At 41.2% G+C, this 144179-nt stretch overlaps 1 pseudogene; it reads right to left on the reverse strand.

Annotated features, from left to right (window-relative positions):
- Positions 1–90934: 90934 nt before the first annotated feature.
- On the reverse strand, positions 90935–91922 carry LOC129536123 (calcium load-activated calcium channel pseudogene; annotated as a pseudogene).
- Between the last annotated feature and the right edge of the window lie 52257 nt (positions 91923–144179).

A 144179-nucleotide genomic window follows, 5' to 3' on the forward strand; every position in this document is an offset into this window, starting at 1 on the left:
TTATTCTTGCTTCGATTGCTCTAGAGAATCCTGCTTTTATCCTAGAATATGAAAACTCTATATCCTCCTGGCAAGAGCAGGCACTTGAGGGCAGACTCTGCTGCAGGAGTAGAAAAAAGGCTGATCTAAAAGCATAGTCTTTGGTGGATGGTGCAGATGAGTGTAGAGGATTCGGCAGTTGGCCAAGCCATGGAGGTCCAACAAGAAGTTACCAGTGGAACACTGGCAACAAGTGGGGCCCCAGAGGGCAATCCAAGAGTCCTGCAGATCCAGACAGGCCGTCAACAGCCTGCATCAGTGTTTGCTCATGCAAATACAGAGGAAACAAAGATGAATCACTCTCCTGGGGCCCATATTATCCATCCCAAGTGCCCTACCTATCATTCAGTCTTTGGATCGAGAGTTTTGGAACACAGGATTACTGGCAGTTGGTGGAGTCTAAATTATTCATGCGTTCCTTAACTTAACAGCTTGTAGAAACCACGATTCCACTCCTTACAGCCATTATAGGAGCTCTGCATTTGAATGGGGGAATCTCACTGATTAAGGTTAAAATTAGGACCGGTGAGAAGTATTTAGGGAGAGGACAAAGGGAGTCTTCTCTGTGCATTATAAAACTTAAAACATTATGTTCAGAGGTAAATAATGAGACGAGAAATAGATATAGAAGCAGATTTGTTTTTCTTGAGTAAGCATGGGCTTCTTATGGTGTCAGTGTTTCATGGCTTAGGGGTTATGCATAATACCCCATGTATATCACTACCACTGCATTTCCATGTTGTCTAATAATCATCTATGCATCAGCATCCTGTACCAGACTGAACTCTTTGTGGATAGGAACTGAGTCTTATTAATCTCTGTATCTCTAGCACCTAGCAGTGATGAATGAACAAAGGTTGATCCCTTTCTTACCAAGCATGTGTTATTCCAGAAGTGCTTTGTATTAGAAATTCCTTCACAGTGAACATCTGTGATGTTCTTTCTTTTCCAGTGTAAGTAGGAAATAACTCAGAACAATACCTAACAGGCATTTAGCAAATGTTGATGATGCTAATGATGACATCTAGTTTCCATGGTAACATGCACTTATCCTTACAGTGTTTCTTGGACTATGTGAAATTTGGAATAAAAAAATGCATACTTCTTCCCACATTGTGAGAAAATCTTTTGTATTACAGTATTTCTATCCATCTTATCTTCTTTCTAAATGTGTTTATTCTAAGTACTTGAGTCAATGATGTACATACTGTGGACTATAATGAGGTCAAACCCAGAAATGGTATTGAGGGTGGCGAGGGAGAAAAGCAGAGAATAAGGGATGTAGATTGTTAAAAATATATAGGTGGCAAACTCATCTCACCACACATTTCCTTCCTGTTTTTTCTTTTTCTGCACTTTCCCTCTCTGATCCTTATAACTCAACTAAATCCAGCTCTCCTTAAACCTTGAAATCACTTCACTTTCTGCATAGACCATACTGAAAACTGTGAAAGGAGGATCCAAGTCGCTCTCCCACTCAGAATCCTTTAGTAGCTCCCATTGTCTCAGTCACAGTATAAACTCATCCTCTGGTCATAGCAAGTTCCCTCCCCTCAACTCCCACTTAGTTCCCCAACCAGGAATCAAATCAGGCCCTCGGCAGTGAGAGCCCAAAGGCCTAACCACTGGACCACTAGGAAATTCCCAAGCTCTTCCTTAAAGAGCCTTCAGCTATCTTTCTTCTATCTCCCAACTCCTCTAACTGGCATCTTAAGCACAAGCTCTCTCTGAGTCTCTGAACCCTGTTGGTAAATGTGGAGTAGGTTACCACTTTCTCACCTGATGAGTTTATGTTTATATTTCAAAACTTACTTTAGGCCTTACCTTCCCCAGGAAGTCACTTTGACTCCCCTTTCACCCCTGGTTTAGGTGCTGATCCAGGTGCCCTAGAACACTTTAGGTTCCTTACTGTAAACGAGTCCCTCAGTAGATAGTGAACACTTGTGGAGAGCAAGATCTGTGTCTTTTATCTCTGAGTCTCAAGGCTCAAGGATAACTGAGGGCTAACTGGGTAGGTTCTCAGCTAGTGCTTTTGAATGAATGACTGAATGCTGTTGTCCAATAATGCCTGGGACTCCTTATACTCAAAGTCTACCTCCACTGAAGTTGTTTTTTTCAATTTACTTATTTATTTTGGCTCATCTGGGTCTTTGTTGCTGTGGGCAGGGTTTCTCTAGTTTCAGCATGTGGAATCTTCCCAGACCAGGGACCGAACCCGTGTCCCATGCATTGGCAGGTGGATTCTTTGCCATTGAACCACCAGAGAAGTCTGAAATTGCTTTAATACATTAGAGAAATGTGATGTTGAAACTAAAATCTGTGGGAGAGTCAGAACATGAAGCATTGCTAATAGGTCCAAATCTAAGAGGAAGCATCTGCCTCAGGTCTGGGCAGATTTCCTTGCCTCCCTCTAGTCTGTTCTTTTATCCAACAGATGCCTGAGTACTGCAACCTCATGATGATTTATCACTCAAGGGCTGGGGGAGGGGACTAACTTTGTACTTCTTATCAGCACTTTGGACTCAAATCTTTCCATTCCTATGTGTACCAATTTTATTTTGCTCTGTTGAGGTATGTGGGTATATAGACTTATCTAGGAGTACCCACTCCAGTACTCTTGCCTAGAAAATCCCATGGATGGAGGAGCCTGGTAGGCTGCAGTCCGTGGGGTCGCTAAGGGTCGGACGTGACTGAGCGACTTCACACTTTCACTTTTCACTTTCCACTTTCACACATTGGAGAAGGAAATGGCAACCCACTCCAGTGTTCTTGCCTGGAGAATCCCAGGGACGGGGGAGCCTGGTGGGCTTCCGTCTATGGGGTCACACAGAGTCGGACACGACTGAAGTGACTAAGCAAGCAGGAGTAACTGTTAAGGATTTATAAAGATTTGTTATGGGCGAAGTGACAGTTGAGCTTAGGCCCTTGAGAAGCAGCAGAGAATAAGGGCCAGGACTCAGAGCCAGTGGTAGAAGACATTTAGGAAAGGAAAGTAGTTGTAGAGGAACTGAGAAACAAGGTGAAAGCAGTCCAATGTATCCTTGATTGATGTCCTTACTGATTTAAGCATCCGAACATATGACCAGGGCCCTCTGGGACGCCTTGAAATAATTGTAAGGGGTTTCACATTTGAATGAAAACTTGTATTTTCTCAGTCAGTACATAGAAAAAAATAAGTTACTGGTGTCTCAGGGTTTCCACATTTAAAAGGTTGAGAATGGATCTTGATAAACCAGTAGTTCTCATCCTGGGCAATAATTACACACTCATTTTGCATTTGTAGAACACCTTATAATGTGCAAAGATTTTTTATTTACACTCATTTATTATATTCACCACAATTCTGTAGGATAAAGTAAGTAGGTATCCTGATTTTTCAGATGTGGAAACAGAGACTTAAGCTGTGACCTGTATGTGGGGTCTCATGAGTTTGATTCAGTTGCGATGAGCTTGCAAGTTCCACGGCTCTTAGTCCAGTGCTTTCTTCTATCACAAAGAGCTCTCTGTGGAGGAAAAAAAAAAAAAAAAAATCCAAAACCAAAGACAGAGACAGTTGCAACTCAATATAAAATACCCACTTCTGAAGAACTGAAGAAAAGATAGAACAGGGTTAGGAGCAAGGCTGGGTTTCTGCCTAACAGCGATATTGTAAACTAAGTGATTCTAGAAGTAAGACTTGATTATGAAATTGAACAAAGGTACATTATGACCAACCAACCATAAACACTGTGCTTTAAAAATTATTACCCATTCATTAGGAAGCATCTTTTTGTTTTGTCTTTGCATTCAAGACAGACTCAAAGTTATGCTGTTGAATATTTATTTTGGGAATAGATATTAGAGATAATTGAAATGGTTACATTCCCAAGGTTATAGATCAAAGAATGAACTTCAAATTTTTATTCTAATACCAAAGAAAGGAACAGATGTGACATACATTCAATAAAAAAATTCAGTGTTTTTATTGAATCATTAGAATATTTATTTTAGGCAGCAGCATAACAAAGAATGTATAATTCCTGCAGGGAAATCAAACCTAAACTGTACTAATGTGAGTACTCTAAAACTCATCATCATCTCCTGTTTAATTTAGTTAGAAGAGTAGGGAGTAGCAACTCATATAGAAATGTATATTCTATGTAAGTCCTCTAAGTAGCTGATAATAGAAATAATCATGATTTATTATTATTATTTATTAAAGGCTAATTAGTCTACATCAAGATTGTATATTGTCACCTTGCTTATTTAACTTCTATGCAGAGTACATCATGAGGAACGCTGGGCTGGAAGAAGCACAAGCTGGAATCAAGATTGCTGGGAGAAATATCAATAACCTCAGATATGCAGATGACACCACCCTTATGGCAGAAAGTGAAGAGGAACTCAAAAGCCTCTTGATGAAAGTGAAAGAGGAGAGTGAAAAGGTTGGCTTGAAGCTCAACATTCAGAAAACAAAGATCATGGCATCTGGTCCCATCACTTCATGGGAAATAGATGGGGAAACAGTGGAAACAGTGTCAGACTTTATTTTTTTAGGCTCCAAAATCACTGCAGATGGTGATTGCAGCCATGAAATTAAAAGACGCTTACTCCTTGGAAGGAAAGTTATGACCAACCTAGATAGCATATTAAAAAGCAGAGACATTACTTTGCCAACAAAGGTCCGTCTAGTCAAGCAATGGTTTTTCCCGTGGTCATGTATGGATGTGAGAGTTGGACTGTGAAGAAAGCTGATCGCCGAAGAATCGATGTTTTTGAACTGTGGTGTTGGAGAAGACTCTTGAGAGTCCCTTGGACTGCAAGGAGATCCAAACAGTCCATTCTAAAGGAGATCAATCCTGGGTGTTCATTGGAAGGACTGATGCTAAAGCTGAAACTCCAATACTTTGGCCACCTCATGCAACAAGTTGACTCACTGGAAAAGACTCTGTTGCTGGGAGGGATTGGGGGCAGGAGGAGAAGGGGACGACAGAGAATGAGATGGCTGGAAGGCATCACCGAGTCGATGGAGGTGAGTTTGAGTGAACTCCGGGAGTTGGTGATGGACAGAGAGGCCTGGCGTGCTATGATTCATGGGGTCACAAAGAGTCGGACACGACTAAGTGACTGAACTGAACTGAACTGAATTAGTCTACTAGATATTCTTCTATATATTTACATTAATTATTAAGAAATTCCTCTTAGGTAGCTAAATTAACCTAATTTTAAAAATTATATAAGAATTTCTCCAACTATTACCAAATAATAATGAGGCTTAAATAAGGTAAATGACTTGTCCAAAGTCACATAGACAAAACTCAGAGATCTGAACTCAGTGTCCATACTAATAACCTTATGCTAGGCATTCCTAAATAAGCATGTATAGTGTTCCCTGGAAATCTCTGGAACTGAAATCTAGGTCTGACTATTGTAAATACATCGCCTGATTTTTAGCTGCCAATTTTATCTACAATCCAAACTGAGAAGATTTGGGTGCATTCTTTACAGCAGGCACTAGGTGGCGTCAGTGCACTGAAAAGCTATCATAGGCTTTTTGGAGAGCAGAGCAGGATTTATTCTAGGAAGTCAGCAAAGGCTGGTTTTTGATTGGAAAAGTGCTAAAAGGATCACTCCCTCTGACAGCTGGCTTTTTTTATTTTCTGGATAATGTAGATGAAGAGTAAGATGAGAGGTCTCTGGAGGTGTAGAGAATTGCTGGAGCCAAGAGTTATGTGGGATGAATGCATAATCAACGAATTCTGTTCTTTCCCAGAAGTGGTTTTAATAATCTGATGTGTGGCTGGGCTGGTGGGCTGTGGAAGCAGAGCACAGTATCACTCTGCCCTGTATGCTCTTCCTTCTCTCAGATTCTAGCCTTTCACATTATGTAATACTGAGCAGACCTTGTATCTAGTGTTTCAAATCCAATGTCTAAAATGATAACAATGATAATAATAATGATGTTAGCATACATGTGCACAAGATTTTATAGTGTGTAGATCCCTTTCACCTGCATTCATTATTGAGTGATGGACCCACTGAATGGGACTAGTCCTTTCTCACTCAGAAGACGTGGGATAAGGGCAGGGTTGGGTAGAAAAGTCTAGGAAGATGTTATAGTACTTAGGGTTCTCCAGAGGAAAAAACCATAAGGTATACATAAAATACATATATACAATATATACACAATATATGTACATATATGGGACATATATATAAATTTTATTGAGAATTCACTGAGGGCCAAATTGTTCCTACTCTTCCTTTCCCTTCCAGTTCTTTTTGCAACAAGATTGAGGAAAACAACTAACCACCTGTAGAGTCATAAACAAAGATGACTCAGGGAACAATATATTAAATGCCATTTAGGGTTCTTCCCCAAGTTCCCTTGGAATCATGAATTGGCTTAACCCAGATCAGGTGGTTGGTTGCAAGTGTGTTTTAGATTTCACTGGTTTGTGTCGTTTCCACTTCCTGGAACAACCCTTGTTTATGTCTACAATGTGTTCCTGAAAACCGCACCATATAGGGATCTGTGGTAATACAGATCACTCTCCTGCTCAAGACAAGTGTTATAACTGAAGTTCCTGGTCCTTTTTCAGTTTCTCAAGGTGCCCACATTCATTGGTTCATGGCCCACTTTTGTCTTTAAAATCAGCGATGGCCTGTTTGACAGAGACAGGCAGATTAAGAAACTGGCTCCCATGACTGTGGGACTGGGAAGAATCATTACTGATGTTGCAGTTCAGGTCCAAAGGCAGTTTGCTGGCAGAATGTCCTCTTCCCCAGGGAAGAGGTTTTTCTTACAGCCTTCAACTGATTTGATGAGGCCCATTCTCATTTGAGAGAATAATCTACTTTACTCAAAGTTTAAATGTTAACAAAAAATTACCTTTAACATCTTAATGTGTTTGGCCAAATGTCTAAGTATGGTAATCTAGCTAAACTGGCGTATAAAATTAACCATCACAAGAATGCCTCCAATTCCCTGGTGGACTTGAAGGGAAAATGGTTTTTGCTAGGGTTCAGAGCTGTTTATGTCAAGTTCAGCAAAAGCACCATACTCACCTTCTTTTCTGTCCCTGAAATCTCAATGGGCTGTCAGTGCTATTCTGGATAATTATACAAAACCTTTTAATATAAATATATAAGAAATCAAGAATTCTGTAAAGCATGGCTTCCAATCTTATCATTCCATGTTATGATTATTAGGTAGTTTTGAGATTTCTTTTTTGTAGAAGTACAGAGGAAGTCAAGTAATGAATAAAGTACTTTTCAAGTAGAGTGTAGAAGTATCAACTATTATTTCTGAATGGGTCCCTAGAGAGAATGTGTGTAGATTCCCTCATTTTACAGATAAACGGAGACGTTAAAAGAATGAAATGACTTGCCAAGGTCACACACAGATACTTCATGAGCGAACCCAAGTCTTTTGTCAGCAGTTCTCACAACTGGGCTACTACATAAACATGCAATAATATGCACTTGGACTACAAATGCCCAATCAGCGGTGTTATGCAACATGTGTCTAAATAGGACTAACAAAAAGTAGGAAATGTCGGTGTTGAAGGGGGCAATGGTAAATGAAGGAAAAATATAAAAATGTTGAATCCCAGTCCTTTCCAACGAAGTAGAGATGCTAACTGGAATAAACGTGACAAAGAGTGAGAGGAAAATGACTGAGCCTTCAGCTCCAATGAGCGCCAGGCTTAGCAATCAGTTTTCAGTTCAGTCGCTCAGTCGTGTCCGACTCTTAGCGACCCCGTGGACTGCAGCACACCAGGCCTCCCTATTCATCACCAACTCCCCGAGCTTACTCAAACTCATATCCATTGAGTCGGTGATGTCATCCAACCATCTCATCCTCCGTCGTCCCCTTCTCTTCCCGCCTTCAATCTTTCCCAGCATCAGGGTCTTTTCAAATGAGTCAGCTCTTCGCATCAGGTGGCCTAAGTATTGGAGTTTCAGATTCAATATCAGTCCTTCCAATGAACACCCAGGATTGATCTCCTTTAGAATGGACTGGTTGGATCTCCTTGCAGTCCACGGGACCCTCAAGAGTCTTCTTCAGCACCACAGTTCAAAAACATCAATTCTTCAGTGCTCAGCTTTCTTTATAGTCCAAATCTCACATCCATACATGATCACTGGAAAAACCATAGCCTTGACTAGACAGACCTTTGTTGGCAAAGTAAAGTCTCTATTTTTTAATAACTGTCAAGGTTGGTCATAACTTTCCTTCCAAGGAGTAAGCGTCTTTTAATTTCATGGCTGCAATCACCATCTGCAGTGATTTTGGAGACCAAAAAATAAAGTCTGACACTGTTTTCCCATCTATTTGCCATGAAGTGATGGGACCGGATGCCATGATCTAATTGTTGAGTTTTAAGCCAACTTTTGCACTCTCCTCTTTCACTTTCATCAAGAGGCTTTTGAGTTCCTCTTCACTTTCTGCCATAAGGGTGGTGTTATTTGTATATCTGAGGTTATTGATATTTCTCCCAGCAATCTTGATTCCAGCTTGTGCTTCTTCCAGCCCAGGGATTCTCATGATGTACACTGCATATAAGTTAAATAAGCAGGGTAACAATATACAGCCTTGACGTACTCCTTTTCCTATTTGGAACCAGTCTGTTGTTCCATATACAGTTCTAACTGTTGCTTCCTGATCTGCATACAGATTTCTCAAGAGGCAGGTCAGGTGGTCTGGTGTTACCATCTTTTTCAGAATTTTCCAGTTTATTGTGATCCACACAGTCAAAGGCTTTGCATTGTCAATAAAGCAGAAGTAGATGTTTTTCTGGAACTCTCTTGCTTTTTTAATGATACAGTGAATGTTGGCAATTTGATCTCTGGTTCCTCTGCCTTTTCTAAATCCAGCTGAACATCTGGAAGTTAATGGTTCACGTATTGTTGAAGCCTGCCTGGCTTGGGAATTTTGAGCATTACTTTGCTAGCATGTGAGATGAGTGCAATCGTGCGGTAGTTTGAGCATTCTTTGGCCTTGCCTTTCTTTGGGATTGAAATGAAGACTAACCTTTTCTAGTCCTGTGGCCACTGCTGAGTTTTCCAAATTTGCTGGTATATTGAGTGCAGCACTGTCACAGCATCATCTTTCAGGATTTGAAATAGCTCAACTGGAATTCCATCACCTCCACTAGCTTTGCTCATAGTGATGCTTTCTAAGGCCCACTTGACTTCACATTCCAAGATGTCTGGCTCTAGGTGAGTGATCACACCATCGTGATTATCTTGGTCATGAAGATCTTTTTTGTACAGTTCTTCTGTGTATTCTTGCCACCTCTTCTTCATATCTTCTGCTTCTGTTAGGTCCATACCATTTTTGTCCTTTATTGAGCCCATCTTTGCATGAAATATTCCCTTGGTATCTCTACTTTTCTTAAAGAGGTCTCTAGTCTTTCCCATTCTATTCTTTCCTCTATTTCTTTGCACAGATCTCTGAGGAAGGCTTTCTTATCTCTCTTTGCTATTCTTTGGAACTCCGCATTCAAATGGGTATATCTTTCCTTTTCTCCCTTGCTTTTCACTTCTCTTCTTTTCACAGCTATTTGTAAGGCCTCCTCAGACAGCCATTTTGCTTTTTTGCATTTCTTTTTCTTAGGGACTGTCTTGCTCCCTGCCTGCCATACAATGTCACGAACCTCTGTCAGGCACTCTATCAGATCTAGTCCCTTGAATCTATTTCTCACTTCCACTATATAACCATAAGGGATTTGATTTAGGTCATATCTGAATGGTCGAGTGGTTTTTCCTACTTTCTTCAATTTAAGTCTGAATTTAGCAATAAGGAGTTCATGATCTGAACCACAGTCAACTCCCGGTCTTGTTTTTGCTGACTGTGTAGATCTTCTGCATCTTCAGCTACAAAGAATATAATCAATCTGATTTTGGTGTTGACCATCTGGTGATATCCATGTGTAGAGTCTTCTCTTGTGTTGTTGGAAGAGGGTGTTTGCTATGACCAGTGTATTCTCTTGGCAGAACTCTGTTAGCCTTTGCCCTGCTTCATTCTGTACTCCAAGGCCAAATTTGCCTGTTACTTCAGGTGTTTCCTGACTTCCTACTTTTGCATTCCAGTCCCCTATAAAGAAAAGGACATCTTTTTTGGGTGTTAATTCTAGAAGGTCTTGTAGGTCTTCATAGAACCATTCAACTTCAGCTTCTTCAGCACTACTGGTTGGGGCATAGACTTGGATTACCGTGATACTGAATGGCTTGCCTTGGAAACGAACAGAGATCATTCTGTCATTTTTGAGACTGCATCCAAGTACTTCATTTCTGACTCTTTTGTTGACTATGATGGCTACTCCATTTCTTCCATGGGATTCTTGCCCACAGTAGTAAATATGATGTTTATCTGAGTTAAATTCACCCATTCCAGTCCATTTTAGTTAGCTGATTCCTAAAATGTCAACATTCACTCTTGCGATCTCCTGTTTGATCACTTCCAATTTGCCTTGATTCATGGACCTAACATTCCAGGTTCCTATCCAGTATTGCTCTTTACAGCATCAGACTTTGCTTCCATCACCAGTCACATCCACAACTGGGTGTTGTTTTTGCTTTGGCTCCATCTCTTCATTCTTTCTGAAGTTATTTCTCCGCTGATCTCCAGTAACATACTGGGCACCTGTTAGGGTCCGGAGTCGCCCTTCCCTCAAAGGAACAGAGGACACTCACCATAATGCAAGACACACAGCGAGGTTTATTTCCAGCTAGCTGGGGTCCAAGTGTCTGCCCGACGCAGCGGGTTTCAACAAGGACCCCGAGCACTCAGAGCCAAGGGGTTATATAGCATTTTCAAATCATGGTATTTCTAAATTACCTAACTCACAGGAATTTTCCACACACACACACACACACAGCTGTGCATATCTCTATCCTGGTGTCTTAACGAGATAAACTTATCAGACCTGTTTACCTAATTTTCAGTGTCACAGCCACCCACATTCTTGGTACTTAAGATTAACTTGTCTCCCAGGTTTTATCTAGTTCTTCTTCCCTCAAGTCACATACTCAGTAAAAATGGTTTTTCCGGCCTCTAAGATGGCCGTTCTTATGCTAACCCATTCTTACACACCTACCGACCTGGGGAGTTCATCTTTCAGTGTCCTATCTTTTTGCCTTTTCATACTGTTCATGGGGTTCTCAAGGCAAGAATACTGAAGTGGTTTGCCATTCCCTTCTCCAGTGGACCACATTTTGTCAGAACTCTCCACCATGACCCGTCCGTCTTGGGTGGCCCCACACAGCATGGCTCATAGTTTCATAGTTAGATGAGGCTGTGGTCCATATGATTAGATTGGTTAGTTTTTTGTGATGGTGGTTTTCAGTCTGTCTGCTCTCTGATGGAGAAGGAAAAGAGGCTTATGAAAGCTTCCTGATGGGGTAGACTGACTGAGGGGGAAACTGGATCTTGTTCTGATGGGTGGGGCCATGCTAAGTATATCTTTAATCCAATTTTCTGTTGGTGGGTGGAGATGTGTTCCCTCCCTGCTATTTACCTGGGGCCAAACTATGGTGGAGGTAATGAAGATAATGGTGACCTCCCTCAAAAGATCCCAGGCGTGTTCCTCTACAGTCCTGCAGCAGGCCACCACTGACCCACACGTTCGCTGGAGACTCCCGGACACCCACAGGCAAGTCTCTAGAAAATTCTCCCTTAAAACTGCTTTTGCTGCATTCTGTAAGTTTTACTATACTATATTTCCATGTTCATCTTTTCAAGATATTGTTTTTATTTCCCTTTAATTTCTTCTTGACTCATTGATTGTTCAAGAAATGTGTTGTTTAGTTTTCACACACTTGTGAATTTTCTAGCTTTCCTCCTATAATGATTTCTAGTTTCATATCGTTGTTGGAGAACATATTTGATATGATTCTAATCTTAAATTTGCCAGGACTTGTTTTGTGATCTATCAGTGATGTACCCTAGAGAATGCTCTGTGTGCAATGTGTTGTTCTGCTGCTGTTGGGTGGAATGTTCTGTATATATCTCTGGTTTATTTGACCTAAAGCATTGCTTAACGCCAACGTTTCCATATTGATTTTATGTCTGGATGATATATACATTGTTGAAAGAGTTATTGATGTCTCATGCAATTATTGTATGGTTGTCTATTTCTTCCTTCTGATTTGTTAGTACTTGCCTAATATACTTAGGTGGTCTGATGTTGGGTGCAAATATATTTACAATCATCATATCCTCTTGATGAGTTTACCCCTTTATTATTATTTTCATTATATAATGACCTTCTTTGTCTCTTATTACAGCTTGTGAGTTAAAATTTATTTTGTCTAATGTAAGTGTAGCTATCTTTTCTCTCTTGGTTTCAATTTGTATAAAGTATCTTTCTCCACCCCTTCACTTGCTCCCTCTTGTGGCAGAATTCTTAAGTTTTATACCTTCCCTTGATCCAGCAATGTGGGCTTCCCTGGTGGCTCAGATGGTAAAGCATCTGCCTGCAATTTTGGGAGACCCGGGTTCAACCCCTGGGTCAGGAAGATCCTCTGGAGAAGGAAATAGTAACCCACTCCAGTACTCTTGCCTGGAAAATTCCATGGATGGAGGAGCCTGGTGGGCTACAGTCCATGGGGTTGCAAAGAGTTGGACACAACTGAGCGACTTCACTTTGACCCAGCAATGTACCAGGCAAGATACTGAGTGTTCTTTTGGTTTCCCAAGGGCAGTGCTAAAATTTAAGTTTGTAGTCTTTTCCTGGTCTGCAGATTTAAATCAGTTTTGTGTTGTGCTCTGTAACTATTTGCCAAAGCAAGCTCTTGATGCCATCAGGAGTACACACAGAGAGCTGACCACAGGGTAGCAGTGTGTGTAGATGGGACATATGGAGCTTTGTGGGTACCATGGATCAGTTGGGGGGATCCATGGCAAAGGTGCTCCAATGGCTCATGGGAGGGCTTCTTGATGGAGTCCATGATGCCTTTGGTAGGATCCTCATCCTTCTAATGCCCTCCCAGCATCGTGTCTGCCACTCTCTCAGCCCCTTCATACCTCCTAGTCATAGAGATCCTGACTCAGTACTATGGATAGGTTGAGAGAGAAATAGACCTCTTTGGCAGAGTCTGTACTTTTGTGGAAGCCAGGTTCTCACTAAGACACACTCTCTCTTCCCCGTCAGTAGGAAAGGGATGGTCTTTCTTGGCACTGACCTGTGCTATCTTGGGGAAGGGGTGACATGGGTAAAGTCAAGTTGTTCCTTTTACCCTCTCCAATGTATCTGAATTCACATATGTATGTACATATATATTTTGCTGGAACTTCTCTACCAGACATCTGGACTTGCACAACGACTCTCTCAACCAAGGATGATTAAGATATATTCTCCAGGGGCTCCTGAACCATAGCTGAGTCAGTCTGGGGGCTACTGCAGAATCCACATCTTGGGACCAAAATCTATATGCCTGCTACCTGGGTATAGGTAATGCGAGGGTGGGTTGTACTTCTCCCAAGTCCCTTGGCATATGGTGCTGGATCCCACAGCCTCCACAAAGGCATTTTTGTTAATGGGTTTATGCCAAATTGTTGTTATTGAAGAGGGAATACAAGTGAGGGACATTTCAGGTATATTTCTCAGAGGATGCTTTTGAAGACCAAATGAGAGAATACCTATAAAAATTGTTTGAAACTGGTAAAGTAGCATTCTCTTTCTCCTAGTCAATCATCCATCCATTCATCCACTCAATCACCATCAATTCATCTTGATCAACCTATTCTTTCATTTGTCAAATACTTATTAAATATCTACAATATGACAATCTCTCTATTATGGCATGGACTCAGTGTAAGGAATTCTTGGTTCTCTGATGAATATTCCTAAAAACCATTTTCTGAATCAGTGCCAGTAAATTAGAATCAGCACTCTCTCAGAAAGATTTAACCAGTATATATAGACTAATTGGTCACTTAAGGTAAATGTTTTATTTTAATGTTCCAATTTAATGTTTGTTTCAGCTTCTTTATCAATGGTGGTGAAATTTAAAAACCTTTTCAGAGGAATTTTTCTTTCCGCATAGCAATAAAAATAAGCTCAAATAATCTGCTTTATGAGATTTATCACAAGTAGCAACTTATGTGCTCTATTTGGCCAGAATTGTAGGTTTGTTATCACAGCATTTTCTCAATGTTATATATCTTTTAGTGGCTATCTTCCAACATATCCTTGGGTTCACATTATAGTACAGCATTTCTTAATTTATAAGCAGACTGAGAATTAATTATTTGCAGTTTATTTAAGCAACTGCATTGTAGATCTATAATATGAGATATAGTAGCCAAGAGATCAAATCCCACAACAACTTTGTTGTTTTATTCATTACAAAATATCATCGCCACCCAACACCAACAAATCCCTTCTGTGTATATCATAAAAATCCTATGAAATTTTACTGCAGTTCAGTCTATCCCAGATCTCCACACAAGTAGATCTTTGCAAGAACTTTTAAGACAGCATGGTGGGTCATGGTTAACAGCATGGCTCTGGAATAAGATAGATTGGGTTTTTAATCATGACTCTACAGATGCTCGATCTCTGTGTTGGGATGATCCCCTGGAGGAAGGCGTGTCAACCCACTCCAGTATTCTTGCCTAGAGAATCCCATGGACAGAGGAGCCTGGCGGGCTACGGTCTGTGGGGTCACAAAGAGTCGGATACAACTGAGCAGCTAACACATTCACTATAGATACTAACTGTGTGACCTTAGACAAGTTACTTAATTTCTTTAAGTGTCAGCATCTCCATTGCTAGGATGTGAATAATAATTCCTATTTATGTGGCAGCAAATGAAAAAACTTAGTCATTTTGGGCTATTCAGAACACTCTCATTTTAATTTGTGAGCCCCCCATCTTTTCACTTAAAAACGTCTATGTAGGACTTCCCTGTTGATCCAGTGGTTAAGAATCCACCTGCCAATGCAGGGGACACAGGTTTGATCCTTGGTGTGGGAAGATTAACATGCTGTGGAGCAACTAAGGCCGTGCACTCCAGCTACCAAAGCCCATGAGCTCTAGAGCCCATGCTCCTCAACAAGAGAGGCCTGGGCATGGCACCTAGAGAGTAGCCCCTGCTTGCCACAATTAGAGAAAGCCTGCAGGCAGCAATGAATACATAGTGCAGTTAAAAAAACAAAACAATATTTAAATTAAAACTCTCCTCCTCCTCTTCCCAATTCAGGTTGGACTGGTAGTTCTATGGGTCTAGAAGGTACCTGGCATCACCTGCTTCCTTTCTTCTTCCTCTTTCCTCCCCCTACTTAACCTCTGTAAGGCTGAGTCAGGGACATGCATGAGGGACACGGATGTGACATCTTCCTTTCTTCTGACCATTCTCACTGCTCTGGCTCATTGCTTGAAGGTCCAGTGGAAGCAGTAGAGATTCCTCTAAGCCTTGCTGATGAGGCTCCATCCTGCAGTTTCCATTGGCATTGGTAGTCCTTTATAAGTTTCAGGGCTATCTGCCAGTCACGTCCCCCTACTCAGGGTCTATAGCCACTTGCGGAATCTATCTTCTATGTGTCTCAGGAAACAGGAACCCAAGGAGACCATATGCCCCTCTCAACCTGGCTATGCCCCTGTGCCCTGCTCTATGATGCTCTTTCTCTTGCACTGGAGGCCGGTCAACAAGCCTGATGGCCTTAGACTGCTTAGACACCTGTTGAATGAAAGAAAAATGTACAGTTTAAGAGTTGTGAGTTTTAGTTTTACTCAGGGACCTTACTGAGGATTATTGCCTGAGAAACAGTCTCTCAGTAGCTCTGAGGGGATTGCTCCAAAGAGGGAGAAGAAACCACTATATACATATATATATATACACAGAAACTCTTCGCTAGGGGATGCATGCAGTCATGTATACATCATGAGGAACAGATTTCTCAGTTAATAGTTTTAGTGAGTTTATGTATATGGGAAGATGCAGGAATCTGGGTTCATTAAAATTTTTCCCCCAAGAGAATTCCCTGGTGGTCCAGTGGTTAGTAAGACTTCACTTTCCAATGTAGGAGGTGGGTGTTTGATACCTGAGTGGGGAGTTAAGATCCTGCATGCTTCCTGGCCAAGAAACAAAAACATAAAATAGAAGTAATATTGTAACAAATTCAATAAAGACTTTAAAAATGGTCCACATTAAAAAAAAAACAAACACAAAATCTTTCACAAAAATTTTTTTTTCCCAAACTATCTCTAGCTATCTAAGGGACAGTTTTTCCAGTGCACAGAGTGCCTTGTTTTGCTTTCTGTCTTGAATTCCTTTCAGGGCATACTGGAGGTCAGCAACTGCAGTCCCTAATGAACTGATCCTTGGAGAGCAGGATGGTGAGCAACAGTCTTTGTTTCATACCCTCAAAGAGAGCAATTCCTGGCCCCTCTTTCTTCTTCCTATTGTGATAAAATATATACATTTAAAAATTGCTGTTTTAATCTTTTCTGAGTGTTTAATTCAGTGACCTTAATTATAATACATGTACAGTATTGTGCTCTGTTTCATCACCCAAATTGAAACTCTGTACCTGTTAAAGCAAAAACTCCCTGTTTTTCTCCCTTGAACTCCTGACAACCTTGAATCTATTGATACACTGTGTCTCTTTGAATTTGCCTAGTCTCCGTATTTCATATAAGGGAAATCAGACCATATCTGTTCTTCCTGTTTGGGTTATGTTACTTAGAACAATGTTTTCTTGGTTTATCCATGTTGTAGCATATATCAGAAGTTCATTCTTTATTATGGTTGATTAACATTCCAAATTCAGACTTAAATTGAAGAAAGTAGGGAAAACCACTAGACCATTCAGGTATGACCTAAATCAAATCCCTAACGATAATACAGTGGAAGTGAGAAATAGGTTTAAGGGACTAGATCTGATAGACAGAATGCCTGATGAACTATGGACAGAGGTTTGTGACATTGTACAGGAGGCAGGGAGCAAGACCATCCCCAAGAAAAAGAAATGCAAAATAACAAAATGGCTGTCTGAGGAGGTCTTACAAATAGCTGTGAAAAGAAGAGAAGTGAAAAGCAAAGGAAAAAAGGAAAGATATACCCGTTTGAATGCAGAGTTCCAAAGAATAGCAAGGAGAGATAAGAAAGCCTTCCTCAGTGATCCGTGCAAAGAGATAGAGGAAAACAATAGAATGGGAAAGACTAGAAATCTCTTCAAGAAAAGTAGAGATACCAAGGGAACATTTCATGCAAAGACGGGCTCAATAAAGGACAGAAATGGTATGGACATAACAGAAGCAGAAGATACGAAGAAGAGGTGCCAAGAATACACAGAAGAACTATACAAAAAAGATCTTCATGACCCAGATAATCACGATGGTGTGATCACTCACCTAGAGCCAGACATCTTGGAATGTGAAGTCAAGTGGGCCTTAGGAAGCATCACTACGAACAGTTAGTGGAGGTGATGGAATTCCAGTTGAGCTATTTCAAATCCTGAAAGATGATGCTTGAAAGTTCTGCATTCAATATGCTGAAAACTCAGCAGTGGCCACAGGACTGGAAAAGGTCAGTTTTCATTTCAATCCCTAAGAAAGGTAACGCCAAAGAATGCTCAAACTACTGCACAATTGCACTCATCTCAGAGAATGAGATGGCTGGATGACATCACCGACCTGATGGACATGAGTTTGAGTGAACTCCGGGAGTTGGTGATGGACAGGGAGGCCTGGCCTGCTGTGGTTCATTGGGTCGCTAAGAGTCGGACACGACTGAGCGACTGAACTGAACTGAACACACGCTAGCAAAGTAATGCTCAAAATTCCCAAGCCAGGCTTCAACAATACATGAACCGTGAATGTCCAGATGTTCAAGCTGGATTTAGAAAAGGCAGAGGAACCAGAGATCAAATTGCCAATATCTGCTGGATCATCAAAAAATCAAGAGAATTCCAGAAAAACATCTATTTCTGCTTTATATGTGTGTGTGTATGTATGTATATATATGAGATGATGGGATGGCATCACTCATCTCAATTGCTAGCAAAGTAATGCTCCAAGCCAGGCTTCAGTTCAGTTCAGTTGCTCAGTCATGTCTGACTCTTTGCAACCCCATGGACTGCAGCACACCAGGCTTCCGCATCCATCACCAAATCCCGGAACCTGCTCAAACTCATGTCCATAGAGTCAGTGATGCCACACAACCATCTCATCTTCTGTCATCCCCTTCTCCTCCTGCCTTCAATATTTCCCAGCTTCAGGATATTTTCCAATGAGTCAGTTTTTTTTTTTTTTTTTTGCATCAGGTGGCCAAAGTATTGGAGCTTTGGCTTTAGCATCAGTCCTTCCAATGAATATTCAGGTGTGATTTCCTTTAGGATGGACTGGTTGGATCTCCTTGCAGTCCAAGAGTCTTCTCCAACACCACAGTTCAAAAGCATCAATTCTTTGGCGCTCAGCTTTCTTCACAGTCCAACTCTCACACCCATACGTGACCACTGGAAAAACCACAGCCTTGACTAGACAGAACTTTGTTGGCAAAGTAATGTCTCTGCTTTTTAATATGCTGTCTAGATTGGTCATAACTTTCCTTCCAAGGAGTAAGCGTCTTTTAATTTCATGGCTGCAATCACCATCTGCAGTGATTTTGGAGCCCAGAAAAATAAAATCAGCCACTGTCCACTGTTTCCCCATCTATTTCCCATGAAGTGATAGGACCAGCTGCCATGATCTTAGTTTTCTGAATGTTGAGCTTTAAGCCGATTTTTTCACTCTCCTCTTTCACTTTCATCAAAAGGCTCTTTGGACATGAGTTTGAGCAAACTCAGGCAGATAATGAGGGACTGAGAAACCTGGCATGCTGCAGTTCATGGAATTGCAGAGTCGGACATGACTGAGTGACTGAACAACAACAGTATACATATATCCCCTCTTTTTGGATTTCTTTCCCATTTAGGCCACCACAGAGCACTGAGCTATCCCTCCCCCAAGAAGCAGGCTTTCAAAACTGCTTTCTCAGTTTTCATCTCGGGACGTTCAAAATGATCTTAACCAGATTTTATATGAGCCTGCTTCACTTACACATAGAATAATTTAGTCTTAGGACAGGAAGAGACCTTAGAGTTCATCAGGTCCAACCTCAACATTTCACAGATATGGCTTCACAGGTCCTGAAAAGTGAAGTAACTTTGCCCAATATAAATTGCTAGTTTAAAATTGATTTTTGTATGTGTGGAATTTGAACAAAATCTATATAAAAGTTATTTTTTCAAGGCCTGGTTTATGTGTAACTATGAGTGGTTGGAAAAGTGTGCCTTCCCTTTTAGTAATCTGGAAGACTACGGATATATAACTATTTCTGTTTTCCCTTTCCCATGTCACAGAGGCAGATTCAAGGGAAACCACTGCTATCAATTCTAACACATGGATGGCTTCTCGACTCTGGGGCATCAGGCTATGATACTGAGTGAATGCAGAGGACCATTTTGCTTACCTAGCACTCTACTCGGCTAAGTGGTATCATATTCTCATCAACATCCTTACAGTCAGTGAGGGGTGAGTATTCTTACTGGGTGGGTGAAGGCATGACCAAAGTCATCAGTCCGCTGGGGGCAGTTTGGTGCAGATCACAGTCCCTGTGAAGGGGCTCTCACCCCACTGATGGCCGGCAAGCTGCAGTGGAAAGAACATCACCCTATTCCCCCATTTGCCCCTGCTACCTTAGGTGAGTTGCTCTGTCTTTCTGATTCACAGTATCCTCATCTTTTAAGTAGAGACAAAAATAACACCAGTCTCTCTAACTGTTGTGAGAATCAAGACAGAAAGTGGAATTAAAGTCTTTAATGAATATAGAGAGTTATCCAAATATTAGTGATTGCTATTATCTGGCTGTCTAGGTGGGTGGTCACTTTGTACATTGTAAATAAGCCTTTGTAAGGTTTAATGAAGTTAGAAGCTTAGGAGAGATTCAAAGGGCCCCTGCAGAGTAAACGATGATGTACTCTTCATTCTCAGGTCTTATCCTAACCCATAACCATTGTCACTTAGAATTCAACAGACATAAAAGCTAAGTCTTCTTGAGATATTCCTTACTCTGTAAATATAGCTTAGCTTTTACAGTTCTTTCAGCCTTGGAAAGATGCAACGTTTACTCATTTCACCTAGCATTTGAAAGGTCAGTCATGAAAATCTGAAAATCTTTCTAACATACAAATCCAGTAACAATGCTCTTATTATTAAAAACCTTTTTACTCCCTGTGGCTTTCAGGATAAAGTCCAAATGCCACAGCTGCAAATCTTTTTCCTGGCCAAGTAGACTATAAATATGTAAATAAGATTGATAATCAAGCCCTTGTCATGAATGTACAAGGCCCACTACGGTCCAGCCCTGGTCTGTGCATGCTGTCTGATCTCCTGCCTCCAGTTCCCTCACACCCATGGGCAGAGCCCCTCTCACCTGGAACCACAGGTGCCCTACTAGGCTCGGCCTCTCTCTGTGTGCTGGTCCTGCCTCAGCTCTGTGGATGCCCTGCTCCCTCCGCTCTGCCTGCTTCCTGCTTTCATAGTTATCCTTGAAGACCCGAACACCATCTCCTTTGTGAAACCATCTCTGACCCCTTCTTCCACATGAGGAGGATTAATCACTCTGTGTCTCTGTGAAAAGAAGCGTTTCCCACATGATTCTGTCATTTGTTCTGTTCTGTTTTGTTTGAACATTTAGTCCTCAAGGGTTCTGAGGGCTGAGCCAGAATCATACTCTTCTTCGTCTCTCTGCACCCTAATGCCCAGTGGCATGGGTGGAAACGGCAGGTGCTCAATATGTTTGCCACATGAATGTTTGTGGAAGATCACAGGGCAAGATATACTGATAAGAGAAGCAGGAACTTGTTCATACTGTCATTTAAAACGCACCAACAATCCCTGTAGCCTAGAACTATATCCATTATTGCTTTGGGTCTTCATCCCCTCCATCCACGACTAAAACGAGTCTCTGTTCTCTAGCCATTAATTAGACATGAATGAGACAATAAAACAGACCACACTTCTGACCTCTGGCTTAGCCAATTGGAGATCCAGGGCCTGAGACCCCAGCTTTCTATCTCCTTAGAACTCTAACAAGCTGTGTGACTTTAGCAGATCTCTCTTGGTCCCTGGGCTTCAGGTTTTGGAATCAAGGAGGTAGACTTCATATCCTGAGGCTCCTCGTGGTCTTGATTGCTTAGCTTCTACACAGTTGATCGTGGGAAAGCCGGATGAGGCAAAGGACAGGCAAGTATATTTCAGGGTGGCAGCAGAAGGGGAAGAAGTAGGGTGGGACAGGGATCAGCATGAAAGCCCTAGCATTCCTTCAAAACTAGAGTGTCCTGGGACTTCCCTGGCCGTCCAGTGGGTAGGATTCCATGTTCCCACTGCAGAGGGTCTATGTTCCATCCCTGGATCAGGACTCAAGAGGGACACGGCCTAGTCAAAAAAACCCCAAGAAAACCCTAGAGTGTCCTGTTGTTGTTTTTTAACATTTCTCTCAGCACAGAGTAGCTGCTTTTAGCTCAAAACCCGTTCCCCAAGATGCCCCCTAAGCCTGGAAATTTTTCCTCACACTTAAGTCACGTGGTCCTCCAGAGGTCTTGTGCTCTCTGTGTCTGCACCTTTCCAGAATCTCAACACGTTAGCTCCAGGGAGATCAGGATGGGAGACAGCAGAAGGGTCAGAGGAAGCCTAGCATATGCTTGGATGAGAGCAGACAAGTCAGCGAAGAGGAATAAAAATGGCAGGTCAGTGAGCACTCTGGATGGAAAACAGGATGTGGAGAAATCAGAGTCAGTGTTGGGAGGGAGGGCTGGGGAAGACAAGCTTAGGCATTTTACTGCAGGTCTATTGTACTTCAGATTTTTTTTTTTTTTTTTTAGAGGGAGCTTTCTGAAAGAAAATATGAGACATAAGGATTGCACACCAGCATACAGGGTAAGGCTAATAATTCAAGAGCATAAAGTGAAATATTTTCCTAAAGGCCTTGTATTAATTTTGATATGTCTTTTATTAAGTGAAGAGTAAAGACATTTATTGGATGGACTGGCTATAAATAAATTTTTAGATAACTTCTAATCTTTATTGCTCCAAGAGGGACAAATTCAATCCCCGACCAACACTGATCCAGCTACTGTCCAAAAAGGGCTAAAAGAAACATCTTATCTTCTTTTATTATGGTGAAGAAAATAGGAGGCAAAACAGATTAAGGGAAAAGAACAAAAAATGAAAAGAGGACACAAAGTGCCTAGTATCAAAGAGGCCATTATCCATTGACCCTCAGCCCAACATTGCCTCCCTGATTCCCATCGCAACAGCTTCCCCTTACGTAATAAGAACAGGGTAATGCTGGGTAGTCAGAAAAATGTTGCTCAAAATTCAACTAAAGATAAGTAACAGCAGAGATATATCCAGTCCCTCGGCAAACTACTTGATGTCGCATAGCAACAACTGCCTAGTTTTATTTCTGTCACAGTATTGCCATAAGGAAGCTTTGAAATTAAGTATTTTTTAAAAATTTAAACAAACAAGGTAGCATACCTCACTGCACCTCACCTGCCTCCTTCTAAAATTAGAAAGGCAGCCTCCCAAAGGAGATCATTAAGATGGTAAAAGGGCAAAGAAAAATTTCCTGGGTCCTTCCTAATAATCTCCTTCTGATCTATCTCAATCCTGACAAGAACCTGCTGAGGAAGGTCTTGATCCCATTTCACAGATAGGGAAACATACCTAGAGTGTGGAGTGACTTAGCCAAGTCACCCAGCCAAGAAGGGGCAGAGTTGGGTTTTAAACATTCCTGCACCCTTTTTCTGTCTGATCAGCAACCCAGTGCTTTGCCATCACTGCGCTGCCGTGAGGCCAGCAGTCAATAGTGGCAACAACTCTCCACCCTTTCTGAGCTGTCTGCAGCAGGGTAGTCGTGCCTCCAGGACACCTGGAGATGTGGGGACCCACATATGACCCCGCAGGCCAGCTGTTTCATGGTACAGATTAACCTGAGAAAATCGGCGTTTGCAGTCAGTCTTGTGCAAGAAGTGCAGAGAAAGGCTGAGACTGTGGGAACACAATCTTTCCTCAGGACATCTGTGCTCTGATCTTTTTGAGGGGAGTCACAATTCCTGGTGTTGGCATTTACAGACAGATATTTAGGAGTTATTCAAGAAATAAATTATCTATGAATCAACATGTTGACTTTGATCCCTTGTCTTTTCTAAGCAGGAATGACAGACCAAACGCAAGGAACCCATGCTGTAGATGTTTTTGAAGTCTCCTCTGCTTACGACTAGGGTGTGTGTCATGGAAAGATCTCATTTCCGATTATCAACCACCCATGTGGTCCTTACATAGAGGAGGAATTTAATTCAACAAATATTCACTGAGTACCTATTGTGCCAATATACATTATCATGAATCCTAACCTCAAGAAATTCTTCAGCCTCAATGAGGAGACAAATATAAAAATAGTTAATACTGTGTGATGGAGGGATGTTCTAACAGAAGTCGGCTTCAAGTACAGCAGGGGCACAAAAATAGGTGTCTCCAGTCTGGTGCATCGGAAGGTGTTTCTAGAGAAGGAGCCACATGATCATGTTAAGGCAGGTCTCAGGAACACTGAGGCATTCCACGTAGAAGGATAGCATGGAGTCATGAATCCACAGCAGCTCAGGAAGCCCAGAGTATAGACTGCTGGGAGGGAGATGACATCAGAATGGTGAGTAGGAGTCAGTGATGCTGTGGTATCTGTGTGCATCAGGGGTGGGGTTATGGTGTAAAGTTAGGGAGGTGCGTTCATTTGAAGAATGATGCCAACCATTGACAGATTTAGAAGCATGGGGGTAACCTGCTAAGATCTGTGCTTTAAGAAGCCACATCTAGTGGCAGTTGGGAGGAAGTAGAAACAGCTAGGCAAGATCAGATGGAGAAAGACCAGGAAAACAGTGAAACAAATTTGAAGAGATTTCTTTGCCAGGTTTCTCTTATAAATTTCTAAAGTGTGAATGGGGTTTTGCAGGTGGCACAGTGCTAAAGAATCTGCCCGCCAAAGCAGGAGACACAAGACATGTTGGGTTTGATCCCTGGGTGGGGAAGATCCCCTGAAGGAGGAAATGGCAACCTACTCTAGTATTCTTGCCTGGAGAATTCCATGGACAGAGGAGCCTAGTGGGCTGCAGTCCATGGGTTACAAAGAGTCAGACATGACTGAACATGTACATATGCATTGCCAGTGTGTGAATGAATACTGTGAAATGGCTTTGTTGCTTCCCTGGTGGCTCAGACAGTAAAGAACCCACCGACAATGTGGGGGACCTGGGTTCGATCCCTGGGTTGGGAAGATCCCCTGGAGGAGGGCATGGCAACCCACTTCAGTATTCTTGCCTGGAGAACCCCCATGGGCAGAGGAGTCTGGACGGCTACAGTCTATGGGGTCACAAAGAGTCGGACACGACTGAGTGACTAAACACACATACTCTCTTTGCCCCTCCAGACCCGCACACCACCCTCTCTACCCTTATCCTAGGAAGCTGATGGTCTGAAAACATCCCCTGCCTTTTGGTGTCTCATTGGGTTCAGTCAGTGGGAGGCACTCACAGGAGATTTGACAGTAGGTTGGGAGACTGGACAGGAAACTTAAAACCCCCACCACAGGGTCTTGATTTGTCAGTACTCTCCCTGGGATCCCCGATGGCTCAGTAGGTAAAGAATCCATCTGCCAATGAAGGAGACACAGGAGACAAAGCTTTGATCCCTGGGTTGGGACAATTCCCTGGAGAAGGAAATGGCAACCCACTCCAGTATTTTTGCTGGAAAAATCCCATGGACAGAGGAGCCTCTTGGGCTATACTCCAAAGGGTTGCAAAGAGTCTGACGTGAATGAGTGACTAAGCATACTACCTGAGGTCACAGTTCTAGCTGGGTGGTTCCTATCTACAGCTGCAGCTTGTTCTGGGTTCTAGAGCTACAGTTCTCTCCTTCCTTTTGTCTCTTCAGACTCAGGAAATGGCAACGCCTTCCTGCTATCACTAATCTAGGGCAAAATCACCATCTCTTACTAGTTCCCTAGTCTGCTGGTAAGCAGATAGGGTAGAGGGTCCCCAGAGAAAGAGAACCTGTCATGGCTTTCTTGACATAAGAAAAGTCATTTTTGGCCTAAGCCATTTGTGATCTAAGCCTGGCTATAGTGTTTGCCCTTGAACAAGTCTCAGTAATAAGGATTTTAAGGGAACAAAAGAACAAACCGTTATCAAGCAAGAGAAGTAAAATTTTGTTGTTCAGTCGCTAACTGTAGCAAAGGTAACAAATAAGTTGCAAAGACTCAGGTTTTGTTTCAGTGGTAAAGACAAACCTGAAGCATTTTCTTGAGCTGTTTCACAGAATTTAAGTACCCTAGGCACTCAACTCCTAGAACAATTGGAGACTAACGGATGTTGACCTTTTCTGACCCTCAATGACTTCAATCAGCAAAGCTTGAACTCTGTTAGCCAGACTGCCCAAGCCCCTCATAAATATGCATGTACTGTTAGCATAAAATTTCCCCATTTTGTTGTTCAAGGAGGCGCTGCTTTGGGAAAGATCCCTGGTGTTCTTCTTACTTGCTGCAAGTAATAATAAATCCTTCCTTCTCCTTCTCTTTGGCTTCGTTGGATTTTTTTTGCTTGACACCCACCTAGAGGAGAACCCAGTTTTCAGGTAACATCCTTACACCTTTGTGAAAAGTCCCTTCATTCAAGTATCTTACATTACCATGTTGGAATGTGACCCAGCTTCTTGCTGGGCCCCTGATTAATACAATTATGGAAACTTCTTGAGAAACATCTGTAGGTTTCAAGGAGCATGCTGAATCCGGGCAGAGAGGATGAGAGTTTGAACAAAGACTGGCAGCAAATATGAAGAAGAGGGCACAGGCTACAGAGACACTCGGAAGGAGAACTGACATGCAGCTGGGAGGTGAGCAGGAGGTGAGAAGTGAAGAGAGTGTTTGGGTGGCTCCCCAGCTCTGAGTGATATCATTCACCAAATCATGGAACACAGAAGGAAGGACAGGTTCTGAGGAGAATATGAATAATATTTGGGGGGGATATATTAAATTCGGGGCTTCCCAGGTGGCAGTAGTGATAAAGAACCTGCAAGCCAATGCAGGAGACATAAGAGACATGGGTTCCATTCCTGGATTGGGAAGATCCCCTGGAGGAGGGCATGGCAACCCACTCCAGTATTCTTGCCTGGAGAATCCCATTGACAGAGGAAGTGGGACAGCTACAGCCCATAGGGTCACAAAGAGTCGAACACAACTGAAGTGACTTAGCATGCACGCACGCATATTAAATTCAAACTCCTTGTGGGGCCTTTAGGGGTAGAGGGACTCTTGCTTATCTACTGACTTGAAGAACACACAGAGCTCAAATATGTTTCTCACTGCTGCTTGGAATTTGCCCTATTTACTTTTGCAAATTTTTTCTTCATGATTTTGAAAATATGCAGATCCTTGGATGTATAAATATATAGTTTCCGGTATCTTGTTTTAAAAAAAAGAATAAAAAGGTTAATTAATATTAATTAATAATTAATATTAATTTAAGGAAACGTTACCCCTTTAATTAAAGGAAATGTAATTTAATAAGAGAAAATTAAAGAAAAAAAAATGTTTTTCCTGCCTTCATTTTTTTTTTCTTTTGGCCACACTATGTGGCTTGCAGGATCTTAGTTCCCCAACCAGAGATTGAATTTCCGCCCTTGGCAGTGAAATCTCGGAGTCTTAACCACTAGACCACCAGGGAATTCCCTCTGGTATCTTTATTGTGACAAGAGAGCCAAATAGCTAAAAGTATTGATAACTAGGGTCATATGGATCTTCTTAAAAGGCCCACACTTGTCTCTGCTTTCTCTTTATCAAGCTAGAACAAGGTCTCTTCAAGACAGACATGAAAAAGCCTTCAGGTGCCAGTCAAGCACTGCTAAACTCCCACACTCACCTCTAGTTTCCAGGCTTTCACTTCAGAGGTAACGCTGCCCATGCCTATCACCAGGTGGCAGCCCTGCCCAACTGACCTGTGTGAACCTGTGGTTGTTGACATGAATCCCCCTGCCTCTGACACCAGTCAGCTCTCATCCCTGATGCAACCTTAGCTCAAAAATCTTCAACAATTATATAAAAGGAGTTTAAATTCCATAGCTAACTGAGTTAGTCGCTCAGTTGTGTCTGACTCTCTGCGACCTCATGGATTGTTAGCCCACCAGGCTCCTCTCTCCATGGAATACTCCAGGCAAGAATACTGGAGTGGGTTGCCATTCCCTTCTCCAGGGGATCTTCCCAACTTTTCAATCTTCCCAATGAGACTGAACCCCTGTCTCCCTCATTGCAGGCAGATTCTCTACCGTCTGAGCCACCAGGGAAGCCCAGCCTGACAACCAAATCTCACCCAAAGCAGTGAAGAAGGAAACAGAGGCCCCTGATATTTTGAATTATCCTTGGGGAGAAAAGAGCTTTTAGGGAATGATTATGGGGATTTCTAAGTCTAGATTCCTAGGTCTAGATTTCTAAGTCTAGATTTCCTGAGTGTGGGGTATGACTTTAACTGGGGAATCAGTGTATATCCTTTATTCTTTCATTTTTTGGTCTATGATTCTTTTAAAATGCTTATTGCATGTATTGTTCTTACTGTTCATTCAGCAGGCAGACATACACCTACTTTATTGTAATTTTTCATCACATTTGTGTTTTATCCCTAATTAGATTTTTAAGTCCTAGCATCTAATGTATTTTTTTTATAGCCCATAGATTTTGCTAGGTTTAAAACAGGTGTCAAAAAAATACTTGCTGAATAAACGGATGGCCGTATTGCCAAGTGTAAATCACCAACATGGGGCTCACTTTGAACGTAAAGACCCAAGGCAAGAGCCCAGTTTACCCTTTCAGGACAGCTCTTGTTTCTTCAACCTTCAATTATCTCAAGGTCAGTGAGGCTTGAGAGCAGGAAAAGATTATTATAAAGAATGGACTCGTGTTCAGTAGGTTAGTGCAGAGGCTCAGCTACTTGCTTGCTTGTAAAATCTTGAGCAAATTACTTAATCCGCTTGGACCTTATTTCTTTATCCATGAGATTAACCCATTATGGAGAGTCAGCACACTATAGTGAAAGGAGGGTTGAACACCAGTCAGGAGACGTTGGTCCTGGTCCCAGCTTTATTGTCAGTTGGTGCATTAACCTCCTTAAGCCTCAGTTCTAAAATTCTATGTATATAAACTTTTGAATAGCTAAAACTGTGCATGTATATATGTGCACGTGTGTGGATTAGTACCTATTGCTGTATAATAAATCACCCCCAGATTTAGCAGCCTTAAAGAACAAATGTTTATGATCCCATGCAGTTTCTGACTCAATCTCTCACTGGGTTGCAGTCACACTGTAGATCCAGGGCTGCAGTCATTTTGAGGTCACTTTGGGGCTAGAAAAGCTTGAGCTTCCAAGTTCCTTCAAGTGATTATCCCAGGCCTCAGTTCCTCAGTGGCTAAGGACTGGAAGCCTCAGTTCTTTACCATAGAGAGGCTCACAGCATAGCATCTGGCTTCCCCCAGAGCAAGAGAGCTAAGAATGGTAGAGCTGGAGACACAGACAAATCGGGGGAAGAGGAAACCCAAGACTAGGCTCAAATATTTTATTGTCTAGCAAACTTGGAAGTGTGCGTGTGGTGCTGTCACTTCAATCAGGTTCTACTTTGCAACCCCATGGACTGTAGCCCACTAGGCTCCTCTGTCCGTGGAATCCTCCAGGCAAGAATACTAGAGTGGGCTGCCACGTCCTCCTCCAGGGGATCTTCCCCACCCAGGATCAAACCTGCATCTCTGCTGTCTCCTGTATTGGCAGGCAGGTTCTTTACCACTATCGCCACCTGGGAGGTCGGCCATCATTTCTGTGGCGGACTGTTAGTCATGAAACAGGAGGGAAGGGGGCAGGGAATAACTTTTAAAAGAATGACACAGCCATAGGACACAACACAAGTTGGTTAGAACCAACTAGGTCCAAGGGTGGAAAACTCAATTTCCAGTGGATCTTGAGCCTCATCATATGCTATTTGTAATACATTAGCATCTTAATTATATGCCATCAGTGCCATGACAGTTCTGAGGCTAACTATAAAAGGCCAGAGAGTGGGCAGTGGTTCAATTCCTGAAAATCCCCTTCCCTTCCCTGAAATAGTTGAAATAATCCTTCCACTCATTAGCCTATGAAATTACCCAGCCCATAAAAACTAACCACACCATATTTCATGGCCTCTTGCCTTCTGAGATTGCCTACAATCTGTGAGGTGTGTGTTTCTCTCTAAATAAATCTACTTCTTACCCATTAGTTTGTCTCTTACTGAATTCTTTCTGTGATGAGACATCAAGAACCTGAGCTCCATTAAGTCCTGAGATCAGGTTTGATCTCCATGAAAAGACCTTGGGTTCAAGTCCCAATCTGAGTTACATGCTTTCAGTCAAGGAGACCAGACCCAGTATAACATGGGAACAAATTCTGCAGAAGGGCAAATACTCAAAACAGGGATTATTTGGGCCATATCAAGGTTGGTTCCCACAGTGCTCAACAGCAGAATTCAGTTTCGTCAAGTACTGCTCCTTCCCTTCCTCATCTCAGCCGATGTCTTCCCAACCACAGTGTAATCTCCTTGTTCTCCACTCTGTCCCTCTGTGCATGGCACATGCCACATGCTCACTTTGTTGAGATGAAATGAATGAGTATTACACTCGATCCATGCCTTTTTTTTTTTCCAATGAGATGTGAGAGCCTCTACTGTACTTTATTTCTTTAAAGATAGGGAAGCCAAGGTCTAGAAAGGGCTCCTTATTTGCTAGCAGTAGAGTTAAGGCTAGACCCTGGCCTCTAAACTTTCCATTCCTCTGTACTTTCCACTTCAGTCTCTCTTAACTTCAGTCTTTGTAACTTGGAATTATCCCTGACACAGAATTTAGTAGCTCTGTTAATAAATCATCTACCTCTGCAACTCTGCCTTTTTGTGCCACTGCCTTAGTTCCACTTCTATTGAAATATTCAGCAATGCTTTTGTCTGATTTTCCTTCTATGTTATAATTTTCTCTTTCTGTTCACTTTCCGGTTCCCTTGACCTAACCCTAAACGTACTTGAATGGCCACAGTTTCATGGATATTAAGTTCTAATATTAACTTGCAGTATCATCTTCCATGCTCTGTTTATTTTTTATTCTTGTAGTACAGTTCATAATTATGTGTCTGAAATAGTTTCTAGTTTAAAAGGCAAAGCAAAAATCCTTTTGCAATAGGTCCTATTTAAATCACAGACCTCATTTTTGCTTCATTTCTCCATGTCTTCCCCTTATCTATCACTAGCCTCATTGAAAAAAAAATTTATTTGAGATCTCAGCATTTCTAGAGTAAAGACATCTCTTTCACACTTACTGATATTTGAAGCAGGCTGCTTCCCTCTCCCCTGACTCTGAATGGCATTTTTCATGTGAAGCTATTATAGCAGGTACCAACCACATTGCATTATTTACACGTCTTCCCTATTGGACTGAGCACCTTGAGGGTAAGCATCATGTCTTATTCATTGTTTGCATACACCAGTATCTCATGATATAGTTCCCAGGAGGGTCTTCATACATATTTGTCAAGTGGAATCAACCAGCTTTTTATGTCATTTCCAAAATTAGATAAAGCATCCTATTCCCAATACAGATCATTCTTCCTGAAGATCTTGTACTTCTCTGAGTTAGAGACAGGGATTATTATTTCTTCAGGCTATTGTTTGCTGACCCTGGAGTGTTCTGTAGTCCTGAGTCTGACCTGAACAAAGTCATTTGAAAGTGACTCAGATGGTAAAGAATCAACTTTCAGGAGACCTGGGTTCGATCCTTGGTTTGGGAAGATCCCCTGGAGAAGGGAATGGCAACCCACTCCAGTATTCTTGCCTGGAGAATTCCATGGACAGAGGAGCCTGGCAGGCTACATACCATGGGGTCCTAAAGAATTGGACACGATAGAGCAACTAACACTTTCACTTTCTTTTCACTTTCACCCAAGGCAATCTACAGTTGTCCTTTGGTGTCCATGGTCGGGGATTGATTCTAGGACCCACCAGTGGATGCCAAAATCCAAGGATGCTCAAGTCTCATGGTGGGCTCTCCACATGAGCAGTTCCACCTTAACAGATTCAACCAACTTCAGTTCTATAGTGCTGTATTTTTTTTTTTTTTCTAATGTGTGTATAAGTGGATCAACATGATTCAAATCTGCGCTGTTGAAGGGTCAACCTTAATTTGAGGTGTGTGTGTAAAACCTCTCCCCAAAAAGTGTGGTCCTTTTTCAGATAAATCCAAGCCCCTTCTCACTGGAGACTGAAGATTTATCTTACAAGGTGTTCCTTTTGAAATCCAGATGTCTCAGGGAGAAGCTGTAGCTTATCTCTCATCACTGGCCCCTTCCGTTCCATTCCATTCAGTCGCTCAGTCGTGTCCGACTCTTTGCGACCCCGTGGACTGTAGCCTACCAGGCTTCTCCGTCCATGGGATTCTCCAGGCAAGAATACTGGAATGGGTTACCATTTCCTTCTCCACACTGGCTCCTTAGCAGGATGAATATTTCAGTAGAAAGAGCTACAAAAGCAGGCAGATTCCTGTTAGAATGAGGTCCTCTGTCTGGAGTGGAGGTGGGGAAGGAGGTGGTAACAGAGGAGGAGGGAAGAGCCGATGCAAACTGTAGCCTGCCCTCCTCAGTGATCCTGCGCTGTGTGCAGCCACCAAGAGGAGAGAGAAGCAGAAAAATGTCCTTTGTCCTCTCACATTTGCTCTGGCTTCCTGGTCTTTTTCTCTTTTCCACCTGTGTATTTCTTGAGTTCACGTCCAAAGCTGGAGAACTAGCCATGAGGCTGCCACAGTTACTCTACCCTGGTGACCACTGCAGCCCAAAGGGTCACTCGCCTCCCTTCAGCTCCAGCCCTCCTAGGCAGGTTGTAGGGACACCTTTGCCCAGCAAAGGATGTTCTTTTCTTGACCACTCCAAAGTTACTGCTCTGAAGTTAACCACAAAGTTAGTTGTTTTTCAGTCCACGGGGTCACAAAGAGTCGGACACGACTGAGCCACTGAACACACACACAGTGTAACCCATATGAAAAGAAAAAAGAAAAAAGAAAAAGTGAAAGTGTTAGTCACTCAGTCACGACTGATTCTTTGCGATCCCATTGACTGTATAGCCCGCCATGTTTCTCTGTCTATGGAATTCTCCAGGCAAGAATACTGGAGTGGGTAGCCATTCCCTTTTCCAGGGGATCTTCCCAACCCAGGGATTAAACCTGGGTCTTCTGCATTACAGGCAGATTGCCATCTGAGCCAACAGATTACTGGATGACAAATGTTTATTTTAAAATTAAAAGTTAAAATTATTAAAGTTAATTAAAGGTTACTTTTGGGACGCTAACTCCCTCCCCCTCTAAATTCTCAGATGGTGTGAAGGAGTCAGGTGATGCCGGGAAACAGGATGGGATGTCGACTGACCTCCTTTGGTAAAACGAGAAGGTACATTTGCTGCCCTTTACTATGGCTGCGTCTTCGCTCTCATTCAGGGTGCCCACAGAGCTGAACTAGGGCCCCAGGAAGAGGTTGTATGCCTTTGAGGATTTGTGTGTTCTCTGGCTGAGCACAGTCGGAAGTGTTCGTTCCTCTGGTCTTCAGGAAGAGCTTAGCTCAAGGCAGGGTCTAGGTGAAAGGTGCTGGCCTGGATGTATTGCCCAAGGAAAGGGGCCTTCCCGGCCCATCTTAGTAGTTCCAGGCAACTTTTAGGCCTTGCCTTGGTGATGAGAGTGTCTATGTATGACTGGCCCATGGCCATCCTGTTATCACTGATGTGTTTTGGGCAAACCCAACAGCCAGCAGCATAGTCCTCACAGAGTCTTTTAACTGTCCATGGAACTTCTGCCCTGTTATTCCAGGGAATTGCCCTGGGACAGACACCAGATCCTTGCCCCCTGGCTCCTCAGACACTGCTCTCTAGTTGCATTAAGGCCTGTGAAACAGGAACTGATGGAGCTGCCTAATGCTTCTTAGCATTTCAATGTTGTTACATTTATAATGTTACTCAATTTAAAAATAAATGTATTTTCTACTTTGTAATTCTTATGTTCTCTTCCATTCAGCTGTTTAATAATGTCAAATGCTTAGAACCCAGATTAGAATTTCTTACAATGGTCTCTGATTAAACCCCAATAAAAGCACAGTCAGGAAAATTCATAATATAAGGCATGCTAACTAACTCTTGGAAACTCAATTTACATTTTATAAATCTTAAACTAATTTGAGGATTATGCCTTAAACTAAAAAGGTCTGTGGGTATTTTGGCAAAATACTAACGATAACAAATTAACCGCCCCCCCCAAACCTGGCTAGTTTTGTTTGTTCATTCATTACTTTGCCTACTTTCAAAAAATGATTTGAGACAATGTACCACAATTCTTTAAAACCACTGAAATAAAAATATAAGGATGAAGACAAAGCAATGAAAGTCATTGAATAATTATTCTAGAAAACCTGGACTGAGGGAAATGTCTACTTTTAAGTTTAAGACTTAGTCTCAGGTTTTCCCATAGCCAAGGTTACAATTACATCTCTCTTACATCTATTATGAAAAAGCATATTGGACAAATGTCTTCCTGGAGCTAAATTATAAATAAAAAAATATATTGTGAATATTTGGGAATGTTGATCAAGACAGTAGGCATATCTTCGACTAAATAAGATGCTCTTTATTTAATTCTGTCTATACAAAGTTTTGATTTATAAAAAGAGGGCATGATGTTAAATTTTAGTTTGTAAAACCATTTCTATAAAGAGCTAGAGCAGTATTCAGATATATAAGTTTCTGTTAAGATGACATGATATAGCCTAGAAATTCTAAAAGAAATACAAGGACAATAAAAAGTTAAAGTTACCACAGTCTATCTTTCTTGAGCATCAGCAGTCTTCACTGGGTTTTTATTAGGAACTTATAAAAGACACTTCAGAATTGAGGTTACTGGTAGGAATCTGAACCCCATATATCCTGTGTTATTTGAAATAATATTCATATACATTGGAGATGTGGCAAGTCAATATTTTATTATACTTTCTAAAAACTGACTTATCTTCCTATCTTGATGATAGACCACTCCAACTCTAAATAAATGGAAAAATACCTATAAAAATATGAATAGAGCATCAGCAGACTTACTGGGACTTAGAAGACCTTCAGGAGGTGTGAGTGCTCTATTGGTAGAGGCAATCTGCCACGGGCTTTGAATTTTCTAGACATTCTTGCCAAGCATACCAGCCTGCAAGGCTTATCCATCTTCTGACATTGAATGGTTTTTGGAGTTAGCTACGCAGGCAACTAAATAGGTCTAGGTGACTACCTTGCTTTCTAGAGGAAAGGGGACTGCTGCTGATGCTGCTAAGTCACTTCAGTCGTGTCCAACTCTGTGTGACCCCATAGACGGAAGCCCACCAGGCTCCGCCGTCCCTGGGATTCTCCAGGCAAGAACACTGGAGTGGGTTGCCATTTCCTTCTCCAATGTGTGAAAGTGAAAAGTGAAAGTGAAGTCGCTCAGTCGCGTCCGACCCTTAGCGACCCCATGGACTGCAGCCTACCAGGCTCCTCCATCCATGGGATTTTCTAGGCAAGAGTACTGGAGTGGCTTGCCATTGCCTTCTCCGGAAGGGGACTAAGTAACTTCAAAATACCCATTAGCACTTCTTTCATTTAAAATTCATTTTAAATATCTTTATTTTCTGCTTGCTGTATCATTTGCTTCTTGATCAAAAAGTTCTGGACTTGGGACTTCCCTGGCGGTCCAGTGGTTAGGATTTTGCTTTCCAGTGCAGCAGGTGTAGATTCCATCCCTGGTTGGGGAGCTAAGACCGTAATGCCTGGTGGCCCCAAAATCAAAACATAAAACAGGAGCAATACTGTGACAAATTCAATAAAGACTTTTAAAAAATAGTCCACATTAAAAAAAAAAAAGTTCTTGGCTGTAGGCTATGGATTTTTCTCCTGTAAAGCAACCCACTGTGTGTGCAGGTGTCTTTGGTTCCATCATAGCACCCCTATTGGACTTGACAGCAAGAGTAACCGAGGCAAATCTGCTGATGTTCACATTACTCACTGTGATGTGAGTAAAAAGTCCTTTGTCTCTGACCCCGAAATCTGTTGTCTTCTGTCTGTGAAACTGTGGTGGACTACATGGACTACGTAGAAGGTAGGGGAAAATTTCAGACTCTTTACTGCTTTTGACTGTCTTCCTAAAAGTCATCAGTGCCTTAATCTTCCTTCCTCTTTAGCTGCCTCTTTAAAGCAGATTCATTATGTTCATTACCTCTCAGAGTGTTTGCTCCAACTGGCAAGTTTATTTTTCCTTTACTTTATTTACAACCACCATGATTGGGAGTTATATTCTTCAGCTTGAAAGAGAATCATGAGAGTAGAAGAGACCATGGATGGGATATACAGTCCTTAACATGCCTGCCAAAATGATAACAGTAATAACGATTAATAACATTGTCATCATTTGAAAAATTGAGATTCAGAGATTCTACAGCTTCTTCAAGGGCACACAGCCTATGAATAGCAGAAACACAACTGAAACCTAGACCTGCTTGCCCTTACCCATTATTCTGTACTACTTCCCCAACAGAAGTTTCTGGAATTTCCATATTTAAAATATATAAATATATACATGCATATATAAATATATATTTCATTAACCTCCTACCCCTCCTTGCTAGGCATTAGTAACCTCTTTTTAGTCTCAGCTCAAGTCTTATGACTGTTCCTGTGTGATGACTCCTTTCTTCAGTCTTCAGTTCAGTTCAGTTGCTCAGTCGTGTCCAACTCTTTGCAACCCCATGAACTGCAGCACGCCAGGCCTCCCTGTCCATCACCAACTCTGGAGCCTACCCAAACTCATGTCCATTGAGTCGGTGATGCCATCTAACCATCTCACCCTCTGTCGTCCCCTTCTCCTCCTGCCTTCAATTTTTCCCAGCATCAGGGTCTTTTCAAATGAGTCAGCCCTTCCCATCAGGTGGCCAAAGTATTGGAGTCCTGGGTGATCTCCCAGGACTGATCTCCTTTAGGATGGACTGGTTGGATCTCCTTGCAGTCCAAGGGACTCTCAAGAGTCTTCTCCAACACCACAGTTCAAAAGCATCAATTTTTTGGCATTCAGATTTCTTTATAGTCCAACTCTCACATCCATACATGACTACTGGAAAAACCATAGCCTTGACTAGGCAGACCTTTGTTGGCAAAGTAATGTCTCTGCTTTTTAATATGCTGTCTAGGTTGGTCATAACTTTCCTTCCAAGGAGTAAGCATCTTTTAATTTTATGGCTGCAGTCACCATCTGCAGTGATTTTCGAGCCCCCCAAAATAAAGTCTGACACTGTTTCCCCATCTATTTGCCATGAAGTGATGGGACTGGATGCCATGATCTTTGTTTCCTGAATATTGAGTTTTAAGCCAACTTTTTCACTCTCCTCTTCCACTTTCATGAAGAGGCTCTTTAGTTCCTCTTCACTTTATGCCATAAGTGTGGTGACATCTGCATATCTGAGGTTATTGATATTTTTCCCAGAAATCTTGATTCCAGCTTGTGCTTCCTCCAGCCCAGCGTTTCTCATGATGTACTCTGCATATAAGTTAAATAAGCAGGGTGACAATATACAGCCTTGATGTAGTCCTTTTCCTATTTGGAACCAGTCTGTTGTTCCATGTCCAGTTCTAACTGTTGCTTCCTGACCTGTATACAGGTTTCTCAAGAGGCAGGTCAGGTGGTCCGGTATTCCCATCTCTTCAGTCTTATTTCCCTTAAACTGGCCCAAGTCCCCTTCAGTTTGCTTTGGGCTGGCAGTTAAATCAAGTAATGGTAGCAACAAGGAAGTTACAGTGACCCAGGGAATCTTCAGCATTTATTCATAATTAATGGTAAAGTTAAAAAAATACTCTTAATTCTATTTCCAAAATACTCATTGCCACTATTTTTATTTTTTCTTGAATGTCTTTGATTTTTTTGGTCCACTTCTCTTTGTGTCTGCACTGCCTGTGCAGTGCTAAAACTGTTCTTCTGATGGATGAAGATGAGTCCTTTCATCTGGGACTCATCTGAGTCCTTTCATACTGGGAAAAGTTACTGAGCATCTCTAAGGCAGGTGTGGTGTTTGTGGTAGGAAAAGCGAGCTTCTCACTTCTCCATGTAGAAGAAAACCGTCAACTCTGAATAGGAACAGAACTTTCCTCCATTTTCTTTCCTATTTTCCATTTTGAAATAGTTTACAGACACAACTTGACCAAAGACTCGTATCTCTAGGGTTGTGGGTCTCTCAGGCAGAGTCCTCACTACTGTTATGTTACAATAACTTATGGCCTGATTGCAAGTTATAAAACCTGTGAAGAAATAATAATGTTGATAATTATAATTATTATACTAACACCGCTGCTGCTGCTAAGTCGCTTCAGTCGTATCCGACTCTGTGCGACCCCATAGACGACAGCCGACCAGGCTCTGCCGTCCCTGGGATTCTCCAGGCAAGAACACCGGAGTGGGCTGCCATTTCCCTCTCCAATGTGTGAAAGTGAAAAGTGAAAGTGAAGTAGCTCAGTCGTGTCCAACTAGTAGCGATCCCATGGACTGCAGCCCACCAGGCTCCTATCAAATATTGACAATTCACAAGACTCAATACTAAAGTGCACATGCATTATATCATTTAATCCTTTTACCTCTGTTTCTAAAGTGAGCATTATTATCACCCATTTTACAGATGAAGAAATTGAGGCTTAGAGAAGTCAAGCAGTTTCCCAAGACTGTTCAGCTGGCATATGGCAGAATTCCATCTTAGGTTTTCAGATGTCAAAGCCTCTCTTTAAACTACCATGTTCTAAAGCAGAGGTTCACAAAGTATGGGTCTGAGGACAACAGCATCAGCATCACTCAGTCTCCTGCATTGACAGGTGGATTCTTTCCCACTGTACCACCTGGGAAACCCAGTTATGTTTTTCAATAAGTCCTTATTTTTTCAGACATAGATTGTTGCTGTTTGTCACTAAGTCATGTCTCACTCTTTTATAACCCTATGGAATGTAGCCTGCCAGACTCCTCTGTTCACCGGATTTTCCAGCCAAGAATACTGCAGTGGGTTGAGCCACCAGGGAAGCCCCCAGACATACATTCTAGAGCATTTATTGAAGTAAAATTCCTGGGGTCAAGCCATGGGATTTAGCAAAGATTATGGTGTCTCCCCAGATTTTCCTGGCACCCACCCAGATTTTCGTGTGTCCATACCCCTCTGCCCTGTGTAGCCCCAGTAATGGGGTATGTAGTGTGCTTCCATCTTGAGGGTCACAAAGAGTCAGACATGACTGAGTGACTCAACTGAACTGAGCACAGGCTTAGATTAGCTCAATCCCAAATCTTAGCTACATTTTCTAGTTTGAGGATGGATCGATTAGGGAGAAAGAAAGTTTTCTGGAGATTTCTGGGAAAGAAGTTTCCTTACCCTTCTGAACAAAGTCTAGGATGCGACTCAGACTTGCTTCTCTAGGACAGAGATGTCGTAGCCAGTTCCTCAAACGGCCTCCTGAGATCCAGGCCTTACATAGTTTCCTCCATACTGAATCATGGCTGAGCTGTGTGAGCAAGAATAATAGAATACCATGCAAGAAATGGTGCATGAGTTTGGAGGCCAAAACCATTGCAGCTTCCTTCCTGCTCTCTTTGACATCTTGCTTCTGGGGAAAGCTAGCCACCATGAAGATGCTTGTAGTTCTGCATACAAGTCCACACGGAGAGGAGCAAACTCGCCAGCATCAGTCTATCAGTCATATGAACAGACCACTTTGGAAGTGGGTCCTTCAGCTGTAGGCAGACCTTCGTGTCTGCAACTTCAGCTCACATCTGACTACAGCTTCAGGAGAAATGCCTAACCAGAACCCAATAAGTAAACCACTTCAGAATTCCGCAGTAACTTTGGGAGATAATAAATGATTGTCATTGGTTTAATGTAACTTGTTGCACAGATATAAATAATATATGAGAGAAAAAAATTGTAGCCCAGAAAGTTGTAAGTAGGCATCTTGTGACCACAGGACGGAGCCAATTTGAGGTGAAATTACAGTTTGAAAGGCAAAGCAGGAAAGGGTGGAAAGAACGTGATTCCTCATTATTATCAATGAAGCTCATCTCACTCTGTATTTTGCAGATTGCGAGCAATAAATTTTTATTTTTAAAACCAATTTGGGTTTCTGTTACTTCTAACTGCTTAATTAGGGTAGAAAATTTGAGAATTTTGGTGGTGTGAATGGAATGTAGGAGAATCTGGGACTAAACAAAAGGAGTAATAAGTGAGTGGAAATGTGGCCAGAACAGACAGGCTATTGTATTATTTTCTTAGGGTGGCCATGACAGATGACCACAGTCTAGGTGACTTACAACAACAAAAAATTACACTTTCTCAGTTCTGGAGGCCAAAAATCCAAAATCAAGCCATCAGCAGGGTTGGGAGATCTGGAGATCTGGGGAGAGAGTCAGTTCCATGTCCTTCTCCCAGCTGTTGCTGGCTGCTGGCAATCCTCAAGGCTCCTTAGTGTAGAGACAGCACTCCAATATCTGCCTCTGCATTCATATGACCCTCTTTTCTTTTATTTTTAATTAATTAATTTTTGGCAGTGCTGTGTCTTCATTGCAGCGCACAGGCTCTTCGTTGCTGTGTGTGCACCAAGTTGGGGCAAGTGGGGGCTACTCTCTAGTTGTGGTGCATAGACTTCTCATTGTGATGGCTTCTCTTGGTGCAGAGCACAAGTTTCAGGGTGGAGCATGGACTCTAGGGCTTGCAGACTTTAGCAGTTGTGGTCTACAGGCTTGGCTGCCCGTCAGCATGTGAGCTCTTTGTTCTCCCTGCATTGGTAGGCAGATTCTTAACCACTGGGCCACTAAGGAAGCCCCCAAGTGACCTTCTTGTACGGACACCAATCATTGGATTGAGAGCCTGTCCTGACCCAGTAAGGTCACCTTCTGAGGTTCCAAAGCAATCATGAATTTGGGGGACATGAGTTTGAGTGAACTCCGGGAGTTGGTGATGGACAGGGAGGCCTGGCGTGCTGTGATTAATGGGGTCGCAAAGAGTCTGACACGACTGAGCGACTGAACTGAACTGAACTGAGTTGCTCAGTAGTTTCCAATTCTTTGTGATCCCATGGACTGTAGCCCACCAGACTCCTCTGTCCATGGGGATTCTCCAGGCAAGAAATACTGGAGTGCTTAGCCATGCTCTCCTCCAGGGAATCTTCCCAATCCAGGGATTGAACCCAGGTCTCCTACATTGTGGGCAGATTGTTTACCATCTGAGCTACCAGCGAAACTCAAGATTTGATGCTTTTGAATTGATGAATTTGGTGAGGGGGAACTTTATTCAACACGGCATGGACAAGCTTTATAATGTTTGTTCATTCAACAAATTCGTACTGTTCCTAGGCCTGGCATTGGCTCCTCGGGATAGACGGACGAATAAGACAGATGTGGTGCATGTCCTGTAGGAAGGTCACAGTCCTTACAGTCCAGTGTAGAAGACAGATGTTAAGCAGACGAGCCTGTGCACTTTTAACAAGCACTACAGTAATGCTCGTGCATAATGGACTGTACCTCGGTCTCCCCATCAACCATTTGTGGGGAAAAGTCTCCTTCTGTTCTCTCCACTCAGCCCTGAACTGGGATGGGGTGGGAGTTGGGAAAGGGAGGCTCTTATTACTGAGCCTTCCCCCACTGTGGACAAGTGGGCCCCTTTCTACCCTTGTGAAGGAATCAACTAAATCAAACATGTTGCTTCTATCTAGGCTAGATTTTCTCCTCCTTCAGTTAGCTTTCTCCACTTTTCCCTCCTTTCACCCTGTTCTATCTTCTGCCACAGACCACCTCTATTGCTTTGCATTTTAGTTGATAAAGTAGTGGTCATTGAATTGTAGGAGGCCACTTTTCTTTTGAAAACATTTTTAAGTGTATGTTGCACTCATTCACGTTTTCTGGGAGGAAAAGACATATTTTTTCATTTTTCATCTTCCTCAGTGCAAAAAGTTTGTTTGTTTTAAAGCTTCTTTCCAGGAGAATAAAAGACAGAGATAGTCCACAATGACATTCCTCAAATATCACAATTGGAATAAAACCAAATATAGTAACATGGTTCAGGACTGTTTCTCAGGGAAAATCTGGTGGATTCTTACAATTTGGCTCCTTTGCAAGGTTAATGCGGCTAATTTAAAAATGATATGATCATATATGTTAGAGCTTGATAGAATCTTGGCAGTTATGAAGATTCAGAAAGACCACCATTCCCTTTATTTTACATATGGACTTCCCAGGTGGTGCTAGTGATAAAGAATCCACGTGCCAATGCAGGAGACATAGGAGATACGGGTTCGATCCCTGGGTTGGGAAGATCCCCTGGAGTAGGAGATGACAACCCACTCCAGTATTTCTATATGAGGACAGGTAAATCTGGGGGTGAAGTGAGTTACATAATCACTCTTAGCCAGATGATTCAAAACTCCTCTCATTTCTCAAAAGCTGTTATTCTATATATTTTTAATGACTTCGTTTCTCCACCTTGCTTTGCATGTATGGCTATACTCTTAATGCTCCTTACAGTCTCTTCAGGTTTCTTCTCCTTATTTGCTGCCCCTTAACTCCTAGGAAACCCAGCACCTTCCTTCCTCCACGGAGCTGCTCCAGTCTCAGAGAAATGAGGGTCACCTTATATCAGGACTGGGGGACTTGCCCCTACATTGGAGCTCAGCTTTCTGAACTTTTTTTTTTTTTTTAAAGGTTATGCATGTCTTCAACATACAGAAAAGAAAAAAAAAATTTTAAAGCCGTTTTCATTCGTTGTCTTCAGTCTAAAAATAGGGTGACAGAGGGATCGTGGGATAAGCAGCAGGAGCAGGGAAGAGTCGGTTGCCACAGTAACCAATGAGCCATTTCGCTGCATTTGCCTTGACTGTGTGATTTCTGGGAGTTTTTTCCCCTTTCCTTCTCCTGTGCGTGGGGGTGGGGGTGGGTGGTGGGGGCATTTTTAGATTATGTAATATGGAACCTGATTCCTCACTTCCGGACTCTTCTTGAAAATGCTGTTCCTTTTCACTTCCCCACCCCCTTGCCAACAGCCTGGGGTCATCGGCTTTGCTGGGGACTAAGAGACAAGATTATGATCACACCCATCCCCATCTCCGCGTGCAGTAGTGCCTTTCTTGAACAGTTCTCCAGTTTCTGACAACCTAGTTCCATAGAAATATCTGCCTCCACCCCCTCCACCCCAATTCCGATCAGGTCCTTAAATGCCCTAGGCTCCAACAACCCACCAAGAGACGACCGCCAGGAACTCTCTTCTGTTCCAGAGAGGAGAGAGGCAGCCTTGAGAGCAGGTCAGTCAGGGAAGTGGCTCTGAAGCTCACCTGGTTTTCTGTGGCCAGCTCCACTCTCACCCCATCAGCAGATCCTGGGATCCAGAACCCCCTTCCCCTCTTCCCCCAACATCAGAGTGTAAAGAGCACTGGCTCTGGAGGCAAACAGACTTGCGTTTGAATCCTGAAACCACCTTGGGCTAATCATCATTTGACATTTTTGAGCCTGTGTCTGGCACGTATTAGGCACCGGCTAAGTGTTGATCTCTCCTACTTCTTCCCTGGTTTCCCTGTGCATTCGTACCTGCTTCTCCCCTTCCCTGCTGTTATTGGGCTCTGGTTGACTGTAACCAGCTCAATCCTGTACAGTGTTTTGGAAGAACCGATATATACATTTGGGCTTCCTTGGTGGCTCGGTGGTAAAGAATCTGCCTTCCGATGCAGGAGACGTAGGTTTGATCCCTGAGGTCTGGAAGATCCCCTAGAGTCAGAAATGGCAGCCACTCCAGTATTCTTGCCTGGGAAATCCCATGGACAGAGGAGCCTGGCGGGCTACAGTCCATGGGGTTGAAAAAGAGCTGGACACAATTTAACAACTAAACAATAACAGCTACGTATGCATTTGAGGGGTCACGCTCTCTGTTAAGAGACCTTTTCTATCTGACTCTCCACAGTCCTCAATCTCCTCACCGGCTGCCTCATGTCCTCACATGACATCCCTCCAGGCTTCAGTCCTTTTCTGACTTCTTTTCATCAGAACACATCTGTTCTCAATCCCATTCATGAAGAAAGAACACAGGAGGTATCTGGATAACTCATCAAGTTTAAATCAAAATGTAAAAGTGTATTCAATGTATCCAAATAGAGTAAAATGGTGCATGAAAAACTCCAATCCTTGCTATTTATTAGGGTGACCAGGAATGAATGAGAAGCTGAATGAGAGGTATTAGTTAGAAATCATTTTTTTGTTGCAGTGTTGGAAATCCAACCTGAGCTCACCTAAGGAAAAAGAATATATTAGCTAAAGTCATTGGGAAGTCCAGGAGTGGAGCTGTCCATAGGATCCCAGGGATCCGAATGACTGGCGTCAGAATTTGTTATGTTCATTAACTTTGATTGTCTCTGAGTGGCTTTATTCTCTGCTTACCACAGACAGACTTTCTCAAAATTGATAACATGGCTCAGATTTACATCTTTCCAGCTTCTATGACCTAAGAGGCAAGCCTCCTTCTCTTCCAACTCCAAATTGGATAATTCCAGGGACAAACTTTGGTTAGCTTGGTTTGGGTATTATACTCTGGCCAGGAGAATGGGGTCCTCTCTGACCATATTGTGTGTCCCATGTCAAGGAGGTGACAGTCACCAGAATGACATGATTTGTATCAGTGAAGGATCCATTCACCAAAGGAGCGTAGAACGGTGGTGGAAGGCTGGAGCAACAGTGGTTTACGTCAGAAGAGGAACTGAGATGAATAATGCTGGCCCAGTCAGAAGAGTGGCTGGAGAAAGGGAGAGGCAGGTAGAAGCAAGTGCTTGGTTAACTCTGAGGAAGAGGACAAAGCTCTTGCCCTCAGGGAGCTCTGAATGCAGGAGGGAGGACTGAGAACCAGAGAAAAAGGTGGAATGGAAGGCACCAATCTGAACTTTCCTGCACAGTCAGAGAGAGGCTGAGAGAGGGCTGAAAGTGAAAACTGAAAGTTGCATTCTGTGCCAAGGAACCGACTGTTTATAATAGCAGCATCTCTCAAATTGGGTTTTGTGGATCCCCCAATTGATGCTGCTAGGTCCTCCTAAGGAACAATGAAAAGAACGGAGGGACTACCCTGATGGACCAGTGGCTAAAACCCTGCTGTCCAAGTGCAGGGGGCCAGGGTTTAATCCCTGGTCAGGGAACTAGATCCCACATGCCTCAATTAAGAGTTTGCATGCTGCAATGAAGATCAAAGATCCTGAGTGCTGCATCTAAGACACAGCATAGTCAACTAAATATAAATAAATATTTAAAAAGTAAAGTAAAGAAAGGGAAAGCGAAAGGAAGAGAAAGGACTCTGGCCATGTTTTGGACTGGAAATTATGGCTTAAAGTTATTAAAATGTTTTTGTTCTCATTATTACATTAATGCTTATTCTACACATATTTGGCAGTAGAAACCACCCTCTTAACCACTCACTATTTACTAGCATCTTGAAGTGGACCCTTGTTCCACAGATTATATTTTGGAAAAGTACTGCCAGAGAGGTATCTACACAACTCATGGTGACAATCAGAATGTCAGATTCATAAGGACCTTTAGAAATGTCTGAGCATTCATTTTTTAAATTAAAATTTTAATTTTAAGAGAATTTTAGGCTCACGTGAGTTGTAAGAAATAATACAGAGAAATTCTGTGTACCCTTTACCTAGTTTAATGGTAACATCTTAGGAAACAATACTCTACTGTGCCTATCAGGTTATTGACATTGATATAGTTAAGATACTGAAGGTGTTCATCAGCACAAGGTCCTTCATGTCACCCTTTAACAGTCATGCTCACTTGCCTTCTGCTCCACCCCCTCCTTAATTCCTGGAAACTGTTCCAGGAATCTGGTATTTGTCATTTCAAGAATATTATGTAGTTAGAATCATACAGTATGTAACCTTTTGGGATTGGCTTTTTTTTTTTTTTCACTTAGCATAATTCTCTGGAGACTACATGTATCAATAATTTGTTCTTTTTCAGTGCTGAATTGTATTCTATGGTATGATTGTATGACAGTTTGTTTAACTTTTTATCCATTGAAAGACATCTGGGTTGTTTCCAATTTGGGGCCATTATGAATAAAGCTGCAGTAAACATTCGTGACCAGAACTTTAGTGTGAACATGTGTTATTTCTCTGCTATAAATACCCAGATCACAATTGACTGGGTCAAAGGATACTTGCATGTTGAAGATTTGAGGCATTCTAGATACTGGTCCTCTGTTGGATGTGCAGTTTACAAATATATTCTTCCAGCTTATAATTTACTTTTTCATCTTAACAAGGTCTTTAACAGAGCAAAATTTTTAATTCTGATAAAGCCAAATTCATCCATTTTCCTTGTGGATTATGCTTTTAATGTTAAGTATGAGAACCCTTCGGAGAAGGCAATGGCAAGCCACTCCAGTACTCTTGCCTAGAAAATCCCATGGATGGAGGAGCCTGGTAGGCTGCAGTCCGTGGGGTCGCTAAGGGTCGGACACGACTGAGCGACTTCACTTTCACTTTTCACTTTCACACATTGGAGAAGGAAATGGCAACCCACTCCAGTGTTCTTGCCTGGAGAATCCCAGGGACGGGGGACCCTGGTGGGCTTCTGTCTATGGGGTCACACAGAGTCGGACACGACTGAAGTGACGCAGCAGCAGCAGCAGCATGAGAACCCTTTGCCTATCCCTAGATCCTAAAGATTTTCTCCTATAAAAGTTTTATAGTTTTATGTTTTACATTTAATTGTGTGATCCATTCTGAATTACTTTTGTTTAAGAAGTGAGACTTAGATCAAGGTTTATTATTGTTACTTTTCCCCTGTGCTATGCTGTACTTAGTTGCTCAGTTGTGTCCAACTCTTTGTGACCCCATGGACTATAGCCCACCAGGATCTCTGTCCATGGGAATTCTCTAGGTAAGAATACTGGAGTGGGTTCCCATACCCACTTCCTGACCCAGGGATCGAACCCAGGTCTCCCGCACTGCCAGTGGATTCTTTATCATCTGAGCCACCAGGGAAACCCAAGAATACTGGAGTGGGTAGCCTATCTCTTTTCCAGGGGATCCTCCTGACCCAGGAATCACACCAGGGTCTCCTGCGTTGCAGGCAGATTCTTTACCAGCTACCAGGAAACTTTCCTCCATGGATATCTAACTGCTCCTGCACTGTTTGTTGAAAAAGGTAACTTTCCTCTATCGCATTGCTTTTGTACCTTTGTCAGTAATCTTTTGGGCATTTTCGTGTGGGTCTGTTTCTGCATTCTCTGCTCTGTTCCATCGATCTCTGTGTCTATCTCTCTGCCAGTACTACACAGTCTTGATTACCGTTGCTACATAATAATGAAATCAGGTAAACTGATTCCTCGTGATAATTTGGACTGAATGGTTTTGTCCCCACTACTGCCCAAACATATATGTTGATTACCTCTCTTTAAAGAGGTAATTAAGGTTGAATGAGATCTTTGCGTAGGGCTTTGATGCAATAGAATTAGCGTTCTTATAAGAAGAGACATCAGAGTTTTCTCTCTCTACCCTGACACCGTGCCATGAGAGGGCCATGAGAGATGAAGACATAGCAATCCATATACAAACCAGGAAGAGAGCTTTCATCAGAAACTGAACCCTGCAGGAATCTTTATCTTGGACTTTTTAGCCTCTAGAATTGTGAGAATATGAATTTCTGTTAAGTTAGCAGTTTGTGCTCTTTTGTTATGGGAGCCCTGCCTGCCTGTGTGTGTGCTCAGTGGTATCCATCTCTTTGCGACTTCATGGACTGTAGCCTGCCAGGTTCCTCTGTATATGAAATTCTCCAGGCAAGAATACTGGTGTGGGTTGCCATTTCCTTCTCCAGGGGATCTTCCCAAACCAGGGATCAAACCCGCATCTCCTAAATCTGCACTGGCAGGAGGATTTTTTTTTTTTACCACTGCACCACCTCAGAAGCCCTACTGACTAATATACTCACTTTAATCTTTTTTTTCAACAATTTTAAACTTATTCCTTTGTCTTTGTCTTTCCGTATACATTTTAGAAAAATCTTGTCTATACCTAAAAAAAAAAATTGCTGAGATTTTGATAGGAATTCCATTAATTTGGGAGAAAATTAACATCTTTACCATGCTGAGTCTTTCCATCCAGGAACAAAATAAGTCTCTTCATTTATTTACGTCTTGTTTGATTTTTTTCATAAGTGTTTTTTAGTTTCAGCATACAAGCTCTGTACATATAAGATCTACACGTATTGATTTTTTTGAAAATAATTTTTTGAGGTCATTACCATAAGCTTTATTGTTATTTTTAAAAAATTTTATTGAAGTATAGCTGATTAGGGCTTCCCCGTTAATTCAGGGGTAAAGAATCTGCCTGACAACGCAGGAGACTTGGGTTCAATCCCTGGGTCATGAAGAGCCCCCGGAGAAGGAAATGGCAACCCACTCCAGTATTCTTGCCTGGAAAATCCCATGGACAGAGCCTGGAGGGCTATAGTTCATGGGGTCACAAAAGAGTAGGATATGACTTAGCAACTAAACAACAAAAAAATTTTGTTAGTTTCAGGTGTACAGGAAAGTAAATCTGTTATTATACGTAAATGTATGTCTACTTTTTTAAAGATTCTTTTCCCTTATAGGTCATTACAGAGTATTGAATAGAGCTCTATGTGCTATACAGTAGCTTAGTTAATATATATGTATTTATTAGTAATGTGTATATGTCTATCCCAATCTTCCAGTTTATCCTTACCCCCTTATCCCCAGTAACTAGTTTGTTTTCTGCATCTGTAACTCTATTTCTATTAAGGCAATTTTAAATAATACTGTACTTTTAATTTTAAAACATTTTGGTCACATTGCATGGCATGTAGGGTCTTAGTTCCCCCAACTAGGGATTGAACCTGTGCCTCCTGCAGTAAAAGTATGGAGTCTTAACTACTGGACCACCAAGGAAGTCCCTGTATTTTTAATTTTGGTATCTATTTGTTCATTACTAGTATACATACATACAATTGAACTTTGTATGTTTATCTTGTGTCTTGTGACCTTACTGGAATCACTTGTTAGTTCCAGGTGAAGTTTTTGTAGATTCCCTGGGGTTGTCTAGGTACACGATCATGTTATCTGATTATAGGACAGCTTTATTTCTTTCTAATCTGCATGCCCTTTATTTCTTTTTCTTGCCTTATTATACTAGCTAGAACTTAAAATACTACATTGAATAAGAGTGGTGAGAGTGAGCATTCTTGCCTTGTTCTTGATCTTAGGGGTAAAACATTCAGTCTTTCACCATTAACTGTAATTTTGAATTTTTTTTTTTTGTAGATGTTCTTTATTGAATTGAGGGAGATCCCTTCCATTCCATATTTCTGAGAGGTTTTTTTGTTTGTTTTGTTGTTGTTTTCATAAATGGTGTTGAACTCTGTCAAGTATTTTTTTCTGCATTGATTATGTCATGTGAGGTTTTTTGTGTGTAGCATAATTTGATGAATTACCATTATTGATTTTCAAATATTGAACCAGTCTTGCATCCCTGAAATAAACCCTACTTGGTCATGGTGTATAATTGTTTTTAAATATTTCTGGTTGTGAAGCTGTAGCCTCTGTACCCTGACACTGTAATAAATCTGAGACAGAGTTTAGGAGAAGTAGAGAGGAATAGCTTTGTTTCTTTGCCAGGCAAAAGAGGCCATAGTGGGCTAATGCCCTCAAAATTGTATGTCCTGACACAGAGTGGATAGTGAGGAATTTTATGGTAATGGTTCGAAGAGGGCAGGATCAGCTGGGAACATTCTTCTGATTGGTTACTAGTGAGATAAGTGGGAGTTACCATCATCATCTTCTGGTTCCAACCAATCTGGGGTTTACAAAGCTTGTGGGCAGCATACAATTAAATTCTCCCATGTAGTAGGGGTTTCAATATCTGCAAAACAGCCCAAAGATATTATTATGAGTATCTCTTGAAGGGGAACCTGGACCCTGCTCCAACGCTGCACCATCGTGTCTTATCTGTTCCTCCTTTGTTTCTGCATTCCCTCGCTTCCCAAATGTTTCTGCTTGTTGGAACTCAGGGACCGTCAAGGAGGCTGAATGAAGCCTATTCTTCCTCTAATGAAGAAATGGTAGGTGGGGGAACTTCCCTGGCTGTCCAATGGTTAAAATTCTGTGCTCCCACTGCAAGGGGCATGAGTTTGATCCCTGGTCTGTGAACTAAGATCCTGCATGCCTTGTGGCATGTCCAAAAAGAAAATAGGAGAAACAGAAACGGTTTTGGTGTCCAGAAGTCCCCTAGGGTCCTGCTTAGTTTCCGTTCTATTTGGTAATAAGGATTTTCATGTCTGCATTCATGACAGACATTGGATTATTGGATTTTAGTGTTTTTTTCTTATTGTTTATTTTTCTAGTTTTAGGAACTAAATATTAACCTCATAAAATGAATTGAGAACTGTTTCCTTCTCTTGCATTATCTGGAAGAAATTGTGTGGAATCGGTGTGGTTTCTCTTTTAAGCATTTGGTATAATTCTCAAATGGAGCCATCTGGGCCTGGAGATTCATTTCTTGGAAATTTTTTGAAATGTGAACTCTAATTTCTTAATAGCTCTAGGATTATTCACACATTTAATTTTGTATAAGCTATGATAGTTTGGGCATTTTTTGAGGAATTGGTTCATTTCACCTAAGTCGTCAAATGTACGTATAGAGTTGTTTGTAGTATTGCCTTATTATTCTTTTGAAATCTTCTGAATCTGTAGTAGTATAGCCAGTTTCATTTCTGTTCCTGATAATTCAGTCTTCTCTTTTTTCTTTGTAAGTCTTACTAAGGTTTGTCAATATTATTGACTTTTGAGGAAAAAAAAGTCTTCTAGAATTGATTTTCTCTAAGACAATTGATTTGTCTTAGTTTTCAATTTTATTGATTTCTGCATTTATCTTTATTATCTCCTTTCTTCTACTTGTTTTGAGTTTATTTTGCTCTTCATCTTCTAAGTTCTTCAAGTGAAAGCTAAAATTATTGATGGGAGGCCTTCCTCTTTTCTAATATATGCATTTAATGCTATAAATTTCTCTCTCAGCACTGCTTTAGCTGTGTCCCACAAATTTTGGTATGTTCTATTTTCATTTTGCTTCAGTTCAATGTATTTTTAAAATTGTTCCTTGAGATTTCTTTTTTGACCCACATATTACCTAAAAGTGTCTTGTTCTGGTTATAAGTATTTGGAAATTTTCTTTTTCTCTTTCTGTTACTGATTTTTAGTTTGATTCCCTTTTGGTCAGAGAATACACCCTGATTTAGATTCTTTTAAATTTTTTGAGGTTTGTGTTATGACCCAAGATTTGTTCTATCTTAACATATGTTCCATGAACACTTGTAAAGAACGTATATTGTGTTGTTGTTGAATGGAGTGTTCTATAGATGTTTACTGATCCTGTTAGTCAGTGGTACTATTGAGTTCTTCCATATCCTGCTGATTTTGGATATAATTGCTCTATTAATTATTGAGAGAGGGGTGTTGAAGTCTCCAACTATAATTTGGATTTATCTATTTATCTTTTCAGTTCTGCTAGTTTTTGCTTCACACATTTTCCTGTTCTTTTGTTCTGTGCATATATATTTAGGATTTCTATGCCTTCTTGGTCAATTGACCCTTTTATCATTATATAATATCCCTCTTTGTCTCTTTTAATTGTCTTTGCTTTAACATTTACTTTACCTGATATTCATAGAGGCTTTTCTTTGATTAATGTTGGCATGATACATCTTTATCCATTTATTTTTTTGTACTTACTGCCCATACTATTTTACTTTCTGCCTATACAATTTCAAGTCTTTAAGACAGCATAGAGTTATTTAGGTCATATTTTAATCTACTTTGGTAATCTCTATCTTTTAATTAGTGTATTTAGACCACTTAAATTTAAAATAATTGTTGATGAATTAGGGCACAAATCTGCCATTTGCCATTCTTTGTTTCTGTTGGTTCTCTCCATTGTTTTTTGTTTCCCTGCTTTCTCTTTTCTACTTTTCCATGGTTTACTTGAACAGTTTTAGAATTTCAGTTTGATTTATTTATAATGTTTTTAATCTCCTAGCATAGTTTTTTAAAGTGGTTTAAGTATTACTACATTGCACATCCATACCTTATTGCAGTGTACTTCTATCATTATATTATCAGCTAGAGTGAAGTGTGGAAACCTTACTTCCCTTTTGTTTTTTTAATCCCTTCTCATTTATAACATAATTTCTTGAATATTTCTTCTATATATATTCAGAACCAAATCAGGCCATGTTAATTTGTTTTATTTTGATCATCAGACATAATTTATGAAATTCAAAAGGAGAAAGTCTACTATATTATTTTTTCTTACTGTGTTCTTTCTTCCATCTATGTTTATATTTTTAATAACTTTATTCTGTTTAAATAACTTGTTTTAGAATAAATCTGCTGAAAAAAAGAACAGATCTGCTGGCAACAAACTTTCTTAGTTTCTCTTCATCTGAGAATGTCTTGATTTCCCCTTATTATTAAAAGCATATATCTATATGCTAGATATAGAATTCTAGATTTACAAATTTATCTTTTAATACATGAGAAATGCTGTGCCATTGTATTCTAACCTCTATGGTTTTGATGAAGAATTCAGTGTATTTTGAATGCTTTTCCCTTATTGATATGGTGCTACTTTCAAGATTTTTCTTTGTCTTTAGTTTTCACAAGTTTGAGCATGGTGTATCTTGGTATAGATTTCTATGGGAATAATAGCCTTTTAAGATTTGGGAATTTTCAGAGTCAGGTTATTCAGGGAGGAAGCATATTTTCACTCTTTTTAAATCAGAGAGAACCCTTATCTGTAAGATTGTCTATCCTGTAACTAAATGCTGGTGAAAATTTTTTGACACTTGTATTCAGAAGAAAATTTATTTGTTCCTTAAGAGCAGGGCCCAGAGTTTCCTGGTGGTCCAGTGGCTTAAAAAAAAGAGCAAGGCCCATATTGACTTAAAAAATGTATATATTTAAAAATTTTTATTGGTGTATAGTTGATTTACAATATTTTGTTAGTTTCAGGTATACAGCAAAGTGAATCAGTTATACATACATATGTATCTACTATTTTTTTTCCTTTTTAGATATCTTTCTCATATAGATCATTACAGAGTATTGAGTAGAGTTCCCTGTACTATACAGCAGATTCTTAGTAGTTATGTATTTTGGGTGAAAAATCTGCCTCCAATGCAGTAGACACAGGAGATGTGGGTTTGATCCTTGGATCAGGAAGATCCCTTGGATGAAGAAATGGCAACCCACTTCAGTATCCTTGCCTGAAAAATCCCATGGACAGAGGAGCCTTATGGGCAGAGGAGCCTAGCAGGCTACAGTCCAAAGGGTTGCAAAGAATTAGACATGACTGAGTGACTAAGCACATACACAAATTTTATATATAGTGTATATGTCAATCCCAGTCTCCCAACTTATCTACCCCCTTATTTCTCTTTTCATACTGTGTGGATCACAACAAACTGTGAAAAATTCTTAGAGATGGGAATACCAGGCACCTTACCTGCCTCCTGAGAAATCTGTATGCAGGTCAAACAGTTAGAACCAGACATGAAAAACGGACTGGCTCCAAACTGGGAAAGGAGTACGTCAAGGCTATATAATGTCACCCTGTTTATTTAACTTCTGTGCAGAGTATATCATGCAAAATGCCAGGTTGGATGAAGCACAAGCTGGACTCAAGATTGCCAGGAGAAATATCAATAACCTCAGATATGCAGATGACACCATCCTTATAGCAGAAAGTGAAGAGGAACTAAAGAGCCTTTTGATGGAAGTGAAACAGGAGAGTGAAAAAGCTGGCTTAAAACTCAACATTCAAAAAACTAAGATCATGGCATCCAGTCCCATCACTTCCTGGCAAATAGATGGGGAAACAATGGAAACAGTGGCAGACTTTCTTTTCTTGGGCTCCAAAATCACTGCAGATGGTGACTGCAGCCATGAAATTAAAAGATGCTTGCTCCGGAAGAAAAGCTATGACCAACCTAGACAGCATATTAAAAAACAGAGACATTACTTTGCTGACAAAGGTTCATTTAGTCAAAGCTATGGTTTTTCCAGTAGTCATGTATGGATTTGAGAGTTGGGCCATAAAGAAAGCTGAGCACCAAGGAATTGATGCTTTTGAGCTATGGTGTTGGAGAAGACTCTTGAAAGTACCTTGGACTGCAAGGAGATCCAACCAGTCCATCCTAAAAGAAATCAGTCCTGAATACTCATTGGAAAGGTTGATGCTAAAACCAAAGCTCCAATACTTTGGCTTTACTTTGACCACCTGATGCGAAGAACTGACTCATCTGAAAAGACCCTGATGCTGGGAAAGATTGAAGGCAGGAAGAGAAGGGGACAATAGAGGATGAGATGGTTAGATGGCATCATTGACTCAATGGACATGAGTTTGAGCAAGCTCTGGGAGTTGGTGATGGACAGGGAAACCTGGTGTGCTGCAGTTCATGGGGTCGCAAAGAGTTGGACATGAATGAGTGACTGAACTGAACTGACTTAGCCCTCTTTAAAAAAATATTGACAATAGCATTTAACAGTGGCCATCACCAACTTGATTTGTAAGTGAACAAATATCCCCCTGATAAAGACTGGCCCAGCTGGGTGGCCTGGTCAAACCTGTCTTCCTCTTTCAACTTGGATTTCCTTACCTTGATTATTTGCTTCCCTCTTGCCATAGCAATTTCTTGTTTTTCAACTGTAACTGGAGTAAAAGCTGGAATGATCCCAGGCTTGATTCCAGACTCTTGACTGTCTTTTACCTACCCCCTTTCTCTGTGTAATCATATCTAATTTAATTGCTTTAAACAACATCTATGTGCTGATGGCTCCCTTATTTATATCTCTGTCCCTGATATCTTCCTGAACTCCAAATACAGTTGGATTAATCTCTACTGTAATTGTAACTTTTTAATTTGTTGCTCTTTTTTTTGTTTGTTTTTGTCTTCCACTCTTTCCACCTCTTTTGTTTTTAACTGCTTCCTAGGTGGCACAGTGGTAAAAGAATCCACCTGCCAATCCAGGAAACATAGAGATGCAGGTTTGATACCTGGGTTGGGAAAGTATCCTGGAGTAGGAAATGGCAACCCACTCCATATTCTTGCCTGGAAAATTCCATAGAGAGAGGAAACTGGTGGGCTACAGTCCATAGGGTCACAAAGAGTTGGCAAGATTGAACACGCACGAGCGTTTTATGTGAATGCTTTTTATTCCATTCTGTGCATTTCAGCTACACTTCTTTTTCTTCTTCTTCAAGATTATACATATATTTTAAAATTTTTAATTGAAGGGTAATTGTTTTACAGAATTTTGTGGTTTCCTGTCATACATCAACAAGAATCAGCCATAAGTACAACCATTTTCCATCCCTTCCGGACCTCCCTCCCATTTCCCTCCCCACCCCACCCTTCAGCCTGTCGCAGAGGCCCGGTTTGAGTTCCCTGAATCATACAGCAAATTCCCATTGGCTATCTGTTTCACACATGGTATTGTAAATTTCTGTTACTCTCTCCATACATCTCCCCTTCTCCCTCCTCTCCTCCCACCTTGTCCACAGGTCTGTTCTCTATGTCTGTTTCTCCACTGCTGCCCTGAAAATAAATTCATCAGTGCCATCTCTTCAGATTCCTTATATATATGTCAGTATTGGATATTTACATTTCTCTTTCTGACTTACTTCACTCTGTATAATAGGTTCTAGTTTTGTCTACCTCATTAGAACAGATTCAAATGCATTCCTTTTTATGGCTGAGTAGTATTCCAATGTATATATATACCACTGTTTCTTTATCCATTCATCTGTCGATGGACACCTAGGTTGCTTCCATGTTCTAGCTATTGTAAATAGTGCAGCAATGAATATTGGGATACATGTGTTTTTTTCAGTTTTGATTTCCTCAGGGTATATGCCTAGGAGTGGGATTGCTGGGTCATATGGTGGTTTTATTCCTAGGTTTTTAAGGAGTCTGAATGTATCAGTTTACATTCCCACCAGCAATGCAAGAGTGTTCCGTTTTCTCCACATCCTCTCCAGCATTTATTGGTTGCCCTAGAGTTTATAATATACATTTATGATGAGCCCAAGTCCACTTTCAAATGAAACTATACTTCTTCATGGGCAGTACAAGTACCTTCCAATAACAGAATTATGCTATTTCTCCTTCCCAAACTTCATGTCATTGCTGCCATTCGTTGCACTTATGCATAAGTGCACGCACACACACACCACACACACATGCTTAATACTGAATGCATTATTGCTATTATTTTAAACAAGCTGTTATCTGTTCAGTTAAGAATAAGAAAAATAAAAGGGTTTTTTTCACCTTAATTTATTCCTTCTATGGTGATCTTCCTTTCTTTATGTAGACAGAGTTTCTGATGTGTATCGTTTTTCTCTTGGAGGAACTTCTTTTAACATATAAGGCAGGTCTACTGGCCAAAAATTCTCTCAACTGTTGCTAGGCTGAGAAAGTATCTTTTTCCCTTCACTTTTGAGGGATAATTTTACAGAGTACAGAATGCTAAGTTGGTGGTTTTTTTCTTTCAACACTCTAAATATTTCACTCTACTCTTTCCTTGTTTGCCTGGTTTCTGAGGTGACGTCATATGTAATTCTTTATTACTTTGGAGGAGTTTATCTCTCTTGGTGTTCTGTGAGCTTCCTGGATCTGTGCTTGATGTCTGACATTAATTTGGAGGAATTTCAGTCATCATTACTGCAAATGTTCCTTCTATTCCTGTCTGTCTTTCTTTGGTATTCCCATTAAAAGTATGTTACAGCTTTTGTAGTTGTCCTGCAGCTCTTGGATATTCCATCCTATTCTTTGTTTTTCAGTTTTATTTTCTCTTAACTTTTCCGTCTTAGGAGTCTGTATTGACATATCCACAAGCTCAGAGCTTTTCTCAGCCATGCCTAGTCTATTAATGAGCCCATCAAAGGCTTGCTTCATTTTTGGTATGGTGTTTTTGATATCTGACATTTCTTTTTGATTCTTTCTTAGAATTTCCCTCTCTGATTACATTGCCAATCAGTTCTTGTGTGTTATCTGGTTTACCTGTTTCAGCTCTTACTATATTAGTCATAGATGTTTTAAAACCCCTGTCTGATAATTCCAACATCACTGCCATATCAGTCTGGGTCTAATGCTTGCTCTGTTTCTTTGAACTATGTTTTTGCATTTTAGTATGCTTTGTAGTTTTTCTTGATAGCTGGACAAGATGTACCGAGCAAAAGAAACTTCAGTAAACAGATCTAAGCTGCTATGGACAGAGAAGCATTCTCTAGTCCTATGATTAGGTCTCAGTACCCTGGACTGCGAACTTCCCCAGCCCTCCCCCTTCCCCCACAATGGGAGAGGATGGTAGAGTGGGCTGGAGTTGGGTATTTCCCTTCTCCCAGGTTACTTAGGCTCTGATAAAGCCCCAGCAGATTAGGCTCTGATTAAACAGTTTCTCTTGGAGGCAAGCCCTGTTAAAGACAGAATCTTCTTGAGTATTTCAAAATGGTTATTTCCTCATCCCTTTTCCAGAAGAACAAGGAAAAATCTGCCCCCCCACCCCCAGTATTCACCCTGGTAGAACTCCTGGCAGTAAAACTCACAAAAGTGTAGGGGCCCCTCATGACTGCTTCCCTTGGTGTTTTTAACTTTCAGACTTGTCCATACTGAGTCTCCTCAATTGATTGATGTTGAATAAGATTAGAAGTTTCTGCTCATGGGTTTCTACTCATGAAAGTTGTGATTATCTTTATTCATTTGTCTCTCTTATTTGGGGGGTTGGGCAGTGGGGAAAAGTTTACCCTGTGACATCACTTCCCTGATGGATCTAAGAAGAGCTGTTGATCTTTCAGTTTGTTCAGCTTTTTTCTTGTAGTTAAAATGGAATGACAACTTCGAGACTGGAAATCAGAACTCTGAACTCATGTGTGCTACTGCCCAACACAATACCACACAGCTGAATCCATCTACTTCTTTCCCACTTTGACTAATGAAAACAGTCAATTTAGCGTTATCTTTTGGCTGAACAACTTCAACAGGCTTCTAAAGCATCATTTGGCTGTCCTATTCTTGTGTGTGTATAATCAGTTCTCCATCAGCAATGTGAGTAATCTTTAAAGCAAAAACCAGATGTAACTTCCCTTTAGAACTTACCAATGGCTTCCTGGTGTATATAGGGAAAAAATGCATTTTCAAGTAATGGTCTATAGGCCCTGCCTGATATAGCCTGAGTGCTTCTCTTAACTTGTATCTACCTCCTCAGTCATTCACTGTACTCTAGTATGGACCTTCTATCTTCTCTCCCCCCTCCTTTTTTAAAATTAACTTTTATCAGATTATAGTTAATTTACAATCTTGTTTTACTTTCTGCTATACAGTAAATCAGTTATACAAATATATATATATATACCCATTCTTTTTCAAATTCTATTCCCATATAGGCCTGATGAACTGTGGACAGAGGTTCGTGACATAGTACAGGAGACAGGGATCAAGCTCATCCCCAAGAAAAAGAAATGCAAAAATGAAAAATGGCTGTCTGAGGAGGCCTTACAAATGGCTGTGAAAAGAAGAGAGGCGAAAAAGCAAAGGAGAAAAGGAAAGATATACCCATTTGAATGCAGAGTTCCAAAGAATAACAAGGAGAGATAAGAAAGCCTTCCTTGCGATCAATGCAAAGAAATAGAGGAAAACAATAGAATGGGAAAGACTAGAGACCTCTTCAAGGAAATTAGAGATACCAAGGACATTTCATGCAAAGATGGGCTCAATAAAGGACAGAAATGGTGTGGACGTAACAGAAGCAGACGATATTAAGAAGAGGTGGCAAGAATACACAGAAGAACTGTACAAAAAAGATCTTCACAACCAAGATAATCACGATGGTGTGACAACTGACCTAGAGCCAGACATCTTGGAATGAGAAGTCAAGTGGGCCTTAGAAAGCATCACTACGAACAAAGCTAGTGGAGGTGATGGCATTCCAGTTGAGCTATTCTAAATCTTAAAAGATGATGTTGTGAAAGTTCTGCACTCAATATGCCAGCAAATTTGGAAAACTCAGCAGTGGCCACAGGACTGGAAAAGGTCAGTCTTCATTCCAATCCCAAAGAAAGGGAATGCCAAAGAATGCTCAAACTACTGCACAGTTGCACTCATCTCATACACTAGCAAAGTAATGCTTAAATTCTCCAAGCCAGGCTTCAGCAATACGTGAACCGTGAAATTCCAGATGTTCAAGCTGGTTTTAGAAAAGGGAGAGAAACCAGAGATCAAATTGCCAACATTTACTGAATCATGGAAAAAGCAAGAGAGTTCCAGAAAAACGTCTATTTCTGCTTTATTGACTATGCCAAAGCCTTTGACTGTGTGGATCACAATAAACTATGGAAAATTCTTCAAAAGATGGGAATACCAGACCACCTGACCTGCCTCTTGAGAAATGTGTATGCAGTTAGAACTGGACATGGAACAACAGACTGGTTCCAAATAGGAAAAGGAGTACATCAAGGCTGTATATTGTTATCCTGCTTATTTAACTTATATGCAGAGTACATCATGAGAAACGCTGGGCTGGAAGAAGCACAAGCTGGAATCAAGATTTCTGGGAAAAATATCAATAACCTCAGATATGCAGATGACACCACCCTTATGGCAGAAAATGAAGAGGAACTAAAGAACCTCTTGATGAAAATGAAAGAGGAGAGTGCAAAAGTTGGCTTAAAACTCAACATTCAGAAAACTAAGATCATGGCATCTAGTCCCATCACTTCACAGCAAATAGATGGGGAAACAGTGGAAACAGTGACTGACTTTATTTTTTTTTTTTGGCTCCAAAATCACAGCAGATCGTGATAGCAGCAATGAAATTAAAATACGCTTACTCCTTGGAAGGAAAGTTATGACCAACCTAGATAGCATATTAAAAAGCAGAGGCATTACTTTGTCAACAAAGGTCCATCTAGTCCAGGCTATGGTTTTTCCAGTAGTCATGTATGGATGTGAGAGTTGGACTATATAGAAACCTGAACGCTGAAGAATTGATGCTTTTGATCTGTGGTGTTGGAGAAGACTCTTGAGAGTCCCTCGGACTGCAAAGAGACCCAACCAGTCCATCCTAAAGGAGATCAGTCCTGGGTGTTTATTGAAGGACTGATGTTGAAGCTGAGACTCCAATACTTTGGACACATGATGTGAAGAGCTGACTCATTTGAAAAGATCCTGATGCTGGGAAAGATTGAGGGCAGGAGGAGAAGGGGACAACAGAGGATGAGATGGTTGGATGTCATCACTGACTCAATGGACATGAGTTTGGGTAGACTCCGGGAGTTGGTGAAGGACAGGGAGGCCTGGCGTGCTGCAGTTCACAGGGTCGCAAAGTCAGGCACGACTGAGAGACTGAAATGAACTGAACTGATATAGGTCATTATAGAGTTTCCTGTGCTACACAGTAGGTTCTTATTAGTTATCTGTTTTACATGTAGTAATGTGTATATCTGAATGGTCTAGTGGTTTTCCCTACTTTCTTCAATTTAAGTCTGAATTTGGCAATAAGGAGTTCATGATCTGAGCCACAGTCAGCTCCTAGTCTTGTTTTTGCTAACTGTATACAGCTTCTCCATCTTTGGCTGCAAAGAATATAATCAATATGATTTCAGTGTTGACCATCTGGTGATGTCCATGTGTAGAGTCTTCTCATGTGTTGTTGGAAGAGGGTGTTTGCTATGACCAGTGCATTCTCTTGGCAAAACTCTATTAGCCTTTGTCCTGCTTCATTCCGTGCTCCAAGGCCAAATTTGCCTGTTACTCCAGGTGTTTCTTGACTTCCTACTTTTGCATTCCAGTCCCCTATAATGAAAAGGACATCTTTTTTGGGTGTTAGTTCTAAAAGGTCTTGTAGGTCTTCATAGAACCGTTCAACTTCGGCTTCTTCAGCATTACTGGTTGGGGCATAGGCCTGGATTACTGTAATATTGAATCGTTTGCCTTGGAAACGAACGGAAATCATTCTGTCGTTTTTAAGATTGCATCCAAGTACTGCATTTCGGACTCTTTTGTTGACCATGATGGCTACTCCATTTCTTCTAAGGGATTCCTGCCCACAGTAGTAGATATAATGGTCATCTGAGTTAAATTCACCCATTCCAGTCCATTTTAATTCACTGATTCCTAGAATGTCGACATTCACTCTTGCCATCTCCTGTTTGACCACTTCCAATTTGCCTTGATTCATGGACCTAATGTTCCAGGTTCCTATGCAATATTGCTCTTTATAGCACTGGACCTTGCTTCTATCACTGGTCACATCCACAACTGGGTATTGGTTTTGCTTTTGCTCCATCCCTTTATTCCTTCTATAGTTATTTCTCCACTGAGCTCCAGTAGCATACTGGGCACCTACCGACCTGGGGAATTCCTCATTCAGTATCCTATCATTTTGCCCTTTGTTACTGTTCATGGGGTTCTCAAGGCAAGTATACTGAAGTGGTTTGCCATTCCCTTCTCCAGTGGACCACATTCTGCTGTGGTCCATGTGATCAGATCAGCTAGTTTCCTGTGATTATGATTTCTGTGTGTCTGCCCTCTGATGTCCCCTCGCAATACCTACCGTCTTATTTGGGTTTCTCTTACCTTGGGGGTGGGATATCTCTTCACAGCCGCTCCAGCAAAGTGCAGCCGCTACACCTTACCAGTGGACGAGAGGTATCTCCTCAAGGCCGCCACTCCTGACCTTGAACGCAGAGTAGCTCCTCTCAGCCCTCCCCCGCGCAGCCACCACCTATTGGACGTGGGTAGCTCCTCTCGGCCACACCTCTCTGCATGGTAGGTTGCGCCAGGCCGGCGTCTCTTGCGTCTGCGCTGTGGGGGGCTGGCGTCTCTGGCATCTGCGCCGCCAGGGCCTGCATCTCTCGCGGCAGGGAGTGGAAGTGAGAAATAAATTTAAGGGACTAGATCTGATAGATAGAGTGCCTGATGAACTCTGGACGGAGGTTCGTGACATTGTACAGAAGACAGGGACCAAGACCATCCCCATGGAAAAGAAATGCAGGAGAGCGAAATGGCTGTCTGAGGAGGCCTTACAAATAGCTGTGAAAAGAAGAGAAGCAAAAAGCAAAGGAGGAAAGGAAACATATAAGTAAGCATCTGAATGCAGAGTTCCAAAGAATAGCAAGGAGAGATAAGAAAGCCTTCCTCAGTGATCAATGCAAAGAAATAGAGGAAAACAACAGAATAGGAAAAACAAGAGATCTCTTCAAGAAAATTAGAGATTCCAAGGGAACATTTCATGCAAAGATGGGCTCGATAAAGGACAGAAATGGTACGGACCTAACAGAAGCAGAAGATATGAAGAAGAGGTGGCAGGAATACACAGAAGAACTGTACAAAAAAAAAAGACCTTCACGACCAAGATAGTCACGATAACATGATCACTGACCTAGAGCCAGACATCCTGGAATGTGAAGTCAACTGGGCCTTAGAAAGCATCACTATGAACAAAGCTAGTGGAGGTGATGGAATTCCAGTTGAGCTATTTCAAATCCTGAAAGATGATGCTGTGACAGTGCTGCACTCAATATGCCAGCAAATTTGGAAAACTCAGCAGTGGCCACAGGACTGGAAAAGGTCAGTCTTCATTCCAATCCCAAAGAAAGGCAATGCCAAAGAATGCAACTACCGCACCATTGCACTCATCTCACACGCTAGTAAAGTCATGCTCAAAATTCTCCAAGCCAGGCTTCAGCAGTATGTAAACCGTGAACTCCCAGATGTTCAAGCAGGTTTTAGAAAAGGCAGAGGCACCAGAGATCAAATTGCCAACATCCGCTGGATCATGGAGAAAGCGAGAGAGTTCCAGAAAAACATCTATTTCTGCTTCATTGACTATGCCAAAGCCTTTGACTGTGTGGATCACAATAAACTGTGGAACATTCTGAAAGAGATGGGAATCCCAGACCACCTGACCTGCCTCTTGAGAAACCTGGATGCAGGTCAGGAAGCAATAGTCAGAACTGGACATGGAACAACAGACTGCTTCCAAATAGGAAAAGGAGTACGTCAAGGCTGTATATTGTCACCCTGCTTATTAAACTTCTATACAGAGTACATTATGAGGAACGCTGGGCTGGAAGAAGCACAAGCTGGAATCTAGATTGCTGGGAGAAATATTAATAACCTCAGATATGCAGATGACACCACCCTTATGGCAGAAAGTGAAGAAGAACTAAAAAGCCTCTTGATGAAAGTGAAAGAGGAGAGTGAAAAGGTTGGTTTGAAGCTCAACATTCAGAAGACAAAGATCATGGCATCTGGTCCCATCACTTCATGGGAAATAGATGGAAAAACTGTGGAGACAGTGTCAGACTTTATTTTTGGGGGCTCCAAAATCACTGCAGATGCTGATTGCAGCCATGAAATTAAAAGACGCTTACTCCTTGGAAGGAAAGTTATGACCAACCTTGATAGTATATTAAAAAGCAGAGACATTTCTTTGCCAACCAAGGTCCATCTAGTCAAGGCTATGGTTTTTCCCATGGTCATGTATGGATGTGAGAGTTGGACTGTGAAGAAAGCTGATCGCTGAAGAATTGATGCTTTTGAACTGTGGTGCTGGAGAAGACTCTTGAGAGTCCCTTGGACTGCAAGGAGATCCAACCAGTCCATTCTAAAGGAGATCAATCCTGGGTGTTCATTGGAAGGACTGATGCTAAAGCTGAATCTCCAATACTTTGGCCACCTCATGCGAAGAGTTGACTCACCGGAAAAGACTCTGATGCTGGGAGGGATTGGGGGCAGGAGGAGAAGGGGACGACAGAGGATGGGATGGCTGGATGGCATCACCGACTTGATGGACATGAGTTTGAGTGAACTCCGGGAGTTGGTGATGGACAGGGAGGCCTGGCGTGCTGTGATTCATGGGGTCGCAGAGAGTTGGACACGACTGAGGGACTGAACTGAACTGAATATGTATATGTCAATCCCAGTCTCCCTATTTATCCTTCTTCTCAACAGTTTCCCCCTTGGAAACCATAAGTTTGGTTTTTACATCTGTAACTCTGCTTCTGTTTTGTAAATAGTTTCATTCATATAATTTTTTAGATGCCATTTGCAGTGACATGGATGGGCCTAGAGATTGTCATACTGAGTGAAGTAAGTCAGACAGAAAGACAAATATTTTATGATATCCCTTATATGTAGAATCCATTTGCCTCTTGATGTATATCTTATTAGCTTGGACTGCTGTAACAATGGCCATGGACTGGGTTGCTTAAGCAACACATATTTATTCCTCACAGTTATAGTGGAGCTTCCTAGGTAGCACAGTAGTCAAGAACCTGCCTGCCAATGTAGAAGACTTAAGAGATGCAGGGTCGATCCCTGGGTCAGGAAGATCCCCTGGAGGAGGGTATGGCAACCCACTCCCGTATTCTTGCCTGGAGAATCCCATGGACAGAGCAGCCTACAGTAAACAGTCAGACTCGACTGAAGTGACTTAGCACCAAGCACGAACATAGAGACTGGAAGTCTGAGATTAGGCTGCTGGTATGGTCAGGTTTTGGTGAAGGCCCTCTTTTTGGCTCACAAATGACTATCTTGTCATTTTATCCTCACATGGCAGAGAGAGGGAGAGAGCTAACTGTCTGGCCTCTTACAAGGTCACTAATTCCATTCATTATCTGCACCCACATGATCTAATCACCCATAAAAGTCCCCTACTCCTATCTCTAAATACCATTAGCTTGTGGGTTAAATTTCAATATATGAATTTGGGGAGACAAAAAATTTCAGTCCTCAAATATGATTGCAGGTCATATCAGCCTTGGGACCTTCATACTAGCTCTTCTTCCTGCCAAAAATGCCCCATCCCCAGGTCTTCTTATGGTTGACTCTGCTTTGTCATCCAGATCTCAGTGTGATGGTTAGTTTGTACATCAACCTGGTTAGGCTAGAGTGCCCAGTTAATCAAGCAAACAGTAATATACATGTTGCTGTGAAGGTCTTTTGTAGCTGCAGTTAATATTGAACTGTAGCTGCAGTTCAGTCACTCAGTCATGTCTGACTCTTTGCAACCCCATGGACTGCAGTACACCAGGCTTCCCTGTCCATCACCAATTCCTGGAGCTTGCTCAAACTCATGTCCATCAAGTCGGTGATGCCATGCAACCATCTTATCTTCTGTCGTCCCCTTCTCCTCCTGCCTTCAGTCTTTCCCAGCATCAGGGACTTTTCCGATGAGTCAGTTCTTCGCATCAGGTGGCCAAAGTATTGGAGCTTCAGCTTCAGCATCAGCCCTTTCAATGAATATTCAGTACTGATTTCCTTTAGGATTGACTGGTTGGATCTCCTTGCAGTTCAAGGGACTATCAAGAGTCTTCTCCACCACCATAGTTTGAAGTCATCAGTTCTTCGGCACTCAGCTTTCTTTATGGTCCAACTCTCACATCCAAACTATTGACAATAGTCGACTTGAATTAATGGCTTTTCCTCAGTAATGTGGGTAGGCCTCATCCAAACAGTTCAAAAGACTTGGGAACAAAATTGAAGTTTCTGTTTGGGAGAAGAGCTTCTGCCTCAAGACTACAGCATTAGCTCCTGACTGGTTGATCCAGCATCCTGGTCTGCCCCACAGATTTTGACCTCACCGGTCCCACAACCACATAAGCCAGTTCTTTAAAATAAGAATGCGTGTGTCCTCTACTTGGTCTGTTTCTTGGCTGTTTCCTTGATGACAGTGCATCTGACCTGCCCCTCTCTAGTTGTCCTTCCCCATGTCATTCTTTTGCTTGTAACCTTATCTTTGTTTTCTTTGTATCACTTATCTCTCTGCAAATCTGTCTCGTTAATTTGTTTATTGTTTGTCTCTCACATTTCTTTATAAGGAATAGGAAAGTTGTGGTCCCTTTTCTGCTTTATTCACCCTTCTATACCCAGCATCTAGAAACATGCCCAGCACCCCTCTCAATGATACATACCACCAAATGAATGGATGATGCTGCCTTGCGTTATCTCCACAAGGCCTGGCTTTTCTTGCCTACCTTGACCCAGAACCAACCCAAGGAAGTGCATTCTTGACCATTCTAGTTTAACAGAATATAAAAATGGGGCACGTTTAATGTCTGTCTTACCTGGGGCTTTATGTTTTGGGGGAGCTCCAAAATCACTGCAGATGTTGACTGCAGCCATGAAGTTAAAAGACGCTTGGTCCTTGAAAGAAAAGTTATGACCAACCTAGAAAGCATATTGAAAAGCAGAGACATTACTTTGCCAACAAAGGTCCGCCTAGTTAAAGCTGTGGTTTCTCCAGTAGTCATGTATAGATGTGAGAGTTGGACTCTAAAGAAAGCTGAGCACCGAAGAATTAATGCTTTTGGACTGTGGTGTTGAAGAAGACTCTTGAGAGTTCCTAGGATTGCAAGAAGATCCAACCAGTCCATCCTAAAGGAAATCAGTCCTGAATGTTCATTGGAAGGACTGATGCTGAAGCTGAAACTTCAATACTTTGGCCACCTGATGCGAAGAGCTGACTCATTTGAGAAGACCCTGTTGCTGGGAAAGATTGAAGGCAGAAGGAGAAGGGAACGACAGAGGATGAGATGGTTGGATGACATCACCGACTCAATGGACATGAGTTTGAGTAAATTCTGGGAGTTGGTGATGGACAGGGAGGTCTGGTGTGCTGCAGTCCATGGGGTTGCCAAGAGTCAGACACAACTGAGCAACTGAACTGAACTGAACTGAAAAAGTAGGTTGATAATAGACCTGAAAATAATAGGCCAAAAGTATCTCCACATTTTAACATGAGAACGAGAGCTCAGCCCCCTAAGTGGGAGTATAAGAACTGGCATTGTACACCTGAACAGTCACCCATTCACCCATCTGCGAGAGGGAAGTAGCAAGGGTGTTTCCCCTTCACTCAGGCCTAGTTAGGGGGTTTCAGCAGAAATGCTATGAACTGTGTCTGCTCCCTGCTCATGACACATGAAGACAAGTGATGAGGCCGGAAGTGCTCTCTAGGTCAGTAGAGCAACAAGAGGTGGCTCATGAGAGGCTGGAGGGAGAAGGAGGCAGAGGTGGTCAGAGTAAAAGGATGAGAGAGGGCTTCCTATGAATCATATGCATACTAGATAGGTGCTTTGCTTAGAGAGAAGACTGGCTGGGTTTTTCTTTTACACCACACAGAGGGTAACTTGCAAGGGGCAGGAAATCACAGCAGAAAGTGTAATGTCAGGTGTCCAAACACTGAAGGAGGAAATGTGAATGACCATCTGAGGATGTGCATTTGCTGCTTTAAGAGAACTGAAGATAAGCCATTTCCGATGGTGTGTGGGAGCCTTTCTGAAGAGCTCATGAAAATGCCATAAGAGGAAATGTCTTCAACACCTGCCAGTCCCAGGGAGCAGGGACGCTAACTTACAGCACTGCCAGCCATGAAGGCCTTCCCTGTTGTCTGTAGGGCAGCTATATGAGCTAACCCTGTGTACAGACCAATTTCTGAATCCCAGTGTCTTAATACAGCTTAACACAGCTTTGATTTTGTTTTTGTTTACATATAGCCGATGCAGGAGAACACAGGGATGGAACAGGTGTAATGTTTCTTATCTGCTTTGACTCATAAGTGACACATCACGTCCACTGATGTTCACTGGCTAAGAGAAGACATATGCAAAGGAGGATGGGAATGAAGGGAGGTGTACGTGGAATGTTTGACCAGCACAAACTATACCTCACTGTCCTCCTCCCTGTTTCCTCCCAGTTCCCATTCTTCAACCTGGATTGAGGACCAGTAGTCTGCCTGTATGCACCAGTATAGCCGTATAGTGGTAAAATCATTTTAAATCTGGGTGATGGATAGAAAGTGGTCATTGTACTCTTCTACTTTTAATATAGGCTTGAAGTATAGAATTTTGACAATGACACAGGACTAGTTTTTTGTTTTATTGTTTATTGAGCACTTATTGTGTTCTAGGCCTTTACAAATACGTATTTTTCTATTTTCACCAGCCTGCTCAGTAGGCATTATCAGTGTCCCCATTTTACAGATGAGGACAGTAAAGCATAGAAAGATGAAGTATGTGGCCAAAACATAGATATGGTGAATGATTTCCTAATTGCATTGCCTATTAGTTGTTAGTTGGTGAGAATAGGAGCTTTTTGAGTGAAGGGATCTTTTCTTATTTAGTTTAGTACCTCTAGCATCCTACCTAGGGCTTAGCACAAAAATAAATATTCAATATATATAGGAATAGTCATTTTAATGACTGAAATGGGAGTACAGTGTGACTTGAAGTGACTTAAAAGACTGAAGAAATCTAGTTACTTGGGTGAGATTGGAGAAGTCACGGGTGTATCCTATGGGCATGCCATGGGTATATCCCAAGGGGCAGGGAGAACCATGCCCCACTAGTCTGAGCACTGCAGGGGCTTATTTTAAATTGCATCCATCAGGTCCCACCTGTCACCCATCAGGTGAGACTCTGGGAGATAATTTTGTGGGACTCACCTTAAATGCCACTTCTTCACAGGGGCCTCCCCTGAACACTGGAGCTCAAACAAACACCCACTTTTAGCCTCAGGCCCAGCCCTTGACTCATCTCTTTTGTAGCTCTTATGCAACTTTTTGTTTACTTAAAACTTCTCCACTTGAATGTAAGCTCCATGAGGCAGGCATCATGTCCATTTTATTTACTCCTCTATTTTCAAACATACAAGTGAATCACAAGTATTACGTGCTCAAGAACGAAGAAATGAGCAAGTGAATGAAACAGTGACCTCATATCACCTCCCTATCCTATACCCTAAGGCCTGTTAAGAGTTTTGGATTTAGCAGAGTCCTGCACTTGGACTGCTTAGTAGGTGGAACCGGGGAGAGAACGGGGCAGGGAGGGATCAGATCCAAATGCTGGCAGAGAGCGACATCAGTAGTCTGCTGAAGAGTTTTCACAGAGCTGTTTGTCTAACTCAAGGATATGCTGCTGCTACATTGATGATTTTTTTTTGTTTGTATAACAGGGAGGAGGGAGGAAGTCTAACCTAGGAAGCTTGTTTTCACTTATAGTTGTGTTTCTGTGGGAAAACACATTCTGAGATTAAACCACAGACTTTAAACAGGACCTTTACAACAGCTAATTTATAAATCAAGGCCTGTTTCTATATAATATTAATCTCTCACTAGAAACTCAAAAACTGCTCACAAGCTAGACATTGTTGCCAACTGGGAAATACAGAGAATACAAGGCACATTTTCCTCCTTGTAGGAGTACACAATCTAGAAAAGAGACAGGTTTAGAGCATCAACTCTCACCTGAAAAGCTGAAAAGAAATAACTCTTCACCCACAATTTTGTAAAACTTCATTGTAGCGACACCCAGACATGAAAATCATAATAATTTAGAGTTATTCCTAATGCTTTATATTTGGAGAAAGCAAAATATACATGATGCGATGAAGAATCAGTGTGTCATTTAAACAAAGTTTGACTTTCTTCTTTAAAAAATTTTTAAATTCTCTTTCTTCCCCCTTGTAATATCTGTTTAAATTTGCTTTGGTGTCCTGTATCTTCCATAGCTTGTAACTTGACAGAATTCTTGCTGCATTTGACCTTGAGTTACAGTTGGCAGCTTACACATCTGTCTTCCCCCACAGACTGTACATCCCTGTACTCCAGAACAATAGCTCACTGATCTCCATGGCCCTCCATCCCACATGCTGTCTTTCTTATGCTTGACTCATGGCAGACTTTCACTCATCCTTCGTTAAAACATGTGAACTATGTTTTCTTTTCCCCAGGACACCTTTGGAACCCTTTGTGATTCTCGTCATTATTATTGTGAAAGAGGAAAAGTATGTCCTACATACACTCTGGTTGTTATCAAAGGTAGCAATTGTCACCCAAAGAGATGATGCTCCCACCTCTTTTCTTTGAGAAGCTACTGATAATTCTGTATATAATTATGGTTAAAAATGGTATAAAAATTTGTGCAAGGGATAATTTCAGTATCTCAGGATGGGGTGGGAACCTCATCCAAGGGGGTTCAATTTTAGTGACAAGTGGGGATTGGTCCTTACACCCTCCTTGTTACTTGAAGCATTAGAGAGTGGGGAAATGGTATAGTTTGCAGATATTTCTCACGAACTTGCTTTCAGTTTAGAGGTTGACATTTCCTGATTTGTTGCTATTGTGGTTAGGGATTCATTTTGTGTTCTGAAGGCCTCTGTATACTCACCAACCATATATTTCCCCCAGAATTAGATTTCCTTTCCCCTCATTGTGAGAAGGCGTCTGTGTTAGTTAACTACTGCCGGGAAAACAAACCACCCCAAAACTCATAGTGGCTGAAAGCAATGGTCATTTACCTCACTCATGAGTCTACAGGTCAGAGGCTGCATGTCTGGACAATTCTGCAGTTTCAGCTGGTTTCTCTAAGCGGTCAGGTGATCAGCTGACTGTTAGTTGAGGCAATGAGACCCTAGGCTCTCCTCCTTCTGCAGGTGAGCCCAGGCAGTTTCTCATGCCAGCAGCCAAAGCCTAAGAGCAGAAGCGCTTTTTCAGGGTTACACCTGTGTCAGATCTGCCTACATCTCATTAGCCAAAGTAAGTGACATGGCAAAACCATGAGAAATGTAGACTCGTCTGGCAAAGTGGCATTAAAACAGAGGAGACAAAGAACTGGGGCCATCAATGCAATTAATGTATCCAGCTTCTTTCAGTCACCATCATATCCCTCACACTGAAGGGGCTCAGAACCTCAGCTGGACTGGACTGTGAGAAATGGGAATCATTCTCCTTGGTCCTCTAGGAAGACCACAGGACTGAAACCACAGGACTGGATTGGGATACAGACTCTTCCATATCTTTATGATCTTGATCAACTCACTTCAGCTCCATCAGTTCAGTTCAGTTCAGTTCAGGCACTCAGTCGTGTCCGACTCTTTGCGACCCCATGAATCACAGCACGCCAGGCCTCCCTGTCCATCACCAACTCCCGGAGTTCACTCAAACTCACGTCCATTGAGTCGGTGATGCCATCCAGCCATCTCATTCTCTGTCGTCCCCGTCTCCTCCTGCCCCCAATCCCTCCCAGCATCAGAGTCTTTTCCAGTGAGTCAACTCGTCGCATGAGGTGACCAAACTATTGGAGTTTCAGCTTTAGCATCAGTCCTTCCAATGAACACCCAGGACTGGTATCCTTTAGGATGGACTGGTTGGATCTCCTTGCAGTCCAAGGGACTCTCAAGAGTCTTCTCCAGCACCACAGTTCAAAAGCATACAACCCAGCAATCCCACTGCTGGGCACACACACCAAGGAAACCAGAATTGGAAGAGACATGTGTACCCCAAAGTTCACCATAGCACTGTTTACAATAGCCAGGACATGGAAACAACATTCAGCTATTAAAAAGAATGTATTTGAGTCAGTTCTAATGAGGTGGATGAAACTGGAGCCTATTATACAGTATGAAGTAAGTCAGAAAGAAAAACACCAATACAGTATATTAACACATATATATGGAATCTAGAAAGATGGTAACGATGACCCTATATGCAAGACAACAAAAGAGACACAGATGTATAGAACAGTCTTTTGGACTCTGTGGGAGAAGGCGAGGGTGGGATGATTTGAGAGAATGGCACTGAAACATGTATATTATCGTATGTGAAATAGATTGTCAATCCAGGTTCTATGCATGAGACAGGGTGCTCTGGGCTGGTGCACTAGGATGACCCTGAGGGATGGGATGGGGAGGGAGGTGAAGGGGCGTTCAGGATGGGGAACACATGTACACACATGGCTGATTCATGTCAATGTATGGCAAAAAGCACCAATTAAAATAAATAAAATTTTTAAAAGGGGGTACAAGACTCCAGTGATAAGATGAATAAATTCTGGGGATTTCATGTACAATATGGTAATTATAGTCAGTAATACTGTATTGCATACTTGAGATTTGCCAAGAGTAGATTTTATATGTTCTTACCACACATACACACAAAAAAATGGTAATTATGTGATATGATGGATGTGCTAGCTAATGCAATAGTGATAATCATTTTGTAATGTGCAAATATAAAATCAGCGTGTTATACACTTTAAAATTACACAGTGTTATATGCCAACTGTATATCAAAAAAGCTGGGGAAATAAAATAATTCTAAAACATTTCTAAAAGATATTAATTGAGATCTAAATCAATGAAAAGATAGTCCCTGTTTACAGACTTGAAGACACAAAACTGAAGATATTAACCATCCCAAAACTGATTTACAGATTCAAAGAAATATCAGTAAAAACCCTAACCAATAGTTGTTGACAAATAAACAGTCAGTTCTACAACTTACATGAAAATGCAAAGTCCAGATGCACTTCAGAAAGAATCAGGTTGTAGGACTTGCTCTGCTAGCTATCATGACTTTATAAATCTGCTATAATTAGGATGGTATAGATACTAGGGCAGGGATAGAAAATTAGACCAAAAGAGCAAGAAATGGACCCATATATATATACACACACAAATATATATATTTTACATATATATGAATATGTATATGGCTACTCGTTTTATGACAAAAGTAGTACTGCAGAACAATGAGGACTTGACAGCTTTCAAAAACTGCACTTCAATACCTGTAATGTCTATGTGAAAAATAATTAATTCTGACCTTTCCCTGATGTCACATAAAAATTAATTATAGGTGAATTGCAGACCAATGTGAAGGCAAAACAATGGAACTTCTAGAAGATAATATAAGAACACAGTGTCTGTGGAGTAGGAAAGATGTCTTTAGAAGGCACATATAGTATAATATGCTTTCACATATAATATTATTACTAAAGAAGAAATTCATTAGATTGAATTACATTAAAATTAAGAGCTTATATTCATCAAATAAATAATAAGAAACTGGAAAAGAAAGGCACAGAGTGGAAGAAAGTATTACATCATATATGTGACAAAGGACTTGTATCCTGAATTTATAAGGACCTTCTACAAATTTAACAATAAAAAGACAGGTAGAGAGACTTGAGAAGGTACTATATATTGGAGAAATTTTTTAATGGAATTAAAGGGAAAATGGAAAGAATTGATTATTTCTCAGACTATTTAACATGAAACAGTTATAAACTTTCTCTGTAATACTGAACATGCTTCACTGAAAAATGTGATTGACGCTAGTAATACACAGCCCTCCTTTTGTTCCCCCACCATCTGATTGATGGACCACACATCATTTGAGGGATAAAAGGACAGCTATTGAGACTCGTCACAGATGGAGTTTGCAATGCGAGTAAAAACCAACTTAAATTTAGACAGTGCTTTTAACTCAAAAATTACACAGACAAGAATACATTAAAGAACCTTTAAAAGAGGCTGATAAAATATGTTCATCTTTAAGCTTTATAACCAAATGTTTTTTAATGGTCCCACTACACTTTTACTAACATTAAAATAAAAACTCAAAAACTATCCCTGGTTATTTTTCCTAAATGGATTTGAAGCAAATGAATGGGGAAAATGTATTTACTTATTATGCAACACGTTTGTTCTTAATGCAGCCTCTTACATATTTAGACAATTTAATGGAGTTTAAATTTCTCTCATGATTAGTCTGGGGCCCTGCCTATCCCTTGAAATGGAAAGACACTGACATCTGTGTTCTCAAGAGGAACCTTAAATAATGAATAGGAATCTCTACACATCAATTCAGCTGGAGTAAACTATATTGAGATAGTACAAAGAAAGAAAGAAATTTTAAATATGCTTAATTAGAAAAACTGTAACTCATAAATACTGTGTTTCTTTGGAAGTTGAAATAACTATAATAAAATTGGATCCTCTAGGATACGAACGTGGGCTTCCCTTGTGGCTCAGCTGGTAAAGAATCCGCCTGCAATGCAGGAGACCTGGGTTTGATCCCTGGGTTGGGAAGATCCCCTGGAGAAGGGAAATGCTACCCACTCCAGTATTCTGGCCTGGAGAATTCCAGGGACTGTACAGTCCATGGGGTCACAAAGAGTTGGACACAACTGAAAATTTTCACTTCATTTAGGATACAAACTGACAACTGCTCCTGAGACATCCTTCACTCAAGTGCAAATATATGTATGTTTCAATATTAGAGATGAGCAGCCAGGAAATTAAAAGACGCTTACTCCTTGGAAGGAATGTTATGACCAACCTAGATAGCATATTAAAAAGCAGAGACATTACTTTGCCAACCAAGGTCCGTCTAGTCAAGGCTATGGTTTTTCCCATGGTCATGTATGGATGTGAGAGTTGGACTGTGAAGAAAGCTGATCGCCGAAGAATCGATGCTTTTGAACTGTGGTGCTGGAGAAGACTCTTGAGAGTCCCTTGGACTGCAAGGAGATCCAACCAGTCCATTCTAAAGGAAATCAGTCCTGGGTGTTCATTGGAAGGACTGATGCTAAAGCTGAAACTCCAATACTTTGGCCACCTCATGCGAAGAGTTGACTCACCGGAAAAGACTCTGATGCTGGGAGTGATTGGGGTCAGGAGAAAAAGGGGACGACAGAGGATGGGATGGCTGGATGGCATCACCGACTTGATGGACATGAGTTTGAGTGAACTCCGGGAGTTGGTGATGGACAGGGAGGCCTGGCGTGCTGTGATTCATGGGGTCGCAGAGAGTTGGACATGACTGAGCGCCTGAACTGAACTGAACTGATGGCAGTTCTATTTTCAGTTTTTTGAGTCTTGTACCCTTTGGCCAACATTTTCCCATTGCCCTCATCTCCTACCCCTGGTAACCATCACTCTACTGCCTGTTTGTGATTTTAGTTGTTTAGATTCCACATATAAATATGCCACATACACTATTTGTCTTTCTCAGCTTGACTTATTTCACTTAGTCTAATACCCTCAAGCTCCATCCATGTTGTTGAAAGTTAGAATTTCCTTCTTTCTGATGGCTGACTAATATTTATTGTATATGTATATACCACATCTTCTTTATCTGTTCATCCATTGATGGATACTTAGGTTGTGTCCATATCTTGGTAATTGTGAGTAATGCTGCAATGAACATGAGAGTGCAGATCTCTTTGAGATTTTGTTTTCATTTCATTTGGATATATATCCAGAAATGGGATTGCTGTACATATGGTAGTGCTATTATTAATTTCTTGAGGAAACTTCATACTGTTTTGCACAGTGGCTCTACCAATTTACATTCTCATTAACAGTGTACGAATGGTTCTTTTTTCTTCACATCTTCACCAGTATTTCTCTCTCTCTCTTTTTGATGTTAGTCATTCCAGTAGGTGTGAGGTGGTATAGCTCACTATTATTTTGATTTTCATCACTGATGACCAGTGATGTCAAGCATTTTTTCATGTACCTATTGGTCATTTGATGTTTTCTTTGGAAAAATGTCCCAATGCCTACGTTTTAATTGAATTCTGTATAATACTGATTTGTATAAGTTCTTTATATATTTTGGATTTGTGCGTGCATGCTCAGTTGCTCAGTTATATCTGACTCTTTGCGACCCCATGAACTGCAGCTCATCACGTTCCTCTGTCCAGGGGATTTCCCAGGCAAAAATACTAGAGGGGTTGCCATCCTCCTCCAGGGGATCTTCCTGACTCAGGGATCGAATTCAGGTCTCCTGCATCTCCTGCATTGGTAGTCAGATTCTTTACCACTGAACTACCTGTCAGTTCAGTTCAGTCTCTCAGTCGTGTCTGACTCTTTGCGCCCCATGAATCACAGCATGCCAGGCCTCCCTGTCCATCACCAACTCCCGGAGTTCACTCAAACTCATGTCCATCGAGTCTGTGATGCCATCCAGCCATCTCATTCTCTGTCGTCCCCTTCTCCTCCTGCCTTCAATCCCTCCCAGCATCAGACTCTTTTCCAGTGAGTCAGCTCTTCGCATGAGGTGGCCAAAGTATTGGAGCTTTGAACTGCCTGTAAAATCCTATATATTTTGGATGTGAAATTGCTCAGTCGTGTACGACTCTTTGCGACCCCATGGACTGTAACCTACCAGGCTCCTCAATCCATGAATTTTCCAGGCAAGAGTACTGGAGTGGGTTTCCATTTCCTTCTCCAGGGGATCTTCCCAACCCAGGGATCGAACCTGGGTCTCCCACATTGCAGGCAGACGCTTTACGTCTGAGCCACCAGGGAAGCCAGTAACTGCTTATTATATAGATATCTATTAAATATGTATTTTTTTTTTTTTGAACAGAGGAAAATTTATGCGTCGAACCTGGACTGGTCACTTATGATAATATACATGCTACAATTCCATTCTCTCCAATCGTTCCACCTTCACCCTCTCCCACAGAGTCCCAAAGACTGTTCTAAATGCCTATGTCTCTTTTGCAGTCTCTTATACAGGGTTCAGGTTACCATTTTTCTAAATTCCATATATATACGTTAATATACGGTATTGATGTTCTTCTTTCTGGCTTACTTCACTCTGTATAATTGGCTCCAATTTCATCCACCTCATTAAAACTGATTCAAATGCATTCTTTTTGATGGCTGAGAAATACTCCATTGTGTATATGTACCAAAGCTTTCTTATCCATTCATCTGCAGATGGACATCTAGGTTGCTTCCATGTCCTGGCTATTATAAACAGTGCTGCAATGAACATTGGAGTACATGTGTCTCTTTCAATTCTGGTTTCCTCGGTGTGTATGCCCAGGAGTGCGATCGCTGGATCATATGGCAGTTCTATTTCCAGTTTTCTGAGGAATCTCCACACTAAATATGTATTTTTATATTTTCTCCCATTCTGTAGGTTGCCTCTTCATTTTGCTGATCTTTTCTTTTGCTTTGAGGAAGACTTTAGTTTGATGGAGTCCCACTAGTTCATTTTTGCTTTTGTTGCTTTTTTTTAATGTTATCATATCCAAAAAAAATTGTTGCCAACACCAACATGAAGTTTCCCCCATGATACATTCTAAGAATTTTATGGTTCAGTTTTTATGTTTAAGTCTTTAATCCTTTTCAAGTTCATTTTTTCAAGTGGTATAATATAAGGGTTCAGTTTTATTTTTCTGCAGGTGGTGATCCAGTTGGCTGAAACTGTTCATTGAAGAGACTGTCCTTTCCCCAATTGAATGTTCATGGCTCCCTTGTTAAATTATAGTTGACTTTGTATGCTTGGGTTTGTTTCAGGGCTCTCAGTTCTATTCCATCGGCCTATGTGTCTACTTTTGTAAATGTATTATTCTTTTTTGATTACAACTGTTTTGTAATATAGTGGGAAATCAGGTGTGATGTCTCCAGCTTTGTTATTCTTTCTAGAATTACTTTGACTGTTTAGGGTCTTTTTTGTTTCCATATAAATTTTAGGATTATTCTTTTATCTCTGTAAAATATACCTTTGGAATTTTGATAGGACTGTACTGACTTTTAGCTGGCTTTGGGTAGTATAGACATTTAACAATATTAATTTTTCTGATCCATGAACATGGGATATCTGTTCACATGTTTGTATTTTCTTCAATTCTTTTGTCAAGATCTTATAGTTTTCATTGTACAAATCTTTCAGCTCTCTGGGTAAATTTATTCCTAATTTGTGTGTGTGTGTGTGAGAAAGGGAGAGTTTTCTTTATTTTTCAAATATTTTATTACTTTTTTGTAACAACACAAATGATTTCTGTATGTTGATTTTATATCCTGCAACTTTACTGAATTCATTGATTAGTTCCAATAATTTTTTGGTGGCATCTTTAGGATTTTCTACATATAAAATCATATCATCCATAAATAATAACAATTTTATATCTTCTTTTCTGATGTCTTCTATTTCTTTGTCTTGCTTAATTCCACTATCTAGAACTTCTATTACTATGTTGGGTAAAAGTAACAAGCATGGGCACCCTCGTCTTATTGATTTTAGAAGAAAAACTTTCAACATTTCACTGTTGAGGATGATGTTGACTCTAGATTTGTCGTGTATGGCCTCTATTAAGCTGAAGTTTGTTCCAATTTATTGAGTGTTTTTTATCCTGAAAGGATGTTATTTTTTTGTCAAATACTTTTTCTTCATCTATTGAGGTAATCATATGATTTTTATTTTTCATTCTATTTAATGTGAGGTACCACACCACCTGACTTACATACATGGAAACATCCTTGCATTGCAAGATGTTTATTCTCATCATGGTGTGTGACCTTTTTAATGTGCTACTGATTTCAGTTTTCTAATATTTTGTTGAGAATTTTATCTGTGTGCTCTTGTAGCTCTCTGAGAGTGTTTAGAACAACTACTTTGAATTCTTTGTTGGGAAATTCCTGAATCTCCATTTATTTAGAACAACTGGAGGTTTACTGTATTCCTTTAATGGAAATGTGTTTCCTGATTTTTTGTGATTCCCTATAACCTCACACAGGTGTCTATGCATTTGAAGAAACAGTCACCTCCTCTAGGTTTTACAGAGTAATTTTGGTAATGGAAGACTTTTACCTGTGGATTGGGGCACCCAGGAGTGTTCTGTGACTCAGGATATAGAAGTGCAGGGTGCCAAGTGCCAGGGTATGTGGTGGTATTGCACCCAGGGGTGCATAATGTCTCTCCCAGCTCAGGCCACTGAGTTCCATAGCACTGACGACTGTGTGGCCTTTGACAGACATTGTGGCTATAAGGGCTGGTAGGTCCTCAGTGGCACGTCCAGGTGCACACTAGGGACCATGGCAGGCAGTGGTAGCGGCCAGAGATGGTGGCATGCACACACTTGGCTGTTGGGACCAGTTATAGGTATGTATACAGTGGTGGGGGCCAGTTGCAGACACACACATAGTGTTTCTGTCAGTGTGCTCTTCCAAGGCTGTGCAAATTCCACCCTCTGCCCCCTGCCCCAAGCCTGTGCACTGCAGTGGAGGCTGGTGACAAGGGGTTGGGTCAGTGATGTGCAAGTGCAAATCTGCGCTATGACAGTGAGAGTCACTCATGTCCAGGCTACTGTCTTGCATTGATGCAGTTGCAGAGGTCTGAGATGGCTAGCGGTGGTTCCCAGGAGTCACTGGGTACTAGGGTTAGAGAGTGGACTGAGAGTTAGGTAGCTGACTTATCAAACATAAATACTTTGGGGACCAAAGCTGGTATATCTGCAGGGAGTCTGCCGCAGTTCTGCTGACCATTGGTTACTTCTTCAGTGGCTAAGGCTGTTGGATTTGTACAGCAAATCACTGTGAACTGTAATAACTCCTGCTACATGACTGCTATTGGTATACCCTGCTTTTTTCCCCTGTTCCTAGCAGTCTAGACTGCTCAGGTTTGCTGGTTTGGGTGGGGGTAAAACTAAGGTGGGAAATTCATTTGGTGCTGTCTAAGACTTGATGGACCTGAGTTTGAGTGAACTCCTGGAGTTGGTGATGGACAGGGAGGCCTGGTGTGCTGTGATTCATGGGGTCGCAAAGAGTCGGACACGACTGAGCGACTGAACTGAACTGAAGGCTGGAGAAGCTGGTCACTCATGTTGCTCTTCTTTCTTGGTGAGAAAGAAAACACTACACCATGCTTTCTAGGGGGACAGGATGATGTACGCAAAATTAAACTGTTTTTTGTTTTTTCTTGAACGGTTATTCTCAGGTTTCTCTGTTCTACTGTGTTGCTAAAATTTCTCAAGTGGACTCTACAGCTCTCCCAGACGTGTGTTTTGTTTGTTTGCTTGTGGATAACTAACTGCTGATCAAAGACGGGAGACAGAGGCTGGGTCTCCTATTTTCCATTTTGGTGTCTTCATTTCAGAAATGCTTTAGTTTTATGGATCGTGTTGTTTCACATGCTTTTATAAATTTGTTCCCAGTTTAAATTTTTTTGATGATTTTATAAATTTAAGTTATTAAAATTCATTTTCTTAGTGTTTATTGTTTATGTATATAAATATAATTATGTTTTCTATATTGATCATGTATTTAGGGCTTACCTGGTGGCTCACTGGTAAAGAATCTACCTGCAATGCAGGGGAGGTGGGTTCAATCCCTGGGTCTAGAATATCCCCTGGAGTAGGGAATATCAAACCACTCCAGTATTCTTGCCTGGGAAATCCCATGGACAGAGGAGCCTGGAGGGCTACAGTCCATGGGTCTCAAGAGTTGGACATGATTCAGCGACTAAACCACCACCACTACCATATATTTAGTAACTTTACTACACTCACAATTCAATAATCTATCTGTAGCTTATTTGAGTGTTCTAAATACATAGCATGTTATCTGCAAATAATAGATAATAAATTTCCTTTATTTTTGCCTCGCTGCATTGTCTAATACCTAAGTAGAATGCTTATTAGAAGTGATGAGAATAGGAATTATTGTCTTGTTACTAATCTCAGAGGGAAAGCACTGGGATTTCATCATTAAATAAGATATCTGCTATAACCTACTCCAGTATTATTGCCTGGAGAATTCTAAGGATGGAGGAGCCTGGTGGGCTACAGTCCATGGGGTTGCAAAGAGTCAGACACGACTGAGAGACTAACATTAGATCCTGGCTAGATAACACTAGATAACTTTTTTGGATACACTTTAATACATTAAGAAAATTCCCTTCTATTCTCCGTTTACTGCGGCTTCCCTCACAGCTCAGTTGGTAAAGAATTGGCCTGCAATGCAGGAGGTCCCGGTTTGATTCCTGGATCAGGAAAATCCCCTGCAGAAGGGATAGGCTACCCACTCCAGTATTCTTGGGCTTCCCTTGTGGTTCAGCTGGTAAAGAATCCACCTGCAATGCGGGAGACCTGGGTTCGACCTCTGGATTGTGAAGATCCCCTGGAGAAGGGAAAGGCTACCCACTCCAGTATTCTGGCCTGGAGAATTCCATGGATCCATGGGGTCGCAGAGAGTCATACACGACTGAGCCACTTTAACTTTCATTCTCTGTTTACTAAGAGCATTTCTTATAAATGTTGAAGTAAATACATTGCTTTCTTTGTATCTATTGTAATTATTATATAATAATATTTTCCTTATTAATGATAGTTGGTTTATTTAAAGAATTTTGCTTTAGCAACGTTAGCCATTAAATTTTGGTGTTATCAATTTTATATATTGCTTGATTTGTTCTTTTCAGGTTTGTGTGTGTACATTTATGATTTTTCTTTCTTACGATGTCTTTTTTAAGTTTTGGTATCAAGAACATATGGGCCCCAAATGTGTTGAAAAGTATTTTCTGGAAAAAGTATGTGTAAATATGGCAACATTTTTCTTATATATAATTTAACTTTACCTGCAAAATATCTGTTTCTAGGAAGGATTTAAGTTATAGACTAAAATTTTTAAAGAGCTATAGGATTTTCTCATATCATTCTGGGTAAGATATTTTTCCCCTAGGAGTTGATTCATTTCTTCAAAAATTTCAATTATTAGTATAAAGTTTTTCATGTTATCCTATTTTATTGTATTTTTAATATTTGGGGATATAGGATAGTGCTCCTGTTTTTATTAGTAGTATTGGTTATATATGACTTCTACTTTTAGTCTTTAAACATTTCATTTTTGATAACAGCTTTATTGAGACAGAATTCAGATACTGTAAAATTCACATACCACAAAATTGAAAAATGTACAATTCAGTGGGTTTTAGTATATTCACAGAGTTGTGCAACCATCACTGTTATCTAATTCAGAATATTTTCATTACTCCAAATTAGTCCCTGCTAAGGCACCCATTAACACAGACTCCATTTCTTCCTACCTAAGCCCTAAGCAATCACTTATCTGCTTTGCATCCTTATGAATATGTTTATTCTAGACATTTCATTTAAATGAAATCATGCTGGGTTCTCTCACTTAACATACTGTTTTCAAAGTTTTTTCCGTGTTGTGGCATGTATCAGTACTTCACTGATTTTTTTTACTGCCAAATAACACAGATGGTCCTCAATTTATACTGGTTTGGCTTAATGATTTTTCAACTTTATAATGGTGCAAAATGATATGTAATCAGTAGGAACCATACTTCATATTTTGAATTTTAATCTTTTCTCCAGGCTAGTGATACGCAGTAAGTTAAGATATTTCTTCATGGTGCTGGGCAGTGGCAGCAAGCTATAGCCACACAATCACCAGGGTAAGCAACTAATATACTTACAATCATTCTGTACCCATGCAACCATTCTGATTTTGACTTTTCAGTATGGGGTCAAATAAATCACATGTGATAAAATAGGCTTGTGTTAGATGATTTTACCCAACTTTAGGCTAATGTGTTTTGAGCACATGTAATGTAGGTCAGGCTACGCTAGTTGCCCTAAATGCGTTTTTAACTTACAATGGGTTTATCAGGATATAACCCCATTTTTAAGTGGAGGAAAGTCTCTACTCCATTGTATAGATACTTCACATTTTGTTTTTCCATTCACCGGTTGACGGATATTTGGGTTTGTTTTCTACTTTTTGTCTTTTATGCTACTATGAACATTTGTATACAATATTTGTGTATATATTTGTTTTCAATTAATTGTGTACATATCTAGGAGTGGAATGCCTGGGTCATATGGTAACTCTAGGTTTAATATTCTGAAGCACTGTCAAATAGTTTTCCAAAGTGAATCATATATTATAATTTCACCAGCATGTTTAACAGTCCAAATTTCTCCACATCCTCACCAAACTGGTTATTGTCTATCTTTTTTGCTTTAGCCATCCTAGTGAATGGGTATGAAGTAGTATCTCATTGTGGTTTTGCTTTACATTTCTCAAATAACTGGTGATGTTAAGCATATTTTCATATAGTTATTGGCTATTTTTTATATCTTCTTTGGAAAAATGTTTATTCAGACCATTTTCCATTTTTAAAATTTTTTTTATAATGGAGTTGTAAGAGTTTGTTGCATATTGTCACCCTGCTTATTTAACTTCTATGCAGAGTACATCATGAGGAACGCTGGGCTGGAAGAAGCACAAGCTGGAATCAAGATTGCTGGGAGAAATATCAATAACCTCAGATATGCAGATGATACTACCCTTATGGCAGAAAGTGAAGAGGAACTAAAAAGACTCTTGAAAGTGAAAGAGGGGAGTGAAAAGGTTGGCTTGAAGCTCAACATTCAGAAAACTAAGATCATGGCATCTGGTCCCATCACTTCATGGGAAATAGATGGAAAAACAGTGGAAACAGTGTCAGACTTTATTTTTTTGGGCTTCAAAATCACTGGAGATGCTGATTGCAGCCATGAAATTAAAAGACGCTTACTCCTTGGAAGGAAAGTTATGACCAACCTAGATAGTATATTGAAAGGCAGAGACATTACTTTGCCAACAAAGGTTCGTCTAGTCAAGGCTATGGTTTTCAGTGATCATGTATGGATGTGAGAGTTGGACTATGAAGAAAGCTGATCGCCAAAGAATTGATGCTTTTGAACTGTGGTGCTGGAGAAGACTCTTGAGAGTCCCTTGGACTGCAAGGAGATCCAACCAGTCCATTCTAAAGGAAATCAGTCCTGGGTGTTCATTGGAAGAACTGATGCTAAAGCTGAAACTCCAATACTTTGGCCACCTCATGCGAAGAGTTGACTCACTGGAAAAGACTGATGCTGGGAAGGATTGGGGGTGGGAGAAGAAGGGGACGACAGAGAATGAGATGGCTGGATGGCATCACCGACTCGATGGACATGAGTTTGAGTGAACTCCGGGAGTTGGTGATAGACAGGGAGGCCTGGCGTGCTGTGATTCATGGGGTCGTAAAGAGTCAGACACGACTGAGTGACTGAACTGAACTGAACTGAACTGAAGAGTTTGTTAAATACTCTAGGTAGAAAGCTCTTATCAGATATATGATTTGTAAATATTCTCTCCTTATATGTTAAATGTTTTTTCACTTTCTTGATGGTGTACTTTGAAACATAAACCTTTTTAGTTATGAAGTTTCATTTGTCTATATTTTCTTTAATCATTTGGGTGTTTGGTATTATGTATAAGAAACCATTATATCATCTAAAGTTACAAAGATTTACTCCTATTTTTTTCTAACAGTTTGACAGTTTTAACTGTTACATTTAGATCTATGATCCATTTTAATGTTTTTGTATATGGTGTGAGGGAGGATTCTAGCTTTATTCTTTTACATGTCAATATCCAGTTGTTCCAATATCATTCACTGAAAAGATTATTCCACAAGCTCCATTGAATTCTTAAAAATCAATAACCACAATGTCTGGGATTATTTCTGTACTCTCAATTCTATTCCATTGATATCTTATTCTACTACTGCACTGTCCTGGTTACTGTAGCTTTGTAATAAGTTTGAAATGAGAAGTACGTATTCTCCAACTTTGTCCTTTTTTTAAGATTGTCTTCTCTGGTTTCCTCGCCTGTGCATGGAACCTTGCATACTCATGGAATAGATAAACATTACGATCAGTCTTTTGATTTCTGTGAAAAGCCAGCTGGGATTGTGATAGCAATTGCACTGAATCTGTATGTTAGTGATCAATGCAAAGAAATAGAGGAAAACAACAGAATGGGAAAAACAAGAGATATCTTCAAGAAAATTAGAGATTCCAAGGGAACATTTCATGCAAAGATGGGCTTGATAAAGGACAGAAATGGTATGGACCTAACAGAAGCAGAAAATATGAAGAAGAGGTGGCAAGAATACACAGAAGAACTGTACAAAAAGATCTTCACGACCAAGATAGTCACGATAATGTGGTCACTGACCTAGAGCCAGACATCTTGGAATGTGAAGTCAAGTGGGTCTTAGAAAGCATTACTATGAACAAAGCTAGTGGAGGTGATGGAATTCAAGTTGAGCTATTTCAAATCTTGAAAGATGATGCTGTGAAAGTGCTACACTCAATATGCCAGCAAATTTGGAAAACTCAGCAGTGGCCACAGGACTGGAAAAGGTCAGTCTTCATTCCAATCCCAAAGAAAGGCAATGCCAAAGAATGCTCAAACTACCGCACAATTGCACTCATCTCACACGCTAGTAAAGTCATGCTCAAAATTCTCCAAGCCAGGCTTCAGCAATATGTGATCTGTGAACTCCCAGATGTTCAAGCAGGTTTTAGAAAAGGCAGAGGCACCAGGGATCAAATTGCCAACATCCGCTGGATCATGGAGAAAGCAAGAGAGTTCCAGAAGAGCATCTATTTCTGCTTCATTGACTATGCCAAAGCCTTTGACTGTGTGGATCACAATAAACTGTGGAACATTCTGAAAGAGATGGGAATCCCAGACCACCTGACCTGCCTCTTGAGAAACCTGTATGCAGGTCAGGAAGCAACAGTCAGAACTGGACATGGAACAACAGACTGGTTCCAAATAGGAAAAGGAGTGCGTCAAGGCTGTATATTGTCACCTTGCTTATTTAACTTATATGCAGAGTACATCATGAGGAACGCTGGGCTGGAAGAAGCACAAGCTGGAATCAAGATTGCTGGGAGAAATATCAATAATCTCAGATATGCAGATGACACTACCCTTATGGCAGAAAGTGAAGAAGAACTCAAAAGCCTCTTGATGAAAGTGAAAGAGGAGAGTGAAAAGGTTGGCTTGAAGCTCAACATTCAGAAAACAAAGATCATGGCATCTGGTCCCATCACTTCATGGGAAATAGATGAAAAAACAGTGGAAACAGTGTCAGACTTTATTTTTTTGGGCTCCAAAATCACTGCGGATGCTGATTGCAGCCATGAAATTAAAAGACGCTTACTCCTTGGAAGGACAGTTATGACCAACCTTGATAGTATATTAAAAAGCAGAGACATTTCTTTGCCAACCAAGGTCCATCTAGTCAAGGCTATGGTTTTTCCCGTGGTCGTGTATGGATGTGAGAGTTGGACTGTGAAGAAAGCTGATCGCCGAAGAATCGATGCGTTTGAACTGTGGTGTTGGAGAAGACTCTTGAGAGTCCCTTGTACCGCAAGGAGATCCAACCAGTCCATTCTAAGGGAGATCGATCCTGGGTGTTCATTGGAGGGACTGATGCTGAAGCTGAAACTGCAATACTTTGGCCACCTCATGCGATGAGTTGACTCACTGAAAAAGACTCTGATGCTGGGAAAGGTTGGGGACGGGAGAAGAAGGGGACGACAGAGAATGAGATGGCTGGATGGCATCACCGACTCTGTGGACATGGGTTTGAGTGAGCTCCGGGAGTTGGTGATGGACAGGGAGGCCTGGCGTGCTGTGATTCATTGGGTCGCGGAGAGTCGGACACGACTGAGCGACTGAACTGAACTGAACTGAACTGTACGTCAGTGTGGGTAGTATCGGTATCTTAGTAATAATGTTTTCCTGTCTATGATTATGAATATCTTTCTATTTAATTAAAGCTTTCTTAACTTTTTCAACATGTTTTATAGTTTTCAGTGTACACATTTTATAATTTTTTGGTTAAGTTTACTCCAAATTAGTTTATTCTTTTTGATGAGATTGTAAGTGGATTTTTTCTTAATTAAATTTCAGAGTGTTCATAGCTCAGTTCCTGGTGTTTGTTTGTTTTTATTTTTTTTTCCAAACACCAACTTTTGGCCTTGATTCATTACTGTACATTTTAAATTTATTTCATTAATTTTTTTCTTCTCTCCTAGTTGTTTCCCCTATTCTACTTTTTTTTAAGATTTAAATTTCAGCTGTTTTTCTAATTCTTGGATTCTCAGATCATTGATTTTTAGCATTTTTTCTTTCTTATATGAATTTAAAGATATAAATATCCCTAAAAGCATGGCTTAACTGCATCTTACAAGTTTCAAAGTGTAATATCTTAATGATTAGTAAGTTCGGATATTTTCTATTATGATTTTATTTACATACATTCTTAATTTATAAAGTTATGATGATCTTTAGATATCTTTCTCTTGTCAGTTTATTGCTTAATTGCACTATGGTATTAGATGTATTGAAATTTTTTGATATTTATTTTGTGGCCCAGCTTACAATCAATTTTTTGCAAATGTTTGATGCACAGTAGAAAGTAATATATATTCTATAGTTTTTGAATGCAGTTTTATATATGTCTAGTATGTCAAATTAATGTTGCATGTCAAGTTAATATTATTGTTCAAATCTATCTTTTATTCAGGTATTTTATTTTTGCCTGTGCTGGATCTTCATTGTTTTTTCGGTGGGCTTTCTCAAGTTCTGTTGAGTGGGAGCTAGTCTCTGGTTGTGGTGCACGGGCTTCCCATTGTGGTGGCTTCTCTTGTTGCTGAGCACAGGCTCTAGGCATGTGAGCTTAGTAGTTGTGGCTCACGGGCTTAATTGCTCCGCAGCATGTGGAATCTTCCTAGACTAGGAATAGAACCCCTGTCCCTTTCACTAGTAGGCAGATTCTTATTCTCTGCACCACCAGGGATCTCCCAAATCTTCTATCCCTTGTGATAGTTTTCCTCTGCCTAATCTTTGTGTTAATGAGAGGTAGTTAAAATTGCCCAGAGTAGCTGTGGATTTATCTGTTTCTCCTTCAGTCAGTTCAGTCTCTCAGTCATGTCCGAGACTTTGCGACCCCATGAATCACAGCACGCCAGGCCTCCCTGTCCATCACCAACTCCTGGAGTTCACTCAAACTCATGTCCACAGAGTCAGTGATGCCATCCAGCCACCTCATTCTCTGTCGTCCCCTTCTCCTCCCACCCCCAATCCCTCCCAGCATCAGAGTCTTTTCCAGTGAGTCAACTCGTCGCATGATGTGGCCAAAATATTGGAGTTTCAGCTTTAGCATCAGTCCTTCCAATGAACACCCAGGATTGATCTCCTTTAGAATGGACTGGTTGGATCTCCTTGCAGTCCAAGGGACTCCCAAGAGTCTTCTCCAGCACCACAGTTCAAAACCATCAATTCTTCGGCGATCAGCTTTCTTCACAGTCCAACTCTCACATCCATACATGACCACTAGAAAAACTCAGTAGTTCTCATTTGGAAGGGCATCCCTCATGTAGTTTCAGTCATATGGCAGCTGATGCTGGAATCGTGTATGGACTTGATTTGACTGGCTGGCCAAAATATCTTCTTTTCTCACTTATTTGGCATCTCAGCTGGAATGGTTGAAGTAGCTGAGGGATGATCAGTCATCATCCTTTCTTCACAGGACCTCTGTATATGGCTAGTCAGGTTTTCTCACAGCACGTCAATCTCAGAGTTGTTGGATTTCTTTCATGGTGACTGACTTCCCCCAGGGGGCATGATCCAAGAGACTAAGGAAGAAGCTACAGGTGTTTTGTGTCCTAGCTATGGAAGTCAGAGACATTCAATTACTGACAAAGATCTGGCTAGTCAAAGCTATGGTTTTTCCAGTAGTCATGTATGGATGTGAGAGTTGGACCATAAAGAAAGCTGAATGCCGAAGAATTGATGCTTTTGAATTGTGGTGTTGTAGAAGACTCTTGAGAGTCCCTTGGACTGCAAGGAGATTAAACCAGTCAATCCTAAAGGAAATCAACCCTGAATATTCATTAGAAGGGCTGATGCTGAAGCTGAAGCTCCAATACTTTGGCCACCTGATGCAAGGAACTGACTCATTGGAAAAGACCCTGATTCTGGGAAAGACTGAAGGCAGGAGGAGAAGGGGACAACGGAGGATGAGATGGTTGGATGGCATCACCAACTCAATGGACATGAGTTTGAGCAAGCTCTGGGAGTTGGTGATGGACAGGGAAGCCTGGAGTGCTGCAGTCCATGGGGTCACAAAGAGTAGGACACAACTGAGTGACTGTACTGAACTGAACTGATGGAAGTCATGTAGCACCACTCTGCTATATTGTTTGTTCAAAGTGAATTAGAGGGTTGACTCAGATTCAGGGAGGATGAGACTATACAAGAGTGTAAATACTGGGGAGTAATGATTCACTAAAGGCTATTTTTGAAAACTTAGTTACCACAATTTGCTCTCTGGCCTGCATGGTTTCTATCTCTTTCACATTAATCTATCCATCGAGGTCCCTGAAGTCTCATTCTACTGTGGCGTTAAGCTCCTTCCTGCAGTCCAGGATCTCATTATATGAATTATGTCCAGGTACAGATGAGGCTTTTTGGCTGTATCACTTGGGTACAGTTCCTTTCAATCTATAGTTCTCAAAGCATGGTAATTTTAGAATATTTGCACTTCTTGCATGGTGATTATCTTTTCCCAAGGCATATTTTCTAAGAAATTAAGTGCATGATACAAGGCTTATCTTGACTTAGATTTGGAAGACACAAAGCAGCACCTATATTTTATTAGTGCAAAGCAAGCCACAAATTCATCCCAGATTCAAGGGGAGGAGAGTATAAAAGGGCATGAATATTGGAAGGTGGGTTCACTGGGGAAAGGACACATGTAACCTTATGTTTTCCATGTGTTAGTTGTAAGTAGTGTATAGTTTCTATCTTTAAATCTATCCTAAAAATATATTTTTGAAAAAATTAAAACATTTAGACCATTTACATTTAATCTAAGAGTGGGTATATATTGAGTTTTATTATTCTATCTCACTACTTTTTTCTATTTATTTCACTTATCCTATATTCTCTTTTCTATCCTTTCTTGACTCCTTTTGTATTGAATCAGTTCAGTTCAGTTCAGTCTCTCATTCGTGTCCGACTCTTTGCGACCCCATGAATCACAGCACGCCAGGCCTCCCTGTCCATCACCAACTCCCAGAGTTCACTGAAACTCATGTCCATCGAGTCGGTGATGCCATCCAGCCATCTCATTCTCCATCATCCTCTTCTCCTCCAGCCCCCAATCCCTCCCAGCATCAGGGTCTTTTCCAGTGAGTCAACTCTTCGCATGAGGTGGCCAAAGTATTGGAGTAGCTTTTATTATTTTGCCTCCTCTCTCCCTATTAGCTTGGCTACATTTTTACTATTTCTGAGTAGTTATTAATGGATTATCAAAGAGCATCTGAATTCTTGAAGGGTGATTTTTCTGGCTATAAATCTTTGGTTACTATTTATTTCTTTCAGCACTTTGAAGATGTACCTCCTTCATCTTTTACTTTCTATTACCTCTGTTGGGAAGTCATACGCCAAATTGTTACTCCTTTGAAGATAGTCTTATTTCTTCGGCTGCTTTTAAGACTTTATATTTTCAACAATTTTCTGTTTTTAATCTTTTTTTTTTTAATTACTACCAATATTTCTTCAAATCCAGTTTCTGCTTCATTGTCTTGATCATAAAGACACATGTCTTGGACACGGACATATGTCTTCTTCTGGGACTAACAGTATAGAGATGTATACTGTGGTGGACATTTTTGTTTATTAGCTTCTAGAGAAGAAACCAGCACAATATTGTCAAGCAATTATCCTTCAATTAAAAATAAATAAACTTTTAAAAAACCTAAAAAAATGTTATTCTTATTTTTAAAGACTATATAGTAATTTAGTCTTCATTGCCGTGACAGCTTTCCTCTAGCTGTGACTAGTAAGGCCTATTCTTCCTTGCAGTGCATGGGCTATTTGTTGCAGTGGCTTCTGTTACCATGGAGGACTGGCTCTAGGCATGCAGACTTCAGTAGTTGTGGCCCCCAGGCTCTAGAGGGCAGGCTCAATAGTTGTTGTGCTGGGCTTACTTGCCCTGTGGCATGTGGGATCTTCCCAGACCAGGGATGGAACCCCTGTCTTTTGAAATGGCAGGCAGATTCTTTACCACTGAGCTACCAGAGATGCCCTCATGCCTGTTTTTGTTTTTAAATGAGTAAACTTAAATATAAAGCCCTAACAAACTCTCTCAGAAAGGAGAGAAAGATCATGGTATAAGAATGGCACCTACAAAGAAACATGGTAGGAACTGAAGGCCATTGTAACTAAAAGGAAGCTCAAGATTAACCACATATAACTATGAAATGCCTCCAGGGAGGACTAAGAATGCCTTCCTGAGAATCCAATAGACTGTACTGGGGTATGAAGGGACTCTTTAATACTCATATGAGTCGTCCCTTTCCCCTCATGCTTCCCAATTCCTATAATAGGACAACTCTACAATCTGAGCAGGTATGGTAAAAATAATGGGCTTCCTAGGTGGTACTAGTGGTAAAGAACCTGCTTGCCAATGCAAGAGACATAAGAGACACAGGTTCGGTTCCTGGGTCTGGAAGATGCCCTGGAGAATGGCATGGCAATCCACTCCAGTATTCTTGCCTGGAGAATCCCATGGACAGAAGAACCTGGAGGGCTACAGTTCATAGGGTTGCAGAGAGTTGAACACAACTGAAGTGACTTAGCATGCATGCTTGGTAAAATAATAGATTTAAAACATTACTCCTTTGTGGCCACTGTTCACCCTTATGCTCAGATGACTAAAAGCATGTACCTAGAAATATATCAAAACAAAACAGATTTCTTCTTGTAGATGAAATAGCTAAAATTTTAGCCTCTTTATTGACCTCAGGTCATATATTTGGCTTGAAAAAAACCACAATAAACACTTCCAATTAAAACTTACAGAAGCTACAGTTTTCTTCTAGATTTCTAAATGCTCGTGGAGAGTCAACTTCCATGATGCATAGAACTCAGCACATACTTGAGAGTCATTCCTACAGGAATTATTTATATGAGCAAAACAAGATTTTGTTTCTCATTACACAAATATTACCTGAATTTATCTAATCAACACACTAGTTTTAAAAAAATAATCTGCAACTAAAAGCATTGTCTTGTTTATTGGATGCCATTCTCATTGGAATCATATCCAAAGCATCTAGAAATAACTCAAAACTAGAAAGTGGCCTATTTGTTAAGCCTGCCTATGATTCTTGCTATAAAATAGTTGCCAGTCTGATTTGAATGTCTAAAAAGAATGGGAATTATAGGGTTCTTCTAGATTTCTAAAGAACTTGCCAGAAGGAGGAAGAGGGCCAAGAAATCCACCTGCCTGCTTGGTGGCAGCTTGTGAATGGGCAAGGCTGAGATTTTCTGGATGTTTTGTCCAATGACACGGTGCAGAGAATACACAGGAAGATGGAGGAACAGTCTATGGTGTCAGCCTCAAACAGACTCCCTTGAGGTAGTCCTCAGATGAAGGAAAGCAGAGTGACAGGAGAATATCGTCACCATTCTACCATCAAATATGGAGTTGAACATTCCCACTTGGGCAGTAAAACAAACACCAGTTGCAAACAAGGATTTCATTCAAGCCATTTTTGCGGGAGACCTGGGTTCAATCCCTGGGTTGGGAAGATCCCCTGATAGGGGGCATGGCAACCACTCCAGTATTCTTGCCTGGAGAATCCCCCTGGACAGAGGAGCCTGGCAGGCTGCAGTCCATGGGGTCGCAAAGAGTCGGACACGACTGAGCAACTAAGCACAGCACAGCACATCTGTTGTTATTCTTCAATTTCTCTTCTTGCCTATTTTCTAGTTTTTGGTGGTTGACCAGCTGATTCTTATTGGTTCCTTCTTCTTTTTAATTTTTTACCCCGTTTTTCCATTTCTACCTTCAGTCTCTTGTACCTGTCTATCCTGTAAACGAGAACCCAGGTTACTCTGGCGTGTGTGTGGGTGCTAAGTCACTTCAGTCGTGTCCAATTCTTCATGACCTTATAGACTATACCCAGCCAGGCTCCTCTGTCTATAGGATTCTCCAGGCAAGAATACTGGAGTGGCTTTCCAAGGCCTCCTCCAAAGCGATCTTCCTGACCCAGGGATAGAACTCGCGTCTCCCATGCCTCCTGCATTGCAGGTGGATTCTTTACTGCTGAGCCACCAGGGAAACCTGAGAATAAGAGGCACAAGAAGACAAAGATGATGAGCAGTGTGTCCATGAGCTGAGTGCTCATCTGAGACTTCTGTCTGTGCACTCCCACCCAACCTGGGGAGGGGAGGAAGCTCTCGAGAGCGAGCCAGCAAAAGAGAAGCAAAACCAACTTCCAGATTGCAGGATCACTTAATTGTCAAACTTGCTTGGCTGCACCAAAACCAAGTACAAATCTTAACTCCAATTAGTAAACAGTGCTGGTAGACTGGGACATCCTGCTCCCAAACAACCCTTAGACCTACGATTTATCTTTCCTTAATATATTACATAGTGTAGGCGAAAGGTTACTATTATGGGCCAGAATGCTCTGGAAATAAGCATCCCAGAACAGCTGAGATTGTTGCTAAATAACTGATGAGACGGATAATGTCAGGATGCTTCTCAGTTTTCAGAGCACCGAAGATTCTTTTAAACCCTATACAGGTGAAACATCATTTTTTAACTGGGCTGAACATAAGTTTCCCTGCAAATAAACCCAGCTAAATTTTGAAACATATTTTTGGGAAGTAACTACTTATTCTGGAAATCACAGCTAGTCACTGTCCATCCTCAAACTAAGATGGCTTAATTTCATCTGGCTTCTCTGAAGGCTATTAATGCATTATTAATTATTCCCAATTCCCAAACCCCATACAGTGTTTACAAAGCTCTCAGGCCCTGTAACATCTCTGCATCCCTTATACTAATGCTATATGTATAGTTATATGTCGATCTAAATAACCTGGAACCAGCCCCTGCACTTATTCTCAAGAGTCTACCAAAACTGTTTTCCCATTATCTCCACCTTTAAAATTTTTTCTGTCCTTTAAGGTATGACACCAAATACCTCTTCCTTAACACAGTCTTTCCCAAACCCCAGTCTTCCCTTTCTAACTTTTTTTTTGACCATACTGTGTGGCATGTGAGATCTTAGTTCCCTGACCACGGATCAAACTCAAGCCTCCTGCATTGAAAGGCGAAGTTTTAACCACTGGACTACCAAGAAAGTTCACTTTCCTGACTTTCTTTTGAATTCATTGTCATTTATTGAAAAGAACAGTAGGCATGTGTAAGAATCCTTTTGATTCTCTCACCGTATGACTTTGAACAAGTTACTCAACTTACTTGAGGCTCAATTTCTCTCATTGTATGAGTCTTAAACAATATTACAAATTGTAGCAAATATCATTTAAAAATTTGCTGTATAGAAGTAAGATTTTCCCCTCCTCAATTCTACTTCTGTTAAGAATTTTCTTCAAACATAGGAAATCTGTGTTTCGGTGGTAGGATTATGAGCCTTTGCACTTAGATTCAGTTCTGTGTTATTAACAAAGCTCATCAGAAAGACTGCATCTTACAATTTGCCCTTTCTCCGTCCTCCCACCACTTGATTTTAGCCATGCAAGTTTTATTTTGTCTTTGTGTGGCGGAGGGAGCGGTGGGGAGGGTGCGGGGGAGGGGGGGCGGTGTGTTGTTGTTTGTTTTTTAGTTTCTCTGCATCTTGCCCCTACTTTTCCTCTACTTCTCTGCACAATCGCCTCAATTCCTCCAGCTTTCCTTATTCTGCTAAAATGCTGCAGCCATGATGGTCTCCTCTGACTGCCTGCAAGTTTGGGTACCTTAGATTTACTTACTATTTCATTTGTCGCACTTATAATTTAACAAACATTATCAGTCAGAAAAGCCTGATAGCTCTGTGGTTATAAGCTTGGGCTCTAGAGACAACCAAACCAGGTTTGAATGTTGCCTATTACAACTAGTATGTGAATCGTTTAGTCGTGCCTGACACTTTGTGACCCCATTGCAGGGGCCCCCCAGGCTCCTCTGTCCATGGAATTCTCCAGGCAAGAATTACAGCTAAGAAGTCCACTATTCCACTTCTCAGCTGAAATAGCCCGGGCAGCTCTCATCACCTCTTTAAGCAAAAAACTGATGTAACTCACTTGGCACGTACACTGGACACATGTCGTATATTTTTAATATTATTAGTCAGCAGTGGTTTTATCACTGACTGTTATGTCCTTGGTTCCTTTCAGAATACTTGCCAAGTTATAAATAGTTATTGAATAAGTGAACAGTGTGTTTGAAAGGATTAAACCATTTTCTTGTGATAAAAAAGTTTGCTTCAGATCCTTAATGATAATTCATTTTTATTAACGTTTTTAAAAGATATTTCTTTTTTAACAAATAATTTAAATGATTTGCTTAATAGGTCTTCACCACTTTGAGGGCTTTTCTCTAGTCGCGGCGAGTGGGGCCGACTTTCTAGTTGTGATGCAAGGGCTTCTCTTGCTGCTGAGCTCAGGCTCAGGGCACTCAGGCCTCAGAAGTTGCAGCACTTGGCCTCTGTAGTTGTGGCTCCTGGGCTCTAGAGCACAGGCTCAACAGCTGTGACACACAGGCTTAGTTGCTCCACAGCATGTGGGATCTTACCAGATCAGGGATCAAACCCATGTCCTATGCATTGGCAGGCAGATTCTTTACAACTGAGCCACCAAGGAAGCCCTGTCTTATTATCTTTACCAGCTGCCTACCAGTCCCTTGTATGGAGAGACATAATGTATTTAGCCTCTCCGCTATTCCTGGCTATTTATGCAGTTTTTAGTTTTCTTCTCTTTCAAATAATGCCACTGCGACAATCATTTATATTTACCTTTGTGTGCTCTGAGTCTCAGTTTCTTTATGCCAGATAGGGAAGTGCCACTGCCTATCTCAAAGAGTTGTTGTGAGAATCAAATGATATAATGAGTGTGAATATGCTTGGTAAGCTGCTAAAAACTATAGGAATAACTTCTCAGCACTTGCCTTGTACTGAATTGCAGTGGACTTTTGAGCACATGTTTAGCTTTCCTATTACATTAAAAAAATTCTTTGTGTGGATGTATTTTTCTTACATAGCTTTGTAATCATCTCAATCAAGTTCTATCACCGTACTCTGCCATTAAATGGCTTTAAATAGATATTAGTTGAATAAGAGAACGAAAATTTGCCCCATATCTTCCATCGTCCTCTCCCTCCTCTTTTAGGCACAGTTCATTAATTATATTTATCTTAGTTCTGTTTATCAATTCACCTATTTTTAAAAACTAATTTCCTAAAATCATTGGTCTTCAATTTTCATGCATTCTTTAAAAAAGATTTATTTATTGAATTAATTTTTGGCTGCACTGAGTGTTCATTGCTATGTGCTGAAGTTGTGGCCAGTGGGGGCTACTCTAATTTCAATGCATGGGCTTCTCATTGTGGTAGCTTCTCTTGTTGCAGAGTAAGGGCTCTAGGGTGTGGGGGCTCCAATAGTTCTGTGTGTGGCTCAGTAGCTGTGACACATGGGCTTTGTTGCTCCACAGCATTTGAAATCTTCCAGGACCAGGTACCAAACTTGTGTCCCTTGCATTGGCAGGCAGATTCTTAACCACTAGACCCCCAGGGAAGCCCTTTACATGTATTTTTGCTAAGTTTCCTAGTGATTCAGATGATTATCCAGACCCAGGAACTCCTGATCTAATGCACTGTCCCAGGCACTGGCACTTTTTCTACCCTATCACAGATTGGAGGTCATCTGACTTTTGCCTCACTCCTCCAGGATTCTCATGGCTGCAAATGACAGAAAGGTCAACCTAAATTAGCTAAGCATAAAGGTGGGTTCACATGGCTGAGAAATTGGAGGTAGCACCAGCTTAGTCTAATGGCTTCAGTGATGTCACCAAGGCAATCATATTGCTCTTCCTTCCTAGGTAAAAGCTTCATGCCTAGAGGGCCCTAACCACTCTGGTTTTCCTTCCAGCTTGCAAAATGGCATCACAGTTCTTGCATCTTTAAACTATACATTCTAGAGAAAAACACCTCTTAAGTAACTCTTGAACAAGAGAGAGGAATATTTTTCTTCCCATAAGTTCCAACATAGCATTTTACTGACTCTGATTTCTAGTCAGGTTACAATGGCCAGAGGAATGGGTTAGGCTGATTGGCTTAATCTGACTGGCTTAAGTAACACCAGCTCTTGGTTTGGGAAGATCGAATTCTTCCAAACTCTGGATAAGAATGAGAAATGTCTTTTTCAGAAGAATTTCAGAACACTCTTAGGAAATGGAAAGGACACTGGGCAGCCAAATGATACCACATGTTTTATATAGGAGGTTTCTATGTTTCAGTTTCATTTCATATATCTAATGAAATTATCTTATATCAATTTATTTTTCTGCATCGGTACCAAATCTGCTTGATGGAAGCCTGCTCGATGGTAGTTCTGTGTAATGAAAATATTTTCCTAAGAGTCAAGTAATATCCTTTCAGATACAAGTGAATTGCAATTAATCATTAAAAAAAGAAGCAAATCTCTTTAACCATCACCCCTGAGAATCTTACCATCACCCAACTTTACTTTAAATACAAAGTGAAAATACCAACTTCCTTACCCAAAGACAGATTTAACATATGGTTGCAGGTGGGTTCTCACTTTTAAATTGAATTTAATTATAATGATTTGCCTGGGCAACAATTACCCTAAACTGAATAGGAAGAGGATAGCACTTTTCCTTAAAATTCAGACTCAATTGGGCGACTGAAAGCAGCTGCCATGGATGGGGTCAACAAATTAAAAAAAACCAAAACATGGACTTAAGAAAGGCCAAGAGCCAGTAAGAAATGAGTATGTTCTCTCATTCCTTGGTTCTCTTACCACCGTCTTTTAAAAAAATTAAAAACAAAAAATAAACAAGCAGCAGCAGAGATCTGCAGACCAGGGAGAGCATAACCAGTTCTACTTTCTAAGTAGTTCACCTGCCTGAGGCAGAAGGAGAGAGAGCTACCCGCAAGAATATCGATGCAAATAAAGGCATGAGGTGTTTGACGATCATAATCTCTGTTTTTCCCTCTTCGCTCTATTCTTACTGTTCCCTATATCATCTACAGTGACAGTCCAACTCCCCCTCTTTATAAACAAAAAAGGTCTTTTGATCTAGCAAAGAACAGGCAAATATGGGTAAGTCAGCTCTTCTAGAGCATGGTCATAGAACCATACCAGACAGTGGTCCTTGCTTCTGATGGGATGTGGGCTAAATGCTTCCAGGTAATTGTTCTTTGGTTACTGAGCAACCACAAAGTCTTTGCCAGTCTTCTCACCCCCCCCCCCCAGCCCCAGCTAATCCCCTTGCATAATACCTAGTGGAAAAATAGTACAGAAAGTTTACTTGAATTTATCAGGGTAACATTTTATGACTCAGAGGTCAATCTGAGATAGAAATACAAGATTCTTTGGCCTTGATCTTTGATTTTAATTTTAGACCTGTATAAGCTCTGCAATCATATTCATACCAATGGGAAGCTAAAGCTTCCAAATATGTGCCAATATTTTAGGTCCATCTGAGATGCTACATTTAATCTACTGTAAAGAGATCAAACCAGTTAATCTTAAAGGAAATCAACTCTGAATATTCATTGGAAGGACTGTTGCTGAAGTTAAAGCTCCAATACTTTGGCCACCTGGTGTGAAGGGCCGATTCATTGGAAGAAACCCTGATGCTGGGAAAGATTGAGGGCAAAATGAGAAGAGAGAGGCAGAGGATGAGATGGTTGGATGGCATCACCGACTCAATGGACATGAATTTGAGCAAACTCTTGGAGATAGCTAAGGACAGGGGAGCCTGGCGTGCTGCCGTCCTTGGGGTCCCAAAGAGTCAGACCCGACTGAGCAACTGAATGACGACAACAAGGTGCTATTTGGTGGGGGGGACGTCACAGTCTAGTGTTGTTGACACTGAATACTTTTAATAAAAGAACACAAGGACTTCTGTGTTATGGCTGTAGAGGACATCTGTTGATTGCAGGCCTTCTTTCCCCCTTCTTTTGGAAATAATTCCTTGAATTTCTGTTTCCTTCCTCTCACAGCCCTCATGGAAGGCAGGCATGTGATTCAACTTGGCCAAAGGACACACTCAAATTCATAGGAATGTGATCAAGGATGAGTCCTTGAAACAAGTCAGGTCAGTCAGAGTGGAGCCCAGAACATTTATCCTTCAAACTCTCCTCCAGCTCCACAGAGTGTAGGATAGGAAGTTGCCGATCGTCCTTTCTGCCACCAAGTGGACCCCAACAAGGAAAGCAACATGAAGGAAGGAGGAATGCAGTGTGGAGAGAGAACAGGCTCTGGTGATGGAGTTTGAACTCTTGGGCTAGTCTGTGCCAGAAGCCAGCTCTAGGCCTGTCACTTAGCTAACAAGGGCCCTTTTCACCCAAACTAGTTTGAGTTGGCTCTTGTCTCATTTGGAACTGAAAAACTTTTGAAAGTGAAAGTGTTAGTCAGTCAGTCATGTTCAACTCTTTGTGACCCTATGGACTATAGCCCACCAGACTCTTCTCTTCATGGGATTCTCCTGGCAAGAATACTGGAGTGGGTAGCCATTCTTTTCTCCAGGGAATCTTCCTGACCGAGGAATCAAACCTGGGTCTCCTGCAATGCAGGCAGATTCTTTACTGTCTGAGCCACCAGGGAAGCAAAAAGCTCTTCAGTTCAGTTCAGTTCAGTCGCTCAGTCGTGTCCGACTCTTTGTGACCCCATGAATCACAGCACGCCAGGCCTCCCTGTCCATCACCAACCCCCAGAGTTCACTCAAACTCATGTCCATCGAGTCGGTGATGCCATCCAGCCATCTCATTCTCTGTCGTCCCCTTCTCCTCCTACCCCCAATCCCTCCCAGCATCAGACTCTTTTCCAGTGAGTCAACTCATCGCATAAGGTGGCCAAAGTATTGCAGTTTCAGCTTTAGCATCAGTCCTTCCAATGAACACCCAGGACTGATCTCCCCTAGAATGGACTGGTTGGATCTCCTTGCAGTCCAAGGGACTCCCAAGAGTCTTCTCCAACACCACAGTCCAAAAGCATCAATTCTTCGGTGATCAGCTTTCTTCACAGTCCAACTCTCACATCCATACATGACTATGGGAAAAACCATAGCCTTGACTAGATGGACCTTGGTTGGCAGAGTAATGTCTCTGCTTTTTAATATACTATCTAGGTTGGTCATAACTTTCCTTCCAAGGAGTAAGCGTCTTTTAATTTCATGGCTGCAATCAGCATCTGCAGTGATTTTGGAGCCCAAAAAAATAAAATCTGATACTATTTCCACTGTTTCCCCATCTATTTCCCATGAAGTTATGGGACCAGATGCCATGATCTTCGTTTTCTGAATGTTGAGCTTCAAACCAACCTTTTCACTCTCCTCTTTCACTTTCATCAAGAGGCCTTTGAGTTCCTCTTCACTTTCTGCCATAAGGGTGGTGTCATCTGCATATCTGAGGTTATTGATATTTCTCCTGGCAATCTTGATTCCAGCTTGTGCTTCTTCCAGCCCAGCGTTTCTCATGATGTACTCTTAAACTGATACAAATGTATTTCAGTCAAGTTATCCTTAAAAGACTCTTTCTTAAAGGCAAAAGTATTGTCCCAGTCGCGGAGAGTCGGACACGACTGAGCGACTGAACTGAACTGAACTGAACTGAAGAAAGCAGAAGACACCACCCTTATGACAGAAAGTGAAGAAGAGCCTAAAGAGCCTCTTGATGAAAGTGAAAGAGGAGAGTGAAAAAGTTGGCTTAAAGCTCAACATGCAGAAAACTAAGATCATGGCATCCAGTCCCATCACTTCATGGGAAATAGAAGGGGAAACAGTGGCTGATTTTATTTTTTTGGGCTCCAAAATCACTGCAGATGCTGATTGCAGCCATGAAATTAAAAGACACTTACTCCTTAGAAGGAAAGTCATGACCAACCTAGGCAGCATATTAAAAAGCAGAGACATTGCTTTGTCAACAAAGGTCCGTCTAGTCAAGGCTATGGTTTTTCCAGTGGTCATGTATGGATGTGAAAGTTGGACTGTGAAGAAAGCTGATCGCCAAAGAATTGATGCTTTTGAACTGTGGTGTTAGAGAAGACTCTTGAGAGTCCCTTGGACTGCAAGGAGATCCAATCAGTCCATCCTAAAGGAGATCAATCCTGGGTGTTCATTGGAAGGACTGATGTTGAAGCTGAAACACCAATACTCTGGCCACCTGATGTGAAGAGCTGACTCATTTGAAAAGACCCTGATGTTGGGAAATATTGAGGGCAGGAGAAGAAGGGGACAACAGAGGATGAGATGGTTGGATGGCATCACCGACTTGATGGACATGGGTTTGGGTGGACTCCGGGACTTGGCGATGGACAGGGAGGCCTGGTGTGCTGTGGTTCATGGGGTCACAAGGAGTCAGACATGACTGAGCGACTGAAATGAATTGAAGAAAGATTTCCATAAACTTGAAAATGACATCAGTACCACCACATCAACATCACCAACTCGATGGACATGAGTTTGAATGAGCTCTGGGAGTTGATGACGGACAGGGAAGCCTGGCATGCTGCAGTCCATGGGGTTGCAAGGAGTCAGACATGACTGAGCAACTGAACTGACCACTGTATCTCTAGACCCTGTGGTCAGTCAGCAAACATGTTATGTTTTCCAGTTAATGAGGATTTCTCTTAATCCTATGCTTGCAGCTTGGTTTGATTTTCATCTTTCTTTAGTCTGAAGACCTGCCGTGTTTAACAATGAGCTCCATCTGGAGATACTGCTGTGCACATGTACACCTAGCACTTTAGCACTCAGAGCATCATGTAATGTGGGACAAATTTGTTCCTCACTTCACCGATCTTGTAAGCTCAGCATTAGGTACAGCGTTTAGGAATGAAAGTTGTTTTCATATACACATTTAGTGAGTCTGAACCTGGCTACTTTGTAGCTCCATGGCAGGAAAAGAAAGAGACACTGAGTGATGTTGAGTCGTGGAAGTGACTGCCTTCCGTTCTGCTTCCCTGGATGAGGGTAAGAGAGCAGTGATTCAAAGCTGGGCCTGAGTGTCTTCTCAGTGTTCCGATCTGGGGAGAGAGATGAGAGTACCCTTGTCATGAGGCTTGGACTGAGTGGGGGAGAGGGTCCCCCCTGTGCAGATCCAAGGAGGGAGGTGCTCCAGGTGTGTTGGGAAGGCGTAGCTGCCGTTTTCTTTCTGCATCACTGGGGCAACAACCATAGGCGCTGCCATTAGTGATGGGTGTACAAGTCAGGTGGCACTAGTGGTAAAGAATCCCCCTTCCAATGCAGGAGATATAAGAGATATGAGTCTGATCCATGGGTAGAGGAGGCCATTGCAACCCACTCCAGTATTCTTGCCTGGAGAATCCCATGGACAGAGGAGCCTGGTGGCTACAGTCCACAGGGTCACGAAGAGCCGGACACGACTGAAGTGACCGAGCATGACACATGTGCAGGTCAGTGTTGGTAGTGGGACGTGATTCTTTTTCTCATCAAAGGACAGAAAGTAGAAGGATGAGTTATCTCCTTTCTTTTAAAAAAAAATGTTTATTTATTTATTTTTGACTGCCTCAGGTCTTAGTCATGGCACACAGACTCTGAAGTTGGATATGTGGGCTTAATTGCCTCTCGACAGGTGAAATCTTCCCTGAGCAGGGGTCAAACCAATGTCCCCTGCATTGGCAGGTGGATTTTTAACCATTGGACCACCAGGGAAGTCCCATCTCCTTTCTTTATCTACAGGAGTGCAATAATTTGGCTGTAGAGTCAGAGGATTGTGTTCAAAGTTTAACTCTATCTTTGCAAGCAGTACGGCTTCTATCTGATGGAAACAATAACAGTACCCACCACACAGGTTGTTGTAATAATTAAATGAGATAATTCTCATGAGAGTAATTGACACGGTACCGAGCACATTATAAGTCTTCAGGAAATGTTAGCATATAAGGGAGAATGGGGTACATGATATGAGATATACTCAACTCCCATTTGCCCATGAGACTCCCAGCAGCTACTTAGCCATCTCTGAGTTTCCTTGTCACATAGCCGAAAAATGACTAGATCACATTGAGTTTCAGATCATCCAAGAACGGTGCAGCAAGCTCAGGATCTGAAATTAACTTTGCCTTTATATTGTTCATGCTAGTTGCTCTTCAAGTACAATTGGAATCAGAATGCTAGCACTAAAAATAGTACCAATTCTCATTTCTCTTCTCAGTGTTATCTGCTGCCATAGTGTTTCTCAGGCATGTTTATTTACTCGATTCACAACAGGGAATCTTCTCTCTAATTAGCCTGACAGCCATAGCTGGATTCCACAGCAACGTTTCATGTAGCTGGTAAAATCTTTATTATGGGAGGAAGCACTGGGGGTCTAAGTCACTTGCCTCCCCCAGTGAGCTCAGTGGAAGAGTGTGTCGTGACAAGAGTTGCCCAATTTTGCTGTGGAATAAAAAGAGGCCCAGAGCGGGACCTTCCCTTTCACAGTTTCAGAACACTGTTCCCTCTGAGTAGAATGACAGCATAGCCCTCTGGTTTCTCCTTGCTCTTTCTTCACTGCGCATTTGTGCTTTGTGTGAGTTTAATGCCAGTAAGAGGCCGGATTGATAGCTCCCAGCACATCCTGTCGCCTCTTTGTTATCTCTCACTGACAACTTAGCGGTCAGTGAGGGGGATTCTCTCTGTTTAGAATCTTTTTGAGTATTATATGCCAAGATTGAGGGCAAGAGGAGAAGGAGGTGACAGAGGATGAGATAGTTGGATGGCATCATTGACTCAATGGATGTGAGTTTGAGCAAACTCCAGGAGACGGTAAAGGACAGGGAAGTCTGGTGTGCTGCAGTCCATGGGGTCACAAAGAGTTGGACAGAACTTAGCAACTGAACAACAACAAGATGTTGACTAGTCAGCTATGTCAAAATTAAGGAAGCATCTAACCCTGGGGATTTGACCCCTAACTTTGTCCACCATAAACCTGAAGAGTTAGACTGAGATGATTTGGGGTCTCAGTGACATTGTTAGGTAAGCACCAATCGCTGTCCATTCAGTAGTTATTCACTTCTTTCTTCTTCCTCTCTAACACCCCTCCTCCATTAAAAAATAATCATCTAACCAAGAGAAGGAGCAACAGCCAGCTTGAGGACACAGCTCTATAATCTGCAGGCTCCAAATGTTGGCTGTGAAGATGGGAGGTTGGCTGGCCAGTGAGGCAGCATCTGAGAGCGTAGTGGTGGTGAGGTGGGAGAGAGAAGGGAAAGTGGGAAGGAAGGATAGAAAGTGAACAAAGTCAAAACAGGAATGGCAGCAAAAAACAAACAAAAAAACCCCAAAGAGCCAAGCCAACCAAATCGAACGAAGCAATTTTATATTCCACTTCCTTCAGGGGAAAGAATAGTGTGCTGAGTCAGGCAGGGCACTAGAGGAAGGGTGAGTAGCACTGAGGGTTGAGCCCTGGTGCTGCCTGTCACCAGCAGTGGGACCTCCGACCAGGCTCTGGGCTGCTGTTATCATCTGTGAACAATGGAGGATGCTTACAGCTGTCTGCAACATCTCCTAGGGTCGATGAGAAGCTGAAGTTATATGGAAACTTGTGAAACCCCCCTTTAAAAATGGAAAAGGCTAATTCCAAACATAGCATACTATCAGTTCTTTTGCAGAGAATGTGCGTCCATCATGTCACGAGCTCTTCCGTTTCTTCTCTTCCCTAGAACATTATGATGCTTACTTGAAGGCATCTGAGGCTCTGCTGAGAATCGTCCATTGTCGAGTCAGGTGGCATTTTATCCTTAGCAAAGAAGTGAAGGCATGGACCCTGCTCTGCTACTGATTCCCCAAGGAAAGAACAGTATTGAGCAGTTGGTTACAGGTTGCCTGCAGCCAGACTTTCCCACTGGAGATTACCATCCAGTTGGCAGTTTCTCTCTGGCTAGCCTCCAGGTATGACACACGGGGTGGTCATCACATCCTGCCATGCACTGGGTGGGGAGGAGCTCAGTGTGGAAGGACATGACTGGGGGCTGAGGAGGTCTATGGGCACTCCATGTGGCTTAGATTAGACCAGATTTAAAATAATTTCTTGTGTCTTGAGGAGAGGGTGGGTGCCTTCAGCATCTACACCACCCAGTCTTAGCCAGACTACCTTGCTGCCAAATGTTTGGAAAGTTCATCATTTTACCCTGGAACTTGGCAAGGTTCTGGGACTTAAGTTCCATGTAAATCTTATTCAAATAAAGGATCAGGTCAAGGATTTTCAAAATACTTCTTTGTCTGACTACTCAGGCAAGATTTGGGGCACCCCTATGATTCCCCTATAACTTCCTGTTCCTTATGGCATGCTAGGACAGGGAGATGCATCACTTCCAACATCACCCTTTTCCATCCACCATGGCAAGAGAATGGCATGTGCATTGTTACCATTCATACTAAGTGACATGCTTCCCTCACTGTTTTACAGTCCAAGCTCTTAATTTCTCACACAAGCTTCCCTCGTAGCTCAATTGGTAAAGAATCTGCTACAGTGTGGGAGACCTGGGCTCAATTCCTGGGTTGGGAATATCCCCTAGAGAAGGAAATGGCAACCCACTCCAGTATTCTTGCCTGGAGAATCCCACGGACAGAGGAGCCTGGATGGCTACAGTCCACATGGTCACAAGAGATGGACACGACTTAGTGACTGAACTACCACCACCACCAATTAAGTGTACACACCACAAAACCAACATGTATTTATTAAGTATCTTGCAGATCATGTGCTTCCAAGGGATTTTAATTGCTGTACCTGAGATATGGGCTTCCCTGGTAACTCAGATGTAAAGAATCCACCTGCGATATGGAAGACCTGGAATTCAATCCCTGGGTCAGGAAGATCCCCTGGAGGAGGGCATGGCAACCCACTCTAGTATTCTTGCCTGGAGAATTCCCCATCAACAGAGGAGCCTGAAGGGTCACAGTCCATGGGGTGGCAAAGAGTTAGACATGACTAAGTTGAGCGACTAAGCACAGCACAACACCTGACACATATGACATATGTCTATAAAATATGATGTGGGACATCTCAGTGCCAAATGAGTGGTAGAAATACACCCTGTTGGAACTCAGAGGATGAAGAGGTCCATTCAGACTAACGTGCACTAGGAAGAATTCACTGAAGAGAGAGGATTTAAACTGGGCTTTGAATGAGTGTCAGTAGGGCTCGGAAGGCAGGAGAAGGGTAGTATCATGTAGGGGACCCAGTGGTAACAAAGGTGCAGAGGCATGCTTGCACAGGTTTGAAACTGACTCAGGAGCAGAATGGCAGTTCAGGGTAGTGGTTAAGGGCATGGGATTTGAGGGACTTCCCTGGAAGTCCATTGGTTAAGACTCCATGCTTCCAATGCAGGGGACCTGGGTTCAATCCTTGGTCAGGGAACTAGATCCCACATGCCTCAACCAAAAGTTCCCACATGAAGCAATGAAGATCTAAGATCCTGCGTGCTAAAACTAAGACCTGGCACAGTCAAATAAATAAATTTTAAGAAACAAATATTTAGGGAAAAAAAGAGTGGGGACTTTGGAGTTGGTCATCTACGTACTTTCTATGTGACCTTGGGAAAGTTAGTGATCACCTCTAAGCATTATTTTTCTATTTTATAAAATGAAGATAATAATTCTTGCCTTAAAGTGTTGTCATGCAGAGTAAATGATGTAATGCATACAAAGTCTTTATTACACTTCCTGGCACATAGTGAGCCTTCAGAAGAGGTGGTTTAATTGCTAAATGGTGTTTGACTCTTGCGACCCCATGGACTGTATCCAGCCAAGATTCTCTGTCCATAGGATTTCTCAGGCAAGAATACTGGAGTGGGTTGCCATTTTCTTCTCCAGGGGGTCTTCTTGACCCAGGGAATGAACCCACGTCCCTGCATGCAGGCAGATTCTTTACCAACTAACCACCAGGGAAGCCCAGTCAGTCAGTTCAGACACTCAGTCATGTGTGACTCTTTGAAACCCCATGGACTGCAGCACGCCAGGCTTCCCTGTGCATCACCAATTCCCAGAGCTTGCTCAAACTCATGTTCATCAAGTTGGCAATGACATCCAACCATCTCATCCTCTGTCACTCCCTTCTCCTCCTGCCTTCAGTCTTTTCCAGCATCAGGGTCTTTTCCAATGAGTCAGTTCTTTGCACCAGGTGGCCAAAGTATTGGAGTTTCAGCCTCAGCATCGGTCCTTCCAATGAATATTTAGGACCGATTTCTTTTAGGATGGACTGATTGGATCTCCTTGCTGTCCAAGGGACTCTCAAGAGTCTCCTCCAGCATGATAGTTCAAAAGCATCAATTCTTTGCTGCTCAGTTCTCTTTATAGTCCAACTCTCACATCCATACATGACTACTGGAAAAGCCATAGCTTTGCCTAGATGGACCTTTGTTGACAAAGTAACGTCTCTGCTTTTTAATATGCTGTCTAGGTTGGTCATAGCTTTTCTTCCAAGGAGCAAGCGTTTTTTAATTTCATGGCTGCAGTCACCATCTGCAGTGATTTTGGAGCCCAAAAAAACAAAGTCTTTCACTGTTTCCATTGTTTCCCCATCTATTTGCCATGAAGTGATGGGACTGGATGCCATGATCTTAGTTTTTGTGAATGTTAGTTTTAAGCCAACTTTTTCACTCTCCTCTTTCACTTCCATCAAGAAGCTCTTTAGTTCTTTGCTTTCTGCCATAAGGATGGTGTCATCTGCATACCTGAGGTTATTGATATTTCTTCTGGCAATCTAGATTCCAGCTTGATTCACCTGACTGCCTGCAATGTGGGAGACCTGGGTTCGATTCCTGTGTTGGAAAGATCTCCTGGAGAAGGAAAATATTACTACTCTAGTATTCTGGCCTGGAGAATTCCATGGACTGTATAGTCCATGAGGTCTCAAAGATGAATTAGGCAGTGGTTTTTCAGAAAGAATTCGCAGAAAGAGAAGAGGTTAGATGTAAGAATTCCAAACAGGAAGCAACTAGAACCATTCAGTCATCAAGTAATGATTAATCACGGTGGAGGCAAGGAAGAGATGAAAAGAAGAGTGGTTTATATTGATTTTCACAGTTGGATGCAAAAGATAAGGGAATGGAGAATTTCCAAGATCAGAGTGTAAGCTTCTTGAAGCTGAGAGCTGTATTGTATAAAAATTCTCTTCCTCTCTAGCGTTTAGCACAGCGCCTACCTAGTACACTACAGTCATCACTGCGTTCATACTAGTGAATGAATGATTGAGCAAAGGAGTGAATGAATGAAGGAATGAGTAAATGAAAGAAAAATGCTCATAGGTCATGAGTATAGATTGTTGGGAAAATGGCAGTTGCCAGTGACCAAATACACTCCTCTCTTGGCGTCTTTCTGGTATCTATGTACTCTTTGTACTCAAGCACAGACGTTTACATACTCAGTACACAAGGTCCTACCAGTAGGTAATTACTCCTTTCTAAGGAAGTGGTTCTAACTCTAGTTTAGATTAAACTAAAGCTTTAGTTTCAGGATTTTTTTTTTTATTTTGTTTTTCAACTTGAATAGAGGTTTTACATACGCAATGTCTTTTCTTTAGGATTACTAAAACTAGAACAACCTAGGCGAGTTTTTATTTATAGAGTGGGATTAAGAGATCATCTCCATTTTTACATAGTATAATTCTGTCCCTTTTTTCCTTTTTCTAAGTCACAAGAAACTGGAATCAATTGACTTGTTTCTTCAGACCACTAACCTTTGTTGAAACCTCAACTCTTTGGTTGCTTTGAATATGATCAAGAACCAAGGATTTTGTTCTTATCCAAGCATGAATAATCACTGTCAATCTGCAGACCACAACCTGAAACTGTCAACTATGTGTGTGCATGCTCATTCATATCCAATTCTTTGCAGCCCTTTGGACTGTAGCCCGCCAAGCTTCTCTGTCCATGGGATTTTTCAGGCAAGAAGACTAGAGTGGGTTGCCATTTCCTTCTCCAGGGGATCCTCCCTGACCCAGGGATTGAATCCGTGTCTCCTGCATTTCCTGCACTGCAGTTGGATTCTTTACCCACTGAGCCATCGGAGAAGCCCCAAACTGTTTACTAAAAGATACCAACTTCCTCAGATTTAAATTCACTAGAAGACCTTGCTCGTATTTTTCAGAGAATCAAAAGGAGACCCAGGTACCAGGACATCTGGCCACGGGATGCCTAACTTTTATCCTTGATTCAGCCTTTGCAAAAATTGTCATGACATGGTAGAGTTTAGTAACCCTTATTTGCTGGGCATTTACTAAGACCATTTTCCCTTTTCAGTAACAAAACTGAATCAATTGCCAGACTTATCCTGAATGAAATAGGTAAAATTTAGCCACGTGACTGTGTGAGCTCTTACTGAAAACAAGATGCCCTCAGGAGCTGTTTGGCAGCATTCACCTTTCCCTGAACAAATATAATAGAAAATGACTGTGTAACCTGCAGTCTTTTTTCTGGGCCCTGAATTGTGGTAATTATGTAAGATCCCTGTTCTTTTAACTAAGATGTCTTAAATAGAATTAGTATATTATAGTAATTTATAGAGGCCACAGGGAACAAAGGAATATAATGGTCTGAGCTGCCCAGGTGGGCAATCGAGAAAAACCTTGTACCTGGCACCACAGACTACCAAAAACCCAGTTTCCTGAGAAACTAGTTGCAGGTGTCATCATCTACACTTGCTTCTTCCTACTGCCATCACCAAGGCTGAACTGGACAGCACGGGGTTGATGTCCATGTGATAGGAGCATGCAGCGGTTGGGAGAGGGAGAGCTTTCATCAGTGAAATCATTATTGACAGAGACTTGCTTGTATCTGATGTCAGCACCCATCTGGGCAGCAGGTGGAACCGGAAGAAAGGTAAGATACCAGTTCCCCTGATCTCACTATACAGTGAGGTTATTTTCCTAGGCAGCTGCTTCCTTCTGTCTCCCACACAGTAGATGAGCAGGGAGAGGTGCATGACCCCCTGAGAAACCCACAGGAACCCCAGCCTTGAGCTTCCACTCAGCTAAAGTGGGGATTGGGACTTGCATTTGGACTTACTTTTTTCAGCAGCCAGGAACAAAAACCAACTCAAGGAAGCTCATGTGAGAAAGGGGATTTATTGGATGAATACTAAAATATGTCACAGAGTCCAATGAAGAGTTGAACAGCCATTTCTTTAGGAAGGGTGGGGACCAGTGTGTCTCTGGGGACCTCAGAATAGTCGAAGCCTTTGTTCCAGAGCCATACTGTTAAAGATACTTAGTTCTCAAAGTTTCCTAGCCTCTAGATTTCCATTCAGTATTTCAGACTCACCATGGAGAGATAAACTTGCCCAATTTGTACTAGTATCCGTTCTTGGATATTCATTCATGGATAAATTAGTTATGGCTGCTGGTAAAGAGTCAAGCAACAGAAAGTTGCTACCAGAGATCACTTCTATGGAGAGATTGAGCAGGTCTGTGAAAACTTAGTATAATAAGCATATGCTGTCTATCTATTAGGGCCTCCCTGGTGGCTCAGTGGTAAATAATTCACGTGCCAATGCAGGAGATGCAGGTTCGATCCCTGGGTCAGGAAGATCCCCTGGAGAAGGGAATGGCAACCCACTCCAGTATTCTTGCCTAGAAAATTACATAGACAGAGGAGCCTGGCAGGCCACAGTCCATGAGGTTGCAAAGAGTCAGACACGACTGAGCACACACGCAAATTACTCTGAAATAAGCCTGGGAAATTCATATAGCAAAAGTGGAGGAAACTCATCATTCCCTGAGGCATTAAATGTAGCTCCCAATTTTGGGGAATCTCTACTGCCTCCTCAAAATAATGGCCGTGAAATCTCTCATCCCTTGTTTATCAGTTATGTATACTCTGCATAACAAGTCACCCCCAAACTTAGTGGCTTAAAACAACAACAGTTTTTATTCACTCCTTATTTTCTGGATCAGCAATTTGGGATGAGCTTAGTTGTCTACTTCTACTGGTATCATCTAGAATCACTTGTGTAGTTCAGTCTCCTAGAGGCTTGAATAGGGCTGGATAGTGCAAGGGGGCTTCATTCACCTGCCATTCAGCGTTGGCATTTAGCTGGAACTCTCTCCCCATGGCCCTTAATTCTCAAGCAAGAGAGCCACTCTCTTTCACATGGTATCACCATGTTCCAAGAGGCATCTTGAGGCCTGGGCTTGAAAGTTCCACTATGTCACATTGCTGTATTCTACTGTTCAAAGCAAATCACAAGGTCAGCCCAGACCCAAGAGCAGGGGAATAGATGCCATCGCTCACTAGAAAGAATGGCAAAGTCATGAGCATATAAGGGTAAAAGGCTTTGTAGCCATCCTTACAAATAGTCTACCAGGCTTAGTGGAGAAGGAAATGGCAACCCATTCCAGTATTCTTGCCTCGAGAACCCCATGAACAGAGAAGCCTGGTGGGCTACAGTCCATGGGGTCACAGAGAGTTGGACACGACTGATTGAACACATACAGTGCTTAGGACCTACCTGCATTAGAACAGAAACAAACAGACAAAGAATAAATCAAGCAGTTACAGCCAATATCTGGACATGGAGAAAGTTGAATGACATGGCATTATAAAGCCTCTGTGAGAAGTTAGTAGCCAAAAATAAATAAATGAATAACTTAAAATTTCTGTAATTCACAGGAAAGTTATAAATAAATAATTCCCATCCAAAAGCATACTGGATTGAGATAAAAGGATATTGAATTGTAGACCCAGTCTTGTTACTGATTTTCTGTGTAAAGTCTACAAAGCACTTAACCTCCGAGTCTCATTTTTGCTACAGGTCAAATAAAGAAATGTATAAATTACACAACTTCAATGAGAAAGAGCTCTGTGAACTGTAAAAATGCTATATAAATGAAAAAGTTGTTAAAAAAGAATTCAAATCATGGAATCTTATTTTCTTCCTCTTCTCTAGTTATGTGGTTTAAAACAAGGAATGCTCTTCTGCTTATGTTGCTACAAAAGATATGTTTTTACAAAAATTTTCTTTCATCTAAATGTTTTTTTGATGATTTACCAGTGAATGTAGTGCAATCTATGGTCTTTCTAAGTGTACAAAAATGTGTGAAATTAAAACACCCAAGAGGAGAATAATTGGATATATCCATTTGGGGAAAAAAGGAAAGTGTATGGAAAAGAAAATGAGCTTAAAAGCATAAAGAGACAGCATCTTTTAGACTGTGTAAGCATAATTAGGTGACATCCCTCTGTGTGGCCAGTTTTAAGAGAAAATGATTTGAAATGGTAGAGTGTGTGCTAAGCTAGGTATGAGAGCTGAACACACAGTTAACTTTGAGGAAGTAAAAGAAAATAACTTTTCTGAAATGCAGCTACTCGTTTCCTTAGGGAATGGGTTGTACTGAATATAAAAACACCAAGTCTTAGCATTTCCAGAGAAAAAAGTGGTATGGCTGGATGAGTTAGGACTTAGGAGAGACTTGTGCAGCCATTTCAGCAAAGATGAGAGTATGTGAATATTTTCTCCAGAACTTTGTGATCTCAGCTGGTTCCCTGCAGCATCTGGGAGGCACTCCATCACATCCCCTGAGTCCGTCTGACTCCAGCACACAAGGATACTGCCATGTAGCCTTGCGGGCCAGGGTTCTCCATCAAACACATGGAGTATCCATTGGGGTGGGTTCCTCACTGTCTATGCATGCTCAGCAATGGAAAGAAGATTATTGCTCTAGTGTGGGTGTGTGCATGTTTCAGTCATGTCTAACTCTTTGTGACCCTATGAACTGTAGTCCACCAAGCTCCCTTGTCCCTGTGATTCTCCAGGCAAGAATACTGGAGTGGGTTGCCATGCCCTCCTCCAGTGCATCTTCCTGCCCCAGGGATCGAACTTTCATCTCCTGCATTGCAGGTGATTCTTTACCACTGAGCCAGCAGGGAAGCTATCACTGTAGTGTAGAGGTTGGCAAACCCTGGCCTGTGGGCAAAACCCAATTCGCCTATTTTTGTAAATAAAGTTTTCCTGGAATGCCATCATACCCATTTGTTTAAATATTGTCAATAACTACTTTCATGCTACAGTGGCCGAGTTGAATAGTTATCAGAGACTGCACAGTCTGTGAAAAGGAAAATATTTAATATTGGATTCTTTACAGAAAATCTTTGCCAATCTCTGTCTTAGTGGGTCAGTTCTTTTTTTTCTCTTTCTTTTTTAAATTATGAAAGTATGATAACACATTTACAGGAGACTTGTAAAATACAGAACAAAGTTACAAATAGTTCTACTATATATTACAGTTTCTTAAGCAGATAATGATTTTTAGTTGGAGTTTCAATATCAAACTTTCAAAAACTAACAGAATGAATAGACAGAAAAGTAGAAGGATATAGTAGACCTGAAAAGCACCATGAACCAATTCAACATAATTAAGATTTATACAATTTTCACACAACAGCAGGATACAAATCTTTTCAAGTTCCCATAGACTATAAACCAGGAGACTTTGGAACATATTTAGAGACATAAAACAAGGTGCAAAAATTTCATGGTCTAATTTGAGATCTGCTCCAATGGGAAAAATTTCCTTCTATGTTGACTTCCAGCAAAATTTCTCCTTCCACAGTAGAGAGATTGTGGCTATCAGCTGTTCTGGTGCAACCAGGCACTTCACAATAAGATGACCTGCTTCATGCTGCATCACATTGAGGAACCCTGCTCCCTGGGGGCTCACACTGCTGTTATTGTTCTGCCCACCTGGATTATTAGGGTGAAGAAACCTCAGAGATCAAGCCCTGAGCCTTTGGAGTGGGAGCACTGACTCCAAGACTCAAGACTACCAGATAACTAATCCTAGGGAATATCAAATAGTGAGAACTCACACAAAGGAAACCATTTGAATACAAGACTTGACATCACCCAACCACTAGTAGCATCCTGTGCAGGATGCCTCATCTAAACAACAAACAAAACAAAAACACAAACCCAGTCATCAGCAGACAGGATCACCACCTCTCTCAGCCTTGCCCATCAGAGGAAAAACAAACAAACAAACAAACAAACAAAAACTCAGCACAAATCTCATCCTACATGAAGCTTACACAAATAAGTGGACCAATCTTAAGAGGGCAGAAATCAAAAGGAAGAAAAAATTCAACCTTGAAGCCTGGGAAAAGAACCTCAAACTCAGTAAGTTAAAAAAAAAGAAAAGGCAGAGAAATACTACACAAATGAAGAAACAAACTAGAAATACAGAAGTCCAAATAAATGAAGAGGAAATAGGCAAACTACCTGAAAAAGAATTCAGAATAATGATAGTAAAGATGATCAAAAAGCTTGAAAACAAAATGGAGAAAATGCAAGAATCAATTAACAAAGACCAGAAGAGTTAAAGAATGAACATACAAAGACAAACACAACAACTACTGGAATTAAAAATACTCTAGAAGGAATCAATAGTCAAATATCTGAAGCAGAAGAATGAATCAGTGAGCTGGAAGATAAAATGGTGCAAATAACTTCTGAAGAGCAGAATAAAGTACAAAGAATGAAAAGAACTGAGGATAGTCTCAGAGACCTCTGGGACAATATCAAATGTACCAACATTAGGATTATAGGGGTCCAAAAAGAAGAGAAAAAGGAAGGATATGAGAAAAATTTTGAAGAGATTATAGTTGAAAATTTCCCTAACATGGAAATCAATCAAGTCCAAGAGGCACAAAGAGTCCCTTACAGGATAAACCCAAGGAGAAACATGCCAAGACACTACTAATCAAACTAACAAAGACTAAACACAAAGAATATTAAAAGCAGCAAGGGAGAAGCAACAAGTAACATACAAAGGAAACCCCATATGTTTAATAGCTGATCTTTCAGCAGAAACTCTGCAGGCCAGAAGGGAATGGCAGGATATATTTAAAGTACTGAAAGGGAAAAATGTACAACCAAGATTACTGTACCCAGCAAGGATCTCATTCAAAATTGATGGAGAAATAAAAAGCTTTTGAGACAAGCAAAAGTTAAGAGAATTCAGTACCACCAAACCAGCTTTACAACAAATGTTAAAGAGACTTATATAGTCAAGAAATACAACAGAAGAAAAAGGATCTACAAAATTAACCCCAAACAATTAAGAAAATAGCAATAAGAACATGTGTATCAGTTATTACTTTAAATGTAAATGGACTAAATGCTCCAACCAAAAGACACAGACTGATTGAATGGATATAAAAACAAGACCCATATATATGCTGTCTACAAGAAACCCACTTCAGACCTAAAGGCACATATAGACTGAAAGTGAGAGGATAGAAAAATATATTCCATGCAAATGGGAAGCCAAAGAAAGCTGGAGTAGCAATCCTCATATCAGACAAAATAGACCTGGAAATAAAGATTATTACAAGAGATAAGGAAAGACACTATATAATGATCAAGGGATCAATCCAAGAGGAATACATAATAATTATAAATATCTATGCACCCAACATAGGAGCACCTCAAGACATAAGACAAACACTAACAGACATAAAAGAAGAAACTGACAGTACCACAATAGCAGGAGACTTTAACACCCCACTCACACCAATGGACAGATCATCAAAACAGAAAATTAATAAGGAAACCCAAGTCTTAAATGATACATTAGATGAGATGGATCTCATTGATATCTTCAGGACGTTCCGTCCAAATGCAGAAGAATACACCTTCTTCTCAAGTGCACATGAAACATTCTCCAGGATAGACTACATCTTAGGTCACAAATCAAACCTCAGTAAATTTAAGAAAATTGAAATCGTATCAGGCATCTTCTCCTACCACAATGCTGTGAGACTAGATATCAATTACAAGAAAAAAAACTGTAAGAAATACAAACATATGGAGATTAAGCATCACATTTCTAAATAACCAACAGGTCACTGAAGAAATCAAAACGGAAATCAAAAAATTTCTAGAAACAAATGCCAATGAAAACATGACAACTCAAAACCTATGGGATGCAGCAAAAGCAGTTCTAAATGGGAAGTTTATAGCAATACAATCCTACCTCAAGAAACAAGAAAAACATTGAATAGACAACCTAACTTTACACCTAAAACAACTGGAAAAAGAAGAAGAAGAAGAAAAACAACAACAACAAAACCCAAAATTAGTAGAGGGAAAGAAATCATAAAGATTGGAGCAGAAATAAATGTAAAAGAAATGAAAGAAACAATAGTAAAGATGAATAAAACTAAAAGCTGGTTCTTTGAGAAGATAAACAAAATTGACAAGCCTTTAGCCAGATTCTTCAAGAAAAAAAGAGAAGAATCAAATCAACAAAATTAGAAGTGAAAAAGGAGCGGTTAAAACAGACAATGCTGAAATACAAAAGATTCAGTTCAGCTGCTCAGTCGTGCCTGACTCTTAGCGACCCCATGAACCACAGCACGCCAGGCCTCCCTGTCCATCACCAACTCCCGGAGTTCACTCAAACTCATGTCCATCAAGTCGGTGATGCCATCCAGCCATCTCATTCCCTGTCGTCCCCGTTTCCTTCTACCCCCAATCGCTCCCAGCATCAGAGTCTTTTCCAGTGAGTCAACTCTTCCCATGAGGTGGCCAAAGTATTGGAGTTTCAGCTTTAGCATCAGTCCTTCCAATGAACACCCAGGATTGATCTCCTTTAGAATGGACTGGTTGGATCTCCTTGCAGTCCAAGGGACTCTCAAGAGTCTTCTCCAGCACCACAGTTCAAAACCATCAATTCTTCGGCGATCAGCTTTCTTCACAGTCCAACTCTCACATCCATACATGACCACTGGAAAAACCATAGCCTTGACTAGACGGACCTTGGTTGGCAAAGTAATGTCTCTGCTTTTTAATATGCTATCTAGGTTGGTCATAACTTTCCTTCCAAGGAGTAAGCATCTTTTCATTTCATGGCTGCAATCAGCATCTGCAGTGATTTTGGAGCCCAAAAAATAAAGTCTGACACTGTTTCCACTGTTTCCCCATCTATTTCCCGTGAAGTGACGGGACCAGATGCCATGATCTTCGTTTTCTGAATGTTGAGCTTCAGGCCAAACTTTTCACTCTCCTCTTTCACTTTCATCAAGAGGCTCTTGAGTTCCTCTTCACTTTCTGCCATAAGGGTGGTGTCATCTGCATATCTGAGGTTATTGATATTTCTCCCAGCAATCTTGATTCCAGCTTGTGCTTCTTCCAGTCCAGCGTTCCTCATGATGTACTCTGCATAGAAGTTAAATAGGCAGGGTGACAATATACAACCTTGATGTACTCCTTTTCCTATTTGGAACCAGTCTGTTGTTCCATGTCCAGTTCTAACTGTGGCTTACTGACCTGCATACAGGTTTCTCAAGAGGCAGGTCAGGTGGTCTGGGATTCCCATCTCTTTCAGAATGTTCCACAGTTTATTGTGATCCACAAAGTGAAAGGCCTTCGCATAGTCAATGAAGCAGAAATAGATGTTTTTCTGGAACTCTCTTGCTTTCTCCATGATCCAGCGGATGTTAGCAATTTGATCTCTGGTGCCTCTGCCTGTTCTAAAACCTGCTTGAACATCTGGGAGTTCACGGTTCACATATTGCTGAAGCCTGGCTTCGAGAATTTTGAGCACGACTTTACTAGCATGTGAGATGAGTGCAATGGTGTGGTAGTTTGAGCATTCTTTGGCATTGCCTTTCTTTGGGATTGGAATGAAGACTGACCTTTTCCAGTCCTGTGGCCACTGCTGAGTTTTCCAGATTTGCTGGCATATTGAGTGCAGCACTTTCACAGCATCATCTTTCAGGATTTGAAATAGCTCAATTGGAATTCCATCACCTCCACTAGCTTTGTTTGTAGTGATGCTCTCTAAGGCCCACTTGACTTCACACTCCAAGATGTCTGGTTCCAGGTGAGTGATCACGCCATCGTGATTATCTTCATCGTGAAGATCTTTTTGTACAGTTCTTCTGTGTATTCTTGCCACCTCTTCTTAATATCTTCTGCTTCTGTTATGTCCATACCATTTCTGTCCTTTATCGAGCCCATCTTTGCATGAAATGTTCCATTGGTATCTCTAATTTTCTTGAAAAGATCTCTTGTTTTTCCTATTCTTTTGTTTTCCTCTATTTCTTTGCATTGATCACTGAGGAAGGCTTTCTTATCTCTCCTTGCTATTCTTTGAAACTCTGCATTCAGATGCTTATATCTTTCCTTTCCTCCTTTACTTTTCGCTTCTCTTCTTTTCACAGCTATTTGTAAGGTCTCCTCAGACAGCCATTTTGCTTTTTTGCATTTCTTTTCCATGGGGATGGTCTTGGTCCCTGTCTCCTGTACAATGTCACGAACCTCCGTCCAGAGTTCATCAGGCACTCTATCTATCAGATCTAGACCCTTAAATCTATTTCTCACTTCCACTGTATAATCATAAGGGATTTGATTTAGGTCATATCTGAATGGTCTAGTGGTTTTCCCTACTTTCTTCAATTTCAGTCTGAATTTGGCAATAAGGAGTTCATGATCTGAGCCACAGTCAGCTCCTGGTCTTGTTTTTGCTAACTGTATACAGCTTCTCCATCTTTGGCTGCAAAGAATATAATCAATCTGATTTCGGTGTTGACCATCTGGTGATGTCCATGTGTAGAGTCTTCTCTTGTGCCTATACAAAAGATTATAAGAGACTATTATGAACAACTATATGGCAATAAAATGGATAACCTGGAAGTAATGGACAGATTCTTGGAAAAGTTCAATCTTCCAAGACTGAACCAAAGAAATAGAAATTGTGAACAACTCAATTGCAAGCACTGAAATTGAAACTGTGATCAAAAATCTCCCAAAAACAAAAGCCCAGGACCTGATGACTTCACAGGAGAATTTTATCAAACATTTAGAGATGAGCTAATGCCTGTCCTTCTAAAACTCTTTCAAGAAATTGCAGAGAAAGGAACACTTCCAAACTCATTCTATGAGGCCATCGTAACCCTGATACCAAAACCAGAAAAAGACAACCTCAAAAAAGAAAACCAAACAGGCCAATATCACTGATGAACATAGATGCAGAAATCCTCAACAAAATTTTAGCAAAAGGAATTCAGCAACACATCAAAAAGCTCATACACCATGATCAAGTTGGGTTTATTCCAGGAATGCAAGGATTCTTCAATATATGCAAATCAATCAATGTGATATACCATATTAACAAATTGAAAGATGAAAACCATATGATCATCTCAATAGAAGCAGAAAAAGCCTTTGATAAATTTCAGCACCCATTTATGATTAAAACTTTTCAAAAAATGGACATAAAAGGAACCTACCTCAACATAGTATAGGCCATATATGATAAGTCTACATTAAACATTATTCTCAATGGTGAAAAACTGAAAGCATTCCCCCTAAGATCAGGAACAAGACAAGGGTGTCCACTTTCACCACTATTATTCAACATATTTCTGAAAGTCCTAGCTACAGCAATCAAAGAAGGAAAAAAAAAAAAGAAAAAAGGAATCCAGATTGGAAAAGAAGAAATAAAGCTCTCACTGTTTGCAGATGAAATGATACTGTACACAGAAAACCCTAAAGATAGTATCAGAAAATTACTAGAAATAATCAGTGAATTTAAAAAGGTTGCAGGATACAAAATCAATATACAGAAATCACTTGCATTTCTATATACTAACAATGAAAAATCAGAAAGAGAAATTAAGGAATCAATCCCATTCATCATTGCAATACAAATAATTAAATATCTAGGAATAAACTTACCTAAGGAGACAAAAGAACTGTACATAGAAAATTATAAGACACACAGAAGAACTGTACAAAAAAGATCTTCACGACCAAGATAGTCACGATAATGTGATCACTGACCTAGAGCCAGACATCTTGGAATGTGAAGTCAAGTGGGCCTTAGAAAGCATTACTACGACCAAAGCTAGTGGTGGTGATGGAATTCCAGTTGAGCTATTTCAAGTCTTGAAAGATGATGCTGTGAAAGTGCTGCACTCAATATGCCAGCAGATTTGGAAAACTCAGCAGTGGCCACAGGACTGGAAGAGGTCAGTCTTCATTCCAATCCCAAAGAAAGGCAATGCCAAAGAATGCTCAAACTACCGCACAATTGCACTCATCTCACACGCTAGTAAAGTCATGCTCAAAATTCTCCAAGCCAGGCTTCAGCAGTATGTAAACCGTGAACTCCCAGATGTTCAAGCAGGTTTTAGAAAAGGCAGAGGCACCAGAGATCAAATTGCCAACATCCGCTGGATCATGGAGAAAGCAAGAGAGTTTCAGAAAAACATCTATTTCTGCTTCATTGACTATGCCAAAGCCTTTGACTGTGTGGATCACAATAAACTGTGGAACATTCTGAAAGAGATGGGAATCCCAGACCACCTGACCTGCCTCTTGAGAAACCTGTATGCAGGTCAGGAAGCCACAGTTAGAACCGGTCATGGAACAACAGACTGGTTCCAAATAGGAAAAGGAGTGCGTCAAGGTTGTATATTGTCACCTTGCTTATTTAACTTATATGCAGAGTGCATCATGAGGAACGCTGGGCTGGAAGAAGCACAAGCTGGAATCAAGATTGCTGGGAGAAATATCAATAACCTCAGATATGCAGATGACACTACCCTTATGGCAGAAAGTGAAGAGGAACTCAAAAGCCTCTTGATGAAAGTGAAAGAGGAGAGTGAAAAGGTTGGCTTGAAGCTCAACATTCAGAAAACAAAGATCATGGCATCTGGTCCCATCACTTCATGGGAAATAGATGGAAAAACAGTGGAAACAGTGTCAGACTTTGTTTTTTTGGGCTCCAAAATCACTGCAGATGCTGATTGCAGCCATGAAATTAAAAGACGCTTGCTCCTTGGAAGGAAAGTTATGACCAACCTTGATAGTATATTAAAAAGCAGAGACATTACTTTGCCGACCAAGGTCCGTCTAGTCAAGGCAATGGTTTTTCCCGTGGTCATGTATGGATGTGAGAGTTGGACTGTGAAGAAAGCTGATCGCCGAAGAATCGATGCTTTTGAACTGTGGTGTTGGAGAAGACTCTTGAGAGTCCCTTATACTGCAAGGAGATCCAACCAGTCCATTCTAAAGGAGATCAATCCTGGATGTTCATTGGAGGGACTGATGCTAAAGCTGAAACTCCAATACTTTGGCCACCTCATGAGACGAGTTGACTCACTGGAAAAGACTCTGATGCTGGGAAAGGTTGGGGGTGGGAGGAGAAGGGGACGACGGAGAATGAGATGGCTGGATGGCATCACTGACTATGTGGACATGAGTTTGAGTGTACTCCGGGAGTTTGTGATGGACAGGGAGGCCTGGCGTGCTGTGATTCATGGGGTCGCGGAGAGTCGGACACGACTGAGCGACTGAACTGAACTGAACTGAACTGAATGAAAGAAATCAAAGATGACATAAACACATGGAGAAATATTCCATGTTCTTGGGTGGAAAGAATCAATATTGTGAAAATGACTATACTATCAGATGCAATCTACAGATTCAATGAGATCCCTATCAAATTATCAATGGCATTTTTCACAGAACTAGAAGAAAAAAAATTTCCCAATTCATATGGAAACACAAAAGACCCCCAATAGCTAAAGCAGTCTTGAGAAAGAAGATTGGAGCTGCAAGAATCAACCTTCCTGACTTCAGATTATACTACAAAGCTACAGTCATCAAGATAGTATGGTATTGGCACAAAAAAGAAATATAGGCCAATAGAATAAGATAGAAAGCCCAGAAATAAAGCTATGAGCCTATGGGTGCCTTATTTTTGACAAAGGCAAGAATATACAATAGGGCAAAGACAGTCTCTTCAATAAATGGTGCTGGGTAAACTGGATAACTAAATGTAGAAGAATGAAATTAGAGCACTTCCTAACACCATACACAAAGATAAACTCAAAATGGATTAAAGACCTAAGTGTAAGACCAGGAAATATAAAACTCTTAGAGGAAAGCATAGGCAGAACATTCAATGACATAAATCAAAGCAAGATCCTCTATGACCCACTTCCTAGAGTAAAAGAAATAAAAACAAAAGTAACCAAATGGGACCTGATTAAACTTAAAAGCTTTTGCACAGCAAAATAAAATATCAGCAAGGTGAAAACACAACCCTCAAAATGGGAGAAAATAATAGCAAATGAAACAGCTGACAAAGGATTAATTTCCAAAATATATAAGCAGCTCATACAACTCAATGCCAGAAAAACAAACAACCCAATCAAAAAATGGGGGAAAAAACCTAAACAGACATTTCTCCAAAGAAGACATGCAGATGGCTAACAAACACATGAAAAGATGCTCAACACTGCTCATTATTAGAGAAATGCAAATCAAAACTACAGAGATATCACCTCACACCGGTCAGAATGGCCCTCATCAAAAAATCTACAAACAATAAATGCTGGCGAGGATGTGGAGAAAAGGGAATGGTCTTGCACTATTGGTGGGAATGTAAATTGATACAACCACTATGGAAGACGGTATGGAGATTTCTTAAAAAACTAGGAATAAAACCACCATATGACTCAGCAACCCCACTCCTACGTATATATCCTGAGGAAACCAAAATTGAAAGAGACGTGAATCCCACTGTTCACTGCAACACTATTTACAATAGCTAGAACATGGAAGCAACCTAGATGTCCATCGACAGATGAATGGATAAAGAAGTTCTGGTACATATACATAACAGAATGTTACTCAGTCATAAAAAGGAACACATTTGAGTCAGTTCTGATGAGGTGGATGAACCTAGAACCCATTATACAGAGTGAAGTGTGTCAGAAAAAGAAATATCTTATTCTAATGCATATATATGGTATCTAGAAAAATGGTGCTGAAGAATTCATTTACAGGGCAGCAGTGGAGAAACAGACATAGAGAACAGACTTATGCACATGGGGAGAGGGGAGGAGAGGGTGAGATGTATGGAGAGAGTAACATGGAAACTTACACTACCATATGTAAAATAGATAGCAAACGGGAATTTGCTTACGGCTCAGGAATCCCAGGGACAGAGGAGTCTAGTGGGCTGCCGTCTATGGGGTGGCACAGAGTTGGACACGACTGAAGCGACTTAGCAGCAGCAGCAGCAGCAGGAAGCTCAAACAGGGGCTCCATATCAATCTAGAGGGGTGTGATGGGGTGGGAGATGGGAGAGAAGTTCAGAAGGGAGAGGATATATGTGTATCTATGGCTGACTCATGTTGAGGTTTGACAGAAAACAACAAAATTCTGTAAAGCAATTGTCCTTCAATTAAAAAAATAGAAAAAAACCCCATGATTAAAAAAAATCATGGTCTAAAGGTATTGAAATCTTACAAAGTCTGTTCTCTTACAGACTCTGTTAGAAATAAGTATCAAATGATACTGGAAAATAACCCTCTATGTGGGTCAGTTCCGAGGCACACAGTTCTGAGACAGTTCCTCAATTGATTACCAGAAAGATGGATATGGGCTGCCCACAGTGGCTGCCAGTACATTACACACACTTTATGGGCTCTGACCTTCCTTTCCTCTCTTTCCCTACTTCCTCCCTTTTGTTTCCTAGGATTACTTTCCAAAGAAACTACCTGCGCCTGGGACCTTGTCTGTAAAGGTAGACTAAGACAGAACTCAGTCCTCCTCGCTAGCTCTTTTGTCTTACACTTGTGAGGCTTTGCTCTGGGCTGTTACTTTGTGACTCTTCACACATACCATGCATGAAGATGAAATACACACGTAACCTATCACAAATGTTCCATAAGATAATACTTATCTTCACTACCAGTAACATATGCTTGTGTTTTCCATTCTATTTTACTCTTATATTTCATTTAAAAAGCAGTCTGGTTGTGACCAGTTAAACTGACTTCAACACAGCACTAGAAGTCCATTTACAGTTTTTTTAACACATAAGTCTGTGAATGGCCACTTTCAAACTTGGCATGGGCATCGGATCCACAAGGTTTTGATTCAGATTTCCTGGCTAAACAAATGCAGATTAGATATTTGGGAGAGATGAGATATGAACTCATCCGTAAAGGCAGAAATGTATTGGCTTCATCATGAGAAGAAAAAGATTCTTTACCGAAGCCACCAGGGGAGCCCCATGAGAACAAAGGGAATGAAATGAGATAAAACAGTGAAGAAAAGGAAAGTTGCCTTTAGGATCAAGGAGGAAGACTGTGGAAGAGACGAAAGCCAATGAAAAGGTGAAGCTGCGAAAAGCATCCTTTCTTCTTCTCGTTGTATAAAACCACACCCATGTGGAAAAGCAATAAATAATGACATTTGAATGAATGTGAGTAGTCAGTTGGAATCCTTCTTGTGTTTTTAAATGGATGTCTTCCATCACTTATCATTTATGTCATCTTCATGTCTTGACCCATGATTTCAGATAACCTCTTCCCGCTTAATACCATACTGTCTGGATTATTCTATCTCTTTTGGTTGCTTCTTGATCTCTTTTGCTAAATTCTCTTCTAGTATTTACTCTTAACCTTTGATGTTTTCCAGGGATTTTTTTTTAAATTTCCACTTTTTTCATGCTACACATTTCCCTTAATCAATTTTACCCACTCTCATGGTTTAATGACCATTTCTGTGCTCCTAGTCTTCAAAATGAATACCTTCAGCCTCAGTCCCATTGCCCTCAGACTTACTAAGCCAACTGCTTACTTAATATCCAGACCACAAATTTAATACATTCTAAACTGAACTCATCATCTATAACGCTGGCCAAGTATCCCTCTCCCCCTTTTCCCTGCCTTATATCCTGTCTTCTGTATCATTAGTGCAATCACCTACACCAGAAATCTGAGAGCCTCCTAAACTCCTTTTCACTCCTCCATCTAAGTGGTTACATGTCCTGAATATTTTAAAAGTCATTCTCCTCTTCTATATCTCTTGCCACTGTCCTATTAATGATTTTGAGTTTCATCAACTCTCCTTTGTATTGTTGAAATAATCCATCTGTTGATCTCCCTGGCCCTAGTCCTTTCCTCTTTCAGTTCTTTCTTAACGAAGCCATGAGGGTCATGCTAAACTGCCCCAGTCAGGGTTTGGATCAGGGAAATAGAAACCACGTGAAATATTTTAAGCAAGGGTGGATTTAAAACCACTCAATGATGCTTATAAAACACTGGAAAAGTTGTCAGACTGTAGGTCAGAGAAGGTTGTCGATGGCTCAGCAGTTTACCAGTAGGTCTACAATGTGACAGCAAGCTTTCCGGGGATGAGGAAGCAGCCATTGTCACCTGGGTTAAGGACTTCAGAAAACCACTGCTGAAGTTCAGAGCTATCTGATGTGCCAAAGTGGGTACTGAACATGTAGCAGAACATTGATAAAACCTAAAGTCTACTGAAGCTCACACATTTGTGCTACTATTGGAGGAGGAATGGTGGCCTTTGATTTCATTCTACCTTCTAAATTAGGCAGGATTCTAAATTAGGCAGGATTCTAAATTAGTGGACTTGAAACTGGAATGCTGCTGGCAAGAGATTCAGAAACTCCTGAGATACAGATTTCCAACTCCTGAGATACAGGAGAGTGCTTAGGGGGAGTGGGAATGGTTCTGAGGACCACAGGCAATCTGGTACAGTCTCCCCTCAGCCATGACCAAACACAGCCTTCATGAGCCAGTGCCTCCTTCCTTCTCCCGTCACTTCCCTCCACTCCACTGCTTTCCTTGGTGCTGATTTTCCTTTTTTTTTTTTTACTTGACCACCCCTCGGGTCTTGAACGCTTAGCGGGCGGCCAGCAGCGCGTCCTCCCGGTGTGCGGTGTAGAAGTCACCCCGGTCAAAAAGGCGCACTGTGGTGGTCAGCTTCTAGTGCATGCCTTGGAAGAAGCGCAGAAAGCCGACCTCGGCCGTGCTCTCCGGCTGCAGCGTGTCCTTCGGCTGCACCGCCATTTCGAAACCTCTCCGCCAGCCGCCCGAGAGAACTGCACGACACCGCGCCCACTAAGATGTTTGATTTTCTTGAATTACTTACTTAGAGTTTCACGTCTCATACCTTCCCCAATCTGGAGGTCTTTCCACCCTTCCGCTCAGTAGCCTTCTTGGCAAAATTCTATTTATTCTTAAGATCCTCAATGCAAAGAGCTCTTCTTTTGTGACGTTTCCTAGATTATCCTTAATAGAACTGACCCTTCCTTGTACCAGCACTGCGCTTTGTGCTCACTTCTTTATTTAGTAGATGCAATATTCACTTCTGTGCTTGCCTTGTCTATTACACTTTGAGTTCCTTGTTTTTCTTAACCTTTACCTCCCTAGTACCCTGCCTAGTGTTTCGCTTAAAACAGGTGCTCAATTCACATGGAATGAATGAGTGGATGAAAGCTTCTATAAGGCACTGTGCCTTGAGGCCATAGCGCCAGTGAAATTGCTTAGGAGAGATATAAGGAACCAGGTCCTTTATAATAGAGACATTGCTCACTAACTTCTACCCTATGGAAAGCAAGGTTATATAGGTAGGCTCTAGCTGTGTTCTGATTCGAGGCCTGATTTCCTTGTCATATCTAAGTGATTATTCAGCACCTGCCTGTGAGTTTATATCCCGAATATCTTTTTAAAATGGATACTGAATCTGGAAATGGTGTTGGAACTTGGCTGTATACAATTCAGCTTTAAATACAGTTGGATACAATTCAGATTTATATATATATAAATCTAGAATGCTTGCTTGCTTTGATAAACTGTGAGCTTTTGAAGAAGGAAATGGGGATGGGATTGGGGAAAGGAAAAGGGAAAGCTGGCCACCTTTCTGAACAGAAAATGAGGAGGAGTGAACTGGTTTCCTAGGAGATAAGGCTCTTCTTTATTTAAAGTTTTTCCACAGAAGGATTTCTGTATTGGTGTCTTCTTCTTAGTCATAAGGGGTTCACCATCATAGATGCAGCCCAGAATTACTTTCAATCAGCGGCTGCCAAAGGTAAGCCTGATCATCTGGTTTTTGGTCCTTATTTCCTCTGCTGGAGTCTAATAAAGGTAACTCCTTAATACTAATTGCAGTAGACATCTTAATCACCTATCACTGGAACAGGAATTTTTATCAGTAGCTCCGCTGGGGATCAGAAGCTCATTCTCTCAGTATCCTCTCACAGACAGTTGCCCCATGTCCTGCCACCTGAGCCACTTGTTCCCAACCAGGTTTTCTGATTCTCTGAAAGGAAAAGGGCACAATAATCTCTAAGCTCAAGGACTTTAATATCAGTAGTAATTCTCTTCCGAGGCACTTTCTCCAAAAGAGATTGTGACTGTACCTCCCTTATACTTGCCATCAGGCAAGGCTAGATTTCTCTGGACACAGCTTTTATTTATCGGGTCCTGTGTGTGTGCATGCTAAATCACTTCCGTTCCGTTCCGTCGCTCAGTCGTATCCGACTCTTTGCTACCCCGTGGATGTAGCCTACCAGGCTTCTCCGTCCATGGGATTCTCCAGGCAAGAATACTGGAGTGGGTTACCATTTCCTTCTCCAGGGGATCTTTCCGACCCAGGGATCGAACCCAGGTCTCCTGCATTGCAGGCAGACACTTTAACCTCTGAGCCACCAGGGAAGCCCTAAATCACTTCAGTTATGTCCAACTCTTTGGAGCCCTACAGACTGTAGCCTGTCAGGCTCCTCTGTCCCTGGGGATCAAAACTGCATCTCTCTTACATCTCCTGCATTGGCAGGAGGGTTCTTTACCACTAGATAAACCCATTTTACCTGATCAGTTGGAGGTAACCGGGACAGTCAGGTAGACCATGCTGCAGTTAGAAGTTACTGCATACTGCATTTCAGAATTTCTTCACCTCCAGTGATGACAACTTCCTAAAGTTGGAAGACAGTCTAATATGAACAACACTGAAGTGCTGCACTGCAATAAACATGTTCCCATTGTCTGTCCAGCGCACATGTCTCTTCTGTGGGGGCAGTCAACCTCTCTCTCCCTCAAATGGGACCCCACTATGTACTTGTATTCTATAAGTACCCGAGCTTCTGGTATCCAGTGATTCAACCAAGGTGGATTTTTAATTCAAGCAGGGCTAGGTAATTCTTCCTCCCAGTGAGTTTAAATTGAGGACAGAAATTTCTGGTTTCTATCTGAGCTGGCTCTGTGAATGGAGAAGGTGTCAAGAGCTGTACAGTTGTCTTGCAGGAGGCTGAGAGAGAGAAAAAGAGAGGGAGGCCGAGCTGAGGTGGAAACACTGAGTGCAGCTCACACAAATGCTTCCATGACCGGTTTGTAGTTGTTACTGGTATTTTGTTTTGGAGTCAACAACTGGAAACTGTGAAGACAGAGAGGGTCCTTGGAGAGAAAAGGATGTGGTTAGTACAAGCCTTGCTGAGCTCCTCCTACTCCTTTGTGTTTTGGGACCTTGGAAAAACAAACCAGTGCTTGACAGCTTCTGCCTTAGAGAAAGCACATGGAGCAGGATGACGTCAGGACCCTTTACGGTTTAGTCATTCACTTGTGTCTGACTCTTTGAGACCCCATGGACTGTAGCCCACCAAGTTCCTCTGTCCATGGATTCTCCTGGGCAAGAATAGTGGAACACATTGCCATTTCCTTCTCCAGAAGATCTTCCTGACCCAGAGATTGAACCCAGGCCTCCTGCATTGCAAGCGGTCTTCTTACCAACTGAGCCACCAGGGAAGCTGTACCATTTAGCTCCCCTCAAAGCCCTGGCCTCTGGAAAAGCAGGTAGTCTGCCCGTAGAGCCTGCTAGGGTTGATTTGAGGTATTTATAACCCACTGCTTTCTATGGACATGAGCATTTCCTGTGAATGTGGCAGGATTCCTGTAGGTTTTTCCAGTCACGAAGGAATGCAGTCTTTCTCTTTCCTGGGCTTTGCAACCCCTCTCCTCCCCGATCCTCTCTCTTACCTACTACCCCTGCACTGCCTCTCATCTTCCACGAGGTCAAGACTGCAGCGATGCTAGTTGTGTTCTTCAGCGTGGAAGCTGTGTCAGAACTAGAATCACGAGAAGCACCTTCCCAGGACTGCTCAGCACTGCATGTGTCCAGAAGCCACCTGGTCTGCATGTCTTTTGGCTTCTGTTGGATGTGGCTTCAGGACCAGGATGGCATTTGCAAGCACAGGTACTCTCACCTCACTGCTGCACTGTCTTCTTTTATCCCATGCTCTTCCCCTCCACCCACCAAATTGTCGTCCATCCAGTACCCAGAGTCCACCTCCAGCACCTCCTCTGGCTCCTCCAATAGGCTCCTTTGCCCAGTGTCTGACTTCCTTCCTGGCCTCTGTTCTTTCCTCCCTCCCTTCCCTTTTCTTTGCTGCCTGGTGACCAAATAGAGCTCTCCAACCACAATCTGCCTCAGAGTTTCTGCCACTGGTCCTCCAGGGCAAAAACTTTAAGATGGGAAGAGTGAAAATCACCTTGTTTACCACTATCTCAAGGCTGGGATGGGGAGAACTTGGCAATAAGGCCAAGAGCACCCAACACCTCAACTGTGGACTATTTGGGAAGGGAATGGACATGGAGACAGAACATGGAGCCATAGCTTTGGAGTTGAAATACTGTTCTTTTAGTGATGCTGGGGACGGACCATCTATGAACATGTATAGAGAATTCAGAAAAGCTGGGGATATTGGTGTAATTTGTTAATACCAGAGAACAAACAGTATAAAAATTATGCTAATTTTAGTAATTTATGAGAGTGACTTACCCTTTATAACTAATTACAGCATGCGCCACAGCTATTATGCACATCATTAATAGGTGTCAGATGAATGCTATTGTAAGTTTTATTTGATCACAGTTCTGAGTCCCATAGATGCATGCTGTCTTCTTGTCTGACATTGGCCTCTGCTCACCGCCTTCAGTAATCAGAAGAAGCGCTACAGGAGATTGAATTAGGACAGGGAACTCAATCTGCTCCTCACAAGAGCACACGAATATGGTGACACCATTACTTACTTAGCAATGTTTTTATTTTTAAAAATGACAGGGATGTAACTACTACACTTTTAAAATTTTTACTGGAAAGATCAGGCTTGACCTCCGTTCCATTCCTCTAGTACTGTGCTGTTTACTATCCAAATGAAAGTGTGAAAGTGTGAGGTACTCAGTCACCGTGGCCAACTGTTTGTGAACCCATGGACTGGAGCCCACCAGGTTCCTTTATCCATGGGATTTCCCAGGCAAGAATACTGGAGCAGGTTGCCATTTTCTTCTCCAGGAGATCTTTTTGACCCAGGGATTGAACCTGCGTCTCCTGTATTGCAGGAATATTCTTTACAGTCTGAGCCACCAGAGAAGCCCTCTTGTCCAAATTCGGCTACTTGAATTGGTTAAGTTAAGGAACTTCCCTGGTGGTCCAGTGGCTAAGACTCAGTGCTCCCAATGCAGGGGCTCCTGCAGGGTTCAATCCCTGGTCAGGGACCTAGACCGCACATGCTGTAATTAGGAGTTCCCATGCTGAAACTAAGGATTCCTCATGTTACAGCTAAGACTCAGAGCAGCCAAATAAAATAAATACATATATATCTTTTTAACTAAAAATAATTAATTAGGTTACTCCTTCAGGACTGCTAATCAAGGGGTCAATAGCCACACATGACTGGCTGCTGTCTTCTACACAGTATGTATACAGAACATTTCCATCACCGCAGAGCGTTCTGTTGGGCAGTGCTGCCAGAATCTCGGGGGGTGCCGAAAGTGAGGTTTATCTGTCAGGCTAGTCAGCTAGCTCTGAATTTTCTGTATAGAGGCGGAGATCAGGAAGCTCAGGGCCCCAGCTCCCCACCCTGTGGAGGTGACAGTGAGTGACAGGAGTAGACTCTCCCGTGAGATAGCTTCACTCGCTTCAGGGAGCTCCTGGTTGGGGAGAGGGGGTTGGAAAGCGGGGAGGGACCCTCTCCAGCAGCAGGATCACATCATTGCACCTGGAAGGGAGTTGCCACTCCTGAGCATTGCCCCATTCAGTGGGATATACAGAGAGAGAGAGAGTACTTGTGCTTAGTCATGTCCAATTCTTTGCTACCCCACTGACTGTAACCCACCAGGCTCCTCTGTCTATGGGATACAGAGAAGTCACACCCAAATTAGCTCAATTTATTAGTCTTGCACTAGCTAGAATATTATTCAATAAAAATTTTCAGAGTGCAAGAATGACACAGCAGACAGCAGGTTTTTATAATGTCAACAATCTTCATGAACACATTTTAACAGTTTATAGACCTCTTAAATGCATTTATTCATTTGATTCTCATACAATGCAAGGTGAGTAAAAAACGCACGATCTTTCTCTTGTTGAGAAAATCAGGGTTCAGAGGGTTTAGAACATTTTCTCAAGGTCACCCAGCAAGTAAGTCTCAAGAGCTGTGACTCATATCCAGGGTTTAAGACCACAAGTGACACTTTCCATGCAATGCATGGCCTTTCAGGCACCTTCCCAGTAAGGGTGTTTCCAGCAGCAGACTGCGGTTGTGGTAGGATTCAAAGATGCCTTTGACACAGAGTTTTCCAGGGACCAGTTGATTCAACCTTGATAGGTTTTCTAAGTTGTCGGCGTGATGCATGATTTTTATATTTCATGTTTGCCTAAATTTATGCTTGCAAGCTTTCAGAGGCAGACCGCGTGGCATTCTGAAGTAGCGGCTTTCAAACCGTGTCCCACCAGTGCCAACAGATCTGTGGAGAGGCCATAGAGGCTGCCGTGGGGGTGGGGCCACAGAGGGTGCCGTGGGGGTGGGACCCAGTGTGGAGGCCTTGTGTTTGTTTGGATTCTGGGCTGTTTCAAGCTGATATGCTTTCAACTATTTTTATATATTTAACATCCCACAGAAAAATTTCACTTGAACGAAGGTTGTCTTACTAACCATTAGGAAAAGAATCACCACTGTTCTAAGGCATTTCTGCGGCAGCTTGTTTCCTGTGACAAGAAAGTGGGGCAAGCTGAGCTCTGTGCCCAGGCATCATCCAGGCCTGGGATGCATCTGTATACCAAGGCTTTCTTGCTAGTTAGAAACAAGCCCTAGAAGTTCAGAGTCTCCCACAGCCTACCGAGCCAACCCTGTGGCTGGGCAGGGGGCAGAGGGTCACTGCGCTGGGACCAGAGGACCCCTGCTTGTTTGACAGTGCTACCGTACTGTCTTATTCTGCCACTGGCTCTCATTCTGCTCTTAGCCAAGATTCCTCTTAGCTGCCTGAGCCCACAGCATCTGCTGAATCCTTCTGCTACAACTTGACACTTGGTCCTAAGGGCTTGTGGGCCTTAGCCAGAAGCAGCTGCCAGATTGCTTCAATTCAGAGACCCCCATTCTGGCCTCCTCTGGACAGTCAGATTCTGTCATCGTTCACCTATCTGCGGAGTAAGGAACTTACCAGGAGGTCAGAGAATTCCCCGACATCAGCTTTTAGATTCCTTGCTCCTCTCTGGAAATTGAGTCCACTAAAATTGATTAAATAAGCCTGGATTTTCACATTATAATTTTGCCCCTGCCTAAGGTTTACTGTGTAATTAATCTTAAATCTCTTAATTTTTCATTGATAGATTTGAATAAGTGTGATGCTATTATCAGCACAAAGAGGGGAAATGAAGGATGTCACATGGGAACTGGAAAATAATCACTCACCTGGAACCAGACATCTTGGAATGTGAAGTCAAGTGGGCCTTAGAGAGCATCACTACAAACAAAGCTAGTGGAGGTGACGGAATTCCAATTGAGCTATTTCAAATCCTGAAAGATGATGCTGTGAAAGTGCTGCACTCAATATGCCAGCAAATTTGGAAAACTCAGCAGTGGCCACAGGACTGGAAAAGGTCAGTCTTCATTCCAATCCCAAAGAAAGACAATGCCAAAGAATGCTCAATCTACCGCACCATTGCACTCATCTCACACTCTAGTAAAGTCGTGCTCAAAATTCTCCAAGCCAGGCTTCAGCAATATGTGAACCGTGAACTCCCAGATGTTCAAGCAGGTTTTAGAAAAGGCAGAGGAACCAGAGATCAAATTGCCAACATCCGCTGGATCATGGAGAAAGCAAGAGAGTTCCAGAAAAACATCTATTTCTGCTTCATTGACTATGCCAAGGCTTTTGACTGTGTGGATCACAATCAACTGTGGAACATTCTGAAAGAGATGGGAATACCAGACCACCTGACCTGCCTCTTGAGAAACCTGTATGCAGGTCAGGAAGCCACAGTTAGAACTGGACATGGAACAACAGACTGGTTCCAAAGAGGAAAAGGAGTACGTCAAGGTTGTATATTGTCACCCTGCCTATTTAACTTCTATGCAGAGTACATCATGAGGAACGCTGGACTGGAAGAAGCACAGGCTGGAATCAAGATTGCCTGGAGAAATATCAATAACCTCAGATATGCAGATGACACCACCCTTATGGCAGAAAGTGAAGAGGAACTCAAGAGCCTCTTGATGAAAGTGAAAGAGGAGAGTGAAAAGTTTGGCCTGAAGCTCAACATTCAGAAAACGAAGATCATGGCATCTGTTCCCATCACTTCATGGGAAATAGATGGGGAAACAGTGGAAACAGTGTCAGACTTTATTTTTTTGGGCTCCAAAATCACTGCAGATGCTGATTGCAGCCATGAAATGAAAAGATGCTTACTCCTTGGAAGGAAAGTTATGACCAACCTAGATAGCATATTAAAAAGCAGAGACATTCCTTTGCCAACCAAGGTCCGTCTAGTCAAGGCTATGGTTTTTCCCGTGGTCATGTATGGATGTGAGAGTTGGACTGTGAAGAAAGCTGATCGCTAAAGAATCGATGCTTTTGAACTGTGGTGCTGGAGAAGACTCTTGAGAGTCCCTTGGACTGCAAGGAGATCCAACCAGTCCATTCTAAAGGAGATCAATCCTGGGTGTTCATTGGAAGGACTGATGCTAAAGCTGAAACTCCAATACATTGGTCACCTCATGCGATGAGTTGACTCACTGGAAAAGAGTCTGATGCTGGGAAGGATTGGGGGCAGGAGGAGAAGGGGACGACGGAGAATGAGATGGCTGGATGGCATCCCCGACTCGATGGACATGAGTTTGAGTGAACTCCGGGAGTTGGTGATGGACAGGGAGGCCTGGCGTGCTGTGATTCATGGGGTCGCAAAGAGTCGGACACGACTGAGCAGCTGAACTGACTGACGGACTGACTGTGACAGTAAACCTCAGAAAGGCCACATAGAGTGGCTGAGGTCAGCCATCCTTAAAATGTACACACCTTGAGGAATAATCAAGAACTTGGCGTCTAGAGGGCAATACCGTGGTATGTAGACCAAGACTGTGGTATGGTCTTGGGAAGATGAGACGGTAGTGCAATTTTGAAAGTTTGAGAGAACTAGAAAGTAGTGTGGAACCAGGACACGTTTCCCGGAAACAGATGAACAGTGGAATCATATTCTGCAGTAATAACAAGGTCAGAGCACTGACCTGACCATACATCAGGCATATGTACCTTGTATGTTGTAATATATGTTGAGATGGGGGTCACAAGCCTACAGAGAGGTTTTAAGTCTCCAACACTATCCAAAGAACCTAGGATCTAGATACCAGACCTAGGGCATAGGAATTCTTTGGTCTTTGGGAGTGATGCAATTTCTGGTGAGATAGTAAATGTTTATAGATTTTCCTGGGGCCCAGGGTGAATGTGTTTACTGTTGGGCTTCACAAATGGGGTTTGTTGTAAGATACATGGGAGAACTAGAAAGTAGTGTAAAACCAGAGCACCTGAGTGACTCTCACTGGCTGAAGAGCTATGATTCAGCACTTCAAACTTGACTTCTTTTACTACCTGTACTTGTTCTATATTTTCTAAACTAACAAGGGGGCAACAGAGGTTGAGATGGTTGGATGGCATCACTGACTCAATAGACCTGAATTTGAGCAAATTCTGGGAGATAGCGAAGGACAGGGAAACCTGGTGTGCTACAGTCCGTGGAGTCGCAAAGGATTGGACACGACTTAGCCACTGAACAACAACTCATCTCCATTTTTTCTATATTGCTTCTACCAAGATGTTGTTTCTTATATTTTAAGGCTTTTACTTATTCTCTTTCTCTCTCTCCATATGTTTCATAATCAAAATCTCAAGGATAAATGAACCTATTAAGTTACATACAATCAATACAAGGCCAGCTCTTAGACGTCTAGATGGTGGTCTTTCTAGATGGTTTTCCATCATGTGGAACAAATGATAGAAATCTATTAACAAGGACAATTTCAAAAAGCCAAGAACTTGCAGGCATCTTTGAAGGATGGTAAAATTATAGGAACCTGCCAGAACCTGACCAGTATAGTGAATTATTCCCCACAGCTGTCCTACTAACTTTGTTCTAATTCACACCCAACAAGTAGTTGAGGGCTTATTAATTTACTCTGTCAGATGCTATGACACTAAAGTTTTCTGGTTAGAAGACATAGATACTTTAATCAATGGGAAGAAGTGTAAATTAATAAATTGACATTTTGGTTTATGTGATGGTTAATTTTGTGTGCCCAAATGTTTGGTTGAACATTATTCAGAATATTTCTGTGGAAGTGTTTTTTTGGTGAGATTTAGATTTGAATTGGTGGACTCTGAAGCAGATTATCCTCATACTGTGGGTGGGCCTCATCTAATAAGCTGATGGCCTGAATAAAACAGAACACTGACCTTTCCCCAAACAAGGAGTTCTGCCAACAGGCAGCCTTAGGGCTTCAACTCAACATTGGCTCTTCCTGGGTCTCCAGCCTGACAGCTCACCCTTCAGATTGCCTCCATAATCACATGAGCCAATTCCTTAAAATAAACCTCTTTCTATTTATGTACACATCCTATTGGATTTGTTTTTCTGGAGAACCCTGACAGTTATTTCAAGTGTCTTGTGAGTTTGCTTAACATGGGTCAGTTCTGAGTTCATTCTACTGTCGGGGCTCTGAAAACACATTTCTCGAGTAGTTGTCATCTTCAGTTAAAAGTTTCAGCTTTTTCCTCTCTAACTACATTGCTCTCTTTCTGCAGCATTCAATGGTTTATTTCATGCTTGTTGAAACTTCTTAAGCACTATGGGGTGACATTCATATGAGTCTCCAAATAAGTTTTAGAGAACAAATAGACACTGTGTTCAGGGTATTAGTTATCACTCAAGGTTGAACACAGAGGGTTACATGTTGCAGATGGGTAATTGAGACCAAGTGGACGGGGGACAAGTGACTTCAAAACGTTGGTCATTCTGTTCCTTTCCTATTGTTGCTTTAAAGAAATTAGTACAGAATTAGGGGCTTAGAACAACACAAGTTTATTATCTTATAGTTCTGAAGGTCAGAAATCTGAAATCCATTTCATGGGTTCAAAATCAAGGTGTCAATGAGACTTCCCTGGTGGTTCAGTGGTTAAGCTTTCATCTTCCAGTGCAGTGGGGTATGGGTTTGATCCCTGGTCAGGGAACTAAGATCCCATATGCCTTGTGGCCACAAAACCAAAACATAAAGCAGAAACAATATTGCAAGAAATTCAGTAAGGGATTTTAAAAAATTAATATAAAATCAAGGTGTCAGCAAGGCACCAGAGTCTCAAGGGAAGAGTTCCTTTTGGTGCCCTTTCCAACTTCTAGAGGCTGCCCACATTCCTTGGCTTGTGGCCCCCTTCCAGTTAGCAGTTGTGTCACTCTGACATCTTGTCCATCATCACATCTCCTCCTGTCACTCTCCTGCCTCCCTCTTCTACTTGTAAGAACCTTTGTGATTACACTGGCCCACCCAAGTCATCCAGAATAATCTCTCCATCTCAAGATCCCTGACATAATCACATTTGCAAGGTTCCTTCTGTCATACAAGGTTAACATATTTGCAGGTTCTAGAGGTTGGAGATAGTGTTTTGAGTGGAAGGTATTAATCTATTTCCCATGGTTGTATTATTTTCTGGTTATATACTTTTTTTAAGAAAGATTTTTTGTTGTGGACCTTCTTTTTAAAATGGTCAACAACCTTTTTATTGAACTTGTTACAATATTGCTTCTGTTTTATGTTTAGGTCTTTTAGCCCTGAAGCATGTGGGATTTTAACTCCCCAACCAGGGATTGGACCCACACCACCTGCATTGGAAGATGAAGTCTTACTCACTGGGTGTGTCAGGGAAGTTCCTTCTATAAGCATTTAGGGGTTGTAGTGTGGTGGGACTCTAAAAATTGAAAATAAAGAAAAAGGATTCAGTTAAAGTCACATTTAAAGATTATATAATTTACCATAAAGATAGAGAAAAATCATCTGAAGAAGATGAAATTACTGGTAGGCAAGCGTGCCTTCACTGTAACCGCTTTAATGTCTTAATATCAATGGTAGAATTAAATAAAATTGAAGAAAAAGAACAACAATGTAGATATGTATTGGCAGCACTCATCCAAACACTAAAAAGGAAAAGGGACGGGAATTACCTGGTGGTTCAGTGGTTAAGACTTTGCACTTACAATGCAGAGGGCATGGGTTTGACCCCTGGTGGAGAAACTAAGACTGCATATGTTGTGCAGTGCTGCCACTGCACAATGGTTTTTGTTTGTTTGCTTGTTTTTTAATAAAAATTTAAAAGGAAAAAAGGAAAGGGAGACTCAGATATTGATATTGATTATTTAATTTCTCTTGGTTCTGAGTCTCATTTATCTTTTTTATTTTTTTAATTGTTATATAAAAACATTTTAAAAATTGTTATTTAAAAAACATTTTAAAAATTGCTATTTAAGAAAACTTCCCTGGTGACTCAGATGGTAAAGAATCTGTCTGCAATGCAGGAGACCCAGGTTCGATCCCTGGGTCAGGAAGATCCCCTAGAGTAGGAAATGGCAACCCACTCCAGTATTCTTGCCTGGAGAATTTTGTGGATAGAGAAGCCTGGCGGGCTACAGTCCACGGGGTCACAAAGAGTCGGGCATGACTGAGCGACTAACACATTTCACTTTCATGGTGTGTCCATGAAGGGTGAATGATGCAGGACTTTAGTCCTTGCATTCCAAGTACACTAAGCCCACTGAAAGTCTGTCCTTACGGCAAGAATTTGGTCAGTTAATCCTAAACTGTATCTGCAGAATAATATTGTTCTCTGAGATATTCTATAAAGACAGGAGCTAAATTTATTCTAGAAAAGCTGCCTATCTGAGCTCACAACTCCACAATGTACATCTGCAGACCAAAGGAAATGTGCAGTTATGAAAAGCTGTTTTCCTTGGTTTAATCCAGTGCTTCTCAACCTCACTTGATCACTGAACCTTCTGTTGCTGAAAGATCTATTAAAGTGTCTCCCATCACACAGCACATTTGGGAAAGGCTGCATTGAAGACTTGATTTCTCTACCTCCTGTTGTTTTGAGTCCGTGCTCACGAAACCATCTTTTGATTTTCATGTGGTTGGACCGCAAGAAAAAAAATGCTTTGATCAAGCCAACATGGTATTTCTTGTGGATGCGGTGTTATATTTCTCACTGTAAATTAACACATCAGCCTTTGATGTTTACTTTTGTCTCATGTGGCTTTTAGTTAGTTAGTGTGAATTGATCTCTTTGTCACCCAAACTTTCATTTACTTTTAAATGCCTGTCTACTCACCGACATCTATAAAGGGCAGCCAGAACTTTACTACTTGAGTGATGGTGGAAGATAATAATGAATTCTGGACACCAAGTACTTGTTCTGGTGGTCAGATATCATGAGAGTCACCTGGAGGACTTTGAGAGATGAGTGATGAGTGGATCTTGAAGCTAAACCTTAAAGTGAAAGCCTAAGATTACCTCATATATCTGTCCTTTAGCAATCACTTCAGTTTTTTTCCCTGTTAACTAACTGATGGATAATAGTATCAAATCTATTACACATGGCTACTATAAAGTGCATTCATCATCCTGATTGTAAAAGGATCCTGCAAAGCTAGGAGGGAATAAGGGATTAAGGAGGGCCAAAGAAGGATCAAAAAGAGCGTGCATTAATAGTCTGATTTTTAAAAATCAACCTGTGATAAAAAGATCTTTTGTAAGAGCCAGTTAATGTTAGGACCATGAGTTTTCCTCTTATTGCACTTCAGCTGTAGTTGGACTCTTTATATGTACTGTGAGTTGTATTAAAATCCTCAACACCTCAGAAGAGAAAGAAAATATTGAGAAAATTCATGTAAGAGTAATCAGTACTGTGAGTTGTATTAAAATCCTCAACACCTCAGAAGAGAAAGAAAATATTGAGAAAATTCATGTAAGAGTAATCAAGTATCAAATGAAAATTGTGAAGAAAGATGAAAAGATGCAGAATCAGCAGACCTTTGTAGAAAATGGTTACATAATTAATGTAGAAAATATAATAAACTTATAATTCATTCAAAATCAATACACTTAAACCCACAAAGTCCACAGTAAGTAAAACCTTATAGGAAATAGTCTTATAAGCTTTATTCTTGCCATCCTTCTTCCTCTGAGTCCTCAATTTACTCGAGCATCATTTCCCATACCAATACACTGTGCCTCCCCAAACCTCTGCATCTTCCAGTGGTTCTTAATTATCACTTCCTGGGGTAAAGAGTATAGATTTATTCTCCTTCTGCTTCTTAGGACCTGACATTTAAGAATTTTCCTTCACACAGGGTTGTCCTAGTGGAAGCCACAGTTCATCTGGTTCTTTGCTAAACTTTGCCCTAGCTCTTATCCAATGAGAAAAAAAAGACATTCCCTCTACCTTTTTGGTTTTAGGAAGGTAGCTAAGCAGAAAATTTCACAGGGCATTGTCCTGTGGACCAGAATTTGTAGGAAAATGTGGAATGATACAATATCTGAATTAGATCACAGAGAAAGCCTACTTCCCTAAGAAACATTTTCTTTGCATTTGTTGTCATTTGATCATTAAAAAGTTTAATTTTACTGTTGCCTTAGTAAGATTTTTAAAATTTGTTTTTATTTTAGAAAGTGCAGTGAAACACAAGGAAATTTACATGTGATTTTTAATAGCACCAAACTATCATATAAACATATACAGTCAAATGACCCTATATTGACATGTGAAAAAAAAGACTTACTTTAAAGTATTTTTATTAGATGTATTTAATAGAGCCTTTCTTACTGTGATCTAGACATACATTGGAACAATCTGTTAAAGTTCAAAGTTACAGCTTTGAAGATGGAACTTATTTATCTCAGAAGTGACTATGTAAATAGCTTTGGGTGTTTACAATTCTCTTTCCTCCTCTCCAGATAGCAAAAGGACTGTGGCATCAAAGATAACACTTCATTTCTGAGTGCTCAAGGAAATCTGACAAAGAAAATTTCTTCATAAATCTCATTTTCGAAGAATCTATGACTCTTTCCTTCCTCTTAGTAGGAGTTAGTACTAACCTTTTATTTGCCTTGGAAATGGTTATTAGAGACACATATTCAATTCTTTTGACTTTGTTTATGGATCTTTTCGAGAAACTGAGAGAACATATGTGGCTTGATATCTGCATTTCTTCTAGTAGTTCTGAATACTGGGTTGGAATACTCCAGTTGCATTTGCATTAATTTCAGTTGTTCTTCAATAAAGCTTCATGTATTGAGAGCTGTGCTGTCTAGTATGGTGGTCATCAGCCAAGTGTGTCCACTGAGTACTTGAAATGTGTCTAGTCTGGGTTGAGACATGCCATAGTGTAACATATACCAGATAGGCTTTGTACAAATGAAATGTGGTAAAATGTCCTTGATAATTCTTATGTTGATTGTATATTAAGTGCTATAATAATATAGTATTTTGACTACATTGGGTTAAATTATATTTATTATTGGAACTACTTTTACTCTTTTGAAAACTCTTTTAGTATATCTGCTAGAAACTTAAAATTACATAGGTGGCTTCCACTGCTGGCTCATGTTTTTGTTTCTGCTGAGCAGTGGTGATCCAGAGCCACTGTGTGATGAAGCAACTCACATGTTTATATTTTCCAGATACATTTAAATGTTCACTGTGTCAGTTACTTTTGTGAAAGTCTTCTTACACATACTACACTTCCACATCTTCTTAATTAGAAAAAGCAACTTAATATAACATTTCCTTGATAAATCAATATCATCATTTATGGAGCTTAATATTTTTTTATCTTGTGTTTTATTGATGCCCTTATGAGTTAATGAAGCTTATAGGGCTATTGCTCTCATATAAAATGGCCCCTGATTCATGTATGATTATAGTCAGGAATATTGGCCGTGTTTTCCCTAATGCTTGTTAGTGCTTCTTAAGGATACCTTTATGCCCTAATGCAACCTGTATGTCCCTTATAATTTAGGAAAACCTAACAGTTTTCTAGAAAAAGCAGACAAGCAGTTTATGAGGTCTATAAACTTGCACAGAATTGTAGGTCTGAGTGCCCACGGTAGGTCTGCTTCTTCTATAGATAAAGCCCATGGGTTTTATTTCAGCTGGTTTTCTTGCAAGGCACTGATCTTTTTGGCTTCTGGATTAGAAGTTCTGGATGAGATATCTGTGGCTGCCAGAAGTCTTCCCACTAATCTATTACCTGCAGTGTGGCATTTTCAGATGACATTAGAATTTATGTATACAATTGTTGAGATAACTATATAAAATATATAAGGGATTGATAGGCAATAGCTAGAATTATTCTGTTGACCTCTGTTTTTAAATTTTTTTAAGACAGTGTTGTGGGTTCAAGCCACAACTGCTGTGTTCAAGTGTGGCTAAGCAGAATGAACTATGCTCATGTGAAATGTGAACCTGTTAGCGGATGTAGCCTATTGTTGTTTAGCTATTCAACTGAAGGCTTTCTCTACATTCCTTACAGCTGAGCTAGGGCTGTTTTGTGTGTTGCCGCTGTTTCGCAGCAGTCCAAAGCTCTGTTGCATTGCTTGACGCTGTGTTTCGATGTGTACTTATAGCATTTATCCCGCTTTCCTTGCCTGTGATTTTTCCAGCATCAGCTATCATACACAATAGGTCCTCGAGCGTCCTGCTGTCTTGCATTCTCTGCATACACACATTCCAGGGGCATGTCAATATGAGGATTATTTCAGTGCCAAGGCTGACAATATTTCTTAGGATACTGGTGAGAGATTGGATTTTTAAGTTAGCATTCTTAGATCTGGGATATAGTACTGTTCTCTAACACATAGACATCTAATCTTATAACCCATATAACATCCTATTAGAAACATCTATTAATTGGTAAGTTTTATCAGTCAAGTGAAGGATTCTAGGATGCCTTGGGCTGCTCTCAGAGTATTTTAGGTATTCTGCTGTGGATGTTACTGAACTGAACCAATGAAACTGCTCAAGAGGCTCTGTAAGGCGTTCAAAGAATGCAGAGGTTTCAACAAAGCAGGTTTAGATGCATTCTTGCTTATGAACTCTCAGTTCATAATGCAGAGTAAGAGAGTAATGCTGGGTTACCTCTCAACTTGGTCTATCAGGCTCAAAAAGACACAATGGCAGTTTTCATATACTTCTCTACTTCTTTGTCAATAACCCTTAGAAGTAAATGGCTGCTTTAGGCTTACACCAGCTCATTGCTTTCTCGACTCTGTAAGGAATTTCATGATAAATCCATGCCAATTGCTTCATTATCTCCTCATGGCATTTGATGATGCCTGTACCCTAGACACTACCCTTCGGTCTTGGATCCTTTGAAAAGGTTGTACAGAGCAGATCATGGCACTGCACTCCCTTATTGGTGATATGGAACAGGTTAGATAGGATGTTTTCTGTTATTAGGTGACTGCATAAGTTTGCTGCATAAAAAATAATGCTAAAATTTTCAGTTGCTTCTAATAACAAATATTTATTTTCTTATTCATGTGTCTGTGGGTCAGTAGGATTTCAGCTAGAGTTTGGCTGAACATAGTTGAGCTCAGATGGGCTTGGCTTCAGGATTAAGACTGGATGTAGATCTACTACATGCTTCTTTATTTAAAGGCCAGGCACCATCCAAGGTGGGGCTTCCCAGGTGACACAGTATATAAAGAATCCACCTGCCAATGTGAATCTGTAGAAGTAAGACATAAAAGGACTCCATAAGCTTTCCACACATTCCTGGCTGAATGGGACTATGAACAAAGCTCATGCCAGAGGAGCCCAAAAAGAATGTAGTGGAAAGTAAAAGCAAAGGCTTACTTGAGAAGTAACTGAATGTTGAATGCATTTCCCAAACTATACACAGGTTGACTGGCAGAGGGTGGAAGTACTTTTGGACTTGAGGTGCTTAAGCAAACCTCTGAATAGATCGTTAGCTGACCACTGCTGTATTAGTGACACAGGGATGAACCCTAATGAGAAGAGCTGAAAAATCATGTTAAAAATATAATTTAAAAACCTAAGTAGAAAGGAGCTACACACAAGTGGGAAAATATAGTGAATATGACTCAAAAAATAGGAAATCTAAACAGAGATAGAATCTACAGAAAAGAAACAAAATAGAAATTCTAGATTTGAAAAGTACAGTAACTGAAAAGAAAAGAAGGGGCAGTTCAGTTCAGTTCAGTTCAGTCGCTCAGTGGTGTCTGACTCTCCGCGACCCCATGAATCACAGCACGCCAGGCCTCCCTGTCCATCACCAACTCCCGGAGTACACTCAAACCCATGTCCACAGAGTCGGTGATGCCATCCAGCCATCTCATTCTCTGTCGTCCCCTTCTCCTCCTGCCCCCAACCTTTCCCAGCATCAGAGTCTTTTCCAGTGAGTCAACCCGTCGCATGAGGTGGCCAAAGTATTGCAGTTTCAGCTTTAGCATCAGTCCTTCCAATGAACATCCAGGATTGATCTCCTTTAGAATGGACTGGTTGGATCTCCTTGCAGTACAAGGGACTCTCAAGAGTCTTCTCCAACACCACAGTTCAAAAGCATCGATTCTTCGGTGATCAGCCTTCTTCACAGTCCAACTCTCACATCCATACATGACCACAGGAAAAACCATTGCCTTGACTAGACGGACCTTGGTTGGCAAAGTAATGTCTCTGCTTTTTAATATACTGTCTAGGTTGGTCATAACTTTCCTTCCAAGGAGTAAGCGTCTTTTAATTTCATGGCTGCAATCAGCATCTGCAGTGATTTTGGAGCCCCAAAAAATAGTCTGACACTGTTTCCACTGTTTTTCCATCTATTTCCCATGAAGTGATGGGACCAGATGCCATGATCTTTGTTTTCTGAATGTTGAGCTTCAAGCCAACCTTTTTGCTCTCCTCTTTCACTTTCATCAAGAGGCTTTTGAGTTCCTCTTCACTTTCTGCCATAAGGGTAGTGTCATCTGCATATCTGAGGTTATTGATATTTCTCCTGGCAATCTTGATTCCAGCTTGTGCTTCTTCCAGCCCAGCGTTCCTCATGATGTACTCTGCATATAAGTTAAATAAGCAAGGTGACAATATACAACCTTGACGTACACCTTTTCCTATTTGGAACCAGTCTGTTGATCCATGTCCAGTTCTGACTGTTGCTTCCTGACCTGCATACAGGTTTCTCAAGAGGCACGTCAGGTGGTCTGGGATTCCCATCTCTTTCAGAATGTTCCACAGTTTATTGTGATCCACACAGTCAAAGGCTTTGGCATAGTCAATGAAGCAGAAATAGATGTTTTTCTGGAACTCTCTTGCTTTCTCCATGATCCAGCGGATGTTGGCAATTTGATCTCTGGTGCCTCTGCCTTTTCTAAAACCTGCTTGAACATCTGGGAGTTCACGGTTTACATACTGCTGAAGGGGCAGTAGAACACTTGAAAAGACGAAAAGAAGAAAACAACCAGTGTACTTGAAGATAGATCAATAGACATTATCTAACCTAAAGAATAAAGAGAAAATAAGATTGAAGAAAAATAGCAAGTCAAAGACCTGTAGGACAATGTCAGGCCTATCAATGTACTTGTAATAATTCCAGGAGGAATGGAGAAACACAAAGGGAAAATTTTTATTGATGAAATAATGACCATAAACTCCCCAATTTGATGAAAAACCTTAATCTATAGGTTCGAGAAACTCAATAACCACCAAGTAGACTAAACATGAAGAGATCCACACATAGACCCATGATGCTGAAAGCGCCAGAAAGCCAAGACAGTCTTGAAGCAGCAAGATAAAAATGACTCATCATGTATGGAGAACAATACAAGTAAAGGCTGACTTCTCACATAAATACGGAGTCTAGAAGGTAGTGGAAGAACAATCCAAAGTGCTAATAGAAAAAATGACCCAAAAAGTCTGTTAATCAAGAAATTTCTATTTAGCAAGACCAGCTTTCAAAATGAAGGCAGAATAAAGATCTTCCCAGGTAAACAAAATAGACCACCCTATAAAAAATCCTAAAGGCTGTTTCAGGCTGAAAGGAAATGATGACAGCAGATATGACTCAGCTCACCTCAACAGGAAGGAATGAAGAGCACTGAAAATGTTAAACACGTGAGGAAACATAAAAGAATGCTTATTGCTTTCTCCTAATTTCTTTGAAAACAAAGACTATGTGAAGCAACAATTATAATGCTTCATTTTTGGGAGTTGTTGCATGGATAGATGTAATATGTGTAACAATACTAGCATTAAAATGAGAGG

The sequence above is a fragment of the Moschus berezovskii genome, chromosome 6 (assembly GCF_049115385.1).
Source record: "Moschus berezovskii isolate FMDL1 chromosome 6, NW_MosBer_1.0, whole genome shotgun sequence".
NCBI classification, from domain to species: Eukaryota; Metazoa; Chordata; class Mammalia; order Artiodactyla; family Moschidae; genus Moschus; species Moschus berezovskii.